Below are 110,700 nucleotides of genomic sequence, written 5' to 3' on the forward strand. Positions count from 1 at the left end.
ACTTAGCAATTCTGCAAAATTATGCAAGGCAACCTGCTGCTTACAAAGGTTTTGAACCAATGCTAGCTGAAACTGCTGTGTTTATACTGCAATACTGTTCAATCTACACAGCAAATAAAATGCTGGAAACATGCAGATGAGTCTTTCCACAAATATTTTCCTTGGAGTCAGTGAGTTTGGGTGTGCTTTGAGGGGAACTATTTGGAAGCCTGTTCCACAACAGACATCTCCATTCTCTCAGCACTGGCTCTAGTAATTTTATAGAGGTAAAACATGTTTCTGACGCAAACATAATTAAGCTGGAAGGTTTCCTATATTCCTTTCTAGCCCACAAAGTTTCATTTCTCTCATCCTACAAATCACGTTACTGTAACACCAAAAGAAAATTAGTTAGTATTTGATAATGATGTAAAATAAACACTGAAAGTTTAATTCTCTATTTGTTTACTTCTGAATATCTTGATTAAATGCTACATTTTTCAGAAGAGACTGCCTGTTCTGTACATCTGTACAGCACCAATCACACTCAAAATGCACACTAGCTAGGTTCTCAGAAGCACAAAGGATGACCTGTTTAACTCATCTGACCCTCTGCATAACACAGTCTGCTGATTGCCACTTGATGACTGTCATTTCTGGATGAACTGTACCTTTCAGAATGGCATCTAGTATTCACTTACATTCCTTACCCTAGAAGACAGAAAATCTTCCAGAACTCCAGTTAGGTATTTATATTTATGAACTACCTCCACATCTAAAAACTTTGTGCCTTAGCTCTGTGTGCTCTGGCTTGGCTTCCTTTGTCTGCTAACTCAAGAAGTATATTACTACCATAAATATCCTCCTGCTCATGAGCACAGCACCTGGATCTGCTCTTTTCTAGCTAATTACTTCATGTATTTTAGCCTTTCACTGTAAGAAATAAAAGAATCATAGAATGGAGTCAATATTTCTTCTTAAAATATGATATTTAGTAGGAAACTCAATTGCAGGGTACTTTTTTCCCTAAGGATGGAGGAAAAGCTCAAAAGTACAGTTATTTGCCCACCTGAGCAAGCTGAAATATTGAAATGAAATTTATTGCTTTTAAATATATGACTGGACAAGGGCAAGATATATATATATATTGGATGTTCTCCTGGCAAAGTACAGTCCAAGGTCTGTGGAGCCCCATACAGACAGGAAGGCTTAAGTAATACAGAGAAACATTTAAAAGGCTAAGATGATAACAATCTTTGCATTAGATGTTACAGAAATAAAACAACGGCAGTCTCAGAAGCTTATCGCTCAAACAAGACTAGAAAACTAATTTACTCAAGGTTACTTAGTGTGTCTTTAGCAGAGGCAGGTAAGAAAACCCTCCCTGGAGGTTGCTTCAGTGGCCTGGGCATTCTGTAACATTGGTCCTCATTCACAGAAGGTCTCCAGTATTATTCATACGGAGTAGAGTGTTTTAAAGCTCAACTAGGACATAAGAGCCTGACTAATACTCAGGTGCATGTGGCTATGCCTTGTATTGTTCAAATAAGTCATAACATGCTTTATGGCTTTTATTGCTACTAGAACAGGATACTCAGAAAATGAAAAGGCAAATTCTGTATCACACCCATTAAAAGATATTATAAATTTTAAATTGCCATTCTAGCTCCAGATTGATTTGTACTAATACATTTAATAATTAGACCTAAGACCTACATATCACGCTTCATGAAGCATGACTAATATAGTGACATGTTAATATAGTAAACCTCACAAAGCACCTGTGAGTCAATCATATCCATCATTATCCTTACAGAAGTATTGCCTTGATATAGAGGATGGAGGAAACCAAAGCATAGAAGGTGACATGCAGGCAAGGTAGGAATGTGCTCCTTTGCATCTAGAACAGTAAATATAATGATGTCAAATCACCCTTCGAAACTGTGTTCTGGTATGAAGCATGCCTAAAACTGATAAATGGCAACATGGGCCACAGCATGGCTGGAAATTGCCCAAAAATGTCATTGGTCTTAGCTTTTAATTCCTCAGTCTCTATCCCTAGCATTGCAACATTTTAATTGTGAGCTGCTCTCTAGGTAAGATCTATAACTGATCACATCTGCATAGAACCTATCAAGAAACGGCTCAAGTTCTTCCAAGCACTTTCATGTTCACACACTATTAATAGTAAGTGAAAGAAATATTCCGAGAACTCACATGTCTCTGACTGTTAGACATCACCATATATCAAGTGATTTTTAATTAGTTTGTGTCTACAACTCTATTCAGCCCAGTAATTTTTCCAACTGCATATAAAAGAAATAAAAGGAAAAAACCTCAACAAAATCTATTTCACAAGAGAAAATCTGAATTTCTAGCTAGTAATTATTTGCTAGACTTTGTTCCTTTGAGTAGTGGCTGTTGGATTCCTTTGCTCACAAGACTCTTTTATTTGCCCTCACAGGCATTCACTTCAGAGAAAGAGCAAAATAATAAATTTCACTTCAGTTTCAAGCTCTCTGTGACAAATACACTGTGACGTCTGATTCTCCTTGTCTTTTTGATGCCACTTCTAAATAAATATTGATGGTCTGACATAGCATGGCTATAGCCAGAAATGTTTTCATGCAAAAAATTCAGATTTTTAAACAAAATGCGATGGGCAACAGAAAAGACATATTTTCCCAGTGGCTTTTAGTTTTCACAAATGCTTACATATTTTGATTCTACAGTTGTTACAGATGGCAAAAGCTGGAGCTAAGGACAGAAGGGGGTCATGCTTCTATTTTCTATTAAGGAAATAAATGGAAATGATGATGGAAAGCAAGTAGAAAAGTTGACTTTCTTGTGTTCCAGTAGAAACAAGATCAGATCAGATCTTCTTACAGCCTGAACACACTCTTAAACTCTGGGGAAGTTCTGATCCTTTAACCAAGTCTGAACTTTGTGGTTTTCTGTTAAAGCCTGGATTTTTCTCATAGCCTGAGGCTAAATCCCACTGATTCAGCACAAACCAGCTGAACTAAATTCATTGGCCTTTGTGAGAATGCAAGTCAAATTAGGTAGTCCCTTCAGGCCTCAAAATTTCTGAAGCTATGACTTTATGGATCTTTTGAAAAATCTTGACTTTCTCTATATTGACCCCAGACAATGAAATTTGGGGAATAAAATGATTTAAATTTTAATCTTGCATTTTGCATCTACCTCTCCAGCCTAGAGTCAGAAATTTGTTATATTCATCTCTTTAAAATGCACAGTATACACAGGGAAAATCTTAATCATGGGTGATAAGTCCATCTATGGAGAGAAATGGGAAACATTTCGCAGAGGAAGTACTGCTTGACAGCTGAGAATATGTTTTGGAGGGTCATTTCTCCTATGGCACATCCTCAGGGCAGAACTACACAAGGTAGCCCAGATGACAGACAATACAGTGCCAGACTAATTAACCCATCTTGGAGAGCCTCATGTTATGCAGACAGAGTTTGGGTGTATCTGCATAGCACTTTATTATGACATGAAGACTGGACCCCAGCATCTAACAAAATGAGGCCCCAACTGCATTTGGAAGCAGCAGGAGATACCAAACAGTGATTTGTCAATTCTTGCTTCCTGGACATTACCAGTATTTTTTTCCTTTTTCACTAAGCATGTCTTCATCATGCTGTTTATTTCACAAATTCTCAAACCAGAGTGACCAAATAAGTAGCCTGTAAAAGCTCCAGTGACACCGATTTTGGTTGGTGACATATCCAGGTGATAACTCTGCAAGCGGTCACCAGTGGCTGCAGGAAGAGAGATCATGAAAGCTATAATAGCTGAGTAGTTACCAAGTGACGACAGTAAAGAGTGGTGCACATTCACAAGTGAAATTCCAGTCCTGACAGTGTGTGGTCACTGAAAATTTGTGTCTTTAACAGAGGGAAGTTTGCTGGGGCTGAGATGAGTTCTGCAAGATAATGGAACTCCAGCAGGGTCATTAACAGGCTCCCAGAAGTCAAACCGATTCTTTCTTTATGGCAAATGTGAGAAAGTTCTGAAATTATTATTTTTGGTGTTTGGGTTGTGGGGGAAGGTAGCGGTCAATGTGGTCCTATGGCTTGAACAATGGACTGAGGGCAAGGTTCCTTTCTATTTTCAATCTGCTAACTGCCTGTAGGATGACAATGGATAATTCTTGTCAACTCTTTCTACCTCAGTTTCCCCTCCTGTAATGTAGTGATAAAATTTCTGCACTCCTTTGAACACTTTGGATTCATGGATATAAAGCTTCATATAAAAGCTACATATAACATTTGTCTACCAAAATGTACATTTACACTGTGGAAAAGGCTGAGATCCATTATTCTAAGTCAAGTCAAGATGATGTTTTATCCAACTCATTTTGAGTCTTTTCTATTCTTCATTGCTTTTCTTCACCTTTCTCATAGGTGACATGAGTTCTACAGGTTTCTTAGCAAAACAAGGAGTGGTCTGCCCTGCCTGCATTCACAGAACAGTCTTTGCCTGACCCCATGTTCTACACTCAGCTACTGAAATTTGACTGAGACCTTCATAACTTTCCACTTTTTACTGAACTTGACCTTCTATTATTTCTTTTTACTATGTGACTCTTTTCACTATGTGACTCTTTTCAACTTATGTCAAACTATTTCACAGAAGCAATGTAATCCATTTATGGGATCCACAATTGATGCCCGAACCATTTAGCTCTCGTAAAACCAATTGTGTGCATGCATTCCTGATATTGCTAGCCTCCATTTGTCCCCATAATTTGCAATTTGTTGTTCTCTTTCCTCAAAGCAATCCTCTACCAGTCATTATTACAATTTATTCATAAGAAAACTAGCCTAGTCCTAGAAAACTAGAAAGTTAATCCAGTAGCACTAGGAAGTTTTATTCTAAATAACAATTTCAACTGTGTTATTTTTCTGTGTTAATTTGCACCTTGAATGCATGTTACTGGAATAGGACTAACCTCCTTGTCTGTTACACTCTTAAGACATCATTAGTCTAACAATACCTTATTAATTCCATGTATATGGTGTATTCCTTTTTGCCCCAAACAAGATTTTGATTGTAACACATCAAACAACAGCACAGCACCTTCTGGCCAATACATAGAAAGCATATAATGGAAAAAGAACCAAACTTCACATTAATAAGATTTTGCTGGGAAGAATTGTTCATAATGTATGTCAACACCAAAGCAATGGTTACACTGTACTTATATCTGCATAGGTCTGTTTAATGAAGCCTAACCAAGCTTGGTGTAGGTAAACTGAGGTTGATGAAACAATCATTCTTATAGCTAGCATTCTTTTCTGGCACTAGTGCAAAACATGTTGATATTATGTTGCAGTTTTTCATTACAATGCAAACATTTGCAATTCAACCACTGTGAATAAGAGTGATATCTTATAGAATACTTGTCATATACAAGTCAAAGCACTTATTAGCTAGGCAGCACCTGGAGTTGAAGTTTTCTCTAACACCACCTCAGTGGGAATAGACCCCTGTTCAACTCTGAATAGAAACAGCATGTCCTGCTGTCTAAGTGTTTAACTGCAAACTAAAGTATCAACATCTAGACATTCTGAGTTCTTTCATCTGAATCTACATCCTTGTTGGAGTTTAGTCTTATTAAAGGCTCTAATATAGAAACTTCAGCCTAAGCGAAGGTGTTCCTGATAGGTCTCTGCAGAGACATGTTCAAATTACCTCTTATAAACAAGCAGTTTTCTTCCCCTACATACTGGATTGATAGTGATGCTTAAGTTCATCAGTATGCAATAAGACAGCCATCAGCTGTTCATAGTTTACTCATCCAGGTCGTGAATTCATCTCAAAAATTTACACTTTACTGTTTAAAACTTGTGACCACCTGTCCAGTGCATTAAATTCAATACAAGCACCTAGGCTTGATCTCCAGAACAGGAGGTTGAGTAAAGGAGAGAAAGTGTCCTCTAGTACATATCGATGGACACACAAACATAACACAGAACAAGAAATAATGTCTTCCAGAAATACAGATCTACAAAAGAAAAAATACTTGAAAATGCAATTTCTAATGTTCACCAGCCACTTATATTGACATGAAATGAGCAAATTAAGTTGATATAAGTGTGGGCTGCCACTGGGAGGGATGCCTGTGTGGTTGCATGGTAATTTAGGTCAGGGACCTAAACCAAATGAAAAATCAATGCCCTCATTCTGCAAAAGGAAGTTTTCAACCAGTTCCCTGACTCAGCTCCCTGTGGAGACACATGAGCACAAGTGTCAGCACAAAGGCAAGTACAGCAATTTGGGTGCCAGGTGCTTGGTGTTTTAAAATTCTTTCCCTCTAATTAATTGTTCCTATTATTGAATGAGCTGTTTTATGCAGGCTGCTTTGCCAGTTTCTTCACAGATACAGTTCCTGAGGAAAGAATGACAGGTATTTGAACTACATAGATCAAACTTTACACAATGTGCTGGCTGGTATTAAGGATGAAGTAGTTTATGTGCAAGAAGTTAAAGAAAAAAAGATAAAAGATTCAGTTGGGGAAGGTATAAACTCATGAAATAACAACTGAGAGATGCAATCAGAAAGACATGAATGGGGAAAATGGGGCAGCCAGCTGCATTATCTTCAGAAAGGTCTATTAGCATTAACCATGTAGGAAGTCGGTATTGATGATATGAAATTATTAGGAAGCTGGTGATTTTATATTCAGAATGTGGCAGGAGATTAATGACACATTTCACAGAATAAATATAAATATAAATAGAATCAAATAAAATACAATCAAAACATTTGCAGCTGTACATTTTTATGGAAAAACAAATTATTTTTTCATAAAATATTTGTGAAAAAATGTTTCTTTTCAGCAGACCACATCACCATTTTCTCAGTAGTTATAACAATGAATACCAGACAGGACAAGCTGGCTGGAAGAGTAGGCCAGCAATGAAAATGTTCATAACACATTATTGGTACCTTAAGCCTCCACTTTCTAAAAGGAAGATTTATTCATTGTCACTCATGGGAATTAAACAGTTCTAGGAATTTGTCAGAAAAACATGTGACTGTGTGAATACATCACTGAACATGGAAGCAGAGGACAGAGATAATTCCGATCACTTTATCATCAGATGGCAAAACCGTATGGATTTCAGTGAGGTCCAGACACTGCCTTGGATTATGATTTTCAGCTCTGCAGCTGCTGCACTTACAACAGTGGGCAAATTTGCTTTCTTTTTTAGTGACTCTTAGCCTCCTAGTTTCCTTGTCCAGCCTGTTAATACTGTGAGTTCAAGAGGGCTAAGGCTGTTTCTTGTGACAAATTTAAGTTATTTTCATATGGACTACTGATTTAAGATGAGTTCTCTAAACACTGCACAATATAAATACAAGTGACCATATATCACTCCTTGATAATAAGTTTTCCCAAGTTTTTCCAGTTTCTTATGTAACTAGAGCTTGCTTACGTGTCCTTCATGCTTTTACCATACACCATGCTCCTTCTAAGTGTTTTGGCATCTTTTTTTTTTTCTAGAAAAAAAAAATTATTGCTTCCATGGACACTAGGTGAATGTTCATATTAGCAGCAATGGACTCTACTTCCTAAGAGGATTTTCATTAGAAGAAAATAATTTTTCAAAAGCTTGATAGTTTAATTCTCCTACTGTGACATCTATTTGCAGCTGCACACATAGGCTCTAGCATGGCACTAGAATAAGAACTTCCAAGATCTGAGCATAAAGGAAGCTTCCCAAAAGATTAATGATTCAAAACCAAATTCCTAATCAAGGGCCTTGAAATTGGATATTTCAAAGCAGCTTTCATATTCCATGATACATGATTTCTTTATGCTCCTGGAAAACATGTTTTTCTAACTGAGGACTATTGTGAAACCTGATGAACATCAGAGAATTTTTCATTCAAAATACAAAAGGAAAAGTAAGGGCTAGTGTGTACAGGAGAGGATAGGAGATTAGAACTAAGGTTTTGTTATTGGTGGCATTTCTAAAATGTCAAGAACAAATTAGTCTCAGGCCAATCACAAACCACTTTTAGTTAAATTTGACAAATAACAATTGCTTTCTCCATTTAAAAATAAAATTAAGGGACATTCTGAAGTTTAAAGGAACTGTGTTCTGGAAAATGGAAACTTCATTTTAGGGAAATGAAAAGGAATATTCACATTTTTAAAAGCAGAAGTGCAGCTTCACAAATGAGTAGAGAGATGAATCTGAAGAAAATTTTCTTCAGAATAGAAATCTGCTTAATATTCAGCTGAAAAATTTTGTTAAACTCTGAGGCAACCTAAGCATGGGTTGCCACTGAAAGAGCTGACAATACCTAGCTGTGAGGTTCAATCCTAGTTCTACAACTGACAGGCAAGATTTCACTAGGGAGAGTCAGTCTTCAGGCTTTCACTGTTTTGTGGGTGGCCTTCACACATTTTGTGCCTGTAGGAACTCCCACTTGATGGGCATTCTGTGCTGTGCCAGGGGCAAGGTGGAGTAGGGACACTTGTAGTGATTTTGTGTGCAATTAGCTTAAATCCTTTACAGACTCCAAGCAGCAGATGTAAGCCTACCAATATGGGAAAAGAGGGCACTTCCTACTACACAGGTCAGAGATGAGTTATATCATCTGTGTCCCCATCTATTCATTTAGTAACACTTTATTTACTTTAGTTATTTACTTTACTTATTTGTGCCTAGTGTCTCATTACATACCTGATATTATAACCTGTAGTAGGATAGGTTTAATATTTGTGAGAACTTTTGAGATCCTTAAGAAACAACAAAAGTCATAAATTCCTGTAATACTTACCTAAAAACGTTACAGTTTATGTCACATACCAACACCAAAACACATTTAATCCATGTTTGTTCTGTATAGTCATGTTACTCTTTGTCCAAGTCAGAAAATGGTAGCCACTCTCATGTAGACACGAAAATTAGGACATCACAAACTTCTCAAGTTATTCTTAGATTCAGAAAGGAGTCTTCCCATGAGACAGCCTTAACTTGGACGGATTCAATTCTGGACTGATAAATCAGAGTAATGCTTTGACACAGGAACAATCAGAAGTTCCTATGGCATCCCTATGACTACTTCAGGTGAATGCCAAAAAATGTAGGCGTTCCAGTTTTAAGCAATTAAAAGCTGTCTAGGAAGTATCAAATCTTAACTATGGATACAACTGACACTATCAGAAACCCCAGCTGTAATTATAGTGTGTTCACTAGAAATGCTGGAAAAAGTATCTGGAGTCTAGTCCATGAAGTTTCATTCACAAACTGGACTGCTGGCAATCATACATTTACTTCTCTAAGAGATGTCTTACAGTACAACCCTCACACAGTGCATAAACTCTATGGAACTGGACACAGCAAGGTGTACAAGAAATGTCCAAGCAAAATGGGCCCTCAAGTTAAGTCAAAGGTAACTTAAAAGCCACACAGTAAACATACTGTCACTGACTGCCCAACTTGGTATTCCTTTTCCAGTGGCATCAGATCACAATCCAAAAGCAAGGGACTACACAACACAATACCTTCTGTCACCTCCACTCTTCTTGCTGCAAACATAATTCTTAAATGATGTTATATACTGAGACATGTTCCATGTTTTTGGGTCCCAGAAAATCTCTTTCTTCTATATACCTTAGGACATTGAATACAAAAATATAGTGTTGGTCTAGTCTTTTTGGTGTTTACTTGTTTTGCCATCAGTGGTCTCTCTATACTCTCTTTAAAATGGTTCACAAAAAAAATCCACTAGTAATAAACTTTAATCATGGGAATGAAAAACATCCAGACATAGTAGTCAGCCATGTTAATCAGAAAACACTTTATAGGGAATTGTGTTTAAAACCATGTCGACCCACTCTAACTTTCCTTTGTTTCTGGCTTCAGTAACCCTAATAGCCTGGTTTCCAACTAGTTTTGTTCTAAACGTGTTTCTTGTCCATGTACAATGTGGCTGAAATGGATCTATCTGTCAGCATGGACAAAAATAGGTCTATCTTCATGTAACTTGTGTTTCCCTGGACTTGAACATACATGCGTTATGATACATGGGTCATTACTGCTTTGCTGTCAATATAGGTTTCCTTAATTATTCCTGTGTTGTCCAGCATCACAGAATCATGTTTGACGGGCACCCTAAAACATGTCAGAGATGATGTCTTTATTCACACTTTCCTGTTGTGCTATCCTCTGCTAAAGTCCAATACCTGAAGAATAAGTGGCATAGCTAAAGTTACATCATACATTAGCTGCAGGGCTGAGACTGGCATACAAGCTAACACCCTAAATCCCTGTACCAATGCACAAAGCATAGACAATATTACTTCCAAACTCGTTAGCAAGAACATAGCTGTGTTGCAGATACAAAGTGAATATATAGAAAGAGCTTTTGTTCTATCATGATCTGGGGACCAGCTGTGGGGGCAGAGATTTAATATGGTACAATAGCTGTAGGGATTCCAGTCTGTTTCCAAGATCTTTATAATATCCCACATTCTGACTGTTGGCATGTGAAAAACAGAGGAGTAAAATGAAGGCTATGTGTCATATGTCTGGTGGAGACAGCTGTTCAGTCTCCTCTGCCCTCATTGGGTCCTCTTTCAAAGAGGTACAAAGCATAGAAGTGTCCTTTTCCTTTATGAAGCTGTCTGCCTTGATGCCTTTGTTGGATGCTTCTAAGGCTGAGATCATTTGGAAAAATAAATAAATAAATAAATAAATAAATAAATAAATAAATAAATAAATAAATAAATAAGAACAAAACCAAAACAAAAAATCCAACTGCATGAATTTGATCAGTTATAAGAACCAAAGTTATGTGAGTTACATCATTATGATGTTTTTCTTAGTTGGAACAAACTGAAGGGATAATGTAGCCTTCTGCTTGGATACCTAATATCCTTTATGCTTTTGCTAGAGATGTGTGGTTTTGACAGCTGCAGAAGTTAAAAAGGCTATTACTACTAATTATCAGGTATTAAACAACATTATGCTTGTAAAATGATACCAGCAAAGTTGAGGGTGAACAAAGAACCTAGATCTTTTGTCTGTTTGTTTTAAAGGGCCCAGGGTAAGTGGGTGGTCCAGTGTTGGAAAAACTATATAGCAACATTCAATTCAATCATTCCTCTTGAAAATTCAAACAGAGGCGGGTGGTCACTGATCAAGTGAAATGAGCATATGAGCGAAAATGAGCATAGGTGAGGAGGCAAGCCTTTGCAACACTGGGTAGAACACACTGAGTACAACTGACTTTTCAGTATTCATAAGAACTATAGGAGGTATGAACACAGTCAAACTTCAGACTAAATTAGTCAACTCATATTCTCAGGCTCTCTATAGCCAATAGAAGAACAAAACTCCCTACAGATGGAAAGTGATCACATAAGTTAGAGCACCAAATGAAATAATACCCTCCATCTACAAGCTGTTCAGAAAAACAGATTACAATTTTATTACTCTGGCACCCAGGAACTCACAGTGTATTTGATGCTACACAAAAACTACTGCTGCTCTCCAGAGTTTGTAATCTCAGTGAGCAAAGAAAAGATTCAGTGGCCAGAGAACAGAAGGATGAAGAGATTAAATTACTTCCCTGAGGTAACACATTGAGTATATGGCAGAACTTGAATCAACACAGTCTTGTCTGATGTCCTTAATCAGGGCTGAATGCAGCACACCGTGAACAAGGAGGGGACTGACCAGCCTTCCCCCTGAAACAGCATTCACTCGTACTTTATTTGCATGATGCATTTTCCCTAGACCCAGTGCCTCAGATTATTTAAACAAATGCTGAACTTCACAGATGCAATCATGATGCTTCACTTAATTGTTCTGTGTCTCCCATTCACTTGCAGGAAAGGACACATACAAATGGAACTGTACACTTTGAATAGTCACCTGCTTCCCAGAACTTAGATTTGTTGGTAAAATGGACTGAAATATAAACTTCAGGGTAAGCTTTCTCCCTGGGATTGGCTGTTTTATGCCCTTTCTTGTCAGACCTTTTCATCCAAGCTTCAGTTGTTCCTTCCTTAGAGACACTACCCACAGCAATGTGAAGGCATCTCTATTTTAACAACAGCTTGGAATAAACATACTCAATGGAAATATAGCTTTTGCCGGTAACACACACACACACACACAAAGTAAGAAATACACTTATTTCAATGTTTCTTCAGCATGAACGCTCTTGGAGTTAGGATTCAGCTGAGAGTGCTTGAAGCAGCTTTCAATACCAGGGAATGGCTCTTTATTTCATTCTTAACTGGCTTTCCACCAAAACCATCACCACGTAGTTATATGAGTCTGAGCTATGAACAGGAGAAGCCATAATTCTGGAAAATTCTAGAATTTATTATTCAAGCTGATTCCTTTCTAAACCTCTCAGAAGCTCCAAGCAGGATTCTCAGCCCCTTCTGCCTTTCAAATTAACCACCATCATAGTTACAGCAGCCTGGAAGTGATATCTGGATTTGAATGGACTGGAACTCATCTGACAGTTTTTAGAGAACTAAGTCTTTCAGCCTTCTGTCACCATGTCATACCAGACCAGTCTTTAGCACAGTCCTCACAAGGAGAGGGAAGAATGTTCAAGATGAATTGCAGATAACTTAGGTAAAATTCCCCCATACATATTACTGAGCCATCTGTGCTGTTACTAAAACAGCTATTATTTGTACTGTAGCAGTGTGAGAGGGTCCCAGTGATTTGCCTGTGCTAGATACTGGATTTCTGTTTCCCCTTCCTGTCTTGCCAACGAGCTCACTGTGCCCACTCTGGAAAGATGGGAGTCACTGCATTAGCCTTTTAAAATGTCAACTTGTGCCCTTATGCCATGATGATTGATGGGGGACGTCTCCAGTTGGGAAGCAGCCATGTCTGAAAGTCAGAAGCAGAACTGAACCCAAGACATTTACTTCCAAAGTGAAACTGGCAACTCTCCTGCTGTTTGCCTGTTCTACTCAGTATTTCTGGCATTTTCTGCAGGAAGCAGCTTTGATGACTGATTGGTACTGCCCTTATCACCCAGCAGGGCAGCTTCAGAGACCTGGAGCCTTTAGGAACTATGCTGCAGGACTTGATCTTTAGCTCCTCAGCAGCACACAGTTTTGTACGGTGATGAGTTACAGCCTCCACTAGTCACCAATGTTACAGCCTCATTCCTGTATGCTGTGTTTGTAGGACCATTTGCCTTTCACTTGCACAATCACTAAGTTCCTTAACTTCAGAAACAGAAGGTTATGTCCAAAGGGAGTCTAACATCTTGTCCTGCAAAAAGTTCTTCATGGCAGGCTCCTTTATCTGGGAGAAAATGTTTTTGATTTCAGAGGGACAAACCATGATCCTGAGCACAGAAAAGGAGAGTAAAGATTTTTGTGTTAAAGAGGATGATAAGGATCCCAGATCATCCTACCCAGCTTGCCTGAAAAACTGAAAAATGTACTGAGAAGTTTCTAACCTAAGAACAAAAGCAAATCATTTATAAAGCATACCAAGATCCAAGCCTTAACAAATATACTTTCTTTCAGACTCAAATGCCTTAGAAGTCATGCAGATGCTCTTGGCCTTAAAGTAATTTACAATGTTTAACTTCAGTCCAGCTTTACACATTCTTCCTAAGTGGACCTAGATATTATAAACTGATTAGGAGACAATAATTGTAAGTTCATAGTAATATGCAACTTCTCCAGGCATTCTCAGTCTATAATAGTTATTTTAGTGATCATGTTTTGACCAGCAACTATTTAGAAGATTTTTTTTTTCTTTGGGCATTTTATTCACTTTGCTGAAAATCCAAGTAGAAAAATAAGTATATTTTTATATATATAATATATACATAAAACTAAGTTGGATATTCAAGCTTTTCCACAGAAATTTCTTCTGAAATGTCTTCTGAAAACTGTGTTGGGGCATGTTACAGGTTTTGGTCTATGACTCTTCACTTAAATTCTTTTCTAATCAAACTAACATTTTTTCTTAATATTTTCAACTGGAAGTAAAACCAGTTTTTATTCTGATAATTTAATGAAATACTCTTGAGCAGCTGTACCTTTTCTATTTACTTGCAGAATGTTTTAGGTACATTAATGATGAGCACGAGATGAATGCTGTAGTGATGAAGATACTGTGTAAATGCAGGATGTAACCTGCTAACACACGAGTCAGAAGTGAAACTTAAAAATTATGAAGCAAGTTTACTAAGCAGTGAATTTACAACTTGTTTCTCTAACCAGCTGTTGAGTATGTCCAGATGAATAGGTGCAGACAGTTGGGATTTTACTCTACCATACTTCACACAAGCCAGATGGCAGCCAGCTCTATCCAAAAGCCATGTAACCATATGAGCATGGCATCAAGCCCGAGCTAATATATCCTGCTTTTCAGCACATGGCTTCTGAATTGGACTTCTCCTATCTGGCAGGCTCAAAACATCGGCAAAGCAGATGTATGACTGCCTTCACTCACCCAGCAAAGCACCTCCTCAAAAGAACCATTCCCCTGCAGTTTCCAAGTAGGATATTACGCACTATGATGAAATACCATGTGAAGACAAAAAATTCAACACAAAATACATTTCAATACCAAATCCAGTTATGCCAAACAACATTCCACACCACTGAAGTGTCTCATCTTTATTTTCTTAAACACATATTGTCAAAATCAACAACCTGCATATATTTAGTTTTCTGGAACAACATTCATTGATGAGAAAATGTCTCATGCAAAAGTTCTGAATAGTCATTTAGGCCATGAGGTGAATTCCCATGGTAAAAAATTGGTATATTGCTAGTGTAGAACTTTTTGATGAAATTTTTTTTTGTTAAAGATACGTGAATGTCTTGGAAACAAAACTTAGTGTGCTTACTATTTCAACAGAAATTTGTCTGTCTTATTATATCTTCAATTTAATTTCTGGCCGAACTCACACTCATTTGGATGGGTGACTTAAATCTAGGTCTCATGACAGAGGAGACACCAAGGCGTACAGCCTGTCATGGCTGAAAGGATTCTCAGTATGGTGGTTTGTAACACATCCTTATGAGCTGAGAGTGAAGGCAGCACAGCACTACACCAAGTTAAAAAAAGTCATACTACCTTAAATAAGAAGAGATGATCAGATGAGTTCCCCATTTATACTTTATCCCCTAGGGAGGAATACATAACATACATACTTATTGGATGGTTTTCTGTCAGGATTAGGCTTGAAAAGTGTTCAGAGGGAAACAGGTAAAAACAATAGAGCAAAAATGGCTATTAGCTATTCAGAGCAAGTATGAAAATAAGGAGGTCAAATTTGTTTTTCTCAACTATTTGAGGTTTTTTTTCAAGTAAAGTTTAGATGTAGAGATGCCATAAAGTAATAATAGGACACTGGGAAAAAAATATTCCATCAGACTGGAAACTATTCTAACAAAATACAGGAGATACAGATGTGAAGTCAGCATGAAAATGGAATTTGCCACAAAATGCTGATGTCACTTAAATCTACCATGCAACACTGTGTCTGGCTCAGAGGCAGATTTCAGAAATTCCATTTGCAATTCAGTTTCCCTGTACTTGATATCTTTCATGAATCTTAAGGAGGTTTACATCCTGCACCCCTAAGAGGTAAAGAAGCATTATTATCTTTATTTTACACATAGCAGACAGACACAAAGAGCTAGACCCGAGATCACACAGCGCTTCAGAGAGAAAGCCAGGAGGTCTGATTGAGCATCCTATCTCATCTCTTGCTCAAATTTCTTCGTGTTGTAGGAAATGAGAGCATGGAAGCCAATTAGCCACCTCTTTAATTGTCTGGCATTTTCAAGACGTCTGATGTGTGCTAAGTGGAGCAATGTGCTTCACACATACAAGACTTCCTGCCTCTCAAGAAGGCTGAAGTTTCACACATGACCAAGACCTTTCACTGTGTAAAACATAAATTGCACACATCTCAGACTTCTGTTTCTATTAAACAAATGTTTTTACTGGGATCACTGATTCCATTTCACCTCTGTTTCTGATTTCCTATTGCTGTTTCCTTTCTTTCCACTCCTCTTCCTCTTCCCACACTGGTGCCAGCACAATGGCCACACACACACACACAGGTCATGGTTGGTAGTAGCCAGTTGGCAGGTGGTGGATATTTTTCTTGCAGCATATGTGTATGTGGATGACTGCTCTTGCTGTGTGACTGACTTAGTTGCTGGCAGTGCTTTTGGCCAGGGCATACTATCTGGCATTATTTTAGTTCCAGACATTTGATGGGTTGACTCTCCTGTTTTGTTCTCCCAGACAGTATTTTTCAGTATTCCCTTTTTTTCAGCCTGAGACAGTCACGGCTGTGTGGGTGTCTTTTAATGATGTTTGCACAGCTCTGGGCCCTTCCGTCACTTTATATAGCTGTGAAGGGAACTGTGGTGTGTAGGTGTGTGTGTATTCACACAGTGCTGTTCATGGTTATGTGCCTCTCACTTCTTGTATATGAATTTATCTCTGTATGTGCACATGTGCATGCATGGTCCTACACCCTCCTGACTTTGTGAGTATATCTGTACCTATGTGCATATAATTCTATTGACATGTCTGTTTGTATAGTCTGTGTATACCTGACTATGTGTATTTGTCAATATGAATGGATATGCATACTTCTTTGTATCTTATCCCTTTAGTATATACAGAAAAAAAAATTCAAAAGTATTATTAAATTTGCAAAGTCAAACAGCAAATATGTGAAAATTCTATAATTCAGTTTGCTTGCTTATCCTAAATTATCACTCTGCTAGGATATATCTGCTAGGATAATCTAAAATCACATCTACAGAATTCTAATTAATTCATTGCTCAAGGCAGACCTGCTCTAGGAAGGCTGCATGGCAAAGGAATCTCCTGCCTCGCTTATTGCAAAAGCTGGTTGCCTTTTAGAGAATGAGGCAGATTATTAAAAAATTAAGGTCCTCTGGATACTTGGTCCAGCATGTCTCCTCTCTCCAGACTTCCATTTGCAATCTCTCTACATCCTACCCTTAGTCACATTGCCTAGCTCTTTATTCTGATCTCTGATTCATTTTCCATCCATTTCCAGCTTTGACTATCTCACCATTTCTTCTCTTTCCAAACTAGCCACAGTGTCAGCACCAGAATTGTTAATGCAAGTTCCTTCTGCCTTTAGCATCCTTCAGTTACCTATATATTGCCTACATTATCTATTCCCTTTGTTTTCTCAAAATTAAACAAATTTCTCAAAATTAAACAAATTTCAATTCATGTCACCTCTGCCTCCATGCTTACAATGTGCAATGTTTGACATCCATAAGAATAGGCAATTGTCAAGAACACGAGAAAAAAAAATTCTACTCTTCTTATTATAAGAAGTTAAAGATTCCTGTAACACCTGAAAGACAGACAGAACTTTTCTGTTTCAGAAGCTCAGAAGTATTAAAAATTACTCAAGAGAGTATGTGAAAAGCAATGGCCTAACTATATGATGATATATCCAAACAGTAATGGATGTTTATGAAGTGGTACAGGAGACAGAACAGAAAGGAATATTCTTGAAACATTTTGTTGCAAAATGAAGTACAATTTTCCTAAACTCTGTAATTCTTGCTGGCAACATATTTTAGTTTAATGATGAAAATGACATATATGTGGCACCAGTGAAATGGTGACAACAGTTGACAAACAATGCTTATGGATGTACACTTTGTACTACCTGATAAGAGGAAGACAAAAGGGAAAAGGAATCCTCAGTTCTGTAATGATGACCACAATACTCAGGAAAACATCCTGAAGATACAACTAGATCTTCATCTCACAAACACAGTGAAAAGAAAGGCAATCACGATAGGCAAGAGCAAAGTAGCCCATGAATCTTACCTACAGAAGAAAAATCAAATGCCAAAGTAAGAACACATAAATCAAGTCCATAGCTTTTCATATACACATAACTGAGTGATGACCTCCAAGAACTATAACGGACTGTAAGCACATAACCCAAACCAGTATTTGTTGAAAATAAACTAAAATACTCCTAAAAAGTCTTAAAAGTATTGGATAAATGCTGTAACATTTCTTTAATGAGTACACTTCCATCAGCTAGTCTGAGACTTCAGTACTATTTGAATAACTAGGAACTTTTCAAAATCAGTGTCACTTTTGAGTATGCCAGACCTAGATTTTAGTGCTCTGAGTACACACTTGTAGTCACCTGATAAGTCTTTTCCAGAAGTCTTCCGCTCATCAGTCTCACTGAAGTACTGGGGACGTATGGAATGTATTATAGCTCACAAGACAATTATAGCCAGCCAGTACAGTTACACTGGCAAGAAACTCCCAGTGCTAAGTATGTGGTTCAGTGGAGAAAGTGTTACTGGCTAAGCTGCACCAATGGCACCTAGGGCTTTTCAAAAGGGAAATTACTTACATCTACTCTGGAACATTTTTTAGAAACTTTTCCTGCTCATATACTACTATTAAACCATACAAGTTTTCCCACTACTATATAGCCATCTTTTTTTACCTTTGAAAGTATACTGGAAATAGAATTGTTCAGAATGCAATATAATGTTGTTTTCATTACTATTAACAATAGATTTCACTTTCTACAGAAAATCTGTTATTGCAATTCATGCTGCACTAATTACATTCCAGTTGCTTAAAAACACAGATTTTGGGAATCAGAAATGTGACTGAAGACCCCAACAAAAAATACTCCCCATTCAAAATCAGAAGCTGGATGCATATAAAGTAACTATTTTCAACTAACTTCCTGATTTATGAATACTCTTTCCAATAGCTCAATTGCTAGAAATCATAGCAAAAAGCAAATACAAAAATACACAGGCTATGCCTTAATTAAGTATCAATTCTAATGTCTAAAAACTATTTCTGGAATGCCCACCATTATCTTTTAGCTGTAGGAGTGATGCAGATGTTCATTAGAAAGGTTAGCTAACTCATATTTCTAAAGTAATTTATTATCCCAGTACTAAAACATTTTAATATAGATTTATTTTAAAAGAGAAAGCTCTTCTTTTCAGTTTGGTACAGCAACACAAATTTGGACTATCTCCAAATTAAAATGCATTGTGCATGAAAATTTTAACATATACCCATATAACTCTCTCCAATTATCTTACTTCAGCTAGTTGACCAAAAATTGATTCAAAAGCAGCAAAAAAAAAAAAAAAAATTGTTCTATGTTTTTCCATGCCTGTTTAAAATTTCAATGGAATATATTAGAAAGCCTATTTAGAAAAAAAAAAAAAATTCTAGCCAATCTTGATTAGATGGATAGAGCTAGATTTTCAATCCACAGAACACACCTAACAATATAAGTTGCTCTCATTCAGCTCTTCCCAGCATACCACCTGCCATTTCACAGGTATAGCCCCTAGTGCCAAGCATTGAGCACTCAGTCTCCTTTGACACTTGCTGGCCTCTCTAATGCCACAGGGTTCATAATTTATTATTATGATGATTTTGATTTATTTGTACTGAAATAGTACCTTGGAAAACCCACTACATGTACAGTCCCTGCCCCAAAGTGTTTACAGTTGAAGTGCAAAGTAACTACACTTCTCATCCATTATGGCTTTGTCTGAAATGCATCATCACTATACAGATATTCTGACTTATTTAGAGTCAGTGAGTTAACACCTCTTTTAGCACCTTACCAGAAGATATACACCTCTATCTGGCCTCAGCTATTTCTTAGCTTACTTGGGGCTAAAAACTCATCTTAGTTATAAAGTCTGACACACCTTTCTCATGAATTTTCCATTCTGAATTACTTTCAAAACAAGAATAATTTTAATGTGTAAAACATCTACCAGATTTTTAAAGAATAATAGAAAAACATTGTGATTATTTCAAAGTAATAATTTAGAAATAAAAATAGTTATAATATCTTGAAATTCAAAACCCTGCTGTGCATTGCTGTCTATTCGAGTAGCTCTATAAAAACGAAGAGATTAGGCACAAAATTAAGTAATTCACTGAACTGAAGCATTGTGTTCTAAAGCCGACTGAAATAATCCACAGACTTCATGCAAATTATGTTGAAATGCATTTTTTTTTGCAAAACAAAGTGCAGGTAGAGAACCAAAGAAGGTATGTAGTACATTTTACAGACTACATATATATGCTGAAGACAGAGAACAACAACAACAACAAACTATTTTTAAAAAATAATAAAGCTTATTGCCCAGGCTACAATATTTCATATAGAATATTTTTAAAAGAATAGTGAAAGGTTGAAACAACACACTGGATAAAAAAAGATACTTTGTCCCAAGGGCAAGTACTGTAGCGATCAATTATGTCTTGAACTGCAGAAACAAAATTAACTAACTTGATTGAAGGCACCACATTGCAATAAAAGATATCATATACAGACGAACAGGAATTTAGAATGCTATTCATTTGAAACAGCAGGTATAATATACTGTACCTCTATACCTCCTGATGGAATATTTCTAAATGGGCTACCCATATTTTGCAGCATGACTGCACTTTGATTTATGAAGCCAAAGTAAATTATATGCTTCGCCAATAAAAATTCCTTGTAAAGGCAGCTTTTTCCATTTCATTTTAAAGTGAATATGAAAAGAAACACATATGGAGACTTTTTTTTGTATAAAAAACATTGCTATGTAAAATATATGATACAGGTATGAAAGTATGTTTGTATATGTGTACAAGGGTATTTTCTGTACTGACACAGTTTTTGATAGAGGAAAGATGGTAAATCACTTTGCAGATATGCAGATAGCATGAACAGTACTTCCTGTCTGAGGGATGGAAATGATCAATGAAAATAATTCACTGGATTCCTTTACAAGTGAATGAAATCTCCTCAGTAATACAGTAATTCTGTGTGAGCGCATTGATGAAGGGCATACCCAGAAAAAAGTGTCGATGGGCCAGCTGCCTGGACACGATAGCAGGCTGTAGGCAGCTGATGCAAGTAATGCACACCAAATCACGCATTACATGTTATGGGAAGATTACAACACTATGGGAAGATTACAATACCTGATACATTGATAGTACTTGCATTGTTAGCATCTGAGTTTCATCATCTTTATCTTCAATTTCACTTTCAGTGCTGCCATTTAGCCAGTGAAAATAAAAGTGGATGATCACTAACACATTAAGTTTAGGCAGTTATAACTCCCCATCCTTAGGGATATTCACAGGATCCAGTTTCGGTTATCTAACATAGCTATCTGTGTGGTGGAATCCATCTCTCATAATGCTGGATGTGTGAAAGGCAGATGCCTCATCTTTCCAGAGAACTGTTGCTTTGATCTGAGGCGTCACCACCAACTACATCCAGATTGTGCAGAAATCTATCTTACTAAAATAATTCCTTGGCATGCACGTTATAACAATAACATTAGTCCTTTGTTGTTAGGCATATGAAGTAAAATATACCAATTTGACTGTGATAAAAGTAGATTATATTGCCTGTATAATTCTACTTTGGTAGAATTTCTTTCATGCTAAAAATAAGCAGAAGCATTAGATAATACAGCTCAACCAAAAACTTTATCCAAATCTAACAGACATCACTAAATCTTCTTCCCACAGATTCTGGTGGAAAAATTGGAAAGAATATTTGGGGAACTAGGTCTCACTATAACTTCAAATCTCTTTTCACTGTGACAATTCAGATATTTTCAACAGGACTTCGAAACCCTTTGGAGAAGAGTTTGAGGCTGAGGCTGAGTGATCAACAGAAATACCACCAAGCTATTCACTCTCTACTTCAATGACCACAGTTTCAACAGGACTGTAACATCAGTACTATAACGTTTCTCTTGCTTCATTTGTAACATCATAGTATACATACTTTCTCACTTCTTTACTGATAGTTAGATGTAATTATCATATTCATTCCAAGTAGCTTCTCTCCCTGCGTTGCACTAGTCTCATATTGCATCACCTTTTTTGTCACTCAATCCCATGGCTTTCTCTGCCTCACTTCTTCCTGCCTCTCCTTATCTCAGCTCCTGTTCCAGGAACAGTCTTGCACCAACAAATCAACTTTTGGTGAGATCAGAAGGGCAACTTCACATTTTCCTATTCACACCTCATCCACTGCCACATGAAGACTCCCCATATAAAGATACATCATCATGTCAAAACTACTTTCTACATTTCTCAGTAAAACCACAGTTCATATTTACAGCAACTAATATTACTTTCTGTCTGGAAGGGAGAAGAGAGAAGACAGAACTATTCAGGAGCACTGAATAAATCAAGTGAACAGACAACATGGTAATGTTTCGGTATGATTTTTCTTTACCTTTTTGTGATGTCTGTTCAGTTTTGCCACTTGAACAACATGCATACTTGAGCAGATCATAACTCCTATTCGGGATGACAAAGTAGTATTTTTATTCTGGTGTGAAATCTCAGAATCAATAATTTATTTGCTATCCAAAAATAGGCTACTTTCTCCTCTTTCCCATCAAGAAGGAATACCTTCCTTTGAAAAACTCTCTGCATAACTCGTCCCTCTCCTTCCTGCCCAAGCTGGAAGCTTTTAAAATCTGCCAACTGAGATCTGTGTAACCTGTGCTTACTTGTCTTCCCAAGGAAGGTCAGCTACCATTCTAGAACCTTAAAAAGACCATATATCCTGTCACTAGGAGGATTTTCTTCCACATTCATCATTGTACTGCTGAATTGCTTTTCACTGCACTAAAGCAGAGATTATTTAACAGTGATCTGCAATATGTTTTCAGTGACATTTATTATAACTCCCTTCTGCTGTAAAAGACCCTGTAACACATGGGTCAACAAGCAGAATGCCTGAATTCACCAGTTCCCTTTGGAATAGCTTGCTAGAATCTTTATTTCTTTTCTGGCAATAAGGAGAAAAGAAAGAGTGAACTTTCTTTGGCAATCATAAGTAACCCTATGATGAACTTGTGTTCTCTGAGTCACAAGTGCAAGTGATATTCAATGCAGACTGTTAACAGGAAAATAAATGTAGTGACAAATTGTCTTTGAGAACTGGGCACCACTGACAAGCACTGGAATGTCTTGTGGTAAATACATCCCTTCTGAATGTATCATCATCAGTGAGGTTATTCCAGGTCTAGATCAAGTTACCACAACTTTGCAATGGCTTTCAAGTGCTTAGAAAACATATGAGCAAATGAACTGAAGGCAGTAAATAATAGTAAAATACTTTACATTTCCAAAGCACTTTGATCCTAAAGCTCATGGGGAATGCAATTATAATCATATTTAGGCATGAAACAATGTCAATTAGCATGTAGCAAAACTTCCCAAAATTCTTATACAGATACCAGCCTCCTTCTGAAAATGCCATTAGGTACATATACATCTGGATCTTAAGATTTTTAAAAAGCAATACAAGTACATTTAAGTTGACTTATCAGTTTCAGTTTAAAGGAAACCATAAAACTCTATTTTGCAAAGACCCTATGGAAATACCAAACCAAAATCAAATCTAAGCTTTAAGTATTCTGTTTGTCTGTTTCCTGAAGCTGCTTGTCAGAAATAAAATACATGAGATTTTAACTGAATTATCATACTTTCTAACTTTTCTCTATAAATGCAGAAAGAGACGCAAAGAAACATCCTTGCAGAGCACTCTGTCTTACTTCCACAAGTACCAAAATCTCTGTGCTGTCTAGCTCCAATATGGGAGTTCTTGCCAGTTTTGAATACCTCAGTGACCTAACATGTGCTCTGCAAAACTGTCATCCTTGGGAGCAGTGTCCATCTCAACAATATTCAGTGATGTATAGATCTCGTGTGCTGCAGCTAGAGTGAACTCTGAATTGCTGCTAAACTTCCCTTGAACTGCAGCCTGGATCCACCTCCATATTCTTGCAACTGAAGATGCCAGCAGCACTGTTTAAAACTAATAAACCGTTCTCCATTCTGTCAAACTTTGAGTGTCGTCAACTAGTCATAGTTGCTTTCTTCACAGTATTCTTTACTGCTTCTTTACTGAAACCTCTCACTCTCTTCTTTAATCCAGTATTCCTTAGTTTCTATGACAGTGTCTTTAGAAACATGTTTTCTAATGACCTGTCTTCAAATCTGCAGTCTTCACACAAACTACCATCTTTTTTCCTGAAAAAGTCAACCCATAGGTGTGAATTCCAGACCAGCCACTGTGCTGAGATCTTTGAAGCTGAATAAAACACCCCTCAAATCAACATTATTTTTAAATAGAAAGGGACTGAGATTATTAAAGTGGATAAGGAAGATGTGAAAAGTACTGTCATAAGCTGGCCTTCGTTATTTAGTATTTCCTAGGGACCCACAATACACATCACAAGGACTTGCTTCTGAGTGTAGAAATGAGCTGTGGCAAGTTTTTAATGTGCTTTGTTATGCTTTAATAGTCAAACCCATTAAACTATAAAAACGTAACGGTGCTCATAAAAACCTGACACTCCTCACTAAAGACAAGGCCACTGGAAGCTGCCTCTGCTCCAGCACAACCCTGCTGAGCCACTTTACTAGCTCTCTGACCCCCAGATCTGGGACATGGCGGCACCACGGCTGCTTTCAGCTCCCATGGAAGGAGCCTAACCCACCAAAAACACAAAGTAGAGGCTTAGAGCTTTGTTTGACTACAAACTTTTACTGCCTGCTGCAGACTTTTCCAATTTCAGAATACATTGCTTCATTGCTTCCCAGCTGTCTCATGGAGCAGAACCACAGAGGTTAGACCTCGGTGGAGCCAGAAATCTACTATGCAATCTTTGTCCATCTCACTTGGACTACTTTAATAGAACATGCCTGTTTGTCCAGTGGGTTTCAAGGAGATACTAAGATGTTGGCAACAAAGGTCTAGAATATCTGTTCTAGGCTACACAGGCTGTGCTACATCACCTTAGCATCAGAATGCCATCCAATGGTACCCTAAGCAACGGAGTTCAGATGTGCCTTCAGTTTCTTTTTACAAGATTCCTCAAATGAAGAAGCGTGAATGAAGAAATTAAATTCTTTCTCTGAGCATGTACATTTCTTATTTGTTTGGAGTTTATATATAAAAAAATCAACAAATCAATACATGTGCTCTTTTATGTAAAGCAAAGTGCACTATGCCTTGGAAATGCATCTTGTATTTATAGCAGAAACTGGTGAGTGTTTCAGTAGCCCTTAGTTACTCAGAGAATTCTTTCTACTGTTTCAAATAGCCCTTCTGAAGAAACCTCCATCTTCTGAAATCCCCAGAAGGAAGTGAGCTGCCAAAAATGGCACCTGGATGCTTTATTGAACTGAATTTGAACTAAGCAGTCTAGTCAGATACCCATCTGATGGGAAGGTATGAGAAAAGTCTCTGAAAGACCATCATTAACAATCAGCAATTACTTATCTAATATTTAAATGAAGGTACTTGATTTACTTAGAAACTGCTAATAATTTAGCAGTTTTGAGATCCCTTTTTTCATGCAAGCCATGGGCAAGTTGTTCTGCACTTTAGAATCTTTCTAAAGAAGTTCATGATGACAGATGAAGCCAGATGAACAACTGAAATCAGATTTACATTTTATTTGATCCGCACAGCTGCTGAGTTCTTTCTTAAAGTAAGATATTGATAACTCTGCCACAGAAGATACAGGTCTTACTGAAGATCTCAAGTTTACAAAGCACTTAATGTGGCTCTGTTGGGCACAATCACACCACACATTTAGTGTCTACACTTGCTACTGCTGCCACCTTGCTATATTCATAAAAGCTGAAATAGGAATTTACTTTGCCAATTCACATATTTGTGCACAGCTTTGTCAAGTTTACTACCCAGCCTGGTACGTATCAATCCATCACTTTATAAATACAAGCCTGGATAAGACTCATTCTTCCCATTTGCAAATGATACATAGGAAATAGGGCTGGGGAAAACATCAGAAAGTAATCCATTCAATTTTTCTGTCCCACAGCAGGTTCAATTCCACCTAACCATTCATCACAGATGAATGTCCATAAAAAGCTCCAGCCTCTAAGAGTATGTCTCTTCTAACGCTTCAGGGTCTTTCAGTAAAAAAGTTCAGCAAGCATCCTCAATGACAGGAAATCTAGCAGATTTTATGCAGCTATTCCGCACTGCTTCTGCAAATGTTGTATTCGTGAAATTGCACAGGCATTCTTTTGAATGTAATAAAACTTGGAATATGGGACCAAAAATATAAAAACAATGCTGAACATTATTAATGCATACAAGTAGTTTCAACCTAGCTTCCCCTTCTAAAAAGTAGTGATTTCAAACAAAATAACTTGCTCCATGTGTTTCTTATTTTTTGACATTAGGGATAAAAAATAAACAGTTTTTGGTTTTATACCTATATGCATTAGGAATGTTGAGTTTATGCCAATCTGAGAGTCAGTACGATAATTTACTGTATTCTAATCACAATCTGATTACCCATATTTCTGAAATTTCATGTCCTACCCATCCCTGTGCAGTACAGATGGCCCAGGGAATTCATGGTAACTTGCAGAAACTCACCAGCACTGGTGCACATAGTGGAAATAGCTATTTGATGTGGAAATCAATAGCATACAATGCCATTGAGGGTGTGGAAAGGGATTGCCATGACATTAAATTAGTGGCCCTTTTAATCCAACACTGACTAATCCATCCATTACTGATGGCATATTTTTTAGTATCTTTTTGTTCCTTTTGTTCCACTGATGTGTTGATAATATAAAATGTTGTATTAAAAGACGAGCTTTTCAGACTAGAAATTTATTGAAATCACACGCAATTACACCTCTAAGTACTGAAAAAAAAACCCCTAGTGTTAGCTGCATTATTCTTCTGCTTCAATATTTGTCTACAAGCTTTTTTCATAAATCTGTTATAAAGCAATTCCAAGTGAGGCTTACAGAATTTCTGGTATTTCTTCTCTCCATGGAAAAAATCCCTCTGCATAGAGCTTGGGAGAAAGAGCTGGGAAAGTGTTCATGTTGAGTCATTCCTACAGATGAGGGGTGGTTTTGAATTCATAAAATAAATATGCCAGGAATAGACCTTAATTTATTTAAATCTATGTACATCTATGATAAATGAAGGTGGAGGGCAATGAAATTCACAACTGAAAAGATCAGAGATAAGATGCCACAAGATGCCAAGAACCTAGTACAGTACCTCATCTAGAATCATGTTGCTATTTTTCTCCACTCAAATACTTCAATCCATTCTGTTTTAATTGGCATCTTCCTAATAGCTTAAGAGTTATATAATGTGAATTAAAAGTTAGTGTGAGATTGAAGAACAAAGCATTTTATTTCAAAGCTTAATTTTTCAATTTACAGGGAATGCGAATTTTGGTGGAGTTTCAACTGATGATTTCTGTGGTTGCTAGTCTGGCATGATCCCTTTCTGAGCAAGCTGATATCAATCACAGCAAGAATTTAACAACTGACAGGGCCAAATTCATCTTGAGTGCAACTCCGAAGTTAATGTAGTGACATTACATTTTGGCCCACAACTTGGTATAACAGAAAAACAGAAAACATTCCCTTAGTATTCTTTTACAAGAAGAAAAATACCCATGTGGACCCAAACTACACAGCAGTAATCTGTGGAGTCGGTTTACATACAATGACTGAATTCTGCTTACTACCAGGGACTCTGCCTATAGACATCAGAATAAAAACTCCACTTCATGCTCTGGTCACCTTCTGTGTTGGTTGTTGTTTTTTTTAAGCATATTGAACATAATATGGGATGATAACCTGAATGACTCTTTCAAATCAGATAGCTGAACAGTGAAATCCTCAGGAAAACTAGTGTTCTGCACTCACCCACTCATGCACATTTCTGCTTAAGGCTGAAGGGTAGAATAGGATTTTCTCAGAAAGAGGTAAGAGATGTTGATATCACCCATCAAAAACACTGAGTCTGAGAAAATGAGAAAGAGACATATGAATTGAGGAAATATGGAAAAAAGGATGTATCTGGAGAAATAAATACTGCTGAATTGTTGAAACAACTGAAGAGGAAGGTAAGTGCTTACACAGAATAAGAAACTGAGGCTTCATGGATTCAGAAGCAAGGCAGACAGAGGCAATAACTGTCATTAGACCAACAAGTATGGCTGGAAAATTCAGAAAAACTTTCAGCTTCCCTATGCTACTTATCTAATAAAAAATATTTCCTTTACCCTCAAATCTTGTCTTGACTCTGATCATCATAACCACTATATGATTATCACTGATTCAGAGAGAAGCCACAAAAGGATTCTGTACTCCTAATAGCATTCTGATCTACCATAAAACCAATCCAAGCTGGGTATGGAATCACGGTCAAAATACCATGTACATGTATCCACTCTTTGGCCTATGTGCTGCCTGCAGAAGATAATCTTGGAAACCTGCCAAAACCTCTCTAATCTCTTTACTTTCATCTATCCTGAAGAAGTGACCTTCACATTCAGAACACCTGCTCAGGGAAAGAATGCATCTAAAAAGCATGTATTTTGCAGTATTTGCAGGGTTGAGGGAAGGATGTCAGCATGGATCCAGACAATTAAAATGGTAAAACCATACACTCTCATATCTCTGATGGTGTAACAAAGAGCACATGCTCCAAAAAGATGACAAACAGACCTAGGCAAAAAAATTCTTCTTGCATCTCATACAAACTAAGAGAAGCTTAAGATGCAATATAGTTTCAGTGTATATGGGTCAACCACAAATGCTGGATAAGTTTTTACAGGGAGGAAATGCCCTAGCATATCTGCCGTATTTAGTATTAAAATTATTTTTACTACTATAAATTATCACCCTTTCCATTAATAGAACTACAGAATTTTTAGGAACTAAAGGTCTCCAGGAGATCATTTCGTTCTTCACCCTACCTCAGGGCAGGATCACCTCTGCTTAAATATCTGCAGCATCTTCCATCCCACGGTACTTAAAACACTCTGAATCTAAACTAACGTCCAACTATGGAAGAGACACCACTGATCTGAGTCAGGCTTCATAGTTGCCTTTATTCATGACTGCAATGCTGCCCTTTCTGGCAAGAGCATGAGAACCACTTATTCTTGCATAGAAACCTTACTGAAGTTCAAGGGAAAAAAAGAGCAGAATCTGCATGGGAACCAAAACCCAACAAATGTGAAATAAAAATTACATGTAAATCTTAAATATGACTGAAAATACAGCTTTGTTGTGAGTTCTCCATCACTTGCAATTAAGCATGGATCCTTAATACAGCTGCTATAGCTCAGGGAAGAGCTGTGAGCACCAAGTGTATCCCACAAGGCCACGTTCTCCCACAAGCACAACGCAGGAAGCCAGCCAAAGCTATCATAAGGCTTAGAAGGCTATAAATATACAAGCTGAAAACACTGAGGCTACCTGACAGAGCTGCTCGCTGGGAAGATGCTACAGGATCATAAATGATCTTAGCTGTCACCCTAAGGACACGACAGTGTTCCGTAGATAACCGGAGAGCCCTGGGTTAGCCCTGGCTTAGTGGCACGCTTGCCACCTACTGGTCAGCAGCTCATCACGCTGCTAAAACACTTCCCCGATATTTGTCTAGTTTCGTCCACCCTGTGCAGAAACCTTTCTGTACTATCAGCACCATATATCCTCCTCTCATCTGCAGCATTACTCAAACCAAGAAAATCCTGGAGAGATCCCAATGCAACTTGCAAGATCTTTGCAAAACCAGCTGTGGCCATGGATGGTTCCCAGCTGCTGTTGCCTTTCCCCCACCCTCTTTCCACAGCCTTCAAATTCCATTTGTAAACAGAAATCTTAAGATGTGTATTACAGCTGGCCATCGTAGTGCTGATGCAGGGTATATACTGGTATGCTGCAGTCTCACTAAGCCTATCTAACCCATCTTCCATTTGCACTTGCTCTCTGGAAAAGCACTAGTGTTTACACTGGCAACTGCTGCTCAGCAGATATCGATCTTGCCTATTAAGTGCATCAGGCTGAGCTCGAACTTGTACTGAACACTGGCCTAGGTAAGAGTCTCTGCTGACTAGGAAACAAACTGAGTAAAAGAACAGGGAATTCAAAGCTCTATAGGTTGCTGGCTGGAACTTAAAGACTAGTGCTTAGGGCTGCTTGAAATATTTCCTTAAAATTGCTTTTGAGCAGGAAATTGGATTTAACCCCCCTCTTTCCTCCCTAAAGCTATCTACTTTTTCTTCAGCCACAATTGGAGTGGCTTGATTGCTTTGTGCTCTCATTCTCCTGCATGGTCTGTAGCTTGCCTCTCCCACAGAAGAAAAGTGTATATATCACAGGACGAGCAACAGCTAGGCACTCGTGATGCATCCTCTCACAATAAGGAGACATCTCTTAAACCACAACAGGAGCTACCGCAGTTCAGGTGAGTTCCAAGGCAGCATTACTAACCTGGATAAACCAGGTTTTCAATGTTATAAGTTGCCACTGGAATTTCCACTGGAAAAGTTTGCTTACCTTTCTTAATGGGAAAAAATATCAAGCCTTTTTCTTCCTAAACAACTCTATCTGGTGGGGAATGGGTCACTGAAAAAAAATTTGAAGTGCTTGCTGTAAAAAAATATATATATATATATATATATTTATAGATATATAGGCATATATCTATCTATATATATGTAAAATAAAACATGGTCTTCCTTACATGGTCTTCCTTTTCTTCCTTTTAGACCAGTGCCTAGTAACATCACAGAATTACTGCTTCTGCTAATACCAGGTGACAACTTTGCACGTAGTCGTGGAGAAAATCCTCCAGTAGAGGCTGGCAGCTCCTCCGTGACAACAAAATAGGAGATGCTTGTCTGATAATTGTCTGTGCCATCCTCATTAGAATCATAAATGGTGAACCTCAAGGCAGAAACACAGGTCTCTGGCTCCAAATAGTCAGATCTGTCATAAACATGTTCTGAAAGTCTTCAAATGTGGAAGAATAAGTCCTGAACTCTCAGTGACATAAAACTGGACAAGCGATAGAAACTCATGACATTTTCAGCACTGATGAGGATAAGGGATTAATATGCCAATACCTGTTGCATGCAAATTGCGTCAAGAGAAACTAAAGTTAAACCTAGTCTTGCAAAACACTAATCCTGAGGATGAATAGTGCATGTGCCACCATATGACAGTGAAACTAATAGAAGAGGAAGGTGCTCTCTACCTGCCACTGCCACCCCTTTAGAGTGAAATTCATCTTGTGTACATCTCAGCTAGATGACATAGACTTTTTTTATAGCCAATGAAAAACAACAGGCACCCCTAGAGTACAGACCATATGAAAAGTTTTAGGCATTTACAGTAGGGTGGGACACATTATGCTAAACTGAATGGAGTCTGTGCATCTTGGTTCCTAGTTCCTTACTTATGTACCAGTGATAGTGTGGTAGGATGTGCATAGAGGCAATTCTTGCTTCCTAGTAAGACAGACAAAACAATATTTTGTCACTAAAGACGAAGGACAGGGAGTCTGTCAGGGAGAAGGGCTATTCTTGCCATAGACTGCAATATGAGAGAGTGTGGATCCAGAATGGAAATCCAAGGTGAGAGCTAGTTCTTGAACTGATGGGATGGACTGGGACAGCGAGCACTGCTTCTCAAGTGGCAAAGCTTTCCCTGCCAACAGTAGGTGCTGCCTGATATTCCCAAACTCTCCTCTCAACATTAAGAGGGCTCCAGGGCTCTGGATCAGCTCTGATCATTCTGCTTGCTGTAAAACCTAAACACCACTGTGCCTCTTTGTTCTTTTTTGGGTGTTAAGATAATTTCACTATTGTTCAGAAAAACTGAACAAAATATAAAAGCCTTTTTTACTGATCATATATTATTCTTGTCACACCATGTGATTTTGGATGGAATGTGAAAGGGGTTTTTAGAGTTCTGGCATCAGTTTCTATGAAAGCCTGCAGTCCACTACATTTCATTCAATTAATTTCTAATTAATAAGTTATATACTTAAAGAATGGTCTTGTAGGGTCCTAGCTAACTGCGTAGCATTGTACATAGCAAAGATATTTTTGTGAATGAAAAATGAATGAGATGTCCTACAATAAGCAGTAACCAGAAATTTGGACTGAAGCCCAACCTCAGTAACAACTTATGTTTCATTAACTTCCCTGGAGTTTTAACCTTCACTATCCCCGCTACTGACTTTACTATGAAAAATAAAGATTTGGGCAAAATTATTTTAATATAGCTAGAAATAACCCTAAAGGGAGGTAATAAGTTCTTTTACCATAGAACAAAAAGAAGACGTACTCCTCCTGATGTCCCATATCCCCTCTTACGTATTTCCTATATTATATTCTGCAACAAAACACAAGCACAGGTCACAAGAGTTCCTTTGTATAGATGTCTCTAATTCCATAAGTAAAGATTATTTTGTATTGGGTCTGGTGTTTGATTTGGTTTGCTTTTTGTTGGGGTTGGTTTGTTTGTTTGTGTGTGGTGGTGGGTTTTTCATAATGAGCTGCTATTAAGGGTGTATAACAGTATAACACCATGATTTTAGTAGGAAGCTTAGATCTGCAGTGTAAAATCTTGAATGCATCGCTCTAACTATAGGGAGACTTTCTCCAAGTCCTGACTTGCAAAGCTTTGACGTGAGCTATTTAAGAGGAAGAAAAAAAAAAAAGACTCTACTTGGCAAGAGCTTTAATTAGCAGAAATTTCCACGCTAGGAATATTATTCTGCATGAGCAGAAATTGCATAGCTCTTGCTTCTAGATGCCTTAGAGATGCCATTGATTTGCCATATTCAGAACAGGGGAATTATGTGACCCAGTGCTAATTTGAATTCCTTTACCAAACACATTTTTATTTCATCATCTCAGCTACATAAAAGAGTCAACGTACCAGAGCTTTAAAGACTTTGAATTCCTGCTGTTCTGCAATAAAATAAGGCAAGAAATATTAGCCATCCCTGGTTGATTCTTTAATTCTTTCCCAACAGTGTCAAAGTATCAGTGTCCTACAGGTTTTAGTGCAGGTTAAAGACTGATACAAAGTGTATGCCTGAATAGGAGTTTGAAGTGAGTTAAGGAGAGAGAGAACATTTTAATGGGACATCGGTCCAAAATAGCCCAGCTTGTTCCTACCTCCTGCTGCCTCTTCCTCCTTTTCACAGGACCTTGATTGTATAGAAACAGTACAGACAAAAACCACAAACAACAAAAGGTTCACTCACACCCCCAGTGGAGGTCATGAGCATGCTACCATGGAGAAGAAACAAAACAAAACAAAACAACAACAAAAAAAAGGCATTAAAGGATGGTTTGGCTTTTTTAGCAGGAAAGATTAATTAATAGGAGGTTTGATACTTTAGCAACGTACATTTGGGCAAATTCGTACCGGCAAATTGTTCGTTTCATACATTCATGGGGCACAGAGCAATGTGGCCTGGTGCTAATTTTAAAAATGAATCAAACCTTTCTTTGCCATGATCCAAAACCTACAAACTCGTGGTTCAGAGGTTTTCAATAGTATCTGCTCAGATTTGACACCCCAAGGTTAGAAAATCACAAAAGAGTTGTGTTATACACAGCAACAGTACCTTTTTCCAACAAGTTTTCAATTATTGCATTGTATACTCTCCAAGAAAAGTAACTGTCTTGGCTACTGGAGGACAAGCTTTAAAAAACGAGGCAGAATGAACAAATTTCCTTAAAATATACCACTCTCCTTATAGGTTGTCTTTAAAACTGCTATTCATTATAGCAGCATTTATACCCGCTGGGTGACTATAAACTGTAATTCAGAACTACCTGTATCACATGATGAATAAGTGCAACATGCACCATTCACTTTTAAATCAACCCCCTCAGACCTAAGCCATGTAAATCCTTCAGAAATTCACGCCAGTATTCTCCTCTTTCAGATCACACATAGAAACAGCCCAATGACGAAAGTTTACCCATGCACAGCCCCTTTAACCCTTACTGCTTGGAATTATCAGTGACCCTTGTTGCACTCTTGGCTAGTTCACACTGGGTCTTCCAGAGTGTGGACCCACAGAGGACTTCTCTTTTCTCCGGGATTCCTGAAACAAACCCTATTTACAGCGTTGCCTTTCCAAGGCAGCACTGTCAGCTCTGCCAATCGAAATAGAAAGGACCCTTCCACTTCTTTCTGCACGCATGTGCAGGCTCTTCTCATGCAGTTCATGCCATCCACTCGCCCTCCCGTCTTTGCCCACCGCCAGCCTGCCCGCTGGTGATCTATTTGCTTCTATCTTTCAGAAACTATTTTAAAGCTCCCCCCTCTCTGGCACAGGCAGCCAAGGTGCCGTCCTGCCGCAGCGCTCGCTGCCACGGCGGCAGCGGTGACATGTGTCTCCAATCAGCGGCTGTGCACCAATTCATTTAGATCTTTTTCCCCGCTACGCTTTAAAGAGCGGGGAAGCCCCACGTTGAAGGAATGCAGCGTTCCCTCCCGCGAGTTCCCCTCGTACCCGCAGCTCCTCACCCCCGGCCCCGGGATTGGCCCTGCGGAGGCGGCATCAGCGGCAGCGGGGGGGGGGGGCCGCCCCCACCTTCCCTCCTCCCTCCCTGGCCCCACCGCCCCCTCGCCCCGGTGCGGCAGGGCCAACCGGGAGTCCCAAACGCAGGCAGCCACCGAGCGGCTCCGCGCCCGGCCGTCCAGCAGCATCCCCCCGATGGCCGGCCGCCTGACCTGCTGCCTCCTGCTCTGGGCCCTGGGCCATGGAGGCTGCCGCTCGCCTACGGGGGAGGGCGCCAGCAGCCAGCCTGCCTGCCCCGTCCAGCCGCCGGCCGCCCGGGACTCGTCCTCCCTGGGTCGGGACCCCCGTGGGGGCTCCCCGCCGCCCCCTACGCTGGGCAGTATCGCTCAAGACATGGTAACTGTCCACATGCTTAAGCTCTACGAGAAGTACAACCGAGAAGGCAGCCGGCCCGGCGACGGCAACACGGTCCGCAGCTTCAAAGCCAAGCCAGGTAAGATGGACCGTGCACGGCGGTCACCGCCGGAGCCCCCTCGCTCCTCTCCTTCTTTAAAATGACGGGTTTGAGCCGAGGTTGTCAGTGACTGCGGAGGGTGTCACGCTGGGTGAATCCTGGGAGGACCTTGCTAACTATATGGACACGGTGTCTCCGCTCTGCGGGCGGCTTCCCACCTCCCCCGGCTCCGTACCCTTCCCCGAGAGGATCTGCGACAAGGTACATCCCTTCAGAAAGCCTCTGTTGCTGCGGATGCAAAACACCACAAAAGAAGCGCTATTCCCAGCGCACATCGCACTGAGTCTAACGATCTTTCCAGAGATACAGCTTAGTAGCGGGTGCTCCAGCCGCAGGTCCTCTCCGGCTACTCTCGCAGGCTCACACGTTCCTGTTGGGAAGAGTGCCGCCTACGGGCCTGCCCAGAACTGCTCGGGATCTTAAATTCATCGCGCTGCCTAAACCCGAGTAGACGGATGTCTGACCTCCCTCTCTCCACTTTTACTTGGCTTAATTATGAGGGTGGAAGAGCACATACACTGTGTTAAAACGGCACTTTCATAGTCCCGGTCTTACTTCAAAATAAGAAAGAAAAGGCTTGTGTAGTTGATACTCTAAATTTGTTACCCTGGGCCAAGGAAGCCCAAAATACCTTTTCTGGAAAATGTCTTCCTTTTTCAGTTAACTCTTAGAGACTACAACTAGGATCTTCACTGTTAAAATAAGAATTATATCTGTTTCTATAATTTTTGTTACATTGCTAGAAATACTCATTTTTTTATAGGCACATCTGATAGACAAATTCAAAATTGGCTTTTGCAAGTTTCAGTCTATTTCTCCTACACTTAACATGTGTAGAATGCAAGGCAGCACACAGTGTTTTAGGGAATGGTTACTATAATACCGCACAATAACTTACATTCTCTAGTGCACCCCAACTTCATTTCTATCCTAGGTCAAATGTAATATTTAAAAGTAAGTATATTGAAGGAGGAGGTCCCATGGAAAGCTAAGTTGTTAATGAAAATGTCTAGAAATCAAGGAGTTAGGATGGGCAGTAATTGTAGGCATTTGGGAGAGAAATAAATCACCATCCTCTAGATATTAACTAGCACCTGCTCACTAACAAGCATTAGGAAGGAACTTCCACTGTTGATGGTTATTCTGTGACATCCTACTATCACTTGTATTTTCCTGTGAAGTGAGCAGCTGGTACTGGCTGCAAACCAAGGTCCTGGACCCCAAGAGTGAGTTGGGAAGAATGCAAGGATTGCACTATATTCTTTTTCTTAATTTTTCAGTTAATCTACTGAACAAGTTACTTGTACCTACGTGGTTTTAGATTCTGGTTTAAAACATTTAAATAGCAGCATTTTCTACCCGCAGACTGTAATGAACAATTACAAAATGGTATTACTTTCCTCATCCTTCAGATCACGAAATCAAGGCAGAGATGCTTACAACTCGTCCTTTCATGCAATGGAAGTTAGGCACAGCTATGTCCAAAACTCCTATCTCCTGTGTCCCATCTGTGTACTTTTTCTACTGGTTCCCATGTCTCCCCAGCAACATGTCATGACAGCAGAAGCTCCTCTGCAACATTCCTCTGTTATGACAATAAATTTTATTTCTTAGTAACTCATTAACCTAATGATGAACAGTCTGAAATGAACCCTAGAATGACACTAGATGAGAGAGGGGAGAAGAATCTTATCTGGCAGTATGTTTTTCTTTATCTCCTCCAAGAAATTCTAGTGTTTTCTTCTGAAAGAAGAAATAGGCTTGTTCTTAAAACAAGACATGGAACATCTGCTCTTTATAGAATATGGATTATAATTATGATCATATTGAGATAAACAGACTACATGTATAATAATTTTATTTTCATTATCCCAAGAAATTGACCTACTACTTGTTTAAACAGGTACCTTTCAGAAAATCTCAAACCTTCTGTTCCTATGGTGTAGCTTAAAGCTGTTTGTTAGGGGACACTTAAACATCAGTGTTAGTTACAGTTGCCAAGATGAGGGCTCCAGAGGTGCAAAATGTCAGTCCAAACTTGGTTTGCCCCTTTGTCATATGCATTATTGATGTGTTTTTAACTACACAATTGTATCGCCATCCTACACACCCCTTACAGGGTACAGATGGTGTTGACTGTGTTATTGAATATGTAATATTACTCCATATTCAATGTGAGGCACTTGCTATATATATGCATGTGCTATTTGCATGTGTTCCAAATACAACTTTTTCCTGTTTCTCTAGCAGTACTTCTTACCTCAGGAAGAGTGCTTCACAAACATCTGTTCACCTCCTCTCAGCTCACCCCTACATTTGGTCACAAGAGTTCATTATTTCTCTGATAAGGAGCTGAGAGTCTATGAACTAATCTCCCAAGGTTTTTTGGTTTGGTTTCTTTTTTTTAATTTAGGTGATTTCCAGTTTTCAGGGAACTTTGTAACTTGAGAAAACTGCACCAATTGACTGCAATTAGTTACACAGACAAGTCATAAGTGGTTTGTGACCAAATGTGAAATACTAAGTTATTATCCAACTTCAGCCAGGTTGCTGAAACTGGGGGGAAATTATTCTTCATGGCAGAAATCTTCTACCTAAGCCATGAAACCTCCCCATAAATTGACTCTTGCAGCTCAGGCTCATTGTGCAAACATCATCCATCCTCTGTGCTAAATAAAGCGAAGGACGTGGTGAATAGTAGAAAATAGCAGCCATTTAATTAAGACTATATCATAATGCAAATGTGCAAGAAAAGTAAATTAAGACTACCCACAGAACCGTAATTCTGGCCTCTAGAGTCTTTCTTTAACATAATTTCACAGCTTCAAATATTTTTAAATGAAGTTCTCTGCATATTTCTCACAAATGTTTCATCAGAAATACCATGTAAATCTGTTCGCTAATCTTTACTTACTGCAATGCAATCTTCTCCTATGTGGATTACCTGCTAAAGGCTAATATTTTCTTTCCTTGGACACTTGCCTTTTTTATCTCTACTAATCTCTTGTGTGCATCCTCCACACATCTTGCCTGTATTCCTAATTTGAAGCCACCTACAGTGATCAGAGGTACATAAAATCAGAAAAATATTAACAGCTTTAATGTATACAGCTAGTACAGTTCAACTCAGAGTAGATCTGGAAAATGTAACAATGCTTGGTTGACAGGTTGGTAAAAGCCTGAACGATCTGACATAATATGATAAATATGACTATGATCCAGTCTCCTCCGTTCCTAAAAAGCCTGTACTTCCAGGTTTCTGGCTTTTCAGTAGCTACAAATTCACCATTTCTTATGTCCTACAAAGAATTGTGACAGGTTTGTTTTACTCTAGAATGCAGATTTAATTTAGGTGAATTAAAATTCCCTTTCTCTGAGCTATGATTTCAAGTTACTTTCCTATCTGAAACCCTGGGACTCTTGCATTTGAAACACATGTTTCACAGACGTATCTGTGATTCTGTGAATTCTCTTCTATTATGAGAACTCCTGTTACCTGCAAAGCTTGTAGTATGGTGAATATTTAAACAATAGCTGAAGACATAGCAGAAGGGCCACCATAGGAAATGCTTTCCACAACCCAATGTCTCTATCTTTTCATTATTTCAGTGACACCTCCTATCAGAGATTTCACAGAATTGTTAAAACTAGAGTAATACTACAGTGGGGTGCAAATGCTTTGGTTTTTAACAAAAACCTTCTTTGTTTATGTATAATAATCTCTAGTAACCACATTTCCTTCTCCATTCAGGTGCCATCTCAAGGCTTTTCAAGAATAAGAGGGTCATTAAGGGCAGTCAACATGGCTTCACCAAGAGGAAATCATGCTTAACCAACCTCATAGCCTTTTATGAGGACATAATCAGGTGGACATATGATGGCAAAGCAGTGGATGTGGGCTATCTTGATTTCAGTAAAGCATTTGACACAGTCTCCCACAGCATCCTTGCTGCTAAACTGAGGAAGTGCGGTCTGGACGATCGGGCAGTGAGGTGGACTGTGAACTGGCTGAAGGAAAGAAGCCAGAGTGTCGTGGTCAATGGGGCAGAGTCTCGTTGGAGGCCTGTATCTAGTGAAGTCCTTCAAGGGTCGGTACTGGGACCAGTACTATTCAATATATTCATCAATGACTTGGATGAGGGAATAGAGTGTACTATCAGCAAGTTTGCTGATGACACCAAGCTGGGAGGAGTGGCTGACACGCCAGAAGGCTGTGCTGCCATCCAGTGAGACCTGGACAGGCTGGAGAATTGGGCGGGGAGAAATTTGATGAAATATAACAAGGGCAAGAGTAGAATCTTGCATCTGGGCAGGAGCAACCCCAGGTTCCAGTTTAAGTTGGGGAACAACCTGCTAGAGAGCAGTGTAGGGGAAAGGGACATGGGGGTCCTGGTGGACAGCAGGATGACCATGAGCCAGCACTGTGCCCTTGTGGCCAGGAAGGGCAATGGCATCCTGGGGTGTATTAGAAGGGGGGTGGTTAGTAGGTCGAGAGAGGTTCTCCTTCCCCTCTACTCTGCCCTGGTGAGACCACATCTACAACATTGTGTCTAATTCTGGGCCCCTCAGTCCAAGAAGGACAGGGAACTGCTGGAGAGAGTCCAGTGCAGAGCCACAGATATTATTAAGGGAGTGGAGCAAACATTAATAACAGTTTAGTGTTCTAAAGGATTGCAATTATTCTCTTCCTCAGTTTGAAGGATAGGCTGGCAGCCTTGTGAAATGTCTATGCGTCAAAGACTTGAATAGAATCTAAATTCTGAAGTTAATTCATAGTATGAGCACCTGTGAATAAGATAAGTGTCAATTAAAAGTTTACTGATAGCAATCCTCTCCTGCACTGACAGAAACAAATAGGTTGTCATCCCAGAATATTGTTTCTGCTAGCCTCTCTGGCACCTATAAAACTGTTATGTGGGCATCAGTACAGGCTGTTCTGCTTCACTGCATCAGGAAAAAAAACACAGATGGTGTAGGTGGAAATTGCATACTTGAACATTTGTACTTTCAGATGGTCTGTGTGGGCCTAGGATTAATGAACATCCTAACCTGCTGTGTTTTAGTCCAAATGATGGTTCTATACAGCATGAACTGGAAGACAGCATGCACCAATTCAGTGAGATGTAGCACTATTAATTTCCATCTTTCAAATGAAACTGTTAAAAGGAAGAACATTCTGACAGGTGGTAATTAATGGTACTGCCTTTCTGTTGTTGTCAAAATTTCTGTGGCTTATTATCCAGATGCATTGCAAAAGAGACAAATATTTCTGGGAAGACTGGCTGTTGGGTTTGTTGCTTTTTGTTGTTGTGTGTTTGTTTTTTCTCCCTGCTGCCAGAGAATTTCCAGGTATGTCAAGAAGGTCTGATGGAGGGTTTGTCCACTTGTGTTAGCTAAAGATGCAAACTTACCCACTGTAGTCCCATGATATATTCTAAGTACCAGTCTGAGCTCAGCAGAACTTTTTGGTTCTGCCATCACTTCCCTGTATACTCTTGAACTAGCTAGAAAAAAAAAAAAGGCAACTTTTCACAATGATAGACTGTGAAGGTACGGTCTTTTGATTCTAGGATTACGTTTTAAGACTCTTAAGAGGGGTTTCTACTATTTAAATAAACATAGTGTAAACAGTTATTAGTGCAAAATTGCTCACCTTCCTTGAGAAGAGCATTGAGATGTAACTGGAACACAAATTGTTCAACTAGCTAAAAAGGAGCTGTATCAAATGGAGTTTGAATTTTAGGAGTCAGCTCCTATTCAACAGTAGCTGTCTTTAACTTCAGGCAGATCAAAACACAACTCTTGGAAACCAAAAGGGTTTCACAGTGCTTTAAACGAAGCTTCTACATGATGTATACTGGAAAGGAGGATTGTTCATAAGAGTAATGGCTTCAAAATATGTTTCACTATTTACTTCCAGCTCCCTTGTGAAATGTCTCTTGTGCACTGTTTATGGATTATGAACTTCATATGCTGTTGCCCACAGTTAGCACCCAGAGATCTTTCAGGAATCTTTGCAGCCAGCTTTAGATTAGACCAGCTTGAATATTAACTCTAAATCTGGTTTTCAGCTAGTATAGAGTAAGTAAGGTACTGCTTTACCACAGCTTCTCTGAGCTTGGCTTTGTTACAGATGAAATGGAATGGAAGCAAGGATTGCTTTTCTTGCCTGGAATGAAAAGCAGTCTGAAACTGGAAACCTCTGGGAAGACATTTTTCTCTCATGTATACAAAAGATGCCCAGTGTGTTGGACCCTCCTGGTGTTACTCTAATATTGCTATTAAATATTGTCAAGGTTTTTCCCTCCCTTTATTCACCATAGTTTTAAGCTGAAGTGATAAGCTCACTGTACTAAGTGATTTGAAGTGGGTAAGTGAAATGCAAAATTTGTTAATCCACTTATGCAAGAGTAAGGGTCTGACTACCTTTTCTGGTCTCAAATAATTCTCCATATTTTCCTTGCTTTCTTGCAGAATTCTTGGCCCAGAAGCCCTTGTACTGCTTCAATCTGACATCCATGCAGGATTCGGAGATGATCCTTACTGCTACTTTTCACTTCTATGCTGACAAACGCCCTCGCCACCGGGAAGTATTTTGTAAGCGGTCCAAGAACTCCTCTTGCCGCCTCCTTCACCTGCCTTCAATCCTGCGGCTCAACCTCATTTTCCAAAGCATTGAGCAGAATTCTGCCTACAGACTAGTGAAAGGGAACTTCACCATGTTTCTGCAAAGGAGAGGGGCTTGGCATGCAAAGGACATTTCACACATCATAAAAGAATCAAAACAGGCTGGGGAGCCCATTCTCTGTGCTGAACTTGATTCTGGGGAGAAACACCAGAGCTTCCCTGAACAGGTTGCCAGTCATTTACCTTATATACTAGTTTATGCCAATGATCTTGCAATCTCTGAACCTAACAGTGTGGCAGTCACCTTACAGCGTTACGACCCATTCCCTTCCAATGATGGGGACCCAAATCTATCCCCTAATGCTTCTACTGATACCCGAGTGAGGAGGGATACGTACCTTTCTAGCTCTATTCAGAACAATGAGTTGCCAGAAATAGATTATAACAACAATAAATACAACAAACATGACATATGGGAGAATGCCTACAAGTCCTTGAAACCTAAAGCCTCACGCAAAGACCGAAGGAGAAAAGGGCAAGAAAATACAGAAATACTTACAAAGTCTCAGGTGCTAAATTTTGATGAGAAGACAATGAAGAAAGCAAGGCGAAAACAATGGAATGAGCCAAGGATTTGTTCAAAAAGATACATGAAAGTTGACTTTGCTGATATTGGCTGGAATGAATGGATCATATCTCCCAAATCATTTGATGCCTACTACTGTGCGGGGGCATGTGAATTTCCAATGCCCAAGGTAGTATGCCTTTTCATTGTTGTTAGCTTGCAAACAGTTGATTTACTGTTATACCTATCCAAATACTGTTAGTTACATTTTCCTTTAGATTTTTACTTTTTTCACTGTGTTCTGTTGTCTTGTTCAGCCAAAATAATTTTAGCAATATTGTTTCCAATTAATCGGAGTGCAAAAAGATTTCAAGTTACCTTTAAATGTAATCTGAAGAATAAGATAAATGTCTCAGGTTTATCTTAAAATTTCTCATTTTATATCATGAAACCATAACATGAAGACTTATGCAGCTTATTAAAATATTATAACAAACGAGTCATCAAACTACTCTGTTGTGGTAGAAGAAGTATAAAGTTTTGTATGCTAATAATAAAACAAGGTACTGAAGAGTATTTCTGAACTACACTGGTAATACCTTAGGAGAAAAATACAGAGTAGTGACAATGAGGTATTTCTAACTTTAAGAAACTGCTTGTCACTTTTAAAATAATAATGCGGGTTAAACTGATACTTGTGCGTCAAAATCTCTGGTGCTTTTTTAAACTTACTAAATTCTTTAAGATAATGCTTCTGGAACAAAAATGTTTATTTACCTTATGTGACTGGAAATGCCAAATAGCTGTCTGTAACTCCTTAAACACCCTAAAGCTACCGTACCGAATTCCTCCTGTAGACCCAGTGTGAAATTTGCTAATAGAGAGGCAAACATGAACTCTTTCTCCAATGGAATTGGAGAACTGGTTTGGCCCACTCGCTCTATAGCAAAAAGTAGAAATTTTGGCAATCCTATGTAGCACAAGAATTAACAGCATTTTTTAAGGCTTTCAAGTAAGAGGAGAGGATTTGAAGCACTGCATAACCTGCATGTTTAGAAACTAATTATTTTGCAATTCTACCTACAACTGGCCTTATTACTTATTCTACTGCCATTTTTGCATGTGGTCACTCAGCACATAAATCATGGATAGTGTTTTACAGCAGAAAATGTCAAAGCTCTGAGACAGGAATATGCCCTATATTACGTACAGGGAGACTGATGTGTGTTTGTGATGAAATAAGTAGTATAATTTCAGGAAGAGTAGATACACAGCCTACTTTGAGTCTAGGAATGGTGGAAACCCAGACATCAGGGTGGGGTGTACAAGTCTGACCACGTGCTTTTGTGTGGCTGGCTGATGCTGATCCATGTATGCATGAATTAGTACATGGTCTGATAAAAATTAGAGCTTGCACAGGCTCACATTTAACTCCACCTTTGTGGTGGTTTTTTTTTTTTTGGTAGTATAAAGAGATTATGCAACACAATTGCCATGTAACTTACCCAAAATAAAACACAGCCTGGCAATATGGGTCCTCTGCCATAGACCCACAGTATAATACAACATTAATACATACAAAAGCAAAAAAAATAAAAGAGGGGGAGGGAGCACCTATCACATCTGACTTCTTGAGAGCAAAGCAGCCTGACACAAAGGCTTACAGAACTAAAGGAGAGTGGATCCATTTCTAGCTGGAATAGTTAAATAAGCTCATGTTGCTGACTTATTCAATGTCTTATCTGGAAATATTACTTGCTATATAATAAAGATTCCCTTGTAAATTAAAACCACTTATACTTTAGTTCTCATTTTGATACTTGTTTTCTAGATAAACTAATATGGCTGCACAAGCACCTTGGTGCCAAAAAAAACCCCAGGCAAATTTAAAACTAAGTCACAGATACATGGATTTGGGGATTTTTAGTTTGACACACTCTTTTGTTTGATTTGGGAGCAGTCCACTTTTTGTTAGCTTTGTATTTTTAAGAGGGGGGAGAGAAGGTAGATTCACAGTTATATCTTTTTTACATGACTGTTTCCAAATGAACAGAAATAACTAAGACATCAGCATGACTAAACGAAACTTCAGGACAGAGCATAAAAGTGGCTAAATATTATGGACAGAGAAATGGCTTTTGATTTTTCATGTATACCTTAAATCAGGAAAGCACACATATGATCTTAGTACTCCAAAGTCAAAGGTCAGATTAAGGCTATTCATGAAAACTTGGTCTACACAGTCAAGCTGTGATGGACAACAGATAACTTATTTTCAAGGTACTCTTTCAGAACTGTGGTGATAGAATTACATACCTGTCATGTTGAGAATCATCACATTATATGATTTTTTTTTTAAGTATCAGTACATTTCTCTGCATATCTACAATAATAACTGTAATTTTTGATCTAGATACAAATCAGGTCTGGTTCAAATCTTGCCATAACAAGTTCACCTGCCTTACTGTTCAAGTTCTTATTCACTGAACTGTGAGGGAAAAGGCTACCTTATGTGGTTAATAATGGCTAGCTGCACTGCTGCATTTGCCAAATAAATGCTAGTCCTACATGTGATGGAAGTAGGTGGGAACATATGCTTTCCCTGATCTACAGCAATTAGAATTCTCACAATTTCATCCTTGTAAGTGTATGAGTTCATGAGTTTCATTTTGAGAATTTAATTCAAACCTGAAAACAAAACTTTCCTGAAGCTAAGAAGTGTTGCTTATTAAGACGGGGAGCACTGGTTTTTTGAGGGGCAAATTCATCATAAAACAGATTCTAAAAGGAGTTTAAGCCAGGCAGAAGGGGAGGATTTAAAGTATTTCAAACCTGCTGTATAATTGCTTTCTGGCTGCCTCACCACCCTTCTATTTTCTGGGGTTTATAATGTTTCTGAGCTAGGATTGTCCTAGAGGTTTGGTAAGAGCAGAAGCTGGCTGGCTCTATATAACTTAGTAGCCAGCATTTAAAACATTAGCACTTCCTCAGAGCCATCACTACTGGACATTCAACTCGTTATTTCAAGCTTTCCACTTTAGCACATTGGTACAAAGGCTAATGTGAAGCCCAGCCCAAGACCATTAAACACTCATGCCAGGTTTCCAGAGGGGCTGGAAAATTCAGAGCCTGGCTGGATGTGGGATGGGTGTGCTCTTTGGCTCTGCTGTGGATGTAGGGCTTGGGCAGCCAGATTCTCTACAAAGTAATAGTCTGTAATAAGTATTTTTCTCTATAAGCATTTTTTGTGCATTAGCATTTGCAGGCATTAGAAAACTAATTAGTGCTGTTGTCTTTGTAGACAGCTGCTCACGCTAGACTTTTCTCACATATATTTGTTCTTTGCAGATATTAGAGACTGCACAGCTGGAGAAGATCCTAGTAGGATCTTCTGCAGGTTCATACCCAGGAATCCTGTAAGTTAGTAACTGGCACTGAGGGCAATCACGGTTATCCATTGCATGGGGTGAACAAATTCTGTTTCAGTAGCACAGTAGGATCTGTGACTGTTTCAAATAACAATATGAAATAATAAAGGTGCTAGAAACACTTCAAGAGGTTTTTTTATAAAGGTTAGAGTAAGAACTTGATTCTAGAAGCTCTTGTTCTTTGAATTGCTGAACTCTGCACTTGCTTAAACACATAAAAGCTACTTCTGTCTCTCTCCTGCTGTCCGCATTTGCTGACATGGCCAATGTGGGTAGAAGATCATTTCTACTTCACATAGTAGCTGTGAGACTAATTCACTACTGCTTGTTTGTCAACAGCTTTGAAATCTAAAGATGAAGGGTGGCATGAGAAAGCAAGCTGTTGCTATTTATCCCAACATATGCCAATTATAGAAAAGCACTTTTCAGGATTGGTCACTTGTTGGGACTTGGCTATTGGGATACTGTCTTGAAACCCCAAAGGATCAAGGGTGGATTTCACAGATCCTCCTTGTAATGGCTCAAATGAAGTCACTTTAGTCAAGGAACATCTGAAAGCCTTAATAGAAATTAAGGTTTGGATCTGATTTGCTAATATGTTACACTTAAAGAAAATTTATCAAAACTGAATTATCCTAAAAAATAGGTCCCGTGTTATACCTATGGACTACATAGCTTCTCAGGTTGAAATGAAAAGTCATGTTTTGCCTATACTCTATTATTTGAGAAACAGAGAAGCTATAGAGGATAATAATTTTTCTCACTTGAAGTATCTGCTTCCACATGAAGGTAAGCAAAGTCCCTTTTTGTTGACCCACAGGTGTAATTTGCCACCTAATATACAGATATGTACCAATAGTGATGAAAGATTTCATGTGCCACGTATACCAGATCTGTGCAAGAAAACTTGTGAAACTGTAGCAAAAAGTCTGATATGACTAACGCAATTTTACTACTGTTACTGTACTCGTTTGCAGGAACAGTATTCAAGCATGACAACTGAATAAGAGTCACTAAAGCTTCAGCCTCAGTGGTGGGTTGCATGCCATACTATTGCCTCAGGTAACTGAAGCACGTGCATTCCATGCTCTGCTGAGACAATGACAGAGAAATATTGTCATCTGTCACCAGTAAACATCACCTGTGCTTGACTGTATGTACCTCAAGCAACAGAAGGGGTGAAAACTGTTTAGTACTATTAAGTTGCTCAGACTACAGAGGTCATGCATAGCTTGTGAATAAAACTTACAAAAAAAAAAAGTTACTTCTAGCTACTAAACAGTAAAACTGTAAACTATTTACATAACTTTACTTTTTTCTTTTCTTATTCTCTGTGCTGTTATGCCTACTGATTGCATCCTCTTCTCCTTGCGTTGTTTACTGCATCCAAAAATCAGGAGTAGAAATAAAATTGTGGCTCAGTATTCTGAACGGTATATAGATGTAAGACGTCTGTGAAACCTCACTTTATACTTCTTCTGCCCTCCCAGCCTTTTGTCTTCTTTCCTCACTTCAAGGCTAGTCCGGGGCGGGGATGGGGGGGAATAAAAAGCCTGGTGAGGAAGGCAAAGAGAAGCAGATAAAAACTACAGGTGTGAAGTACTTGTTTGTCAGGAGGTTATGATCAGAAAGGCTCTTTCAGGTTGACCATTCTAGACTAGCTTCCCCCTGTGGACAGTACTCCTGGAGACCTCTGCTTTTTCAAAAGAGAGTAATTACTCCAGGAACAAAGGAACTAATTCCAGGTTAGTGAACATGAGGAGAAATACTACTGAAACAATATTCAGATAGTTATTTTGGAAATACTGACAACAGCCAATTTTCCAAGTCAGACAAGAGGTTAAGAAAACCTCAGTCATCTTATGACTGAGAAGTGTGCCTGGCCTTAGACCTTTTCTCCTTCATGCCTGCCTCCAGCATCTAGTATGTGTAGTCAGGGACATTCTTTCTTCAGGCTGACTGCTGGCTGTGCCACCAGTGCCCCCCTCTGGTATTTATGAGGGCAGCATAAGAAACACAAAATTTCTGTTGGATACAACCTGTGCAGGAGACCTGGAAGTGTGAGGGACTGACTATGCTGCATGGCCCTGCGACTCAACCACATACATTCACTTTTTTGAGAAACAAAACCCATTATTGTTGTAACTTTCCAAGTTCATCTGAGAAAGCGACTGCTTGTAAATGAAGCAATAACTATCTCCTTCTCTGTTCCAGATTGTCCGGCCATCAAATCATGCTACAATCCAGAGCATTGTAAAAGCAGTGGGGATCATTCCTGGCATCCCAGAACCCTGCTGCGTTCCTGACAAAATGAGCTCACTCAGTGTCCTGTTCTTAGATGAGAACAAAAATGTTGTTTTAAAGGTATATCCCAATATGTCAGTTGAAACCTGTGCCTGCCGATAAGTTGATGCAAACACAGCTTTAATGAGACCTATGCATCCTGCCTGACTACACTGGGAAAATTGTGAATGGGAAATGAATCCACTTGCTCTGATGAATGAATGCAAGCCTATAATTCCTCTACAGAAAGCACACAGAGAGACTAAAAGGATACACATGCTCATCTGGAAGGATACCTCTGACTGTCATAATTTGTCTTTCATATTCTTCTTCTAGGAACTCAATATTTTTATAAATATCTTCATAACCCACCTAGCTAGGACACCTGGTGTTTAGCAAGAAATTGAAGTGTAAAGTTTTCCATAATTGAAGGACTAAAATATGTTTTTATATGCCATTTTTCTTTTATCTCTTCAGTTAAACAGGAAGATGGGAAGTGAACTTGCAAAGGCAGGCTTATTTTAGTGTATAACTTTTGTACACAAATCAAATCTTTTTGTTTAAAACACTCATACTCTTAATCTGCATATTTATACTAAAAAAATGCTGTAATAAAGGGCTTAAAATGTATATTTTCTTCAGGATGCAAGTATAGTGCACTGCATAAGCTTTCATATAAACAGTATGTTAATATAGCCATTTTTGGTTACCGTCCCTAATATATAATTTGCTCTACAAAAGACATGTAATATCCCACAGTTTTGGTTTGCTGGATAATTTCAGGTTGTTAAACATATTCTCTGAATAACACATCCTATATAGTAATATGTTGAAATACTAAAAATAAAATAACCAAGATTTATATTTTTGTAAGTTATACTTTATATCCTCTAGATTGTTACATGCTTTTAACAAAAGCTAATAAATTAAAGGTACAGTAGTATCTAGAAACAGTTGAATTGTCTTTCTATAAATGCAGTCTGTTATGTTCTATTAATTAAATGGAAACATGTAAATGTATGTTAAGCTTGTCATAATGCACCTCAGTAGATTAAAGACGGGGGAATACTATGATCATCTAGACTGACCTCCTGCATAGCACAGATCAAAGAACGTTGCCCAGTAGTTTCTACACCATGCATTATGAAACTTCTGTTTTGAGCTTGGGAATATCTTTGAAAAACATGCATAAATTTGGCTTTAAAGATTTCTTGTGGTAGAATACCTCTACTGGACTACAAGTAGTTGTTCCAAAAGTTAGTGCTCTTTGTTCAAATGCAGTGGCTTAATTCCAATCTGAATTTGTTGAGCTTTAGCTTCAATTCACTGGATCTTACTGTAATCTATTTTATTAGATCCCTTTTATCTATTATCCAAAACGCTTTCACTGTGTATTTTTAGTATATAGAGCAGGATCAAATTACAGTTTGGCTAAGATTTAAATAAGTACTTTGATTTCTTATTCTAAGCCTCAAAACAATTTCTCACAGCTCTTCTTTGAACTCTTTCCAGAACTTTCATCAACTTTCTTTTCCAACAATGGACACCAAAATGGGACACAATATCTGGCAGTGTATCTGTTAGAAGTCTTTGTAGAAACAAAGTCTCTGCATCCCTCTACCTCCTGCACAATCCTCTCTTGATGCATTCATGGTAGCCCTTGTAACTGCAGCGCTCCTTTAAGAGCTGCCGTTCCACCATTCTGTCTGTCAATCCTCTTTCTCAGTGTCCCTGTGTGCCAGGACACACTTGCCACATATTCCATTTTCAGCCACCTCCAGCACAATAGCATAGGCAGATCAGGATTGGAACAAACTTCTGAAGTGTACGAGGTAGCACAGAATGCAAGATACAGTGTGTTTCCCCTCAAGAGACACCTAATCTTCTGCACTGTCTTATCCTATTAAGAGTTGTATTGTTTAGGGAAAGGATACTGCACACACTACCTTCTGATGAATGACTAACAGGAGGCTCCTATCCAGCTGAGATGCTAGATAACTTCTGCTGCCAGTATTCCATATTCATGTGGTGCAGATTCCGAGACAACAGAGATGTGTAAATGTGGTACTTCCTGCTAACATTCATAAAAGCAAGATTCAGCGTGTATGGGGGTGTTTACAGGCTTACTCTCACAGCAGTTCTTGCTAGTTCATCATAAACAGCTTCAAATAAGAAGTAAATAGTTCTAAGGCACCTTGGAGCATCTGCCAGTTATGACTGCCAAAAGATCATGGATCCAGCTAGGCATTTCTTCTTCTCCCAAAGTACTGCAGTGACTTACACTGGAACTACGGGGACAAACCTTTGTATACTGTTGCTGTTGAAGGTCTGCCTTAAAAATGTAGGGTCTTGTGCTTTTATAAATCACGAGAAATTCAACTACAGTTGTCAGAGTAATGCTAATGCATAAAGAAAAATTTAAAAGTGCTCAGAAAATCATCATTTATTCCTACAGAACAGCCATAAGCATATGCGTTTTCAGAATATCTTAAGTCACTGTCATTTCTGTTCTCTGTGAAAACTTACCCTTTTCTGTAGGTCTAGTCTTGCTCCCATTTAGCACCAGCTCTGAACAGAATGACATATTAGCCTAGTGTGCTTATGTTCTCATCTATTGCATTTTGTTTTCCTCAAGGAATCTTTTCCAGATCTTGAATTAACCCTTGGGTACAAGCTGACTTTCCAAGATGTCCTGATGTAAGCAATTAGGAAAGAGATACTATGATCTGTTATAAGGTCTATAGAGCATAAGGGAAAATGCTACTCCTATATTCATTAAGATACCTATAAAATTCTGAAAGGTTTAGTCTGCATTTAAAGGTTTGTTGGCCTATCTGTGTTACTTAGCATGGGTCAAACAGAATTATACTTGTAAGTGGCATAGCTCTCAAGGCATACCATTACTACACAAGCAATAAAATTCTCTTATTAGTAAAGTTTATGTATTTCGTTTAGCATTTAGCTGTACCAGTAAATTCTCTAAAGCAAACAATGTCTAAAACCCATATTTGTGTAGAAGTGGCTACTACTTTCTGGGTCTTTGGTATCTGGATGTCTAATCTTCCTATGGAAAAGGAAACTACATTGGAAAAGGCACAAATGCAGTCAGCTGCTGTTGGGAGACACTGATACCCTTACGTTCTTGGTTCCAACAGATCTTTTGATTTGTAGAGAAAGTGACTATCAACAAACACTTAAACTGGCAGGTCAAGATAATTCCACTAACTAGTCCTAAAATAATTAAGTATACATTGATATGGGATGATTAAAGACAGGTAAAACAGGAAAACAGGTGATATTCACCAGCAAAGCGTTAAGGACTTTTTTCCTAAAACAAATCAAATTTCATTTTTTGTGGCCACAGTTTAATTGCCAGAGGTAACAACAACAGCCAGAATGTACCTGGGTTTTCATGAAGTATTTCAATTCACTTGCACAAGGCTGCATAGTTAAAAGAATCCACTAGACAATATTAACATATTTGTGTATCACAGGAATTAACAAATGTCTCACTGCCAAACCTCAAACAGCAGCTTTCAAAGGAATTGCCACTAAATTGAACTGTTCATTGTAAAGTTTCTGCAAAGCTGACACTCGGCCTGACACTATTTGACATCTTTATATATGAACTGGAATTCTGTATATAACAAGCCCCACAGCATTTGCAGAAGACCGTGAGAGGTATTTATATAGTTCATTTGATCTAGCTGCACTTTATATATTCATTTTAAGGTAGACAGATGCAGTACTTGGGCACATGGAATTGAGGCTGCTGCTGCTACTGAGTAGATGACTACAGCCTTGAAATCCATAACTCTTAAAACAATTCTGGTGGGTATCATGGTATCATGGGTCTCACAGCATAGTATTAGCATTCATGGTGATGCTATGTATAGAGGACTAATGCAGGCTTTGGAAAGATACACCCCTGGGTAGTGAACGACATCAGGAAAGGAGATTTTATATCTGCATGTGGCACTGGTAGACTGCCACTAGAAAACTATATATAGCCCTAGTGTTCACCTTTTCCAAAAAAACATTTGAATTCTGAAAGAGACATGAAAGAGAAACAAAGACAGTTAGAGAAAATGTCTGATAATATGACTAAAAAGCACAATCTGTTTATTTTATCAGAAAACAAACTGAGAAGTAACTTGATTACACTGTACAAGTACTTTAACAGAGAGAAAATGCCAGTGCTATGGGGCTCCCTCAGCCAGCCAGAAAGTTACAGGAACTCCTGTCTAGAAATGAAGCCAGGCACAATGAAATAATAGAGGCACCATGTTTTTTTAAGTGTAAGTGATAATCTTCTAGAGAAATGCTACAAAAATTGAAGAAATCTTCAGTTCTTTGATATCTTCAGGTAATTCCTGGAGACTCTTAGAAAGTTACATTTTGAACAAACACAAGTTATTGGGCTCTGCACAGTGGTGGGAAACACAAAGGCCTTGAGTAAAACATAGCAGACTTGCTGTGCAGGAGACCAGGATCAATGCCGAATAATCCTTTCTGACTTTACACCACAGGAACATAATTAACCAGGATCTTGGTTCCCAGTTGTCACTTAACAGACATGTGAGTATTTGAGAAGTCTAGGATCACTTTAAACACTGTGTATGAACTGCTAAAAAACTAGAGAAAAATAGCAAAATCTTTTCTGCTTCTTTGCAATTAGATTTTTTAAATGTAAAAGCTCATAATACTATTCAGAGTTTATGGATCGTGTACAGTATGGATTGCATTGTTCTTAGAAAAAATGATACATTCATAGTACAGCTAAAATACTTATGCATCATTAGATTAAATCATAATGCATTCATTAAGATAGCGAGTGATATTTTTGTCTATAAATAAACTAGGTTTATCTCTTCTGTATCATGAGAAATTCTGTCACCAGTGTTGTATTTTTGCCTTGACCCATTCTTCTCATAAATAACAGTATTTTCATAGATAATCTTCTGCATCTGCACAGAGAGCTTTTACTTTCTGTGTGGCCTTAGAAGGCCCAGTTCCGCCTTCATTTTGAGGTCACTGAAATAATGAGTGGTTGTTCTTGGACTGGATTGACGATCAAAAATCTAAGAAATATATTACATAAGATACTATAAGAACAAGACTGAATTTCTATCCACCAAAGCATTCAAACCAAAAATGGACAAGCCTGCAAACAACATGAAGCAAACTTGACACAAAACAGATATTTCACTGTGTACAAACAATAGTTCTTCACTGATAAAAGTAGTTTTAAGGTTGTTTGTATTGTCATGAAATCACGTCTTGCAGAATCACATGTCTCTCTCAAATGATCAGGAATTTTCTGATGAAATGAGAAGGGACTGTAATAAAGATTTCTGAGATGTTATTTACTAATAGCTAATAGAGTAACTTTGTTCTAGATCTCTGTTTTCTAGTCTTGATGAAAACAGTTTAATCTTCTACGTCCCTAAGAGAGCTTCTCTTTGTTGGCAAGGAAATGACAGAAGAGTGTAATTAAGCAATGATGACCCTAAAATGAAATGTGGATTCTCTACAATATACAATATCCTTCCCACCAGCCACATGTGTTTGTCAGATGTTTATAGAATCTTCATTAACTAAGAGCTTTGCTAGATAACAGAAGCTGAAGCATGGCATCAATGACTCTGATAAGGGCAAGTGTACAACCAATCTGCTTGACAACTGACAAGAGGCTGGGGTTTGAAGCAGACTGCAAAAAGAGCACAAGAAAGTGATTTGCAAAGGACATTCCAGTTGTTTGCCTTCCATCTCCTTTCCTCTCTCTGTAATGAAACAAGATTTTTAATCAGCTAAAATACCCTTGTCCTCTTGTCTCTCCATCAGAAAGTAAATATAAAAGAAATGCATTATTTTGGAGTATTAGCTGCACTGTCTGTTTTCAACATCATTGCCTGTTTGACAAGAGGCAAGCCTTTGGAGGACTGGGACAAGTTATCAGCTATGGGAAAGTCTGATGCACGCTTTCATGATCCTGGGGAAGTGGAAGATGAGACTCATTTCGACTTTAAATCTTTGCTGGAGAATATGAAGACAGATTTACTAAGGAGTTTGAATATGTCAAGAGTCCCTTCACAAGTGAAGACCAAAGAAGAACCACCACAGTTCATGATTGATTTATACAATAGATATGCTGCAGACAAGTCCTCCATCCCCTCATCCAATATTGTAAGGAGCTTCAGCACTGAAGGTAGGAGAAGTCTTAAATATGTGGACTAGAAATTTTGAAGTACATGGATGGACAGTAGGTACTCAGATTCTTTTGAAATTCAGAGGGAACTGAGTGCCTAACTTCCAAAATTTTAATCTGTTTCATTTCTAAAGAATCTGTGGATTATAGTCTTGTTCTTTAGTTTTTTCAGTCTTAAAAAAAATACTATTACCTTTAGTTTTCTTCTTTGATATTTTTACTGTACAATATTCTTTTCTCAAAAGCATCAACTGAGATGATGCACTGAATAATGGCTTATATGAATCATGTTTCTCAAAGCTAGAAATTTGGAACTGAGTTTTAATGTTAGAATGCAAACTTATGATCATCTATAATTGAGACACCCATGCTAGAGAGCTCTGCTTTTCGGTGATTCTTCTAATACTTAAAAACCACAGCGGTCAACTCAGAAATGTGTCTCTGGATCCAAAGAAGGAACAGCAGTGCTCCCCCAACATTCTAGTTGAGGTGGAAAGATTTAAATGGAAATTGGTAGTCAAGCTTGTCTCAACCAAAAATATTCAAGATCTCTGTCTGTGAAACACTACACAGACTTTTAAAAGCTCCATCATAAGAAGCAGTAAAAAAGTTAGAAGTAAATGTAATCCTTGTGATAAAAATAAGACAGGGAGAATCGAAGCTTCTATTTATAAGAAAAATAGACCTACATAGCTAACATCACAATGAAGAACTCCAAATCTCCAAATTAGTGCCCCTAGTCCTTGAAATTGAAAGAAACCTTAACAGTATAAACTAGATTATAGTTTCCATAACTCACTCTTCTCTCTCACTGCTTTTGTGGGTAAACACTGAAGAAGTGTCAACATAAGCCAATTAAAAACCAATCATGATTGAGTAATAACCTTACATTGACCAAACAGATATCAGACAGTGAGGACTTTTGAACACAGCCAATCTGATCTTCCAGTCAAGTATCTGCCCCTCCAAAGGCAGAGTTGCCTTGGCAAGCTCAGTAAGTTCAGCCTGGAAAAGACTGGGACCTGGGCATTAAATGTTGTTTATCACCAAGTCTTAATTTAGACCCTGAAGCTTTAGAATTTTCAAAAGCCTTTCTATTTCCCCAAACTCTCAGTAATCCAAGCAGCTTTCAAAGTTATTTGAAGACAACAACAAAAGCCTCAGCACAGGTAGTTGTTAGAGACACTTAAATATGTAACATGCTTCTTAGTATTGGGAGGGCCGTTCATCCCATATGATGATGATAAGACAGGAAATTCATAGAGTATTTTAGGAATTATTTGTGTAAAAATCTCTTTGGGAAACTGCGAAATCGCAACACTCCCAAGATGCCTTAGTTACATACTTAACACTGACCAGCATCATTCACAGCTTGTTCTAGGCAGACTTCACACACTCACCTAACCATGCAATCTTGATGAAAACGCTTGCAACACCAGGCACCTCAATTTCCACTTTCCACTCCCTGCCCTTCAAACTTGGCCAGAAGACTTTTTTTTTTTTTTTTTTAAGCTGGGTAGCCATGTTCTTAATTTACACCCAAAATACATCCTGAGTCTCTTAATAGCAAGTTACTTGGACAGCCAGAAGCACTGTAACCACGTGTTTTACTTTCCTATTGCAGATGTTGTTTCTTTAGCTTCACCAGAAGAAAATCCATTTCAGAAACACATCTTGCTCTTCAACATCTCTATTCCACGATATGAGGAAATCACGAGAGCTGAACTGAGAATTTATATCTCCTGTCACAGAGAAGCTGGGTCTCTCTCCAGGCTGGAAGGCAACATGGTCATTTATGATATTCTAGATAGTGACCACTGGAAAAATCCAGAAAGTACCAAATCTTTCCTTGTCTCCCACAATATCCAGGAGTGTGGTTGGGAGATGTTTGAAGTCTCCAGAGCTGTGAAAAGATGGGTCAGAGCAGACAAACTGAAGACTAAAAACAAACTGGAGGTTGTTATAAAGAGTAAGGCTCTGGGTGGTTTCACTTGTGGGAAGCTGGATATCAGTGTTACCCCTGACACTAAAAATCTGCCGCTATTAATAGTGTTCTCCAATGACCGCAGCAATGGGACAAAAGAGACCAAAGTGGAACTCCGGGACATGATTGTTCATGAACAAGAAAGTGTGCTAAAGAAATTAGGAAAGAACAACACTTCATCTGAAGAGGAAGAACAGGGAGAGGAAAAGGCCATCCCTGGGCCCCACCAGCATTCCTCCAGAAGCAAGAGAAGCATCGGTGCCAACCACTGCCGGAGAACTTCCCTCCATGTGAACTTTGAAGAGATTGGCTGGGATTCCTGGATCATTGCTCCAAAAGATTATGAAGCTTTTGAGTGTAAAGGAGGTTGCTTCTTCCCTCTGACAGATAACGTTACCCCAACAAAACATGCTATTGTCCAAACTCTCGTCCATCTTCAAAACCCAAAGAAAGCTTCCAAGGCCTGTTGTGTTCCAACTAAATTGGATTCAATCTCCATTCTTTACAAGGATGATGCTGGTGTGCCCACTTTGATATATAACTATGAAGGGATGAAAGTGGCAGAATGTGGCTGCAGGTAGTATACAAGAAGCTCCAAGAATAAGAACACCCCCTTTTTCTGCTCTGTGTAAATCTGTACATTAGTGATACAAATCAAAATCCTTGCAAACAAGGTTTGGAGCAGGGTATGAGGCTGGTTGTTGTTGTTGCTGCTTGCTTTAAAGGAAAACTGTCGTTTAAAGAATGGCAATCATTGTAAATAGTCTGCACTATATATCATGGCAAAGTAAATACTGGATTAAAATATTGTGAAATTGAATGAACTATGCAGTATTTGGCAATAGTGATACAATCTGAATACCTTATTTCAACTTTTCTGTTTAATCAATTCTGTTTAGGTCACAAACTAAAGGATGGGGATTTAGGACGTCCTGTAAATGTTTAATAGTATTGAAATCTAATTCTCTCAGCCAACTCTGGCATTTTCAGCTTCTGTAAAACTCAGTAAACAGAACTTAGTCTGCATGGTAAATTTGGGAGCCTAAATCCTGCAAACCTTTTCTCAAATAAGTAATCTCAGAGGCTTTACAGGCAAATCATTTACTCTCATAAGTGAAGATTTTCAGTATTCAAAATAGAAGATACTCTCGGTCTTATTTCATTCCCAAGTTTCCTTCTGTGGGTAGCAGGTGCCTTGGTTTCAGCTTTCTTATCCTCAACGTCCCTATTTTTACCCCTTTATGGCACATACTTGAATGATAAGAAGTGCAGCCTTCCGCTTCTAAGACGCTGTTTCCTAGGAGGAACAGCAGCCCTTATCTCCACACAAAGATAAGGAGCCACTTTGACCTACTGCAAATTCTTAGTATTTCTTTGCAAGAACATGCAGTCAAATGATGTTCAGCCTTAGAAGCTGTATCCTGCAAACAGTGGGGGTTGGCAGAGCTCAGCACTTGTGAAAAGCCCAGGCTACTTATTCAGAGGCCTAAATATGTTCTTTGGAGTCTGACATTTAGGCTCCAATCTTTTAAAGAATTCTTCTTAGGAGAAACTATTTTACATACAAAATTTTTTTCACTCCTTAAAACTTTGGCAGAAATTGGAAACTTCTATCCATGTTCTATGAGACTTATACTGATATATGGGAAATATACTATCATACAATAGTTCTCATTACTTCAGTTGTATTTTCACTAAACGAGGACCCCATCTTTCGTGCAATTAATGTACACTTCCTTTGATTCTAATGAAGGTTTTACCTGTACAAGAACAAAGCGTCTTCTGCTGATTCCAGGTGACAGGTGTAAGTGCTGTACAATTCCCCGTAGCCAACACACACACACACAAATTCTCAGAGAACACTTTTGATCCAAACCCATAGCAAATTACACATTTGTTCAAAATGAAGAATATTGATGAGGCAAAAATCTAAACAGTAGCTTAATATATGGAAACAGCAAGATTTAAACGGGTACATATGTTTTAAATTAGGGCAGCCTCTAGGCAAGACAAATTCATTTGGCATGAACAGGTCAGCTTGAAATCCGATACACTGTTTATTTACTATTGTTAACTTAATACAGAACAAATAGGAGGTGAGTGTGAGCAGAATGGTTGTAATTCCATCAAGAACTGCTGGTTACATGACAAACTATGAGCACAAAGCACTATCCACCAGAATCCTTGGACTGATTTATAGTCTTTTCCTTTAGAACTGGGCTGCAATTGGATCAGATCTGAGATCTGTGTCCATGCAAACTCCATCCATCCATAGCTGCCTGTCATTAACCTCTTAAGCTTCCTGTGGCAGTCCTCTCATTTTACCATTCCCCACTGCCTTCTGTCATCTTACAGTCATCATTATGCCTTTCTCCTTTCAGAATGCCCTGCTTTCTCTCCCTGTTTTGTTCCTGTCTCCTAGGTTCATGACATTTTGCACAACTTCTCTTAATCAAGTAAAAGAAACTACCAAACAAGCACTTGGTGTGATCACATTAGAAAAGTTATTCACCCATGTGTAAAGGTAATTGTAGCCCATGTGCCCTTAAGTCATCTAAACAGAAGGTCCTAGTTATATTTTGATTTCTCTGAATACAAGACTTCATCCATAATTAAATTTAAAAGTAGGGAAGTGGAAAGACCAGTCCCCAAATGCCCACAGAGAGAAACTCTCAATAATCCTGGTTTGTTCTTTTTCACATTTTGAAGTCAAATGTGAATCTTTGTTTCCCAAGCTTTTATGGGGGTGGGGAGGAAGCCATTTTTGGCAGAAAAATTCATCCTAGCTATGCTATCAGAATTCCAGAGGAGCTCTACAGGCTACAGGATCCATACCAAAACTGTACTACAAGTCACTTTTGTATTTCAACCAAAAAAATCCTTTGCTCTTCAACAATCACATTCCCATAGGCTTAACATTTTGGTTGGTACAGTAGAAGAACAAAATGTGAATCTCTCCATAGAGTGATGGTCAGGGTCAAGAATAAATGAGAACCCAGTAGTGACTACTGATGCTACCTACAGCACAGCTGAAGAGTGTGTCAAATGGATGTCTGGCTTTACATTGTAAATTTAGCAGCTTGATTTATGTAGTTTTGAACATTTGATTTTTAAAAAATGCTCATGTTTCCTCACATTTCAACAGCCTTGGGACATGACAAATCAGCCAGGTGGCCAAGACATGCTAGAGAGTACACAGGTTGCAAAGAGCAGACAAAGCAACTTGCCCCCTGCATCAAGCTGGGCCCCAGCAGTCACTAAGAAAAACCCCTCTCATCACTGTATTCGGAACATCAATCAGCAGCTTGCTGTTGCTGAGGAGCAGGTTTGGGCTTGTCCACTGTCCAGCAGACGCACAGTTAAAATTAACTTATTTGTTTAACATAAACATGTGGTTTAACATAAACATGTGGGCCCATTAGCTATCTGCATAACAGCCCATAATATCAGAATCACCAGCTGACTCCACAGTGAGTTTTAAGGTTACCCTGTAACACTTCAGTCTTAATAGATAAACATGGTAAGCTGGTGGAGGCTGGTCAGGAGATATAGCTGTTGTTATTTTTACATAGCTTCCTACCTCGTCTGTGTACACAGCAGGCACAATGTTCTCTGATCTCATCCACTCATTTGTGCCATGTCCCAACACAGAACAACAACAAATGCAAATTAACACTTAGCAGCACACCACCAGCAATCACTAAAAGTCAAAAGATCTCCATTTCCACTATTGTTTTCCACAAATCGAGAGGCAATGGCTTCATGGGAATCTGAAGGTGTTCAGCTGATATTTACTCAGACATCTTTATACTGGAAAGATCCTGACAATCTAGAAATGTTAAGCTAGAATTGCCAATTCCTAATATTCGAAATAATAGGTTTTAGATTGCCTCTCAAGGAGGCTTAACATTTCAGACAAAATTGTGCTCTAACACAATTAACCCTGCTCCCAGACCACAGCTGGTTCTTTTCTCCAGCCTCGTCAGAGCCCAGCCCTTACCATGTAGGTAACGCACACAGGTGCATGGCCACACACCAGGTAGGTCCACATAGGCATATGCTGTGAGCTTCAGGAGGTATCAGTACCTTGCTGTAGCTCCTCACAGACAGCACAGAATCAAAGTTTCTTACTGCAAAGAAAAGCTGAAGCGTACAGATGGGACCACAGAACAAGCTGGTAAAGCCAGCATGTAGTAAATGAACAATGCAAGGCAAGAGTCCATCTTCAAACAGCTTAACAACATCTCCTCATCCCCTCTGGCTGCTCTGAACAGTGAACAGGACACTGCTTCAGACTACTAACCACCTCCCTTCTCCCTGTGTTAGCTCCCTAACATACTGTTTGTTGTGCGTTTAGCGGAGACAAAAACAGGGCAGGTCCCTCCATAGTCTCTGTAGACCAAGGGGCTCAAAGAGTTCTGCACAACCATCTGCAAGGCAGGAGGCTCTAACTGCAGGTGCCTGAGGTCCAAATCTCCTCATTGTCATCCCGGGACTGATCGAGGCTTACACACCACCCCAGAGCCGTCTTTGGCGTCTCTTCACCCTCTAGTACTTTCTCTGAACCCTGTCTCCATGCTGCCTGCGTGCCGCCCTAGGCTGAGGAGCCTGCGTGCCGCCTCGGCGCCATCTTCAGGCTGCGTGGTGCTTCTGCACCAGCTCTGTTCCTTATTCCTCAGCTGTCTTCACCCATTTTCATGCTCTCTCTCACATGCTACCTTAAAATCTTTCAGCTTAACGGTGCCTCCTTCCATTTCCCTGCCAGCTGCCCACAGTCTTTTTTTCCCCTCTCCGTGTGTCCCTGAGCTGCCCCACTGCCACATCTGTGCTGGCTGCTGTCTCAGGAGCACGTCATAACCTCCAAGCTGCCTCAGAGATACTAATTTCATTTTTGTCCTCCCCCTAAAAGCTTCTGCTGGACCATCAGTCATAATTCAGTTAAAAGCCCCACAGGAGAATGGCTTCAGTGTAGCCCTGGGAAATGAGACACCCTGAGTCAGTCCCTGTACCAAGATGCGTGGTTTGGCTGGAGCCAGGCAGACCTGCTGGTAGCCCTCACAAAAGCCTTGACACTGGCCTTGACACCCAAAGAACCGAGCGAGCAATGTCCCAGCAGCCTGGGCCTTGGGACTGGCCCAGCAACTGAAACTTCTGATCCAGAAATGGTGGCAAACCTAGCTCTATACCACAAAATATATAGCTCAAGATGCCAACAGCTGGTCTGCTAGGATGTGCTGGGCACTTCCATCCTACATCAGCATGGCAGACAGCAGTACCAGGGCATGTTTGACCAGTCATCACAGTTGTCAGGCCTTCAGCAGCACAGTCTTCAGGAGCCAGATCACTTTGGAGGCAGCCATTTGCAGTACCTAGCCACTAAACAAAGGCTCCTCTGGATGACCGGACCTCTCACTGTTTCAAATAACCTGAGGATAGGAGGGCTCTTGATGCAGTATTTAATATTCACTATTTATTATCAGCTAGCTCTGGTGCACCATGCTAACCAACACATACATATGTAGAATCTAGAGGATACACAAAGTATCATGCAAACACATAGTATACCAGTTCTCCAAGGACTGCACGTCAATTTCCCCTTTTTGAAAAATTACTTACCAAAATGTAAAATGATGTTCCTGAATTAGTTCGGGTTGGCTAGCTGCAATGCATTCTCCTTAAGCCTTCCTGAATCTTCTGCTTACATAGAGCATGGCAGTTCATCTGCTCAGCAGAGCTGGTCAATGTGAGTTTATCACAGCTGCACTCCATGAGATTTGATGAGTCTCCACCTGCCCCTGACTGAAATTAGAGAGGTCTCAAGATGGAAATGTAAAATTTCTACACCTACCCAATCTTTTAGTAAAAATATAAATTGTGTTCTCATTCTTTTTTTTTTTTTTCCTTTTTCTTGGTCACTGTAAAAAAAAAAAAAAAAAGGAAGAGAATGGGAATAGTGACAGAATAAAACAGAAATCCAATACATTTTGCATTGAAGTTATTTTATTACAAATGTAATCATTAAAGAACTCACTTGAATTCCACTTTCAGAAAATGGAAAGCTTTCAATATTAAAAAGAAATGTGGAAGAAAACTATTTTATATAGGTTTGTACAGCATAAGAACTGAAAGACCTAGGGACAAACCCCTAACATTTCTCCTTTTGGCATGGGGATTGTAACGAAATCTAAGGCTGATATTATTCATTCTTTGTATTAGCAAGGGACCTAGAAAGCCTACTCAGGGACAAGGTTCCCTTTGTACCAAACAGTACAAGAACAGAACAGAAAAGACAGCCTTAGACCATACCTATGCAATCCAGTCATGCCTGTCGCAGACAGCCATGGAGTAGCAATGACCCAGACTTGTACATCTATAAAAAGCAATGGAGTTTTGTCTAGAAATACTTACTAAAGTCCTGGAAGCATTAAATATTTAATTAGCATAGTCCTGTGCTTGAGCTAATAAACCCTGCCTCTCAGTATTTAGGAGCCAAATATCACCTTTACGTTAATTCTAATTCTTATATAGAATTTAAAATATGTCTGTACTAGAAAGCTTACTAAACCAAAAAGTGGCTTACTTCCAAAGTTAATTTTTATCCTGTTGGTATAGGATCTAGGCTCAAAAAATCATTTATTCCAGTGAAAAACTGCTCTTACTGCCACCTTCAGATGAGCCTCCTGCTACTGCGTTTCATCACTGACCAAATAGTCTACACAGACCTGATGAGAGAATGGTGAGATCAGCTGCAAATGAGAACCAGGGAGTACTGGAGCAAAATATATAAAGCAAAAAAAATATAGCAACCAAACAAACACATAGCAAAACATTTTATCTCGCTCTTGTGGAAGCCTTTTAGCATGTGATTGGAGTGATGCAGACCCTGCACGCAGACTAGTCTGGGGCAGATAAAAGAAAATGCCTCTCCTCAGAGCACGTAGGAAGTTCATATCCACAGGAAGTCAGAAAATGAAATACTTGTGGACAGATTTTAGAGGATCATAAAATTTTATGAGTTATAAAAGCTAGAGTTAGGTCTGAGCTATTGAGTTCAGCTCAAAATTAAAATCAAAATAGGAATTCAGCTTGGGTTATATTGTTAGAATTGGTGATAGATTTACTTTTGGATTTAGGTACTCAGAGTTTAATGAGCAGACTTGCATTAAACAACATATTTGATAAAAATTTAAGTTATATGTATCAAGAAATGAGCAAGTAGTCGTTCTCCAAAGCTTGCAGTATCCACACCACTTACCTTCTAACACCATCTATAAATAATTACCAAGGTAGCAGTGAGTGATACACATCACATTGAATTCAGGGCAAAAACAATAGATTAGTGAACAGATCTGGTATGGAAAAGTAGTTTTTTCCACTATCCTAGCTTTTAAGTCATGCATATTGGGAAAAGCATTTATTTTACATTTACACTGTGAAGCTAGTTTTGATTCTGTGTGCTAATGATAAAGTGCATGAGGAAGAATATGCATCTGAACTTGAGGAATAAATTTAGCTGTGGAGCGTTGCCACACTTTGGCTTTTACTGGGTAAAACTGATCACAAACCTGTATATATTTCTCAAAACCCTAGCTTCATAAAAATCTCAGCTACAGTTTCCAGCCATTCTGGTATGAAAATCTTTAGAACATGATACAATGCACAATAAATATTAGAAAAGCACAGCATTTTATCTTTTGTTTTACAATTTTACAAAAATCACAGGGAGGAAAGGGCCGTTTCATGATTTTTAACCTCTAGATAAGGCCTCGCTGGAGAAAAATCTAATGGATCTGTGCAAATGCTTCTTTAAATGCCAGCAAAAAAAAAGTCATAATGAGTTTAGCAGTGAATATATAGAACTCAAGTAGATATGGAAGCTAATTACCTGACACATATCCTAATTAAAAATGCTTGGTTAGTGTCTGTTACACTCTCTTTTGTGTGTTCTTAATGGCAATTCATCTATGTCTGTTAGTTTCAGAGTAAGATGAGGTGTCTGTTAACACCTCATAGATAGCATCTGTAACAGCTTGTAACACCCTTTGCACAGCAGGTAATTTAAGTAATGCTTTGTCATTTCAAGTGATACTGATTTCTATTCTAAAAGCAGAAAGTGACATAGAAGAATACAGTGAAAAAATAATGCCCTTCTAAAAAAAGTAAGATTTTTTTTTAAGTTTGCTATGATGTAAACAGCAGAATTAAAATACTTTCAAGAAATCCAGAAAAAATTAATTTCTTTCATTTTTATAGTAAAGAATTTAAGCTTGTTTCCACCATTATCCCATACTTGGTAAACAGTTTTATGTAAATATGTGTCCATTATGTACTAGGAACTGATAGATTAAAAAAGAAAGTACTCTGTGTACTCCATAAACATGCCATGTCATTCTTTTTTCTGGGATAGAAACTGCATGCTTAAAGCTACTGTACAGACAGACAGAAATAGAGATCCATCCTGACATATTCTTAGGGGCATAGATTATTGTACTCTTTTTCCCAATTCCTGTCAAAATGGATCCATTTTGTAAGTCTGCTCTATGGCTCCTGGGCATGCCCTCCTTCAGCATCCAGCGGGAGTATAAGAAAGAAACAAATAAGAAACAAAAAGAGGACCATGGGACAATGGGACAAACCAACCCTCTAGCCCAGCAGGCGAAGTATCTAACCCTTCCATGTTTACACATTTTTACTTTATTGTTTTAGATCAGACATGTATTTTCTTTATTGCTATGCTTTGTTTCCATCATAACAAAATGAGTTAGTTTATATCTTCCCTTTCAAGCTAATTGAAAGATGTTGGAACACAAAAGCATTGCTAACAGTAAAGTAACATTAAAATATTAAGCACTCCAAAGTGGCAAATATCAGAATTAAGATTATCTATGCAACATCCCCCTCGTGGTCATATGCATTAATTACAGTATTACAGCTCATTTTTTGTTTCAGACATCCCCTGCTTTAATCAGTGCAAAGAGCACATGGTGCTTAAGAATTAAGTTAGGCAATTATGAAGTACAATATCTTGTCTATTGAAATAATTATCTTAACACACATGACAGTGTGTGCAATTATTCCTGTGGTAATGGTAATGGCATTTAGAGAAACTATCAGAGATTGGGAGTGAAAGTGGGGTATGTGGTAGACATTAGTGTAGCAAAAGAGATCCCTTGCCCCAAAAACTTTCCAAGCTAGACAGACAGAAGAGCCATGGGTTAGAAAAGCAATAGAAATCAATTAGCCCAAGGTCCCGTCCACCGTATTGGCCACACAAGGAATTAATGCAGCTCTGGCAATAAATCCTGTAGCTCAAAAGTCAGTTTCTGAACAAAATGTGGTTATGCTGGAGAGTTTCTCTTCCAGCTACCTTTGCCCTAGAGTGCTGGATTGTTCTCTGCAGGGACAATGCAAGAAGAGCAATTCAAATTGGTGATAATGCCCTGGATTTAGGTCTGTAATGAATGCCACACATTATCACAATACAGAACAGCCCCCCAAAATTAAGAAGATAAAGCAGATCTGAATCTACCAATGAGGCACACAGATGTTACTGTGGCACATTTGAAGCTTAATTACCTATTTATACATTATCAACAACAACTTCAACTATATTTGAGGCCTCTCTTTTGACAAGAGAATTGGAGACGTTTTTAAACCAGGGTTTAATTTTTACAGATGATAGAACAGCCTGGTTGCCAGGGATAGTCTGATTATAACATAAAGTTTTATAGCTTTTGCCGTGGAGCAGTCCTGCCTCTAATGGACTCGTAGAACAATTTAATTGTTCCCTTTGATGGATTTACATTTGTACATTTACATATTCACAGATACAAACCAACCACGAGCTGAAATAATACCTGCATATATAGACAAGGCTATACCTACACAGACATGTTGAAGGAAGGAACTTCACAAAACTCCTTTATTACTACAACCAAATGGGAGTTGCACTTATTTGCTCATGTGAGTGGCAGGTTTTACTCATGACACACAACACCAGAAGAGCGCACCCAGCCAGGGTAAACCAGCTTTAGACTCTTCCTTCCACTTGTATTCACATGTAGCAGCAAGTGGCATTTTGAAAGCAATAAAAAACCATGATTCCCTAGTCTATTCTTGCAGCTATGTCCAGCAAGCAGAATGGCTGGGGTAGCTAGTCATTTCAGACTTAAAGCCAAGAATCTATTCTTGTATGTCTTTGGCATGTCATACTGGAGCTCTGAATGTTGACAACTCACATGGGTACAGCCTGCAGCTGCATCCCACATATTCTGATCCTCTTTCAAACTCTTAATACAATAGGGTTTTGAATACATTGTGAGCAGAAGAAAACAACCCCCCACATTCTATTTTGGTATGTTGAGCCTAAAGTCTATTGGCTGGGAGCTGTCATCAGACATGGCCATATGTTACTCAATAGTATTACAAGTAAATCCTAATTGAGTGCAAATTATGAAGATTAAAGTCACCTCAGATTTAGCTGTATTGTGTTGAGGCAAATGTATTTCAAAGTCCTGTTTAAAATGCTGGCAATTCTCAGCACAGAAATTAGCAGGCTGTCATTACCTTGGATTTTATGAGCTATTCCAAATGTCTGGAGTCCCTTGTTTGGAATCCTTAGTCATAGAATGTAAGAACAGTCCTTTGCAGCTCAGACTGAAAAACACCAAAGACAGTGTATTGTCAACAACTTCTGAAAAAAATACTAAATATTGATACAACTAAGTCACTGAAGAATCTCCTGGTATAATCTGTTCATAAATAATGGTAGAAGACTGATGACTACTGTTCTAATTGTGGTTAAAATTGAAGTTTTGCATTTAGGCAATCCACTGTCAGGATAAGCCAGGACCAGTTTATAACAGGCAATGCATTACCTTTTGGAAACAATTAACTGCCAGAAAGATCTTCCTGGACAATTGAAGTTTATTGCTTTTTCATAAGGGGTCTGTGAAATAGTAAGGAGCTGAACTTCATCTATTGGTGCACTTCAGATGATGCACTCCATTTTAATGAGATTAAAGGTTTAATGCTGTTAAAAGATTTTTGTCTGTTCAGTGCACCTGGACTCAACACAGGGATTTCAGTGTGATTCACAAACAGAGAGTCAGCGGAGAGCTATGTTCATCTTGATCGATAAGAGCTTCTGACTTCTCTCCTAAGTACAATTTATTTTCTATTCCATACAAAGACAAAATGATCAGGACATATTCTTTCCTGTTTTCAGCACTGATCATGTGCAGCACAGCTTCTGAGGAAATCTTTCAGCCAACTCTAGTGCTGGACATGGCTAAAGTCCTTCTGGATAACTACTGCTATCCTGAAAACCTAGTGGGAATGCAAGAAGCCATTGAACAAGCAATAAAGAGCGGGGAGATCCTGGACATCTCAGATCCAAAAATGCTGGCCAGTGTCTTGACAGCTGGAGTGCAGGGTGCTCTGAATGACCCAAGACTGGTGATTTCCTATGAGCCATCACCGCATGCAGCTCCCAAACAAGAAGCTGAGACTTCGCCCACTCGTGAACAACTCCTGAGTCTTATTGAACATGTGGTTATGTATGACAAGCTGGAGGGTAATGTTGGCTACCTGAGGATTGATTATATCATAGGACAGGAAGCTGTGGAGAAAGTTGGAGCTTTTCTGGTCGACAAGGTGTGGAAGACACTGATAGAGACATCTGCCCTGGTGATAGATCTTCGTCACAGCACTGGGGGACAGATTTCTGGCCTTCCTTTCATAATTTCATATTTACATGAAGCAGACAAGATGCTGCATGTTGAGACTGTATACAATCGGCCCTCCAACACCACCACAGAGATATGGACACTGCCAAAGGTATTGGGAGAGAGATATAGCAAAGACAAGAATGTCATTGTTTTGATCAGCCGCCACACCACAGGAGTGGCTGAAGATGTGGCTTACATCCTCAAACACATGAACAGGGCTATCACTGTTGGTGAGAAGACAGCAGGGGGCTCACTGGACATCCAGAAGCTACGTATTGGCCCCTCCAACTTCTACATGAGGGTTCCTGTATCACGATCTGTGAGCCCCTTGAGTGGGGGTGGACAGAGCTGGGAGGTGAGTGGAGTGACGCCATGTGTGGCTATTGAGGCAGAGCAAGCCTTGCAGAAATCACTGGACATCTTGGCAGTGCGCAGAGCAGTACCTGACACCATGAGCCACCTCACCAGCTTATTAAAGGACTACTACAGCTTAGTGGAGCGGGTGCCAGCATTGCTGCGGCACCTCGTCACCTCTGACTTCTCTTCTGTGCAGTCAGCAGAGGACCTGGCCGCCAAGCTCAACACTGAGATGCAGATGTCATCTGAAGACCCCCGTCTGTTGGTCCGAGTCATGATGGCAGGTGAAGCTGCTGCCCCCCCTGCTGAGAAGCCGATTGCAGTGGCAGCCAACTTACCTGACAATGAGCAACTGCTGCATGCCTTGGTGGATACTGTCTTCAAGGTGTCAGTGTTGCCGGGCAATGTTGGCTACATGCGCTTTGACGAGTTTGCTGATGCCTCTGTGCTTGCTAAGCTTGGACCTTACATTGTCCACAAAGTGTGGGAACCCCTTCAAAATACAGAGAACTTGATCATGGACTTGCGTTACAACCCTGGAGGCCCTTCCTCCTCTGGTGTGCCTGTGCTACTCTCCTATTTCCAAGATCCTGCTGCTGGCCCTGTCCATTTCTTCACAACCTATGACAGGCGCACCAACCATACACAGGAGCATAACAGCCAAGCAGAACTGCTGGGCCAGCCCTATGGGGCTCAGCGTGGCATCTACCTGCTCACCAGCCACCACACTGCTACAGCAGCTGAGGAGTTTGCTTACCTCATGCAGTCCCTGGGCCGTGCCACACTGATTGGTGAGATCACAGCAGGAAGCCTCTCACACACACGTACCTTCCCCCTGCTGCAGCCTGAACAGGGAATAACCCATGGCCTAACTATCACAATTCCTGTTATCACCTTCATTGACAACCATGGGGAAAGCTGGATGGGTGGAGGAGTTGTGCCTGATGCCATAGTGTTAGCCGAGGATGCACTGGAGAAGGCTGAAGAAGTGCTGGCTTTCCACAAGAATATGGGATTACTTTTGGAGGGTACTGGGCAACTACTGGAGGCTCACTATGCCATCCCAGAAGTGGCTGCTAAGGCCAGTGCTATGCTCAGCACCAAACGGGCCCAAGGAGGTTATCGATCAGCTGTAGATTTTGAGACATTGGCTTCCCAGCTTACCAGTGACTTGCAGGAGGCATCTGGGGACCATCGGCTTCATGTCTTCCACAGCCATGTGGAACCAACATCAGAAGAACAGCTTCCCAACATGATTCCCAGCCCGGAGGAGCTGAGCTACATCATTGAGGCACTCTTCAAAATTGAGGTATTGCCAGGCAACCTGGGCTACCTTCGCTTTGATATGGTGGCTGAGGCAGAAACAGTGAAGGCCATTGGACCCCAGTTGGTACAGATGGTATGGAACAAGCTGGTCGACACGGATGCCATGATTATTGACATGAGGTACAACACAGGTGGCTACTCCACTGCCATCCCAATACTTTGTTCCTACTTCTTTGAACCTGAGCCTCGGCAACACCTCTACACTGTCTTCGATCGTAGTACCTCCCACAGCACAGAGGTGTGGACTCTCCCACAAGTCACTGGCAAGAGATACGGCTCCCTCAAGGACATCTACATCCTAACAAGTCATATGAGTGGCTCAGCAGCTGAAGCTTTCACTCGCTCAATGAAGGATCTACACCGAGCCACAGTTATTGGTGAGCCCACAGTAGGTGGTTCCCTCTCAGTGGGCATTTATCGTGTTGGTAACAGTTCCCTATACGCCTCCATCCCCAGCCAAGTAGTGCTCAGCCCAGTCACTGGCAAAGTATGGAGTGTGTCTGGGGTGGAGCCACACATCACCATCCAGGCCAGTGAAGCCATGGCTGTAGCTCAGCACATTGCCAACCTGCGTGCCCAGGTACCACAGACACTGCAAACTGTAGGCAAGCTTGTGGCAGATAATTATGCCTTTGTGGACACTGGGACCGTTATAGCATCCAACCTCACCAAGAACATCAGCAAAGACAGTTATAAAAGGATTAATACAGAAGAGGAGCTGGCCAGGAAGGTGACTGCCACCTTGCAGGGTCTTTCTGATGATGAGCACCTGAAATTACTCTACATCCCTGAACATGCCAAGGACAGCATCCCAGGGATCATGCCAAAACAGGTACCATTCTCTTGTACCCAGCTATACTGATGCCAGATAGAATGGGAAAACTGAGTCAAATATCCTATCTTGTTTCTAGTACATATCATAAAGCCACCAGAATTTACCTGCATCCAGAAGAGAAACCAGTGTCTGAGTAGGTTTTGGAGGCCGAGCTCTCTCTCATGCTAAGTCAAAGCAGGATAGCAGCTTGTAGTAGTAGATGGTAATTCTGGATGCATGCATTTTGGGAGCAACCTTCAGGCTGTGAATCTCTTTCAGTTGCCATCTGCCACAAGCAAATATGCAGGGCTTCACAGTTAGAGGGAAAATATCTCATTGTCTCTGTGATCCCCTCCCTTTCAGTGGCTACAGCTTTTCAAGCTGTAATAAATTAATGCAGAAACCCACTGGTTACAAACTGTGCTTGCAATTTAAGAAAAGTTTGCTTGGACCACAGTAAATGCATACACTCACAAAACATGTAGCCAGATAGTTTTTAATGCACATTTCTGTATAAAATTGCTATACCTGACTTCTGTCACACCAGAATAATAAGCAACTCCTTTGGTAGTGGCAGTGGAAAGTTGTTCTGATAGTATCTTATGCTCAGCATAAGAAAGTTACCTAGTGACCTAGAAATGCTTTGGAAGAAGTATCTGGATAGAAGTTAGGTGACCCCAGGGAGATATTGATTTTTAATAATCTACTTTTGCTTTTGCTGTGTGGTTTGCGTAACAGTCTGTGCTTTGTTCTGAGCTCGGGTATTTATACACTGGTCTGTCTTGGCAATCTTTCTTGTTCATTGTTGTGCTGGAGGGAGCTCCCAGGAGCACTTGTTAAAATTCCATCTTCATATTAAAGGGATGGTTAGGATAACCTGATCCCTTTCTTGGATGGAGTTAGCTCCTTTATGGCTACTGCTCTAGCATGGCTATCAGAGACATCTTTTCTCCAGGGACTCATAAAATTACTTTTTGAAGAGAATACATTTGCCTTTGCAATGAACCAGATTATGCCAAGTGTCAGGTAACTATTAAATGCTTCCTGGGGGAGGAAGTTTGTGGGATTCTACCCTCTGAAGTTTTTGGCATGCATGACTTAAAATGGGCGTGATCTTCGTGGTATTATCTGCAACACCAAGGTCGAAGTCTAAGCATTGCCAGGGGAGGACATTTTTTTTCAAGCTTGTTAACCAAGAGGTGCTTGGCCCATTCTTGGCTCTAAGTTTAAAAGGAAATAATAACTAAGGGATTTTTCTATTCCATCACTCTCTTTCCCTCCTGCATTTGTTGGGTGTAAAAAAATTCACCCTAAAGATGTTTCTGACAGAGCTCCTTACTAAATTATTAGCAACATATCAGTACTGATTTATCATAATTTTCCCCCATTCTACAAAGTGTGCCCATCTTACAAATTAGTTGCTATTTTCACTAGAAGGCTGTTAACAGATATTGTGGGCTATTTGTGCGTATTAAAACCTTACTTACTTTATTCAGACCTTGAATGCTGAGAACAAGATGTACAAGATAAACATCTTATTTGTCATATGATGTGAAATTCTGATCCTAATAGAACCAGTGAGGAAATGCCATTATACTAATGAATGCCTCTGTTTACCTTGGTTCTTTGTCAAGCAAAATTATTGGAAAAGGTCAGGGATACATCCATAAGATGGAAATCACATCAGGACAAATGCGAGATTTCTTCAAGGGGAAATGATGTATAAATAGCAGAGGAAATGCACAGGCTAAAATATGAGGCTAAAATAATTTGCAAAGGTCTATGCATTCCCTCATAGTGCTTGAGGAAATTGGGAGGCAGAGAGACAGGAGAGTGCAGTTAAGACATCTTAAGGCAAAAGAAGGTGACTGAACAAAGACACTGAAGTCATTGAAATAAAGACTTTTCCTTGTGACAGAGGTAAAAGAAAAGTCATGTATTCCACAGAACATTGGGCAGCAAGAGTACCTTCATTTGTTGCCTTGCTTTTGCAGGCCCAAGAGGGATGCTTTCTGTGGAACATTTCAGGAATACCCCATACCAACACTCCAGAGAGAAAATGCCTTAAAATGACAGTGAAGCTTACATGATGGTACTAATTGCATTTGTAATTTTTTTGACAGTCTTATACATGGACATAGTAGCTCTTTTAATCTGTGTCACATTTATTCCTCAAAAACCTAGGATCTAGTTTTTCTTTTGTGCTACCTACCTTCCAGGCCACCTTTTCCCTTGACAGTGGGATTTTCTTGATTATGACCTTGACAGTGAAACAGATCCAACACAATTAAGTGAAAGTGATGATGAATAACTGCAGAAAGGATGGGATGGGACATAGGAGACAGATGAGTGAAATGCATGTAGAACTTCGCATCTGCTACACTAGAATAGCTGCTGAAGCATAGTACAGGGTAGTTAATATGTCTCCTTTATGACAGCAGCAAGGTCAGTGTTAGCCGGAATGCCACTTTCCAAAGCCAGACTTCCCAGCAGAAAATGCTGTATATATTGTTTGTGATTCAGAAAATAACATTTTGCTTGTAAAGCAGAGGTCTGTAAACTTGCTGATGGGCAGTTTAATAATCCCTACTCCTTATTCTTCTGTTTGCTGCTCTCTCCCTCCAGTTATACCTTCTGTTTCATACTGAAATATTTGTGTTTATGAATACCTGAGTTTTGTAGACTACCTGTGGAAGTAATGCTGCCTGATTTGGCAAATGTGTTACATCAGTTTTAAGTGACAAGAGTCTCCCTAAGTGACTCGTTCGGCCCCTTGATAATGCCAAAATACTTTTAATGCAGTCTTCACACTTAAGAGAATTTTTGCATTAATGTTTTAGATAAGCAGCTGAAAATTATGATCATAGTAAAAAAAAATCATTTATGAAAAAAATAGTTCCTGTGTTTGAAATCCTCCTTTTCCCAAATAAATAATATGTATCTATAGCAGAGCATTGTCCATTCTGAAGTAGACAATAATTACAGATGTTTCACCAGAAAGGAGTAAAGTTTGCAGATGTCCCTTCATTAATGAGTGAAATCAAAATGCTCAGCCCCAAAGTGTCAAGATGGATGACCAATTGCTACAACTACTGCTAACAGGTGGAAAAAGTGGGCTCATATGATGCTAATTTATATCAACATAACCACAATAAAATCAGTGGAACTCTACAAGTGTATGCAAGCCAAAAAGAAGTCTTGTGTTTAACTTCCTTTGACTCTACCTTTTGCAATTAATGCTTGCTTCTTGTATTTAGTGCAGAAAAGAATACGACACTGTGTTAATCACTTTTGTTCTTTTTCTAGTACTTTTCATCTTCTGATACTAGTACTCAAGCTCAATGCAGCTTGCAGTTACAATACCATTAAAGAGGTCCATTTGTGCTCATTTTTTTTCCATTTTCTTTAATGTTACAGTAGATTTGACCATGAGTTTTAAGGATTTTAAATGGGTTTTGGATGCAAATTAAAATTTAGCCATGAATCATATTTTCAAATTTTCCTTTCCAATGTAATCTTCCAGGGCATTGACTCACTAGCTTGCAATGAGTCTATTTCAAGCTGTGTATCACCAGAGCAGGCTTACACACTGCTGTGCAGTGCTGCCCCTTGCAGGGTGAAAATACAGCTTCTCACTCTGCCCTGCACACCCTCAATGGGGACTGAGCGCCTTAAATAACCTCTTTTAATCCTTTCCAGAGCACTGTTCCAGATGGTTTCAGCTTTTTCTTGTGGTAACGCCCCCATCCTGGCTGTCTTGGTACAATGGAGGACAGGATTAGGATTCAAAGTACAGTTCTGTAAAAAGTGGAGAAATTATATGTGAAAAGCAGGATGGTGTTAAATAAGAACACATGCAGGGTTCTTACATAGTGCACAACTCCTGGAGGAAAACAGCTTGTTTAGGAGGAGTCCTGTAAAAAAGTACATGGGTTCTTCAGAGTTCATATGCTGAATACAAGTCAATAGAGTTAAGTTGTTGCAGTGAAAAATAATAATCATCAAACTGGAATGGATAAGGAGGAATATAATCAGTAAAACATGTGAAGTCTTCTGCTACATTCAGCTCTAAAGAAAATTCAGCTAGATTATACTATTCACAATGTTGGGCAATGCTTTTCTGGAAAGATGTGGCTCAAGTGGGAAAATAGTAGGAAAGAGGAACAGGAGTAAAGAGAAGACTGAATAAGAGTCAACTTGAAAAAGTTTAAAAGATTTGAGTTGTTTATTCCAGAGAGAAGAAAACTGAGAGAAGACATGAAAACAGTCTCCAGATATGTTAGAGTCTATTTCAAACATGAAGAGAATAATCTGTTCTCTTGTTCATGGTAAAAAGGCCAAGAAGTAATGCACTTGAACTGTAGAAAGTAGTGAACTTAGATTGTTTACACTAGATGTTAAAAACATCTTTGTAATAATAAGGCTGGTGACGTAGTAGACTGAATTGCCTGGAAATCACTCAGTGATATGGGTGATTTTAAGAGCAAGGGAGAATCAGCTGTCAGGGATATAGCTGCTCAGTCCTTCAGCTGGGGGACGTACTAGCATGGGTAGTTCTATTCCAGTCTGTGAAGGTACACAAGAAACCCAAATGTTATTCTAAGAAAGAAAAGCACAACCCCGCTACCCAGCCCTCAAGATCTCATGGTTCTTAAACCCATTTTAGGATTTGCAATGGCACAAGAGTGTTGGTTGATGATATTTTAACAGCTGGCGATTGACAGCACTAGCAACCTTAATGGAAATCAGAGTTACATTACAATGGTCAGCACAGAACTAGCTATGAAGATGCAGTTTCCATCTAAATAGACACAACGACTTAGGGGGAGAGGTGAAAGGGGACAAAAGAAGCAAGAAAGGCACAGCTGAAAAAGTAGTTTGCCCATGGTTTGGGTATGTGTCACTGGCAGAATCAGGAATGAAACTCCATGCATGAGTCCCCAGGCAGAATTCTAGGTCCTATTTTGTGTTACATCACTTGTTCCAGTTAGGCCACTCAATTGTGGAAGGAGACTGCAGAATAGGGCAGGACACCCTATATAGCTAAGGAAAAAACATTCTTCCTTGGCTTGAGCGGTGTTAGCTTGGAGGTCCACATTGGTCTAGCCACATTGCTTATAATGTTCGTACTAAGGCACCTGAGGGTTTATATTTGACATCAAGTAATTTGTATGTAAACATTGCCTGACTGAGCAGCAGGATTTTACTTTCAGCTGCATCCTGTCCCAGCTTGTCCTCACCCTGCAAACAGAGCTCTGCCTTCCAAAGGAGAGCGTGCTGTTGCTCTTTGCAGCTAGACTTACCCCCTTAGTACCAGCAGCACATGGCCCATGTGCCAGTGTCATGACCCTGCAGTTTTTCAGGACAGTGACTCTCTCCTATCAGTCTCAGCCTCCTCCCTTCTTTACTTAAAAATTTTGCCAGCCAGAAGTGTGATATGATGGGTGATTTTCCTCCTGTGTCAAACACCTTGGAAACCCTCTTTCTGTTGTGTCAGACCTGCTTTTGACAGGAGTGCAACCCCAGGCAAGGGTTCTACATGTAAGGCAGGAGACTGCCTGACTCCTCTGCAGCTGCAGAAAGCTTGAATGCCTCCCAGGTTCTGTGGCATGTTGCAGTTTGGGAGAGCACCTTTTAGCACACAACTCACTGCTGACTCCTTGTTCTTTTGGTCATAAAAGTATGGATTATCTGAGATTGGGCTATAACAGACAGCAAGTGATGAAAAAGCAAGTATAATATTATTTTGACAGTAACCATGAGGAGAAAAGGTCACGTAAGTCATCTATATCCCAAAGCTTAATCTCCTTAAGATGAAGGAGAGTCTTCTGTATTCAAACACATGCATGTGAAGTATAAGTTTGGCAACAGGAGCAGGCTAGCTAGCCAGTTATATCTCCAATTCATATAGGAGTTACAAGGATGATAACTTTATTAGTTGGCTACACTTTGCTATTAAAAAAAAAAATCTGCTGTTTAATAACATAAGCTAAACAAAATGAAATTAGTTAGAACCTAACACGTGAGGATCCATGCACATGGCCACCATGTAAGAGATTTAACACGTCTGCCTCATGAGTATCCTACCACATGTCCAACACATCAGGTTCCTCACTGTCACAGGGACTGGTTCATTAAGACGGGCTGGGGACAACATCACCTGTAGTCAGCAGCTGTTTGTCACCTGAGGCCAATCAAGAAATTACGAAAGTCCCAAGTGCCTTGTTTAGAAAGAACTGCTAAAGGAAACAAGGGGGCTCGGGTGTCAGGACCAGGATAGTGGTCTATGCTGCAGGCTGGGGTATAGTTCTTGTAGCCTGCTCAGCTTCTTTGGTCCAAGGAAATTTCTGTATTTTTGAAAAATAAACTGACCACCTGACGAATAGGTGCATGATCCAGATTCTGAGCATGCAATTGATACACCCTATGCTAGGCAAACAGTACAGCAGTCAATGCTAACCTATATTTAATATGTAAAAATCTTGATATCATTCATTATGTTCTTCAGACTTGGTCACATCCCTCACATGTCCCACCTGGAGTAAACTTGACCTACATAATTCTTTTTAATTCTTGTGCCAAGATATCAGTGCCAGCAAATTATTTGTTTTGTTTTTCTAAACTCTTTCAGATCCCGTCCCCAGAAGTATTTGAAGATCTGATTAAATTTTCATTCCACACAAATGTATTTGAAAACAACATCGGCTATCTGAGATTTGATATGTTTGGAGACTGTGAACTTCTAAACCAGGTGTCCAACTTACTGCTAGAGCATGTTTGGAAGAAAATCGTTCACACAGATGCATTAATCATAGACATGAGGTAAACCTTTGAATGGCAAATAACCAAAGCTCTTTCAAAATAGCATTTTATTTGTAATAGTGAATTAGCTTTACATGGCTTACTGTCCTGTTTACAGGCTAACATTGCTGGGATTAAATGAGAAAAGGAAAACAGTCAAGGAAAACAATAACAGTCTGGAAGTATCTCTCAAGATAAGTTGTACCATCACTTGAGATGTTTAGAACTAAACAGGCAGATTTAGGGAACATGCTGCAGAATGCAGGCTTGGATTCTTTCTCTGTTTTCTTTCTCTGATTTCTTTCTAATCTAACTCTCCATATGCCTTGTATTGACTGAGTATATCTGGCTTAATTAAATCTTTTACTGCAGGCAGTGGTCAAGTGATTGAACAGTCAAAAAAACAGACCATGCATAAGGCTGTGTTACAACATCTAGTTTGACATATCTGCAGTGCTAAACTATCCTGGGCAATCAGCCCTATGACCCTTGTGCGCAGACCACAAAAGTGGCTTAAAGGTGCTGTAGCACTCCCAGACCCTGCTGCAGCAAGCTGCAGCGTCACATGCCTGCTCTCAACTTAGTATTCTGTTGGACAGTCCCGTGTGTCAACAATGCTCCATATCCTATGAGCCAGAAGACGGCATCCATTTGTTGTCAGCTATCAACGCAGATGAATATCACAAATATACATTTCCCATAAAATATTTTGGTAAGTCATTTTTTGTTTTGGTACAGACCTAATTTTTGTGAGCCCAGAACCTTACAAATATCAACTAAAGGAAAAAAGGCCTTTGTAAGAAATAATTTTTAATGCTAGAACCACTTACATCCATTGCCATCATGGGGCTCTCGATATTTGGTAATCTTAATATTCTTGTGGCATGGCATGCACAGGAAAATGTGGGCACAATGATGAGAGCAGAGAGATCTCACTCTGAGCACAGAGGACGCAGGGCAGCAACCAACAAAACACACGACTGAGTTCAAATTCGGCAAAGACACCTCCATCTTCCAGTAGATTTGAGGCAGGAGTGGAACATTCCTATTTCTTGCCCTGGTTTTCTCCAAAGCTAAAGCTCACATCAAGACCAGGAGCAAAAAAAAAAAAAAAAACAGCAAAGGTGAAATTATGTCCCAGGCACTAAATAGTGTCATTATAGTTATTTTCTTGGATTGCTTTGGGATTTTTTTATATTTAATGTATTTCCAGCCCCCTGAGTGGACACCCAGTCTCTGAAGGCATATAAAAGACAACATCAAACATTTTACCTTCTGAAATTCTCCCTAAACCAATCTTATGATTTTAAGGCCAGGCCGATAATTTCAATTTTGCATGGGTTTAACCATAATGCATAATGTCTTTCACCCTTTGTGGAACAGCTGTGCCACTCCTGAACTTCATATTTTTAACCTTCACAGAACTGAGAAGATACACTGATAAACTAAAGAGTTTCCCTAATGTCACACAAGAAAGTCTGTAAGGAAGGAAGTACTTGCTTCCAAGAGTTAAGCTAAACTCTAGCAAATGCTCAGTCATTATTACTTACTAAAATTTCTTTAGTTTCACTGTCTGCAATAGTGCCAGGAAGAGCTCTCCAGCATTGTCCCACCTCACCTCAGTGACCTGCTGGCCACTCACCTCAGCCGCAATGGCAGCTGCGGGAAGCCGGCCTCTGCGGGGTCCAGCTGCCTCCTGGGCTGTGCAGCAGCAGTAGGACCTCCTGGCAGCACAGGACTGTCCAGGACATGCTAAAGAGGCTTATTTCATTTCTAGCCAGTCACAATGTGAATCCAGCATACAGCTCCAAAGTGTTGCAGAATGAAGAAGTAGCTTCACTCTTTGGGACAGAGGCTTCTTGGATTGTCTAATCCTTTTTCTGGAGGTGAAAAAAGCTGGACTGGACTGAACAAAACTCACTTTCTAGCAGATTTTTGCTGTATTGTCTGTTGCCAGGCACTCCTAACATCAATATCAGGAAAGCATTGTATCGATCTCCTACTAGTGAGCAAAGTACAAACATTTCCAGTGCTCTATCTATGTGCTCTAGTATTAGTGAAAAGTGACAGACAAAAAATAATATGATACTCCACCTTGTGTATCCATAGCAGGGATTCTTCAATAACACTTAGGCTTTTCATTGAATTTCATCTTCAAAGACTGGTAAAATTAAACTACAACCAAAGTTTTCAAACATGACTGTCACCAATGAAGCAGCTAACACAATCTTTAGGCACAAAAATAAAAGGTCTGATTTTATAAGGTGTAAAACACCAAGTATTCTCATTGAGTGCAGCAGGAAATAAGAACATGACAGTTCTACAAACATATGTTGCTTCAACTGGGATCTACTTTTATATATTAGGGTTTAGGTATTTACTCATGCTGCCTGTGTCAGTAACAGCATGGGTTATTCAGAGCAGAAGAATAAAAAGAATCTGATGTTCCTCTGCAGATTTTTTTTCTTTGTTCACTTTCTGAATTTTTTCCAGGTTCAATCAAGAAAAAATAGACCATTCAATTTTATGTTTGCTTTTGAAGTCAGTTGTGGGCAACAACAGTCCAAGACTCTTAGACAGGATTTTGTTTCTCTGATAAATGTGCAAGTGCTGATAGAGGAGAATAAATGTAAAAGTATCAAAATATAGCCATAAGCTCTTTCAGTGCTGATGTTAAGGAACAACATTTGGAAGGGAGATTTACTGTCTGTCGCAAATTTTTAACTGTTTCCTTCGTATTTTTAATTTTTGAAAAGGTACAATCTTGGAGGCTCCACAACTTCTATAGCAATCCTATGCTCATACTTCTTTGATGAAGGACACCAAATTCTCTTGGATAAAGTTTACGACAGACCCAGTGACTCAGTAAAGGAAATATGGACCCAGCCAGAGCTCAGAGGTAAAATGATTATTTCTTTTTAGAGTAGCTTTTCATTTCAGATGTCTCTCTTTATGTATTTTAAGGTGAGCCATTAGACAACATAACTCAGTTGATGAAAGCACCTGCCATGATTAGCTCAAGATGTGCAGAGAACATAAAAACAAAAATGTGCATTTCAGCCATGTCTCTCAATGCCATCTATAAATAACAGTTTGTTGCTTCTAGGAATGTGGTATGTTAGCCACAGAAGTTTGTAAACAGGTTCCCAGAAGTTTAGCTGAATATTGTGTACAGCAATTGTGACCTGTTGCTTTTAAAAGCTGTGAAAATTAAAAATAAATCCTGTGCTGTCTAGACATCTAGTAATATCTCTTCCAATGCTCATACATAGTGTTACTTGTAGCTCGCTGCTCACTTCCTACCTGCATAATCTGCTATTTCAGTAGATGAAAACACCCACAATAGCCCAGTTTGCCCAGAGAATGCAAGAGAGAGTGAAAAGCACTAAATTTTTCATATCTGAGTGAGTTTAGAGCATTTGGCAATGTGTTGCATATACACCCACACACACACCTTGCCCCACTCTTTGTTGAAGTTGAAAGGATGCTGCAACATGCAGAAGCAGAACTCTTCAGTGCTCATAAAGTTAGAGCGCTAAGAAGCCCTAAACATTGGTTTTATTTCTTTTCCCCTCTAAAGCTAAGACAGTAACAAAAAACTGTCAAAATGATGCCTGCAATTATTGGCTTGGAGCATGCTTGAAAAGGTTAAACTTTGTCACAAACTGCAAGGTCCATTTTCCCAGGCAGTCAGAGGTGGGCTGTGCTAAGGGATATGATTACTACAGACACATTCCAGTTCACATCAAAGAGAACAGATAGACCCATATCCAGTTCAAAGGAGCTGAATCTGGCCCTGTATTATATACATCTACTGTGAAAAGGGTCTTCCAATGGATAGTGAATTGAGAAGAGCAAAAATGGTGTGAAAATTATCATGCTGTTCGCCCCTCTCTTACAGTTTAGTACAAGAATTATACATCAAGCTGTAACTTACTTGAAGAATGACATTTTTAGAACAGTTCAGAGTAATTTTGAAGTTATCAGGTCCCAGTTAAGATCCACTGGCTACTTTTTCAAAGGAACTAAGCTCTCAAAAATATCTAGCGTGTTCAGATATATTTAAAATAAGGTGCAAAAAACCTCCTACTCCTGTCAGCTGGTTTATGTAAAAAAATGAGATAATTTGCCTCAGATTCTAATAATAAAGGGGTATGTGTTAACAGGCTTGGGACAAAGGCCATGCAACAGCTTCTGTTTATAGACTATAAAAAGCCTCTGGGAAACCACTATAATTAAAATTTCACCAAATGTTGCCTCCGTAGTTTGCAGGCCAACCTCCATGACAGCCATGTTCCTAGAGCAGGGGTGAGAGTGAAACTGAAGATGCTGCTGGGTGAGCTTGGAGTATTCCTGCTGCAGCAGTGGAAAATGTTGCTTTCCTCACCTGCCTATCCCACTCCTCTGATGGGATCTGTAAAAGTCAAAGCCACAGAAGAGCCAGCTGCAATGAGCCTGAGTGGGCTTCCCAGCTGCTGGAGCTCATAACCAGAAACTGACAGCACAAGAGCACCACATAGGCTGACAATCTTTTCTACAGTATAGAGGCTGGACTAGTGTAAAAAGTCTTGTAATACCATCATGGGTACAAAGTAAATTTCCAAACTTCTTTGGTTGTTAAGAGCACGTAGGGAATGACATATGTTGTATCTTGGCTTTTCTTACTCCATTATGCAAGGAAATCTCTGAAAACTGATGCATTTTCTGATGCTTTTTGTCCTTCCTGGCAGGGGAGAGATATGGCTCTCAGAAAGGGCTAATAATCCTCACCAGTGCTGTGACAACTGGGGCTGCTGAAGAGTTTGTATACATAATGAAGAGGCTGGGCAGAGCTCTCATCATTGGGGAACAGACCAGTGGTGGCTGCCATTCCCCACAGACATATCAAGTAAATGATACCAACTTCTACATCATCATCCCCACCTCCAGATCAGTCACCTCTACAGAGGGCACTTCTTGGGAAGGGAAAGGGGTGCCTCCTCACATGGAAACACCAGCTGAAGCAGCACTCATCAAAGCAAAGGAGATGCTCAGCGCTCACCTGCACAGCTCTAGATAGCCCAGTGGGGGAACATGCCCCCAGAAAAAAAGGTAGACTGTAATTTTCTAAAAAGCCCAAGGGACCTACACTCTTGGGAGCTGAACCAATAATGGGTTTAGGAACCCATAGCAGGATTTAGCTATAATTTATGTAGCTAATGCAAAATTGAGAGCCCAAAAATCTCAGTGTGTGTATGTGCATATGTACATGAGTGCATATGTACATGTGAGGGGATGAGTAGGCCACAGATGCTCCTCCTTGTGTTATCTGTCTGACCCAACGAACCATGGGTTGTTAACTGCACAAGAGCCCAGTTCCAGCAGGAGAACTTGCAAGGTCCTTCTCCTACTCTGAATAATTCACAAGCATTGGCAATGGTGCTGTTGTGGGTAGCAAAAGTGGATTTGAGTTCCTATCAGCTGGGAGAGGCTTCACAATGGATTCTCATTTTTTTGTGTGAGTTTTCTAGTAACCAGGTTCTCAGGGAAAAAAAGCTACCTCCCCAAATGTAAACCCTGGAAAGGAGTGGGCACTTCATTTCAATCTCTGTGGTCAGTGATTGGTTCCCTATATATAGCTCAAAGTTACCCATATTTCAATGTGCTGACTTTTCTATCCTGTTTTGTGGAACCCAACTCTTTCTCAGCATGTTTGAGATACTGGCATAATTCACTGGGGTTTCTGGATTCCTCTCCTGTAGTCAAATGTAAATGTTAGTTGTTGCAGTGTCTGTTTTTTAAGATGTAACTCCAAATCACAGAGATTTCCTCTGGTCCCTAGAAAATCCCAACTGTCAGTATTGAAGGCATGTGAACCACCTCAAAGCATTCATGCAAAGATAGAAAAGACACCCCTGCTTCTTTGGAAATTGTGTACCTTCCTATTTATACATCTTAAAGAAGAATTAACAGTAGCTGGGAGAGTCTGTTTTCCAAACTGCAAGAGCTAGATGAAGTCTCTTCTCAATTTCATCATTTAGATATACCAAAATAACCATTCCCGGTCTGTCAGGGTTGCCTGTGCTCCTGGTATGTCTGAGGTGCGTGCCTATCTCTCCCCTAATATCTGGAAAAGGGATGGAGAATGAGCAGGAGAAAGGTGGTACCTTGACTCTTTCACCAGTGTTTAGATCAACTGGGTCAGTGTAAAGAATCATATGCATCTATTTAAGGCTAAAACCAGATGGCTGTGTGTCCTGCCCCAAAGACAAGAAGAAAGCAGAGAAATAAATTTGCATCCTGCTAACAAGCTACTTATCAAGTAATGTTGTGTTCCAGTGCACCTAACAGCATTATTGACATCAGCTTAATCAATGAATGACATTTCTTGTCTTTCTTACAGTTCTTATCTAAACATCTATCCTTGCAATGATTTAGAAATACCTATAATTCTAATGTGGATCTCAACATTTCTTATCTCTACAAAATGCCAGCTGTAAGGCAATTAAGTTAGGAAGATGGTTCCCTGAAGTTTAGTCAGAGTCTGTAGTTGTTACACATTGCTGTTTGCTTGCTTATTTGTACGTTCCTGCCAGGATTTTTTATAAATCATGTTTAAACTTCTGACTGCAGAGAATCTCTTTTGGTATTTAGAGGAAAACAATTTTAACAACCAGATAGACTTTCCATCCTTTTTTACTACTTGTTTGTCTTATTAGCTACAGTCAGTGTGATTACTAACTTGTACTCTTTTGAGTCATTTTCGTATTCTAATTTTTATGCACTAGCTAATTGTTGAACATCCCAGTGTTGTGGAAAATATTTAAATGAATTAAAACTCATACAAAATTTTCTGTGAAGTGGTGTATATATGGATAATATTAAAGATACTTAATATGGAAAAGACTGGAGTAGTCAATGAAAACCTAAACAACACTAATGTACTTATTTTAGTGTCTTTTAAGCCTCTTTAATATCTAAATGGTACTACTTTGTTTTCCTGAACACAATCAATTGTGCTGTCATGTACAGTACAGTAGTGGTTCAACCCAACATTTAAAAACTTTAGCCATCCATTCAAGGACCAAAAGCTATAGTATATGGGTACAAATAGCACATAATTGCTTCCCACAGCAGTATGGTAAGTATTTATGAATAATAAATATATGTAGAAATTGGAATCCAGTTGGGGAAACAAAAAGTGAAGATGCATTTGCTGGTGATCCTATTTGAAATCAGTAGTGCTGTTAGTTCACTGAAGTGATCAGTTTCACTGGAAAATTAATATACAACCTTGACAAATTTTATTAATTGACAAAATATTATTTACTATTTTATAGGTCATCTCCTGGCTAATTGAAACTATCAGGCTTAACAAAGGCCAGTGTGTTAAAAACTATTTTTTCCTGTCTTCGCAAACTGCTATGTCATTTTTATTCCCATCTCAATGAGCCTAGAACTTGGACAAGGTGTAGTGCAAATTGTGTTATATTGTACTTCTTGCTTGAGACAGGGTCACAGGAAATCTCAGGTTTGAAGAAACTGAAAAGATCAGCTTTCTTATCTCAGAGTGGAGAGATAACAAGCAGGGTAGGTGGACTATGTTCTATCCCATCTCATTTTAACACTGTGAAGTTGAATGGAGGTAAATTCAGAACTGAGCAAAAGGAAATCCATGTAAAGGCAGAGCCTGCAGGACTCACTGTTTAGAGGACTGCACTGTTTAGAGGTAACAAACGTTTCTAGAACATCTGGAATTAAGATAGTAACAGAATTTTTCCTGGAACCTAAACCTGCACTTTCAGAACTGAAGCTGATCTGTGTCATCTGTGCAGTCAAGAACTTTCTCTTTTTATCCCACAGCTGCATTCTGCATGGATCTTCCACTTTTTTCCGCAGTGTCAAGGAAGACATAGATCCTGAGCTGTATGTCCTACTTTGTATGTATGTCCCCCAGGTTTGGCTCCAGCTGGCATTTTTAATGTTTCTAGTGACTACTGAAACCATGAGCTCAAACCAAACCGTGTCCACAGCACAGTGTGATCAAAAGGCCTCACAAAACTACAGACAGTAGTTGTATAGAAAATTACACTGCATTGACAGGTTTGAACATCACAAAACTATGAATGAAAATCAGTCACAGAAAATCTATGGTTTGTGGTTTAAATTAGAAAGTTAGAAGCTTTCTTAGGGAGGAAGAAGCAATTTCTGAAGTGCCCTTCCACAACACAAAAGGAAACTGCTGAAACTGCTGTGCTGCTCCCTTCTGGCTCCAGAGCTGACATGGACATTCAACAGTTTATAAGACCATTTCCTTACCATCCCACCCAGAATTACTTCGTAAAGTTCAATCTAATCATGTTCCTTTTAAAGGCAGGAAGAAAGGAGCTGGTGTATCAGGCCTCCTAGCAGTATGATCTTTCTCCTTTCAGCATTCACAGAACTCTGACCGAGAAATGACAGCCAGCTTATTCATCTTTTTGCTACAAAATGATGCATTCATGATCCCTCTAATGTAGTTTTCCCTGATCATCCCACAAAAGCTGCATTAGTCCAGTCATTTTCAAACTATGCTCTGTAGACAAATGGTAGCCCACAGATTGCTTTGATTAGTGAAAAACTACCCTCAAAAAAACAGGTAAATACATATTTTCCAAAAGCCTATCTGAATGCTGTTTGACAGAGAAACACATTTTCACTGGAAGAAGTTCAGGGGTCAATGAGTGGGCAAATATCCTAATCTGGCATTCCCTATCAGTAAACTCACAACCCACTGCAGAAATACAGCCGAGCTTGACAGCATTGGGTCATGTCCCTTTTCACTACTCCAGAAACAGATGTCGTGAGAAACAGTGGTTTGATCAAAATTACACATACAGATGCTAGCAAAGACAGGAAAAGAACCAGTCAGCTGACTTCAAATTGTGTCCTGTTAAAAAAAAAAAAAGCCTTTTTTTTTTTTTTCTTCCAAGCATTTTTACCTGTAGAAATGACACAAATCCCTGCTGTAAAATCACAGTATTGCACTGGGACTGAATGCAGTCCTTCGTGAGTTCCATAAGTCTCTTCTTCATGAAGTCCCTGCTCTAATGGAGTCCCTTTCCTCCAGCAGGATTTCCTTTCATCTGTACCAAGTTAAATGTTCAGACTTCTAGACATAAGGGAAAAAAAACTTCCAGCATGACTCAGTTATAGAAAGTTTGTTTTTCTTTGTCTCATTAGGCTTCCTTCTGTCTGTGCAATATAACTCAGCTTTAATATGAGTATTTTCATTTAAAGAAATAAAATCTGCAAAAATTTTCGATAAACCCCCCATTTTATATGACCCAGCTTAGGTGAGACACCCAGCTAAACTTGAGACATATAAAAGACGTTCCCTCTGCCTGCAGGCAGAGCTTTCCACAAGAGCTCATTTTACACATAGGGAATCAGGTTCAATTCTGTTGGCATCTATGCTGTTTTGCTCGGATGTCAGCACAGGTGTAGCAGGCAACAAGATGTCATGTTGGTCAGTTGCGTGTGTAAACAAGTCTTAGTTCATAAAGCACTTTAGTCAAATATAGCAAGCGATTTGTTCACTCAATTTTTACACCACTGGCCACCTACAAAGGAGCAATGGCAGTGTTGCACACATTCGCCTGCAGTGTGATTCCATGTTACAGGAGGAAAATCCCCAATCTTACCCTGCTAGGACCAAAGTGTAGCTGCCCCTGCAGCCAGAGGAGGCGAGGACAGTAGCAGAAATAAAGCTGATTTAAACCCTCTCCTCTTCTTTTTTTTGCATTTTGAATCAGCTCTGTCACTCTTCATAACTAGTCCTCTCACCTTTCTGTGCACAGAAGGCATTTATGCGTTGCTTGTCATCACAGTCTGTAAGTTGCTGTGGCTGAGATATGCCCATAATGAAACTGGGTAAGAGTTCTTACCATTTTTTCCCCAAAGAAAGAAGCTTTCTGACATAAAGGAAAGCTATCTCTCCCTGTAGTCTTGCTGCTTGTTTAAGCCTCATAACATAAGCAGAGTGAAGTATTTTAATTACTGGTGAGACCTCTAAGGATGTGGATCTAACACACTGTTGGAAGAGGTTTTGAGCTTTACCAGCTGTTTATCAGTGGCTGATTTTCAACAGTTTCTCAAGATTACTCACACTAACACAAAATCAGAGAAAACATATAACCGGTTAGATTTGGTACTGCTTCATTCTAATCTAAATTATATGCCAGGTGTAGCACACTGGAAAAACAGGCCCTTGGAACAGGGTAATGTTGAAGCGATGCGCCAATATACTACTGGGGAGCATTACACAGTGGGTCTTGTCTTTTTCCAGAAGAAATCTGAAGCTAGGTTTCTAACCATAAAACTGTTAAGAAAACGTGGCCTCTTTCAGAAAGTACAGAAGAGAACGTGTTGCAGCAATGGTACCAAAAACTCTTAGTCTTATTTATACTGGGCCAGGCAGATCATAAAGTAATTGACGTAAATGAGGAGTAGCAACATGGAATTATTCTAGATTTGCACTGGAATAAGTGAGATCACAATCTGGCCAAAACTACTAACGGGAACTATAACCCTAGCCACATATGCATGCAGTTACACCATGGAGTCCTTCACTACACTTTATGGACACCAACTTCACAGTAAACTGGCTGGCACCCAGATAAAGCCAAATGGAGTGAAATTTGGCCCATTAAACTTTGCTATAAATATATTTCTTACACAGTAAATGTTATTGGACACAAAATAGAGATGGAAAGATTAGAAGGAAACCACACCACCCCCTACTCAATGCAAGGTTGTTCCCTGTGCTACATGTTCCAAAGCTTTTGCTCATTTTGGTTTTTAATTACTCTAGTGAAGGAGCTTCCACCACTGACCTTGGAAAGCTGTGCTCCAACTCAACCAAACCTCCAGTCTCAATTCATGTCTTCTGAACTCAAAGGCATAATGTAAGAGTTTAATCACTTTATGTTGGGAAAATTAAACTGGGGTGCACAGCCAGTGGTTGGCCTGCAGTAAGTCATATGTTTATGTTCATAGGAAACAGACATGTATTAATGTTCAACAGCAACATTTTGGAAGAATACAGTCTCCTGACTTACAGAAATCTCTCAAAAGATCACAATGAGTGTAATATGTTGATCCGAACTGATAGCCCAAGACTCTCGGGCTGTCTTTTATCACTCAGATGTGTTTACGTGCTTACACTTGCATTATCAGCATGGGAAATCAAAGAAAGCTGTGTCCACTGTGCAGTAGACTGGATTATATCATCAGAATGTCTGAAGATAATAAGGAGCATATTGCGATGTCTTTTACAAATCCATGGGATACTCTTAGGTGGGAAATGAATGGTTTATGATTATTGTCAATCTGAAAGGAAATAATATCAGATGAGGCTTAGAGATAGGCCACAAAATCAGCAAACAACCTGAAGAATACTATGCTTGTCATAAGCTATCAAGAGCAAGTCCCTAAGTGGATTAAAGAAGTAATGAAAGGCTAGTTGGATGAGCTGCAGTAACAATAGACAGGATTGTTGCTTCCCCTGCCCAGAGCAATATAATTCATCTGCCTCTGAGACTAAGCAGAGCTCAGACGAAAGGAGGCAGGAGAAAAATGTCTTGTATGGACAGGCTACAGAGATAATTTGGCACCTTTAAAAAAAGCTGGAACTGGCCCGTGTAGATAAGGATATCCATGAGGATAAATGATCTGGTTTAAAGCAATGCATTTAATGTAAGCCTGTGTCATTTTGTGAAATACATTCCTCTTCTACCTGTTAGCAGAACAGAGCCTATCTTTCACAATTAAAGTGTACAGACCCTATCAGTAGCTAATAGTAACTCAAATATCTCAGTTGCTTCCTTTAGTATATCTAAAACCTGAAAGCCACAGGCCAAACTGTGCCTCATCAGATCTATATGCCTGCCAAAGTCATACAGATCTTGCAAGCACACATGAAGGCAGAACTTGTGCTCCCTGTCTACACAATAACATCAACAACAGGTCAAATTTTGATACAGATCCAGGTTGACTTGACTTTGTAAAAGATATTTCAAAAGTGGCAGAACCTAGAACAGAACTCAGATATACTGATTTACGAGTCATGTCCTTTTTGATCTTCTGTTGATGATCACAAATTTCAGATAGAGTCTTAACTTAAGTATTTTTCAAAGCCAAGGAGACATGAGATATAAGTTTTTTAGTCAGACTCACAAATCTGATAAGAGAGCTGATTCATCTAGCATAAAGGAGTAAGAGTCCACCAAAGCTGCTAGAAACAGTATTTTCTTTTCTTTAAGCGTATAAACTCTCACTTTTTTAATGCTTAAAGATTCCCCTTTTAATGAGATGGTTGTTATTTCTGTATTTACATTGTACTGCACAGACACCAGCAAATCAAATACAAGCAAAGAAAACTGTTTGCAAACCAATAATTTCCTTCCCAACTTTTTGCAAATTAATACTGCATGTGCATTCATTTCACTATTTTATTTCCTCAAAAATAGATTGAGAAGGGCTAGATTGAGTTTTCAAAACTTAAAACTCACTCAGGCTCTTGTAAATATTTTATATTTTTTGCAAAGCATCTATTATAAATTATTGTAAACAGTGATTTCCTGTAAGAAATTAATGTAAACTCAAAAAGAAATGGGTACAAGTGAATCATGTTCCCCTTCCTTACCCAACCTCCCAGTCCCTTGGTGACATCTATCTGCACAGCTCTAATTATGAGAAGTCATGTGCCGAGATAAATGATGGCGTTCTCTGAAGTACTCATGACAAATGGGACACGTTAGCTTCTCCTCTCGTCTTCTCTTGCACTGGGACTCAGTTGAGGAGTATTCTTTTTTGTGATGTGATCGCATGTGGAAGACTAAATCAGATGTCATGCGAAAGGACAGGTTGCATTTGGCACACCAGTTCTGGGCAGCCACTCCAAAGGACGTGAAGGTGGGAGGAAGAAGAGTCAAGGAAGAGGAGGAGGAGGACGAAGAAGTGGTTGTAGAGTTTTGTAACTGTCCTCCTGCTTGTTTGGGCCATGGCTCTGAGGTATATGGGAAAGCATTGCTCCGAGTGATGCTTGCCTGTAGCATCTGAGCATTACACAAATCACTGACAAAGAACTTGGAATTTAGAAGAGTGCTGCAGCACATGATGTCTGTGGTGGCAATCAAGCCAGACAGCTCCCCCAGGCTCTTTGCTGACTCACTCATGGGATGAGAAGAATTTATTGCAGCTCTTTCTGCAAGACACTTACTGGGTTTGCTGAAAGCACTCTTCTGTTCTCCTCCAGTTCTGGTGGGCCACACAAAGGAGAATGCACTACTGGAGGAGTTCAGCAACACTTCCTTGGATACCTGCTCTTTCCCAAGCGGGACTGTGCCATCCTCCTGTTCTCGCTCTTTCAGTCTCTCATTTCTCAGCTTCTCCTTCATCCTCCTGACCTCAGTGAAAGCGCTCTGCTTCTGCTCTAAAGTATCCTTCCTAGATGACTGCCTCCCTGAATTAAGCTTCCAGAAAGAACCAGCCAATGCATGCTCTCCCCCAACCTCTTCCTTGCCCCCACAGTTATGTTCCTCACACAGATTATTGGTTTTCTCCAACAACACTGTTTTCCTGCTCCTGTTATTCTCAGCCTCTTCAGATTTTGTTCTCTTTTCTCCTATGAGACCATGGGCGTCATCTTTACAAGCTGCCATTTTGACCTCTAGGTCTCTTGCCAGGCTGTGGAAATTTGTGGTCTGCTCAGATAAGATGCTCTTTTCAGTCTTAGGGTCCTGGAAGTTTTTCCATAGCAGGGCACTCTTCTCAGGGACACATAGGAAGCGAACATGGGAGAGATAGGAATGCTCACATTTAAAGACTCGGTCACATTCTTGGCATCTCAGCTCTGCAGAAACAGACAACAGACAATGAGTTTTGCAAAGTCGTGATCATGAGCAGACTCTGACTGTATCATTGACACAAAAAAATCCCAAAACACGACCCTCCCCTGCCCCCGCCCCCTCCCCCCCCCAAAAAAAAGCCCAGACAGAAACATTTATTGTGTCATACAAGACTGTGTCATGGTAAAACTAATGCCAGTGCAGAATCAGGCCCCTTTCTGCTACAGAAAATGGTTCTTCCATATTTGCCTTCGTGTGCCACTTGCAAGAGGCTTTCATTTAGACTCTCAAGCTAAATTTGTATTACGTAAAATGGCCAGTACACAATTGTCTAGATAAAACCATATGGACTTTATGAGAATTTGAAGCCTGAACCCAGATTTGAGGCAATGCTTCCTAAGTCACTGGCTTTAATATAGGCTCAATGTCAAACTCTATGTACCCAAGTAATAAAGTTTGGAGTAAATGACAGCTGGAGTCAACCTTGTCATGGACCTGACAGAGGTTTGCTAGGTCTCTCCATAATCTACATTTTAACTTTTTCAACAATTGCCAACTCAATTTCTTTTAGATAAATACATTTCTAGCCATATCTCACAATGAACATCATGCCCTTTTCCTTGCTTCTGCTGTGTTCCATGCTAAATAGGAAGACTATGCTGTATGCAGTAGTTTGGGTTGTTATGATTTTTTACAGTCCTGCTCATTTACAGGTTTAAAGCTGAACACTAGCCTGTACCTGATTCCTCAATGAGTTAAAGTAAGCATATTTCCAAATTATATTTTAGGCTTTTAGGATTCCAAGGTAGTCAGGTGCATAGACATCCATTACACAGCTCATCAATTTCAGCATTAATCCCTAGTGTACCATCCTCTCCTGGAAAGTAGCAATGAAAACGCTATTGAGAACCATAAATTTGTTCTTGCTCTCAGCCTCCAGTTCAATCCCAAAGAAGGTGGTCTTTTCTTTTAGCAAACCACCTAGGGATTTAGGCAGGTTTTATTTCCCATATTAAAAGATCACCCTATACTAAAGATGTTGCAAACTCATTTCAGTCCTCAGTGACCCCTGCAGCCAACAATTTAGTACTTACCATTCTGGGGACTCTGAGGTTTTATCTCATTGAAACCCAAGAGTCTGGAAAGCTCCTCATCATACCAGACAAGCAGCTCTTCATTTTTTTTTATTTTCCTAGTAGAGCGGTAATATAACTGACTGTTTTCCAAGTAAGCTTCCAAGTTCTGCTCCTTGCTATTGGCAGCTGCTTGTACAAGTCTCATCCAAGGCAATCCCAAGGGACTGTGCGCAGATGTTACATCTACCTGTGAGATGGGACACAAAAAAAAGGAAGTTCCAGGTCTTGGGACCCAAAATAGATTTGCACCAAATTCAAGAGCAAAGCCTATTTTCTGCCTCACACAGAGCCAGTATGCAAAAGCTGTGAGCCCAATTCATACACTAGCGTCAACAAATTCAAAGTCCTCACAGGGCGAAGGCTTCCCCTGTGTGAGTGCTGAGAGTTCTGGGAATGCAGCTGCATAGGAGGGAGGAGGAGACACTGCTGTTTCCACGCTACCTCTTGGGGCAGTGCCAGGCATGGTATCTGGCCAGTCTCCAGCCCACTCTGCATGTCCTCTGTCCGATGCAGGTTGTCCCATGGGACTTTGCCAGGTGGGGATCACAGAGATATGGAAGGTGTGCTCCTCTGTAAGCAGAGGTCTCAATCCCGTGGTAAGATGGAACATGAGTCAGGAGTGCTGTGGCCTGGGGGAGTGTGAGATGCACAGACCCCCAGATCAGTGCAGTGTCAGCCCAGAAATGAACAAGCACTCTGGGCAGTTGCACATGGATATGGATACAAGAGAATATAGATCAGGAGGTGTACGAATAACCTTGTTTTTTTGATTCAACACCTCAAGAAGACAACATGTGCATATATAACTGTTTTGCCAGATTACATAAAAATTAGATTTTAATAAATACAAATACGAAGCACGTAAATTCTCTCTTTCCTTTTTTCAGAAATAAAATGACATATTCCTATTCCTGACTTCGATAAATTGATTACATTCATTTCAGTGTATCTGAACAGATAAGAACCCATCAGGTGAATTATTTCTGAGAGCAGCAAGTGGCTGATTTATTTTCAGTATGTGTGCATTCAGAAATGCCAAACAGATTAAGTTCAAAAATGTTGTTAGGTTGCAAGGTCAAGCACTCCAAAGTTAAAAAAATAGTATTAAGTCTGCTGCTCAAATTAAATTTCCTCTCTGTGTCTGTATTACAGCATTGTGCTCAATCACTTGCACTCCTTTCTCTGAGTCCTCACAGGTTGACCATGCTCTGGAAATAATAGAACTATAAACATTTGCCTTTGTCTCCCTCATTCAATGTGTGTTGCTCCTATCTTATTTACTTTATTGGATTTGCTAGGAATAGGGAATGATTGATTTCTTTATAGGTTTTTCCTTGGTGTTTACCACAGCAGATCTATGTCCTCTGCAACATTTGGAAGATGGGGAAGACTTTCATAGCTTGGAGGCTGAAACACAGAGTGATCAAGGGCAACATTTACACACATAAAAAGCCTCAGCTAATTTTTGAAGTACTAAGTCATTCTTTAGAAAGGAAGAAGTTTGGAAATGAAAAATGTCCACTGACAAGTATGATCTAAATTTCACCCCAAGCAATGTATAGCTCTTTGTTTTCCACTAATTGCAGGGCAGACATTCATTGGTGTTGGGTATCAGAAACAATATTTTGGCTACTTCTTTCCCTGTTTTTAACTCTCTCTATTACCTACCATGAAAAGTATGACTACATTAGTAGTTTAAATACCAAGCATGAAACATTAAGGGACCATTAGGATAAGAATTAATTACTAGAAGGGAGAAAATAAATTAGCATGCCCTGTAACTGGATCTCTCTAAATGCCATGGTAATTAACAACGACTGAGAAATACAAAAGTCTGACAGTGACACAAGCATACCCACCCACACACAGTGGTTGTAACTAATAGCTATGTCAGGGCTGTCATTTATTAGTTTCTGTGTTTCAGAAATACTGAGCATCCACCCAGTGCTCTAAGCAAAGTCAAAGGGAACACAGCTCCTCCAGGAACTAAGCCTCCCAGGAAGGAGCTGAGAGAGCTTAAAGAAAGTGGGGAGGAATAAAGGACAGAACATAAGATCTGGGTGCTGTCAACTAGAAGCATATGCCAGCTTTAGTTTTTCCGTGTGTTTAGAGAGACTAGAAACCCTGCAAGTCCACCTTCTTCTGGAGATGACAATCCCTCAGATCCTTTGCACATATATATAAGGTAAAGGCTTCAAAGCCCAACAGACTAAATTAAGCTGGGCTATGGAAGAAACCTGGCTTCCTTGACAGAGGCTGGAGGAGAAGGGAGAGAATAAATCTCTTCCTTGGAACCCACAAGAAGCTGTAAGGGGCAGAGGAACTCAGTGGAATGGATGGCTTTAGTAAGGGGCTGGTTTGCTTTCTTGGGGTAAATGATTGGTTGAAAAGAACTACCTGTGCCCATGGTTGCCGAGGTATTTTCTTTGCCTAAGCATACAAATTGGCACAAGAAGCTCAAATTAGGGTCTTCAAAAGGACAAGAGAAAAAACATAGAGCTCCCTTTCGGACTAAACATAAAAGCCCAAGATGAGGAAGCCCTTGTTAGAAATAATGTTCCCCAAAGTCTTGCAGGAGTGATGCTGAACTATGGTGAACATGAACTCAGCTACAAAGAATTCACCTTACCAAATTTCTGCCTGTATGTATTCTCGTTGCACCACAGCCAGCATATCAAAACCCATTTTATGTTTTGTGCCTCAGTGCCATAATAACAACATAGAATCATGACTGAATTGTTAATTAATTATCTACACACAGAGCTAGGAGCTTAACAATAGTTCCTGATTTCTGGAAGGTTTACTTTTAATTATGAGCAGCCAACAGGATATGGGACCACCAACTGCAGCTGAAACCATTACTTGCACAGAGTGTGATGCATTTACTGCCAAAAGACAGTGATCTGAGCCAACTCGGGCATCCAGTTTCATGGCTGCATAACAATTACTTAGTTTAAATGTAGCAAAACACTAAAACCATCCCTCTGGAGGGCTCTTCCAATATAGAAACCCTTCAAGCTTCTTTCTTGAGTCTACAGTCATTCCAAAGCTCCCAGGAGAAATACAGAAATATTCCATAAATAAAGCCTTGTTTCGGAAGAGATCTTTCTCCAAAGAGCTTGCAGTTCTCCTGGGCTACTGATAACACTGTCAAAGCAAGCAAACTGGTGCCAGAGTGTCAAATAAATAGTCAGAAAAACTCTGAACCCTCTTCTCTTTCTTAATTTGTTTAAAGCAAAAGTGGCAAACAGGTATCTTCTGACAGCTCCATCTTCCATATTACACATATTACCTGGGATTTCTCTCCTCCAGAGTACAGAAATCTTAGCAGAACATGGATCTCTCCCAGATCCACCCATACCGTAGCATGTGGGAAATCTGCTTGCTTCACATTGTAAAACACTTCTTCCCTGTCTTCTTCTAGACCAACAGTGACTGAAATGTACTCCAAGAACCAGAAAGCCAAGATAACAGGTCAGCATGAGAATTGCCCAGTGGCAGTGGCTAAGGAACAAAAAATATGGGAAATAGAGCTGGAGAGTTAACACTCTATCACAGTCCTGGGGTTTCTGACTTTCCCTACAAGACAGTTCCTTTCGTTTCACAGACTTATCTCTGTGGCTTCTCTACAGTGATTCAAAAGTGCAGGTGTAACAAAGGCTGACCTATCTAAGGTAACTTTAGGAGGTTCATGTACTAATAGCAATGAGTTTTGACTGCCTGAAGACTGTGTGAACTAGTTGCCTCACCAATATCTTCCACAGTTCATATAGCCTGTGCTGGATGAACACTGCCATTGTGGTTTCACTTTTATGGATAACTGATCAAACTGGGTTAACATTTGCCCAAATCTCTCAATAAATGCTGTGAATGTACCACCTGCATAAGTCAGTGTAGTGCCACAGTCTTCCCTCTCTGCACTCACAGGGCTGTCACACCTCCTGATAAGCCTCCTTTGTAAGGAAAAAACTGAGTGTGACTTTTCTAAACTATCTGTCCCTCTTTCCTCCTGTTCTCTATCAGTGCTTAAGCATGTCATCAATCATCAGCACGGAAATGGGACATTGTATTTTTCCTGCAAAGGAAGCAGTTTTCACTGAGGTCCCTCCAGTCCACATCTCGTAAATCATAAATGCACTGGCTACCTCCCACCTTTGAAGGAGCTGTTAGTTGTGCTGAACAAAATAAAAATCTACTCTTTGGCAAAGTTACCTCCTCATGGATGGTGTAACCCATTTTTTATGTGATTCACATTCAATGCTGCTTTCTCCTACCTTAAACACATAGTGGATGTTCCGCCGATCAGAACACTTGAGAGCAATAAAAGCTACAGTGTCCAGCAGGGTGTTCTGGAGCATGCATGGTCCAAAAACAACTTCTTTGGGAATGTCTTGTGTGGTATGAACAGTAGCCAATGTGTCCGGAAAGTGGTTATGCAGAAGTTTGTTGTCACTTGTCCAAAGAAATTTAGGCAAAGATGTAAGTTCCATCATAAACCTGTAAAATAAACAAGAAATTGCATTTGAAATGGAGACAGAAATGGAAGAAGGCAGCACTACTTACAATACAAGGACTTCCGGGAGCTTCAGGTGAATTATAAGAGCATGCCAGGACATTGTTGGTTAAGAAGTTTACAGCTTTATTATCATCCAGTTCAAAAAGAGAAGAATAACTTTTCACTAAACCAAAATCTTACATTTGTAAACAAATTAATTACTCTTTTCTAGAATAGGCAAACACTGTAGGAGTTCAACTCCTCCCACACTGCTACTCTCTGCAGCCAGGAATTAGAAGCTTTGGGAACAGTAAGCAAAATGTTCAGTGAATGGAACTCAGCATACACTTGTTCAGCGCATTCTCAGATATCCTTATTTATTAGCAGTAGTTCATAGAAGCATCAAGAAAAGTAGACAACAACAACAACAAAAAAAGGCAAGCACTTCACGAAATGCATTTTGAAAAAGCTGTGCTTTTTCATTTGGAAGTGCAACATCATTCTAGTTTCCGGTTAAGTCGGTACAAAACCAGGAATAACCTGAGTCCCGAATCTATCTAACATGAATGCACAAAATCTGTGGAGATTAAAAAAAAAATATTATTTTCATCCCATCTCAAGATATAGATGAGATCTTGCTTACCTGCTTTTCCTGGGAAGATCAAATCATATTACGATTCTTTGTATGGTGATACTCTTAGCATAATGTTAGTAGAGTTTGCTGTCTTTAGAGGATGAATTTTCCTGCCCTGAATGTAGAATATTACATTTTTCAGAGCAGAGGTTATTTCTGCAATATGAATCATAATCTGAGAACTCTGTATGCAGTGAGGAGGCAGGTTTGAGTTATTTGTCATTCTAAGCTTCTCTAGGATTTTAATAAAGATCTTGCCATCTCCTGCTCCCAGCTGGAGGTCATGCAAAACCCCTCATTTATGCCATCAAGAGCTGGATCAGGTCCATTAGGCAGGGAAAATTAAAGAGAACAGCAATAAGCCCCGAAGAGGCCTTAGCCTAATAAATACTGAGATGGAAGGGCTGAAGATCCAGTCTAATCTTCTCACTCTCTGCCAACAGAATTGATTTGTTACTCACTGACTCATGACTTAAACTGAAGTGATATGAAGTGCTCAGGAGAGTTGCACTGATTTAACTAAATCAGTTTCCAAACCAGTACAGTTAATCCAGTATAATTTCTTCCTGGTAGGCAAGGTCTAAGGCCCTACTCTGAAAATATTAAAATACACGCCTACATATGCAGTAAACATCTGAAGGATGAGGGCTTAAACCAGCCAACCAAGGAAAAGAGTGGGAGGTAAAGGGGTGAAAAAAAAATGGTCAAATGGTTTGCCAGAGATTAGTCACTTAGAGGAGGATATAATGGGTCTATGCTTTATGTTAATGATGAGTTTCATTGCCTGGCTTCCCAATGATCTCCTAAATTCTCTATTGGTGGGATAACAAGATGATGTGAACTATGTGTACATTTGTACAATATCTAGGATCTATCTAAATACATACAATATATTCATATGCATATATGTTTCCATTTAAACTGCACTGATTTTTAATAAATAGAAACAGTCAAGGCCCATTTATTTTAAATTATACTAAAACTAAAAGTTCCAAATGGTCAGAAAATAAATTTGATATCTAAAGTTCTTAAAAGTCTCTCTAAATAGGAAAAGCTTTAGAAACAAATTAGAACTTGACCCAATTCCTTTTCTCAAGAATTCACATTCAGGAAATTCCTAATATCTTCTGACATTATTTTACTTATCCACTTATGACTGTAGAAGGCAACTCCTCTTACTAAGATTTCCTTTCCTGTGAAATTCATCTGAATTTAACTATGTAAACTAGGAGAGTTCTGTGCCTTGGCACTCTGGTATCACTCTGGAGAACACAGGAATCCAGGGCCCTCAAAGCTGAGTTTTCTATGGGGAAGGATGCTGGATTTGAGCACACACAGTTCTAGGAAGAGAGTGGATGCTACCCGTGTGCAGTCAGTCTCTTCCTCCAGAAATCTCAGATCAAGCGCAGATAGGAAGGTCTGAAGAAGCTACACACCCTTCCAGCTAGCTACCACTGCCTGCTTCTTCTCTCTATTTCAGCATCTTTCAAATAGCTATTGTAAATCCAACCCTAACAAGTATCATTTCTCCAGACTGAAAATGTGTGGATACCAGGAAAAAGCCTAAGAATTATGTGTAACAGCACCACCTAGTGATCTCTGCCATAATATACGTCCTGGAGAAAGACTGACAGGGAGGCAGGACATGCTTTAGCATTGTTGCCCCACTCTGGTTTTATTACCTGCAAGATGGATCTGCAACCATCGGCTCCCAGGCCACACCCACAGCTCACACCTCCAACCCAGGCAGCACTTCTGACTTCCTTAGTGAAAGTCTCAATTGTTCCCAGCAATATGTGTGCTGCTTGCTGTGTTACTTAATCCCCTGCCCCAAATCCTGAATAAGGAAGGGCTTCCACACACCCAGGGGAAGGGCAGGAAATAATTGATCCCCTGGACACAGGAGTCTCTGCCTGTATGCACTGCCCCACAGGCCTGCCTGCAGGCTAATCCTCCCTTCTGGGGAGGGGAAGGAAAGCCATCACTCCTCATTAGAAGCATTGCCCTACAGCAAAGGTATCTGGCAAATATGGGGCAAATAAATAAATATTTATTCTTCAGTAAATAAATCAGTATGTGCACATCTTCAGTACCGTTTAATTTGCCTAGATTGATGGAATATAGGAAATGCAGGTTAATAAGGAGTATCAGATACTTTCTAACAGATTTTGCCTCTGTCCAAATGCAAGCATCCCTCAAACTCAATATGCCATTACAGTTTGTTTATTTCTAAGTGACTTGTAAATTAGTCAAAAATCTGTGGTGGGCAAAAGAAATCCCTCAAACTTACAGACATGAATGCCAAAGTCTCAAAGTACTGCCTTGTCTGCTGTGGTTGCGTTCAACTTTTGCACAGAAGAGTCAACTTTGTGAAAAGTTATGTAAAGGATGTGCTGTGTGTACATGGCACATCGGCTTGTTACAGTCAGCCTTGCCCCAGAAGCTTTTGGCATGGGCAGATCACTTTCTTCAAATAATCTGTCTGATGCACCATCTAGTGTAACATCTAGGTATCACACAGTGTCCCATGACAAAGTGACAGCAAGACATCTCCAGAGTCCTTGGTGTTGCTGGCCTGTTGCATCACCACAGCTTCTTAGCATCCTGTCAGGCATGAAACACTTATCTCATGAGTGGGTCATTCTGCCTGCATCCCTCTGCTCAAACAGGAGACTAGGTGCCTCCAAAGGTACTGGGTTTTTTAGGATTGGGTCATGATTATGTCAGGGAGGCAGTGTAGTTTAAATTCACAGCATTCTCTTTTTGAAACAGAGAGGGTAGGCTGTACTGGTACTCGGAGTGAAGAGTGGTGATATTCTGCAACATCTTTAAAAGGAAAAGGATGAATCTGTTTTTTATGTTCTCCAAACAGCGTGAGAAAGCTTTACCCTCTGCACAGGTGAGCCTTCCACTTGTGTTACAGAGGCAAGTTCATCAGCTGAGGGGTAACAGCAAGCAAGCATGACTGTACTGCTTTCAAAAATGAGCTGCTACCTCTGCAAAGGGGTGTGCTGCATCCTACTGGCTTTCCAACATGGATCAGCACTTGCTGCAAAGTGCAGATTCATCCACAGGACAGCACTGGAACAAGTCTTGCCTCCTGCACAGGTGAGGGGTAGTAGGGTGTTCTCTGGTAGCCACAGCCCTTATCTTGAAGAACTGAAATACTGCCCTCCTCAAAAGTAAAGACTGAGTCTTGAAACATGACTTGAGAGGAGAGAGAGAAATTGAATTGATTTACTTTCTGGCAGCAAAGGAAACACAACTAAGAAGCTGCAGGGAGATAAAACAACCACCAACAACAGAAGTAAGAGGTGACAGGGAGCTAAATATCTACAGAAGCTTTACAGGTATCACTGCAATATTATGGCTGGATTGTGCAACTCAGCAGCGGCAGCATAAAAGAAGATAGCCCCATACACATGCAGACAACCTAGGCAATGTATTTCTACATAGCAGGCTTTTAAAAACTGCTTTTTAATTATTATTGCTGTTAAAGAAACATATCAGGCTGCACGGCACTATTTAAGAAAGTTTGCTAACATAGATTTTACCTTTGTCCCATTAGTTTGAGGATGGTAGTATCTGGAAAATTAACGTGAATGTGCCTTCTCAGCAAAGCTCAGGGGAGTTTAGCAGTTTCACAAGCCTAAAACTGCCCAATGCTCTTTCTCAATAAAGTCCAGTAAAATATTCTTTGACACTTTATAGGAGCAAATCTCAACAAGGTATGGACCCTCATCAGCTCTGCTCTTTTCAGTCCTGCCACCACTCATTCTAAACCCAGAGACAGCCAAGGAATGACTGCATACAAGGTCAGGTCTGACTGCTGCTGGAAAGCCATCTGCTGGATTCTCTGAGGGGCTCAGCAGACATTTGACTACACTGTGGCACCGTGCAGGGCAGAAGGCTTGCTGCATAATAGTCAGTGCAACCTCATAGCTTGAGAGCGCCAGCAGAGAGATTAGCATTGCTGAAATATAGCAGCACCACCTGGAGAGCTTAAAACAGGTGGCAGAAATAAGCTAAGACAAGATAAGATCATGTATAAATAGTCCAGCATATAAATCTGAAATACCTCTCAATTTGGATGGAAGTTTGATTGAGATCTAGACTAACCTCTACATGTTTTCCATTCGGCTATAATATAAAGACAAATCTCCATCCACAACCAAGAATTGTTGGTTTTTTTGCAAAACTTTCCTTCATTTTCAGGATCCTCAGTCCTGATCCTGAACGAGAATTCTAGACCAGCCCATGAACCCAGTACTTGACCTCTTGTTTAATTCTAAATCTGTTTCAATGCAGATCTCACATATTTGCCAACAGTCTTCAGAGTCTAAGAAAAGTCACACTTACTAAGAATGTACAAATGTAATCATAATGAGAAATGGAGAAAGTATACTAGAATTCCTGGCATTTTCTTCAATGGATTGAAGTACATGAATTGCTCACATTCTTCATAGTGAGTGAAGGACAGAGAAAATTATAACAGGATTCTCCAAGACTTCGCCTAATCAATTACTCTTGTCTTATGTTATTGATTTCCACGTTTTGGCTAGCTCATTTAAGGAGCAATAATTCTGGCATGCTCCCATTTCTTATAGATTTGCTAGCTGTCAAACATCTGAGTAATGCATTCTTCTACTATAGCAAAGTTTACAGAACTCTGTCATAAGCCTCTTTGTGAAGGTCATATCTTCAGCTCTGTACCATGCAGGCAATTATATGCTTGCCTCAAACTGCCAGTGCTGGGAGTGCCATTGCCTCCCAGAGACATGATCCCCCTCATGCAACATAATCCTGCTGTTCTCACCCATGTTCTGCATAAGCAGTTCCTATCCCTCTGGGCTCACCCCCACACATCTCTGAAAGGGTGAAATAAGATGAATATTTATAGTGATTTAAGTAGCACATTAGAGTCAGATCACCTGTTAGACGATGAGTACTCTCCATATTTTATCTGTCACAGATGTGAATTCTTCATATGGATGAGTTTAGGGACTTGCTATTTAATGGACTTTTCATCCCCCAGAGAGTATCTGATACACATATACCATGTCCCTGAGTGATGGATTTTGCATCTTGATTTCTGAGAAGTGTGACAGATCTGTCAAACAACAAGTACCTATGGGCAGGCAACTCCCTATAGATTATGCAATTGTGGATGTTCCATCAAAAAGCACACAAAATAGATGGTGCTTACAGCAACTGCTCCCTGCCTGCTTTTTTCCAGAAGCAGCACACGAACTGCTAGTCATCTTTTGGTTTCCTGAACACTCTTCCAAGCTGGAACCCTCTCCTTCTCTCTCCCCATTTCCTAACACTTGCATATCATCCCATTAACTAACTAGGATTACAGCTTCTACATTCCTGAAAAACTTTTATGTAGTTCCCTCACCTCATGAGAAAAATATGTTTCTAGAAAGGGGAAGTGAGAGAAGGGCACAGGAACAGTTCTGAACTAATTTTCAGATCCCTGATTTTCCACTATATGGCCTTCAGATGTCACTGCAAGCTTTTAATAAATGTGTAGAAATATCCAAATGTAGAAAGACCAATTTGAGCAAGGACTGCCCTACCTCCTATTTTCGTAGGACTTGGCCTGATTCTCCTTGCCACAGTGACAATGTTGAACTGTGGCATCGCTTGGAATTTCTTGGTCGTCATAAAAGCACTGGCAGCCTTGTTTAATATTATGATCTACTTTGCAAGTGAGAAGGAAACAAATGAACCACCTTTGCAAGAGGAAAACCTTTTCAGTCAAAACTTAATTAGCTAGATGAGCTCTTCAATGTCATAAATGGAAGAAGATAATAAAAATTGTTTCTCTTAAATTAATTTGATTTTTTTAAGATTTCAATAGCTTCTTCTATTTCATCTTTACATTCCATTTTAACTGTGGATTAACTTGCACATATTGATATCACTTGTGAAGAAATTACCTTATTTAGGGAAAAAAAAGTACAGAAGTTATTCATAAAAACTAATGAAAATATTGGATCCTGAAAAGCATCATCCCAGTCTCCCCAACAATTTTTACATCAAATCCAGAGTGAGGATTAATATAAACAGTATAGCTCTACATTTGCCATGTCAACTAAACTGAAAGGAAAAAAAAAAATATTACATATTGGAACCATCATTTCCTTCACCTTTTATCTTACTACTCTCTACTGAGAAGTGTGACAGCATTTTTCCTCAAGTGCATAACCTGTGACTTTTTGCCAATGTGCTCCTGTGTCCACTGCCAAAACTGCCTTTGATTGCAACAGGAGGTCTGTTGGTCTGAGGAATCCATGACCAGACATGCAATGTCACACATAATAAACTACAGATATTAAAGGAATTGAGCTGATGCAGACAGAGTGCTTCTGTCTGCAGCATTTATTATTATCTGTTGTTATAAGGAACTAAGGATTCTTAACACATGAAGGGAATTCCAAGGGAATCAGAGATGCAAAAGTGAAAAAATTCATTTACTGGGTTTTATACATTTGCTTTCCTTCTATGCAATGTTTTGTTCTTCTTTTTTTTTTTCTTTTTAATAATTCGAGTTGTGAACTGCAAAGGAGAACGATCAAAACTAAAACTGAAGGAAACTGGCAGGAAATCAAATAAAGGAAAGGAGAATTATTGTTTTAAAAGATAAAATAAGTAACTCCAGATTCCCGCAAAAAAAATCCTGAAAGAAACTGCAACCCATTTCTTAAATCTATTAAATTACAAGCTGAAAAGCTCCTTTTAAAGCATAAGAAGTCTAAATGAGTTGTTTCTTTTAGCTCACTGCCGCTGCCAGACAGAGCTTCTCTGCTTCAGCTTGGGCAGAGGTCTGGGAGACATTTGCTTTTGGGCATGAAGTGCTTCCTTCACACCTTTACTGGTGGAAATCCCTCATACAGCCATTACATCCCAAGTAGAGAATACCAAAGCCTTGGATTACCTTAGAAAGGAAATCCTTGCTGTTGACTTTAAGACAGAAAACTAGTTACACATCACTTATTTCTGAGTCATCTTTGCAAAACAGCCCACCAACAATATTTCTTGAATTTCTGAGCTCGGAGTATGCTGTTTCATCCTCCCATTTTCACTGATGGCAAATTTGGATTCCAGCAATGATTCTGCATAGAAGCAAAGGGGCAGCTGATACAAAGAGGTCCTTTACCTGCCAGTGAGCCACTTCCCATCTATGTGTTAAGAACGGCCCAATTAGCACTGATAAAGTAACTGAGATAATGATAATAAAACCTGTAGAGACTGAAATTTATTTGCTGTCCACGGCTACAACTGATGCACTCTCTTCTCGATTCCTCATAGCCCTTGATGTGCTGCTGCTCTGAACATATCCCCTGTAGTCCTGGGATGATTCAGGCCCTGTAGCTTGCCTGAGCTAGGCAGCTGGGAAGAAGCAGAAATAAATACAACTATGCACCAAGGAGGAATTTGCTGACTGCAGAGATGAACTGAATCTAAAGAGAGTGGAATAGAATTGGGACTGAACTATCCTGATTCATGAAAATGGTTTTCCCTTGACATTCCAGGCACCCACAGGTTTCTTTAATTGTACTTTCCTGTACAGAAGCTGCACAACTCTGACCTGACAAGCCCCTAAAAATAGTGAGTAGAAACAGGGAACCTCACTGCCTGGCATCCCCTGAAAAGACAATGAGGCAGCTCAGAGTGAAGAGCTCAGTATCTATCTGAGCTTCCAAAAAGTGGCCCCTTCTGGAGTGTGAGTTCAATCTGGAGGTTTTGTTGTGAATAAGAGACCTCCAAGGTGGTGGTCAGAATTCTGTTGTATCCTCATGATACCTTCCGGGACCAGTTCTCCACTTCTCACTATTTTAAGGCTTTATGGTCTTCAGACTACTTTCCACCACCTGAAATCTCAGTACGTGCAATGTAAGCTGACAGCTCTTGATGAACCATCATTATATCTTGGCTGGATATCCAGCCTAGTGAATCACGAAGCTGCCAAATCTTTTTATTATGAACAATATCTCAGACTTCAGTGGGAATAATGAAGAACACAGAGCTAAAATCCCTGCTTGGAAATGAGTAAATACCTCAAGCTCCACATCTGCCTTAAGCAAGTCTTGTAAAATACAGGAGCCATTTGGAAATGCAGATTAAAAGAAAATCTTTCAAGTTCCTTTGTATTTTCTCTAAGAATAGTGAAAGTTGAAGTAGAGTCTCTCCTGATACATGGTAGCTGCCCCACAAACATGCAGAGCTACCTCTCCAAAGTATACACAGATTGAGTCATTCCTCCAAGACCACCAGAAGGATGCAAGTCCCACTGCTTACAGAAACAAAATGCCTGGGATTGAGCATCAGATCTAGGATGATGAGAAAATAACAGAGATTTGAAGTACCAGTAGAGTAATTTACCCTAGCCCCACTGATTTTCAAATGGCAGCTCAGCACCACACTTCCCTGTGTACTTAGGAAAATTCCACATTGAACACCCATTTCTACTGCCACCATCTTCCATGGCAGGAAATGGGGTTTGCAGGAGAGGAATGGAAGCCACATTGCATGGAAGCCTCGACAATACTGATTTGCTGGGAGGTATGATGCAAGAGTATCTGCACAGCTCCTCATGAAACCTCTTTGATTTAGCAGACCTTGTAGTAAACTGGAGGTTTTCAGTGTGGCAGAAGGTGAGTGACAGTCACCCAGGTCTCTGTCCCACACCTCCCAGTGCTTGAATACAAGAAGTGCAGTGCAGACACTAGGAGGGCTCCTGATGTTTCAAGATGGACAATGAGCAACAATAATACCATGCTGTCCTAACTTCAAAGGATGAAATATGTTTATTTTCTGCTATCCCAGTGGTTCAGACAGACTGGGTCTGGGAGTTTGGCTCTATGATTCATAAAATGCCAATACTCCTTTCCAGTTGGTTTGCCCCAAAGGCAGAATTAGTGCTTCTGTCTGGCACTGCATCTCAATCTAATGGATGCTGCTGGATGGTACTGGCTTGTACAAGTCATTCATAAGTCAGACAATCCACCTGTGGATAAAAAGGGGTTGACTGCAGCTCTGTGGTCTGCTGGCTTTCAAAAACTTCAGTTTTGTGTGCAGGACACTGTATTGAAGGGCTGGCTCTTCACTGGACTACTGTTGTTCTGTCTAATGGAAGCATTACTTTTATGCACCACTTTGTTCTCGTGGTTTCAAAGCCTAAGACCTAAAAAACAGGGTTCCTGTAGGATGAAGTGAGCGTGTTTTAATTCTTCAGCCAGGCTTGGGGATTATCAGACTGTAAATGTTATGAATTAAGATAATTTCAGCTTCATAGTACATACAGTACACTATATGGATATATTTCACTTCAGAGCACATAATATTTCAATTTCCAGATCTGCATTGTGCAGGTGTTCACCTCAGAGACTTGGTCTGGTTTCTGCTCCTGCTGCTCTGGCGTTGTTCACCATTCAGCAATAGACGTAATGCCCAGCAGCGTCACAAGGGACAACCAAGAAGGGAGGGAAAGCAGATGTAAAAAAGCCTCTACTTTGCTCACACACAAAAAAGCTTACAACAAACATGCATTTTAAAGCAACAAAGTAATTCTATGGGAGGGGAACAGAGAAGACAACTACTCATCTGTCAACATAGTGTAAAAAAGTTACTTGTCACACAGATGATCCACTTTCAGTTAAATCCTTGTTTAAATCATATAAATAAGAGCCCTGACCATGTGCTACCACTTCTGTTCTCACACAGATTTGCTCATTTATTCCTTCACCCAGGCATCCATGCAGACAAAACCACCATTCCCTATGTGTAACCACAGAAAATGGAGAAACAACCAACCAACACAATCCAAACACAACCAGACTGAAACAAACACAAACAGGCTGAACCAAAATGTGTAACTTGTCAAAACAGTCACAAATCATTTTTCTTCTCTCTCCCTACAGGTCACATTCATGTCTACTTTTCACAAGTTAAAAGAAATTACGCTATCTAATTAAAGTTCAAGATATATGAGGTACATTCTTCCTTAACAGCTGTGCTATTTATTTTCAGTCACTCTTGATTAAAAAAAAAAAAAAAAAGGTGTTATATATGTTCAATTGTTCATTTCTGACAGGAAACTAATATATTGGTGTGTAAGCACATACGTATATATATGTACACATACTTATATACACATACATGCATTCACAATGATTCATATAGCTATATATACAGCTATATAATTGTTTGTGATTTTACATGTTCATCATCTGTATTTGAAGATAAATATTTTTAAATTAAGAGCAGTCATGTTCCCATGGTTAATACTGGAGATTTCTTCAACAGTACTAAGTAACATTAACTTACATTTATCTTATTAACATTAATGCTAACCTACTTCAGAATGTCCAACTCCAATAACAGCAAGTAACTAAGCTGAAGAACACCATGTAGTGTGAATTTGTGGGGAACAACATTAACAACTTATTTTACACTACAATGAAGCAAAGAAACCTTTAAATGGAAAGTTATTTTTGTAAATTAAAATATGTTTGACCTAAAATAATTTGCTTCTCAGCAAATTACTTTGTTCTTTGACCTTGTGTTTATTCATAGCATTTGCAAGTAACATATGACTGCACTGTAGGAAAATTATATTAATTGATTCACAGTATTACACACATGAAAATATCTACATATAACATACTAGGATTGAGACAAGTAATTTATTCTGCAAAATCTTCCATACAATCTATAATTCTTTATACAGAATTTATTTTTGTACTTTTCCATCTGGTTATATCATGTTCTGATAATAGAAGATAAAGTAATATTTTGATTTTACATTATATTTATATGGATATAAAGCTATATTATTCTATGAGATGATATCTCTATAGAGTTCTTTAAGGCAGCTCTGCTTTGAAATAGTGGAAGATGCTTAAATATCGGCTAAATTTGCCTTTTCAAAGAGCCGTTTATGCTTCAGTGTAGTTTCACACATTAAAAGAAATAAATCTTAATATCTCAGTCTTCCTATTACGTAAATAAATCTATCTCTTTAGTACCAACTATATTTTGTAAATGGTAACAAAAGCTGTCAAGCACTAAATTTTATATTTTTAAAAAAAACAAAATTAAGGGATAGCTCCTGAGCAATAATTTATTACTAAATTCTAAATTTCATTCATGAGTGCAAATTATTTTTATTTAAGAGCAACTATATTAAAAATACAAAACTATTTAAAAATCCTGAATTTCATCAAGTTATTATTGATGTATCTTCCAACCAGTGCTTGTCTGATCACAGAGTAAAGACATTCAAATGTTACAAGCATTTGTGGTGGACCGAATTCCTACACAAACCTTTACATGGAAGGATTCGCAAATGTAAAGATCAATGTGACATTTTAAAGTGACAACAGCAGCAGCTTCTATGTTGTTCAATCAGTAGGAAAATTCTGCTAAGGAATATGGATATCTTCGTATTACATACAAATAGAGAATAACAATGTGAGCTATTCCAAAGAAAGTTCATCAGTTTCTTAAAAGCAATTAGACCCTAAGAAAGTACCTAAAACCGCCACGATGCTGTGATCCCCTGTCGAAGTTGGAAGGATGAGGAGAGCTGTAACCAATGAAGAGGGCAACTGATGTTCGAGAGGTCTCGGCGAGAGAAGAGAAGCCGGAGGGAGGAAAAGGGCTACTACCTTCGGGGTTGCCGAGGGGGTGCCGCCTTCCCCCCGCTCCCTGAGCCGCCTCCGCATCGCCCCCCGGCAGCCCAGGGCCGGTACCCGCCGCCCGGGGGCTCTCCCCTCGCTGCCGCATTGAAGCGGGCGGTGACACGGTCGGGGTTAAGCACTAGTCACCAAGGGGCTCCCCCGCACTCTCGCCTGCTCCCCGGCAAACCCAGCCCCGGGGCGGCCCGGTCCCGGCTTGCGGCAGCTCCCAGCGTTGCGGCGGCGCCAGGGCTCGTCGGGGACAACCCCCCGGGCCGGCTTTCCGCTCCCGCCGCCCCCTCGGTGCGCACCGGCCGCCAGCACGGCCTGAAACTCCGCGACCCCTCGCTGTCCCCTTTACCCACTCCGGGAGGACAGCGCAGCGCTCCGCGACCGCTCAGTCCGGGCGGGTGGGCGAGAGGGCGCGGCTCTGCCCGCTTCGCCGCGCGCTGCCCAGCTCTGCCGACGGCAGGGTGACCGCCCCGGACAGCCCCGCCGGGCCCCTCCGCCGGCCACCGCAGCCCCTTCTGCCCCGGCCCCGCTTACCTGGGGTCCCCTGCGGACAGGGGCTCTCCGGCACCAGGGCCCCCGCCGTGCCCCCTTCCCGGCGCAGCCCTCTCCCAGGATCCCGCTAAGGCCGCGTCCCCGCGAAGCCCTCACCCCACCGCCGGGGCCGACCGGACCCCAAGAGCCGCGCCGGTAGCCACCTGCCGCCGCACCGCCCCAGCACGGCAGCATCCTCCTCCCCCGCGACGGCTCCCCGCCCAGAGCAGACCTCGGGAAACGCCTACCGCAGCGCCTGCCCCCGGCCCCCCCGCCGGCACCGAGCCGTGCACCCCCCAGCTGTCCCCCTCCCCCGGTGCCCGCTGCCACCCCCGCCCGTGGACCCCTCCCCGTGGCAGAAGTCATCCCGGGAGCGGCTGCGAACCGCAGCGAGGGGGGCCCAGAAGGTGGACGGAATTTCCCCTTGCAACGGTACTTTAAAAATAGGACTTTCTTTTAAAGTTGAAGGGGAAAACAAACATAACAAAAACACCTCCAAAGTCTTCCTGACAGTTGTCCTTCAGGGCATCTGGCAACACTTTCGAATATAAGGCTGTTGTGGGAGTTGCAGATATTGACATGAACGGCTTAAAATTAAAATTACTGCTTCATAGAAAGTACTCGCAGGATACAAAATTAGGAATTTGTTTGAGGTATGAAATGATTTGTGGCACAGCTGGTATGTAAAATAAAACCATCAAACGTCTTGTCATAATCAAATATTCCCTAAATCTGAACTAGCAACATTGCTTTTGAAAGATGTCGTTCCATATAAATGCCTTTAACGCCTGGTAGAAAAATCTTATGAACATGTTGACAAATGAAATAACCTGGTTTATTTGATTAGTGTCCATGTAATCTGAATATTGGCTTGTATTGGGAAAAGAAACGTCAACCCTTTAATGTTTTTGAAAGGATGGATTTTCACTGCAATTAAAGAGTAATCTTATACCGATAAAGAGTGAATCACGCCCTACGTGTTCTGTGCTACAGGGATTAAAGAGGATGAAGTCAGGAGTTTGTGTTTTCTTTTAAAATTCAGCTCAGGCAAGACGAACAACGTCAAGGAGCAGAACGGGGATTTGGTAGCTGGCCCACCGCTGTGGGAAGGTCTGCATCCTGCCACCCTCGCAGGGACGGATTTACGTGCCGGCGGTATCTCATAATACTTCTTTGGAAATACTTCCTGATTTGTAGTGCAGATGTCAGGAAACCGAGATGAACAATTCCCACTGCACTTCATAGCGCAAGCATTTGTGGTTTTGC

General features: G+C 39.8%; 4 protein-coding genes across 6 annotated transcripts; 3 read left to right on the forward strand and 1 right to left on the reverse strand.

Moving 5' to 3' along the window:
- The first annotated feature begins 34,563 nt into the window (after positions 1-34,563).
- On the forward strand, positions 34,564-48,795 carry GDF10 (growth differentiation factor 10). Its single transcript, XM_082053617.1, has 3 exons — positions 34,564-34,928; positions 41,424-42,331; positions 47,784-48,795. The coding sequence occupies exons 1-3, from the start codon at positions 34,631-34,633 to the stop codon at positions 47,973-47,975; spliced, it is 1,398 nt and encodes a 465-aa protein (XP_081909743.1). The 5' UTR covers positions 34,564-34,630; the 3' UTR covers positions 47,976-48,795.
- A 4,919-nt stretch (positions 48,796-53,714) lies between these two features.
- GDF2 (growth differentiation factor 2) lies at positions 53,715-56,625 on the forward strand (the record flags this gene model as incomplete). The annotated part of the gene is made up of 2 exons (XM_082053847.1): positions 53,715-54,060; positions 55,685-56,625. The coding sequence occupies 2 exons, from the start codon at positions 53,715-53,717 to the stop codon at positions 56,623-56,625; spliced, it is 1,287 nt and encodes a 428-aa protein (XP_081909973.1).
- A 10,615-nt stretch (positions 56,626-67,240) lies between these two features.
- Positions 67,241-82,130, forward strand: RBP3 (retinol binding protein 3; the record flags this gene model as incomplete). The annotated part of the gene is made up of 4 exons (XM_082053845.1): positions 67,241-70,288; positions 76,902-77,092; positions 79,828-79,970; positions 81,802-82,130. 4 exons carry the CDS (start codon positions 67,241-67,243, stop codon positions 82,128-82,130), a joined length of 3,711 nt encoding a protein of 1,236 aa, XP_081909971.1.
- Positions 82,131-85,806: 3,676 nt separating this feature from the next.
- Positions 85,807-109,609, reverse strand: ZNF488 (zinc finger protein 488). 3 transcript variants are annotated; one of them, XM_082054740.1, is made up of 5 exons: positions 109,438-109,609; positions 108,747-108,800; positions 96,350-96,572; positions 92,034-92,262; positions 85,807-90,944 (listed from the first exon to the last, which is right to left on the reverse strand). In XM_082054740.1, exons 3-5 carry the CDS (start codon positions 96,566-96,568, stop codon positions 89,776-89,778), a joined length of 1,617 nt encoding a protein of 538 aa, XP_081910866.1. In that variant the 5' UTR covers positions 96,569-96,572; positions 108,747-108,800; positions 109,438-109,609; the 3' UTR covers positions 85,807-89,775. The 3 variants fall into 3 exon arrangements, with proteins under 3 accessions (XP_081910866.1, XP_081910865.1, XP_081910864.1); XM_082054739.1 differs by lacking the exon at positions 108,747-108,800; XM_082054738.1 differs by lacking the exon at positions 109,438-109,609 and having other exon boundaries at positions 108,747-109,043.
- Positions 109,610-110,700: the final 1,091 nt, after the last annotated feature.

Source organism: Streptopelia decaocto, assembly GCF_964273445.1.
Source record: "Streptopelia decaocto genome assembly, chromosome: 5".
NCBI lineage: Eukaryota > Metazoa > Chordata > Aves > Columbiformes > Columbidae > Streptopelia > Streptopelia decaocto.

Bases quoted from the DNA above. Each gene is read 5' to 3' on its own strand.
- GDF10 (XM_082053617.1), top strand. From the start codon at position 34,631: ATGGCCGGCCGCCTGACCTGCTGCCTCCTGCTCTGGGCCCTGGGCCAT. The intron at 34,929-41,423 runs GTAAGATGGACC...GCTTTCTTGCAG, and splicing joins CAGCTTCAAAGCCAAGCCAG to AATTCTTGGCCCAGAAGCCC. The intron at 42,332-47,783 runs GTAGTATGCCTT...TCTCTGTTCCAG, and splicing joins GTGAATTTCCAATGCCCAAG to ATTGTCCGGCCATCAAATCA.
- ZNF488 (XM_082054738.1), bottom strand. From the start codon at position 109,000: ATGCGGCAGCGAGGGGAGAGCCCCCGGGCGGCGGGTACCGGCCCTGGG. The intron at 92,263-96,349 runs GTAGGAGAAAGC...CCCATCTCACAG, and splicing joins ACATCCACTATGTGTTTAAG to GTAGATGTAACATCTGCGCA. The intron at 90,945-92,033 runs GTAAGTACTAAA...CTGTTTCTGCAG, and splicing joins ACCTCAGAGTCCCCAGAATG to AGCTGAGATGCCAAGAATGT.